This window comes from Temnothorax nylanderi, unplaced genomic scaffold, assembly GCF_030848795.1.
Source record: "Temnothorax nylanderi isolate EJ_2023f unplaced genomic scaffold, tnyl_v1.0 TNYL_tig0248_pilon, whole genome shotgun sequence".
NCBI classification, from domain to species: domain Eukaryota; kingdom Metazoa; phylum Arthropoda; class Insecta; order Hymenoptera; family Formicidae; genus Temnothorax; species Temnothorax nylanderi.
The window spans coordinates 83,183-227,361 of NW_027249310.1; the positions used below are offsets into that span (position 1 = coordinate 83,183).

The 144,179-nt window shown below is 37.6% G+C and overlaps 6 protein-coding genes and 1 long non-coding RNA gene across 19 annotated transcripts in view; 3 read left to right on the forward strand and 4 right to left on the reverse strand.

The window, feature by feature from the left end:
- Window positions 1-3,573: 3,573 nt before the first annotated feature.
- Window positions 3,574-54,902, reverse strand: LOC139779880 (uncharacterized). Its single transcript, XM_071718357.1, has 3 exons — window positions 53,167-54,902; window positions 29,322-29,494; window positions 3,574-6,621 (listed from the first exon to the last, which is right to left on the reverse strand). Exons 1-3 carry the CDS (start codon window positions 54,077-54,079, stop codon window positions 6,346-6,348), a joined length of 1,362 nt encoding a protein of 453 aa, XP_071574458.1. The 5' UTR covers window positions 54,080-54,902; the 3' UTR covers window positions 3,574-6,345.
- A 32,014-nt stretch (window positions 54,903-86,916) lies between these two features.
- Csl4 (exosome component 1 Csl4) lies at window positions 86,917-88,222 on the forward strand. The gene is made up of 5 exons (XM_071718377.1): window positions 86,917-87,242; window positions 87,322-87,437; window positions 87,504-87,752; window positions 87,835-87,916; window positions 87,976-88,222. The coding sequence occupies exons 1-5, from the start codon at window positions 87,206-87,208 to the stop codon at window positions 88,092-88,094; spliced, it is 603 nt and encodes a 200-aa protein (XP_071574478.1). The 5' UTR covers window positions 86,917-87,205; the 3' UTR covers window positions 88,095-88,222.
- On the forward strand, window positions 87,979-95,383 carry Spt3 (Transcription initiation protein Spt3). Of its 6 annotated transcripts, XR_011720044.1 has the most exons (7): window positions 88,377-88,730; window positions 89,060-89,290; window positions 89,362-89,676; window positions 89,758-89,948; window positions 90,020-90,176; window positions 92,260-92,361; window positions 93,669-95,383. XR_011720044.1 is itself a non-coding variant. In XM_071718375.1 (6 exons), exons 2-5 carry the CDS (start codon window positions 89,071-89,073, stop codon window positions 90,155-90,157), a joined length of 864 nt encoding a protein of 287 aa, XP_071574476.1. In that variant the 5' UTR covers window positions 87,979-88,105; window positions 89,060-89,070; the 3' UTR covers window positions 90,158-90,176; window positions 92,260-93,331. The 6 variants fall into 6 exon arrangements, 4 of the variants coding, with proteins under 4 accessions (XP_071574476.1, XP_071574475.1, XP_071574474.1 ...); XM_071718375.1 differs by lacking the exons at window positions 88,377-88,730; window positions 93,669-95,383 and adding an exon at window positions 87,979-88,105 and having other exon boundaries at window positions 92,260-93,331; XR_011720045.1 differs by lacking the exon at window positions 93,669-95,383 and having other exon boundaries at window positions 89,758-89,943; window positions 92,260-93,506.
- Window positions 90,324-93,769, reverse strand: LOC139779889 (WD repeat-containing protein 91). The gene is made up of 8 exons (XM_071718372.1): window positions 93,639-93,769; window positions 93,088-93,352; window positions 92,886-93,001; window positions 92,437-92,624; window positions 92,033-92,348; window positions 91,831-91,952; window positions 91,100-91,754; window positions 90,324-90,980 (listed from the first exon to the last, which is right to left on the reverse strand). The coding sequence occupies exons 1-8, from the start codon at window positions 93,756-93,758 to the stop codon at window positions 90,831-90,833; spliced, it is 1,932 nt and encodes a 643-aa protein (XP_071574473.1). The 5' UTR covers window positions 93,759-93,769; the 3' UTR covers window positions 90,324-90,830.
- Window positions 95,216-108,302, reverse strand: LOC139779888 (uncharacterized). Of its 3 annotated transcripts, none has more exons than XM_071718368.1 (5): window positions 106,140-108,298; window positions 100,353-100,555; window positions 99,762-100,112; window positions 99,051-99,131; window positions 95,216-97,690 (listed from the first exon to the last, which is right to left on the reverse strand). In XM_071718368.1, the coding sequence occupies exons 1-5, from the start codon at window positions 108,028-108,030 to the stop codon at window positions 97,490-97,492; spliced, it is 2,727 nt and encodes a 908-aa protein (XP_071574469.1). In that variant the 5' UTR covers window positions 108,031-108,298; the 3' UTR covers window positions 95,216-97,489. The 3 variants fall into 3 exon arrangements, with proteins under 3 accessions (XP_071574469.1, XP_071574472.1, XP_071574470.1); XM_071718371.1 differs by having other exon boundaries at window positions 97,552-97,690; window positions 99,051-99,103; window positions 106,140-108,301; XM_071718369.1 differs by lacking the exons at window positions 95,216-97,690; window positions 99,051-99,131 and adding an exon at window positions 99,138-99,340 and having other exon boundaries at window positions 106,140-108,302.
- Window positions 105,388-106,133, reverse strand: LOC139779892 (uncharacterized). Its single transcript, XR_011720046.1, has 2 exons — window positions 106,026-106,133; window positions 105,388-105,586 (listed from the first exon to the last, which is right to left on the reverse strand). It is a non-coding gene; the product is annotated as an uncharacterized lncRNA (long non-coding RNA).
- A 34,126-nt stretch (window positions 108,303-142,428) lies between the features above and the next one.
- The window catches only part of LOC139779893 (uncharacterized), a 12,157-nt gene continuing 10,406 nt past the window's right edge, over window positions 142,429-144,179 (forward strand). For 2 of the 6 annotated variants that reach the window (XM_071718382.1, XM_071718381.1), the window contains exons 1-3: window positions 142,429-143,516; window positions 143,781-143,868; window positions 144,099-144,179. The exon at window positions 144,099-144,179 is cut by the window's right edge and continues 30 nt beyond it. In XM_071718382.1, the coding sequence (XP_071574483.1) occupies window positions 143,800-143,868; window positions 144,099-144,179 (150 nt within the window). In that variant the 5' untranslated portion in view covers window positions 142,429-143,516; window positions 143,781-143,799. The remainder of the gene's footprint in view (window positions 143,517-143,780; window positions 143,869-144,098) is intronic. The other 4 variants (XM_071718380.1, XM_071718383.1, XM_071718385.1 and 1 more) reach the window with 4 other exon arrangements.

Below are 144,179 nucleotides of genomic sequence, written 5' to 3' on the forward strand. Positions count from 1 at the left end.
CCTCTCCTCTTTCTCCTCCTTCTCCTCCTCCGTTCCTCCCTTTCTCTCCTCCTCGCCGGAGGAAGTAACAGTATCCAAGTGGATGGATTCCATGCGAGGTGTGCGGAGACCGTGTGGATTGTGTGCAGAATGAACGCAAACTGTGAGGGTAATTTGCAACACCGGCAATTTACATAATTAGCAGTTCTGAACCCTCGGACGTTCCCCCACCCCTTCCGAGCTCTGTCTCTCCCTTCCCTCCTTCCCGTTCCCGCCACCTCCGCCTCCTCCGCTGCTGTCTGCCTTCTCCTCGGCCGCCAGGCCACTCTCCTCACCTGCGCCGCGGGCCTTACGTGGTGCGCTCTTCGCCCAACAAACCGAACACGTCTCTGTTCTACCCCTCGCACATTGGCGTAGGCGTTACCCCATCGGAGAGGCAAACGAGGTATCAATTGCGTGAATTGCGGCTTGATAGATACGCCTAAATCGCTCCGATTCACGACTGTGAGACTCGTGAGACTCTTGAAATTTATCCCATTCTTTAAAAGAAAATTGAGACGACATACTCTCTTATACTTCAAATTTAATATATCTTAATCAAACCCGATCTCTAATTGAAGGAGAAAGACGATGCGAGCAAGGAAGAACAAAACGACATAGTTCATTTCATGTAGAGAAGAGAGATTTCGTTCCCTTTTTTTTTTAATAGCTGATCGTAAAACATGGTAACCCGATATCGCGCGTGTGAATCGCGCCCGTGTTCGAGGGGACTCGGACCGTCGCGTCGCTGAAACTCGTCGGTGGCGTTGGCGCTAAGTTGACGCGTGACCCTACGGCAAACAACAATTTGTGCATGCGAACAACTCAACTTTCGCAAGAATGCGGCGTATCCTCCCTCGTGCACTTGCGTCCTATGCGCGCATGTAATCCGGCCGGCTTATCTGCCGGCACGCTCGTAACAGCGAAACTAATCCCGCGGGACTTAATGAAACGTATTATTTTAACTCATTTACCGGCACGCGAAATACGATAAGGCTCCGCCGTGCGCGGCTCGCGATAGAGCTCGCACGATAATTTTTAAACCGCGCCGTTATCGCAATAGCGCTCGGACGCGATTAAGATCGTCTCGGGCGCGAGATACAGCGCGTGGCATTCCGAGTACCTACCTATACTAACGGCGACAACTTTATCACGTCGATCTAACACAATCACGCATATTGCGTCCGATCAAGTTTCCGCTTGTGAATATCGTTTGTCGTAAAAACGCGCGTTCCCGCGGAAGTCCTCCCTATCGGACATTTTAAAACGTGTGTAATATCGCGAGAGCGACGCTTATGGCCGCGTCGTAAATTCGCGTTTAACGAGTACGTCGAAAAATCGGTATTCTAGGAACTTACGAAGCGCGAAGCACGCTTAACCGATACGTTGTCTCTCGTATTAATTTGTGGATAAACGATTACGAACCCCGCGCGTTCGTGATAATGAAAGCTGAATCATCCAGGAAAATCTTCGCGGACGCGAGGATCAGAAGAAAATGCGCACCGGCGAACAATGAGATCTATTAATTATCGATCACTGATCGATCCGATCGATCGCACGCCTTCACGACGGTTACCACGGCCCGTGAGCCATTTAATTAACGAGCCCCGGTCAACATTCCAATTAATGCGCTTCATTAGCACTCGTACGATTTGTATCCCGGCGATTGCCGCGCGCGCGCGCTCATTAATTTGGCCGCTTAATTGATCGATCGATAAGCGAGCGCGCGACGTAGAAATCGGTCAAGTAATCTTGGCGATCGTTGGCTCCTTTTCCGGTCCGTCGAAACGAGTCCCCGTCGAATACGCAATGAGACAATTAATGATTAATAGCCGCGGGAACACAGTGATTTTGAAGGAATTTGCAATGGAGATGTTGAGAATAAATTAGTACGACGTACTTCGTTAAAACTTCATTAAATATGTCATACTGAAATTGCATGAGGAGATATCTGTAGCTGCATTTATATTCATTTACGGTTTACGCAGTACCCAAAGATATTTATTAAATAATTGTATTAAGAAAGATATATGTAGCAACAGGGTATTTTTAAACAACATACCGTCAATTTTTTTAAAAAGAGTTATGGTTTGATTATCCGACTTCTCAATAACAGAGATTAAAAAGATGGATCTGTAAAAATTCACTTTATAGACTTTTTACTTTATGTTGTTATCGTATAATTTGTTACGTGTAACTTCCTCTCTCGTTTTTTCTTGTGAAATATTATTTCGTCCTACAGGTTTGCGAACCCGTATATATAACTGTATTTATATAACTGCGCGTACTTTCAATTTACAAATTCATTAGCATGAACCGATTAATATGTCGATAATGGCCTACAAGTCACGTTACCACCGTGCTATTAATTTTCATTGAGTAAATTATGAATTCTGCCTTACAACACCACGTGTCGATGTCATGAAATTTAAATGCATCACGATGGATAATGAGAAAGGTTCTGAAATTGACTCTCTTAAAATTCTCCAGATTCTCAACCCACACAGCCTCACAATTTCGCATAAATTTCCTAAAGATTTTGAAACATTAATAACGTGAAACCAACATTTCTGTCGATGAAAAATCGATATCAAATTTTTTTAAAAAATTCACAAATAAAGAGTATCGAATAAAAGCGGCGATTAATTTTTCGGGGGTAACTATCTCTTCGTACCGACGAAAATAATAAGGGTGAATGATAGCGAATCTCCGAGTAGGATCTACCGACATTGGCCGCGTCCGCACATCCGTTGTTCCGGGCACGAAAGGAGAGATCCGCCGTGTTTAATTACGGGGGAACGGGAGAGAGTTCCACGTCCGACGTAGTAAATTATTCCTTTTGGAAGCGGCGATTATAAAGCGATTATCGACAAGGATCGCTCCCGCAGACGCGGCAGGCCGCATATGGATAGGTACCGGCGATTTCTCGTCGTCGAGGCCTCACGTTGTCGGCGCGCGGGGACCCGACGCGACGGTGCCCTCGCGAAAAACAATTTGCGGCGCGCGAAGACACCCCTTTGCGCGCGCCCCGGTAATTACGGTCGGCCGTTGCGATAATGTCGCGTACTCAGGAATTACCGCGGCGCGAGTTTCCTTATCGACTTGTCCGACGGCGAAAATTATTCAATTTTTCGCAGGCGGGACTGCCTTCTAAAATAATACGCTGCGCGAGAAATTACCGCATGCGGAAAACAAACAATTTCGTCGGAACTCTCTGCGCGTATAAGTATGTGCACGCGAGGTATCGCCTCGAAAATACAAGCTCGAGTCGGTGTTCACAGCATCGAATTTGCCATCTGGATACCGTCAGAATTTTTTAACTTTCCTTTTTCTTTACCGTATACAACATACAGAAATGCGCGTGAAAGATTTCCAACACAGCTCTTTCCATATCTCCTTGCATTAAAAACGATATTGGAATATCTTTGGTTTTATTATATCTAATTTCACGCAGCACACACAATTCTTTGCTTTTTTATTTTTTTTTTTTATTTTTTTTTATAGCAAAGAATATTTTAAGGATTCGCAGGTTACTGGAGAGATAAAAGCGGAACGTTTTCATGGGTGGTTTAATTTATTTCGCTATATTGCTAGAGAACACGAACTGAGTCATTCGATGGTCGTACAATTCTATGGCTCTGCACGTCGAGTAAAATCACAATTTGCTATTTACAGGATTATTTACAAGCGAAAATCCTTGCGCCACAACCGGCCGGATTCTTGAGCGGAGTAGACATGTGTGTTTCCTGCATGAAACTCGACGTCTCTTTCTTGAGGAATAGGTTTCTGATGAAATTGATAAGAAAATTTATCGAATTAAAGTCTGAGACCGGTATTCATAGTTAGATATTATATTTAAGATCGTCTTAAGTCTGGTCAAAGACAGTCTTAAGACTCCATCCAGCCGATAAAATGACCGTATTAGCATCTTAAGACATTACTTAAGACGGTCTTAAAATAAGAATGGATTGTAAATACCGGCCTGAGACTCATGTAACGCGCTGTCCGATAATATTAAAATATCGAGGTAATATGTCGATATATCAATATAACGATTCCGAGATTGATATTCTACTACTGCGACGGCTCCGTTATGGCGCAACGGAATCTCGGTCTATAACATTAGTAATAATAATTTAAACTGTCAGTACATATCTCGAAACATCGATCGACGAAAGAAATACTGCTCGCTCGCGTAGAATAACGACTTAAATACAATTGCAAATACAACTCGTTTACACTGGATTCTTCTCTCGCTAGGGGTTTACGAAGTTTGGCACTCTCTGTCAAGTTTCGTTTTTTTTTTTTACTTACGCTTCTGCATACAAACATGTATTCAGTGTATCTCGTACGCCTTTTCTCAGTTTATCTATTTACATTCACATTCTCGAAAACGAGAAGCGTCAGGATGCTCCTGGGAAAGGCTCCAGGACTGCTCACTCTTGTGCTACACTTTATTTACACCGCCCGACGCAAGTTAATCTTTATGGCGAATTGTTTTGTATGGCAAGAAATATATAATTGCAATAAACGTAAATGGCGCACCCCGATGGCAATCGGCGTATCACCTCGATGTATCATAGCGAACGATCGAGCCTCATTTCAGACCATTTTCTAAGTTATAACAATCGCTTTTGAACCACATTGCGTGCAACTTTCTAAGTAACTATTGCGAACGGCTTTCCAGTTAAAAGTTTAGTTAAAGAAAAATTTATGAAGCAAGAAAACGGAAAGTAAGCTTTTATTAAATGAAAAGTACTTTTCCCCCTAAAGTCGCAAAAATGTCTACAATTCCGATTCGACCAGTCAACCAAAAAATGATCCGCCTTGTTAAAGTTGGCATCGATCGTTCTCGATAGCGAGCATCTCGCCGCTTTCCGCCGGAAGCGCGTCCATTTAGCTTCGTCGTCTCCGGCAAACAATGCCTCCATTAGTCAGTTTCCGATAGACGCTTTCGATTTCTCCATCGCTTCTTCCGAACTCGTTATAAGACAGTTTGGCCTGAGAACGTCTCGCTCTAATCGCGACGATATTTACGAATTTCCGCGATTGTTCCTTGGTCTTCGGCAACGCTGCGAAACTGAGATCCTGAGGAACTATATCGTGATTCCGGTCTAAAGAAGAAAAGAATAAAAGACACTTCTGCCTCGTAGCGTCGCCTATCGACGAATAAACATACGATATAGAGTCCTTTTCATCGAGCTCATTTTATGTACTTTTATGTATTTTCATGTACGTACGTGTGAAATCATTACATTAGTCGTGAAAGAATGGAATTGAACGGTGAGCGATATTTCACACCCACAGATTCAACTTTTGTACCTCAAAATATATAAAGTTTGATATATGTAAGTTTTAAAAATATTTAGAAGAGAACACAAATCAATTTAGAACAAAATGCCATTTACAGTCCGAGCTGTATCTTGGTTAGGTTAGATTAGCCTAATAATAATATTTCTGTGTAAATTTGGTATACTTTTTTCCAAACTCAGTAAACTGCGTGCCGATTATTGTTTGTTGGTTTTAAAACACAGCTTCCGTTGAAATAGTAAAAGCCTCCTCTACTTAAATCGATTTAATTTTGTAACTTTGTAACTACAGTAATTTAAATAGGATGCTAATAAACGTCTTATTTAAATTACTGTAAAGAATTGATTACGAGAAATATTACCTCAGCCAGGGTTCAAACCTAGAAATCTCCCTTAATCCGTGACAGGTGTCTTATCAATTCGATATTTTTAAAAATATCATAATGACTGGACCCTACAACAGTATATTTACTCTATTGACCCATCTGGCACAAGTTCGGAATAGAATTCGACAAATTCTCTTCGGCGGTTACGTTGACGAAAAGGTCTCTTCCGTCTTTCTTTTTAAGACCTTTAAAACTGTCCAGCCATTCTCATATTCGATGACTTTCAGTCGCAATACGAGTACCGTATTGCCGCTAATCGCTGTCAAACCGACGTCGCTGTCAACCGGCCGGCGACGCGACCAATTCCGAAATTTCCGATTTTTCTTTCACAACGGGATTCGTACCCGAAGCCTCGACTGCGTAATTCGATACGAAGATCACCGCGCGATGACTATTCCATAAGAATTCACTCACTGCTATTTACCTCCTGCGCATAACGCTAACACGATCGTAGACGCTGCGATTTCAAAATAAATCCAATCCTTCGACGCTCAACTGGAACTCGAACAAATCAAGTCGATCAGTGTGTCGCGATTCTCTTGGATGGTTTCCATCTCGATCTAACTCTCCTTGGAGTCTGTTCAGGACAATATGTTCAATCCTGGATCCTAATCCAGGCAGAGAACGTCTAGCTACGCTTCAGAGCCACTCGAGCACTCGTCGGCTTCTGGATCGATGTGCTCCTCTTCCTCTTCCTCTTCATGATGATAGTCACCAGTCTCCTGCTGCCATTTGCTGACGTGATGAGTGTTTTTGCTGTTACTGTTGTTGTTAGCGTTTCCATTGCCACCGTTACCTCCACCCCCACCCCCGCCACCTCCACCACCTGATTGCTGTTGGGCCTTTGCCTCTTCCTCCTGTTGCATCCGCTTGTGTTTCGTCCGCCGATTCTGGAACCATACTTTCACCTGAAACATCAATGATTTCGCTGCGGTTAGTTTTTCAAGAATCTAACATGATCGCACACACACACACATAACGCAATAATTCCAATATATCATTGTGGCTTAGAATGTGTACTTGAATTGATCCTTTCCAAAAAAGATGAGTCGGAAAAAATTATCTCAATTATCTCAAACTAAAAGTTATACAAAATTGTTAAGTGTTAAGTCTGAACTATGCTTTATTTATAAAAGTCGTCGTGAAAATGAACATTTAAAGAAAGAACAGCAGATTTGATTTCATATAAAATAACATACAAAATAATTGAGTCTAAAAATTCATGATTATTAAAGAATGAGCTCGGATATTTTGAGATGCTCGGTTCACGATAGGCAGGAGAACCTATTGAGAGAAAGTGCAGTTAAAGATTTCCGATCGTTTCGGTGGAGGGAACGCGCCGCGGAAGATAATTCTTCGCCGAACCCGATGAAGGCAGAAGATACGCGACGTTTCAACGAGAGGTAATTCGAGCGTGGCCGTCCCATGCGAATACCGACGTATCCGTCAATCGATCTCGGCGGGCCAATCCCTCCACCGAGAGACAGGGGGGGCGAATCGAACCCCTCGTTCTTGCCAGGTTTGGCAAATTAAGTGGCAACTAGTTATAAGCCCGGTCAACCCCCCGATGTATCAAGGAGCCACCCCTAAACGGGAGTATCCGGTTACAATGGTACGTGTCGCCGGCTCTGGAAGAAAAGGGGGACGAAACGCGGGAAGGAGGGGAACGACGACAAACTCGATCGGAGCATTGTCCTGGAATTGACTGTTAGATATACGCGCCGTTCGTGAGAAAAGGGTTGAATGGGCACCATTTTGAAGCTATCTACGCGGAAAATCAGCATTGTGACACGAGAGGACACACACGCGCGATAAAAGGGGTGGATCGAAAGTTGAAACGGGGGATATTTGTCTAACGTCTCGGGTGGCTGCGCGGTTTTGACAAGACCCGGATTAGCTCCCGACACGGTGAACTTCCGCAGCGAGATGAAACGAAGCGTATGATTTCACGGTTTCGAGGCCATTATGATGAAAATTATAATATGAATGGGATAAATAACATAAATTTATTGCATTTAGTTTATACCAACGTACGGGATTCTTATGCAGATATTTTTATAACATTAAAGATACAATGAAAATACATTGAAGATGCATCGTTGCTTTTACGTAAAAATTATCTAATTTAGATTAATTGTTAACTTTTTAAAGTAATATATTAAGTTTTAGTATGATTCTAATTAATACCAATCAACTTAAGTTGAAGTAAATTTTATTCTTTTAAATTTGAAAAGAGAGAGAAAGTTGGCCAAGTTACTATCGTAGTAAATTCTTGAGTTGTTCTCGCGCCATGTTAAATCTAAATGATTTAAACAACACCCCAAACCGAAATATTTCGCCTTTAACCCAGCATTAAACACCTCACCCCTCGAGACCATCTCAAGGTTATTATTCACCGCTGACCAATCGAGAGGCAGAAAAGCAGGGACAAACTCGTTGCTGCGTGCTCGGGGGACCACATCGGGGTCGCGGCACTTAACGAGTGATTAAGAGGGCAAATAGAGAGAGCAACCCCTTTCGGACAGATCGTACTTTTGGGCCTACCCTTTCTCCTACCCTACTCCCGAAAGCCACCTCGTTACGTCCCCGGACGTTGCCTCCAGAAGCGGCGTCGCGACGCTTAATCGGGTTACCCCCGTTTCGTAATCGCCTCAACCCCCGGGGTTGCCATGGCGATCACGGGCGGTCCTGAAGCCCGATTGGCGGATCCACACGCACGCGAAAACCCGGGCGTCCCCCTTCCGCACGCTGCATCCCCCAGGATGAGCCAGACGCTTCATCCCCGCCGAACAACCCTCTCTCGCCCCTTTTTATCTCTCTCTCTCTCTCTCTCTCTCTCTCTCTCTCTCTCTCTCTCTCTCTCTCTCTCTCTCTCTCTCTCTCTCTCTCTCTCTCTCTCTCTCTCTCTCTCTCTCTCTCTCTCTCTCTCTCCTCTCTCTCTCCTCTCTCTCTCTCTCTCTCTCTCTCTCTCTCTCTCTCTCTCTCTCTCTCTCTCTCTCTCTCTCTCTCTCTCTCTCTCTCTCCTCTCTCTCTCTCTCTCTCTCTCTCTCTCTCTCTCTCTCTATCTCTATCTCTATCTCTATCTCTCTCTCCCCTTTTCTCCGCTCACACCAACGATACCTGGATTTACACTCAGTTTAACCACTCCTCACCCTTCGCGACTGCAACCTCTGTCTCTCTCTTTCTCCGCGCCCTCCATCGATGCCAGTATTTCACGGACGCGCATGTTGTAAAAATCCTATAAAAGCTTCCAACACGTTCGACGATTTATTCCCTGATATATTACCCCGCGGAGTTTAATGCACGACGGTAACGCGCGATTGGGAATTTGTCCCCGTCAGTGTTGGGCGTCGGGAATGAGCCGAGATCGACGAGAAAGTGGTCTGACGCCGGTGTCGATTGGATCCCTCGCGCGTTATCTCGAATCCCCGTCGAAAATCTCGTGTCGTCCGTGAAACCTTAATTCACTGTTAATGGATGAAACTATTCGGAGTCGGGCGCACGTTCGCGGAATTTTACTCGCAATGGCCGACGATTGTCGGTCGAAGTACAGTATTTTTCTTTTCCTACAGGAATACTCTGGTACTTTAATTCCAATCGGATCGCAACGCACTAAAGTATTTTCATCGAGTAGTACTTCTCTACCTCTCCCGTATATTTGATTCCTCAATCATATTCGCCCGCTGATTGGCTACTTCTTCTGAGCATCGTCTCGTCTCGTACTGCCAAGATTACATTTTATTCCCTCTACCGTGTACCTGGGCTTTTATATTTCGTCTCTCTAAAGCGACGGCGAACCGTCGCCGTCGCGTCGGACGGACACACAGTGCGTATGTACGACTGTCACGGGGTACGCGCTTCGCGTATAAGGTGTTCACCTGTCACTTAGGCACGTTATTCCGGGAGCAGCTTCAATTACCGGTGCCTGGAAGGTAGGCACCGGCGAGAGCGTGCTCGGCCTTTATCCCGCGTATTCGCCGGCCAGGTAAGCGAGGAGCCAAGTTAACGCAGGTAAAGCGCAGGTAAAACGCGGCCGAGCGCGTACTCGTTATCTCGCGAGATCGACGGACACTTTTCCGCTCGTCTGCATCGCGGAGATATACGCGTTCGTCGAACGCTCTCCCTCACACGCGATGAGATTCCTCGTCGAAAACGGCTTTAATCCCGGCTCGGCACGCATGGACGTTGATCGTTACTTTCGATACGATTGCCGTCTTATTTGCGGGTTTTTATTCCGATACTCCTTGCCTTCGAAATCACCGAACTTTCCTTCTTTGTCCAATACGAATATCGATATTCGGAGAAAGATTATATTCGTGCCATCCTCCATCATAATTCAATTTACTCAATTGTTTATTCTTGAACGGGGGAGAAGGTTTCGCAAGAGATCTAACTTCGCCGTCTTGTATAAGTTACAATTTTATCTTCACTCAGAAGTCATGAATGAAACATCAGCCGAGGAGCGCATGGGGGTTAATTGGAAATAAATATTTCGCGCGTCAAAGATAGAATCCAACAATTCTACGAGGAGTATTATAGCCGGAATAGAATTCTGCAAATAGAATTGTCTAATTTTAGCACAGCAAATATCGGAATCGCAATGCATCGTGAGTGCATTATGCATACGAGTGCTGCCCATAGCTGATCATGAATCATCAGAGACGTTTGCATCGAATGATAAGTTGAGCGCTGTATATACTACATGCTATAATTGCATGAATGGATAACTATTAACAGCTTATATATATATAACTGTTACAAATAGTTGTCTATCTATGTAAATTATGCCTCGCGATATCCGCGATAAGCCCGAGACGTCCGTCTCAAAAGGAAATTAACTTTGGTATCAATTGCGGACCGGTTGCGCACAGAGCCGCATCGGAGCGAGGTAATTAATGTAACGACGACAACGGTGTAATAAACGCGCGCGACGAATGTCGTTGGACTCATCAAGGACAAAAAAAAAGTGACATGAGCCGTATACACATTCGCGCGAGTTAATCTGCCGTCTCCATCTTCGACACAGGCGTACGTGTGCGCGCACACGAACGCGCGGATGACGAAAGCTCACGTCGCGTCGCGACGTGCATCGATAATCGCGGAATTAATTAATCCCGATTATTAATTGATATTCTAATTACGTGAGCCAAGCCGCGCCATTCGACGATCGCGCTGCGCCGCGCCGCGCCGCGCCGCGCGAACATACCGCGGCTGGAAACGCGCCGAAAGAGAAGGGAGCGCAGGAAAGGAGAAACCTCTAATCTATCGAGGCCTTTATGCGCCCCGTTAAATATAATTACGTTTATTGCGACCGCGCTCACCGATTGGTCGCCTTTGCTCCCGCGATAAATTGGATATTCGCTAATGGAAATTAATGCCGCGCCGCTCGTGTCGCTACGTGTTTCCCAGCTGCGAACCCCTGCGAAGCTGGCGTCCTGTTTCTATATAATCGAAGAAACGCCTGATTCTTTCCTAAAGAATTTTAAAGAGCGTCTACACCTCGATATTCGTTATATGAGAACTCGTAATGACTTTAGTTTTTATTTCAATCAGATTGATCTAAACTGTATTTTTTAAATAACGCGCTGTCTACTTTCAAGAAATATCAATTTTTTTTAATAATATGACGATCTATGATAATTTGAACAGTTCGTGTCATTGCACTTAGCAAAGATGTATCTTACAAAAGTATACGTTGAATTCCTGTCGGATATTATGCGTAAAGATATCGGTAAGAAAAATAATATATTTTAGAATATTAAGATTAGATTAATCAAAATTAAATGAAATGTTCAAATAAAATCAGATTAAAGTTTGATTCGATTAATTAAAGTGTTGCAGCTAAAGGACATACGTCCCTTATTCGCTCAGTCGTCTTCGTCTATTTAATTACCTACCACCGTGTGCCGTACGCGCGTATTCGATTTCAATCAGCGCTTTTTTATCCGTCCGAGCGCGCTTTACAAATCCGGCCGAGCCGGCGATTTATAATTGGCGAAGCCGTGCCGTGCCAAACGGCAGCTCGACAACACAACGTGTGCTGAGCGATTTTTTTCGTCGTGTCCGCTTTTTTCGCCGGCAGAGTAAGGGGGGGAGGGACGGGAAAGAGAGAGAAGGAGAGAACGAAACAGAACCGCCTGTAATATGTACACGGGCGAGCCCTCAAATAAAATCTCCAGCTGGATAGCAACCAATCGCCAGCGCGAGAGCTAGTCGCCCCCTAATCCCCCGGGGGCTCGGCGGTCACGCTCGAAACATTATTTTTAATCCCCCGTACGGCCGCGACAATCCGCCGCCCCTCGCTATTGCGCGAGACGCGTCGGGCTAAATAAACCCGGCGATATTATTTTTCAATCGTCGCGAGCGTACACATCGTACGCGCGAGAGGGAGAGGACGAAAGAGTGAGAAGGGGGGGGGCGACAAACGACGGGCCCGATTCCACGGCTACGGCCTGGAAAATACAAAAGCGCGCACGCGCTTGCCCCGCGCGCACAAAAAAAGCTATCGCGAACGCGTACGTACGTACGTGGGTGTGGATTACAGGATGAAGAGCGACGCGTGTTTTGTTAGGACGAAATTGAGCGTGATCTCGCGCGAGGGGACGCCAATTTCCTCGGATATGCGTTTCTCCATCCGCCATATTCGCAGAGCGCGAGTTTTCTTTTTTTTCCTTCTCCTTTTTCCTTTTTTTCCCCTCTTCTTTTTGGGGGAACGGTCGTCGCGCACCATTGCTGTTGCGTTTAAGCTCTTCGGGGGTAATCACGTCGACCGTGACGAGCAAAAGTAGGAAATATAAAAGATTATCTTATTGCACAATCGTATTTTATAGGGAGAAGTGTCATGTGTCAAATTCAAACTCCAAAGAACTTCTGAGAGCTTTATTCGGCGACATTTTGCGTAAGTGGAGTTTCTAAAAGATATGTGTTCTCGTATTGTCTGTCGGATACTTTACTCGTACGTTGGACATTTCAGATGTCGTCTAAATCCGTAAAATTGAAATAAATTATTAAAATAAATTACCAAAAAATCCTATAAGTTTTCCTACAAATCTATTACATAGTTAAAGCTAAACATGTAACGTAAACATGTAGAATAATGTAGCATCGCGATTTTTAAACATGAAATATTTTAGCTTATGGTGTTATAGAGAAAAGAAGTGTTAGTCGGTGATATCGGAAATGTTAGCGAACGATTCCGATTTTAATAACGATTGGTCGATTTCGCGTTGAATCGTGGAGTCGACAGTACACGAAGTCGACAACACGCACGACAGTGACATGCCGGGATCGTGACGAGAAAACGAAGGAGGTCTTCATCCTGCCCCAATCCAGTACCAGAAGAGGCGACGAGAGAGCGAGAGAATCGATACCGAACATCGACGACTATCATTTACGCCGATCAGTCGACTCGGTACTATCCACGTTTCGGAATCCTTTGAGCATTCGATCCTTTGCATGTTCCGCCGTATACGACACGTGATTTAAGTTGCAAATTTTACGTTGCAAATGTTCTCTTCAGATGGCGCACGAGTGATGAGGCGAGATATAGAATGTGTATCTGACGATAAGAGTATCAATTTGTGCAATAGGTATTTTAATAATTTTAATAATATTGTATTGAACGTTGTTTTAACAATTTTATTAACAATTTAATACGGAAAAGATATAAAATAATCACGAGGAAGGATCGTAATTTGATGAAAAATACGAATATTGAGATCGTTGGATCTGCCATATCATTTACCGCTATTAATTGCTTCCCATGTGATTATTATTAATTTATAATACGCGGTCGAGACAAAGTTATAAAAGAATATTTATATCAAGGAAAACATTCTCCGCGCCTGTACTCGGATAATAAAATATTGTCGGCTAACAAATAAAACAGCTAACAAACTTTCCCCATCGCCCTTAGATTCCCATTAAATTAAACGTCAGGTTACGTCGATATATTACAGGTTTCACGATCTAAATATCGTTTAAGGCGTTGATATCAGATCGAAACGGCGCGGCGCGGCGCGGGCGGCGTGGCGGGCAGGCGGCAACGCGAGATCGCTCGAAAGATCGTCTCATAATTCGTAGAAATTAATTGATAAATATCCAGGCGACCGTGAAATATACGGCTGCGCGCAATTAGGCGAGCGATAAGTCGCACCGTGGGGTACCGTCGGGCAACATTGCGTCTTTTAAAGGCCATATTAATAGGACTCTAAATTTCCCCATTTTAATTAGCCATTGTTCGCCTCGATAGGCTGGCGATGTAACGCCGCGTAAAAATGGGATAAGCGCAATATCGTTGGCGTAATTTTATATTCTCGTGCCGGGGCGACGATAAGGGGCCTGGTAAGTGGTCGGGTTCGAGCGGCCCGATTCGATTTAAACGGCTGTCGATAGTATCGATTAAACGCGGCGCGCCGATTACGGCTGATAATGTTTGTTTGGTGGCTATCTCGACAGTGCCGACAGCGGAGATCGTGCCATTTAACGTGACAGGACTGCGCCGTACAGCGAGACGCGTCTCGCGCCTGAAATTATTGCCGCGTTCCGGCACGTCGTGAATACAGAGTCACTTCGCTATGCCTCGATCGATGCCAATTTATAAGGCGAGATATAACGTTCGTCACGAAATTCGACGTTTGCTGCGATCTTCGACGGGGAAAGCGTTCGGAGCTCTTTGGATCGCGGAGCTCTTTGAAAAAACGCATTTCGCTTTAATTATAATCCGATATCACTGACCTGCACGACATATATGTAATTTGATATTCCACAAACCTGTTACGGATTTCGCGCGCCGATCCGAGTACTCGCCGGGGACACGAACGGTACCGGTACTCGCGACGTTCTAGTCCCGTTTTCGTCGCTGTCGTCCTTATAATGCCGATAAATCGCTCACGTACCGTTACACTTCTCAAAATCCTCGTCGCGACGCGACGTGCGCGATGATAACGAAAAGGAAGGAGAATGAGGCGATATATAATAACACGGCTGTTATATTCTCCGGCCGAGCGCGAGCGGCGGGCTCGCCGTTCGGCGTATTACGCCCGTCGCGGACGGTAATGGAAGGAGTTTTGCATATTATGCAGGCCGCGTACGGATTCTCTATGCATAATGAGGCGTGTCGTCGTCGGACTAACAATAAAGCGCGCGCCGTCATTCGATATATCTGGCGCGCACGACCCTTCTTCCTGGCGTTTAATACCGCGAAGGAGTTCGCGCATACGCAAACGCATCAGCGCCAAATGACCTCGCGATTAAACGCGAATCTTAATTTGCGCTGAATGAGAGCCCTGCACTCTAAATCGCGCGTTAGACCGCGCACATGTGCGCGTGTATCGTACGTGCACCGTAAATTATTATTGTCGTCACGGTTGCTCCAGCGCGATTAATTCTCACGCGCGCCGCGCGATAAGAAACTTATTGCGAACACCTTGTATCTAAGAAAATAATCGATTTGCATCAGTTTCGCCGCCACTTATTAGGCGCTTTCTTGGAATCTTTCGCGGAAACTGTAATTCTTCGTCGACGTGCGTTTTCGTTCGTTCCGCAATAAAACCACTTACGATTCCGCGCACGCGAATTTTACAGCGCGCAGCGCGCGCGCCTCGGCAAGGACTTATTTGTGCCGTTAACGTAAGATTGATAATAACAATTCTTAGATCGCGTCAGGATAAGATCGGCCGAACCATAAATTCCTTCTAAGGACATATTTATGAATCTGCAAACGCGCGTGATTGAAAATTACGCTTTTAACGAAGCGAGGAGAGAGAGATGACTAACCTGTCAGCTGTTTCTTCCATCTTTATCGAACATTCGGGTAATCGAGCGGAAAGTCGATTTGGGGGTGAGAAAGAAAGGGAAAAAAAAGGGAAACGAACGAATTGCGCTTTTCGCGGGCTTCATTTGCGTTATCGCGCGTTATACGGTTTGCGCTAAAAGGATTGTTAACGGGACACGTAGCAATCGCGCCCACCAACACGGACGTGGATGCAAATTACTCCGGCAGTATACAGCGCGGCATGCTAATAACGTCGCGCTGAGTATCACTGGGCATTTGCGTCGCGGAAATATACGGCGCTATTTATTTTCCCCGGCGGATCTGCTCGAAGATTCAAGATAGCGATGATACTTATTCTACTCCACTTTGTCCTCCTCATCCTCCTACGTTGACAACAAAAATGCTATATGTTTAATGACAAATTCTTACTTGTAGCAAAGATTAAATAATGCTACCGTCCACCCCTCGATGCACTTTAATTTTGAGTTGCGGGCGTGCCTTAAGAGCAAATGCATTCAAAATACGAGCAAGTAATGCTCTCTTGTCTCTTTGCTTGCGTACATTTTGCTCTTCTGACTCGACAAACAAAAATTCAATGAAGTGAAATCGGAATACAATGACCTTGGTGAAATCATTCATGTTCATACGAATTTTCTTCTTCAACCATAACCGATTATGTGACTTCTCACATTATTGATCTTTTTTGTTGAATCATGCCATATTATGCAAAAATATAAGCTTGATAAATTTACTGAATAAATGCTTGAAACTCTATTAAAAAGAGTGCACATTTCTACTTTTACGAAACATGAACTATCTCTCGGAAACTTCACGATGTGGAGGAACAGGGAGACTCACTCGTGCTCTTACACGGCAGTTATCCCGTTATTGGCTTGTTTGGAAGTCACAAAACAATTCGCCGGGGACGCCGGGCCTGCGACTCGAAACCTGCGCGTTGACCATTGTCCATCGATGGCGTTTCGTCAAGACACGAAGGAGCGTCCCCGTTCACCGGACTCGCTGATAAGGAGCAATTAAAGGCATGATTTACTGACTTGACTCGCCGCAAGCCGGCCACGACGATTATTTTGTAAACGATGAACGACCGCGCCGCGACACAGTCTGATTTATCGTTGACCTTCTTTCCGCGCCACATGTCCAATGCGTCGTTAATTATCGCCGTTAATAATACCCTCCTCGCGCGCGCGCCCACGGAACAAGTAACGATGGTGTAACGATCCTTTCCAGGGGGACACTTACGTGCTCCCACGAAAAAATACGACGGTGTTTCGCGTGTATGTTTCGCGAACGTTAGCGACGTTTATTTATCGGCGACTCAAAGCGCGCACGTGGATTTCCCGTCCAAACAATGCCGTCGAAAATAACGAGGTGTACGCGATATATTCTCGATGGATGTTGCGGCGGGCAAGGTAAACTTTCGTATAAATTACTTAAGAAAATATCAGGATGTAACGTAACGTAACATAACGACGTGACGATGTAGTGCAGCGATAACGGGAAGTTGATGTTGCTATTAATCTATATCTCGCTATCGATTGTCGCAGATGAAGTCCTCGATTTGACGTCATTAATCATTGAACGTCTCGTCGATCATTTCTGAAGATAATTAATTTGGATTATGGATGTCGTTCAATTACGATTGACAATAAAGCGTCGTTGAATCGTGAATTTTCGGGCGGGGAGAGCACCGATGTAATTAATATAATACGCCAGTTAGAGCTGCGCAAGTATGAGTGATCGTTAGCTGAATCGACGGGAGGCCGATGAGTTAATTGGCGTCAATTTTCCGCGATAGCGCAATCGTCCATATACTAATAAGTATGGTTCTTGTACACAGCGGATACTCTAATGCAGTCGTTCATTAATCGCGAGAGAGCGTGCGTGAAAGAAAATGAGTCAAGCAAATACCTCGATCGCAATTCTTCCTGCAGTAAAGCAGTTATGTCTTGTATTATTTATGTAAGTCTGTGTGTGTATATACGTATCTTTCGAAATTCCCTTTTCAAAGAGCTTAAAAACGAATAACATGGCAGTGACTTTACAAGAAGAAGGAAAACCATTGAAAAATCACCAAAGTAATTATAAGGAACACCGTCAAACTTTGATGAACATTTCCGCTGAGAAAAATGCCTGACAAAGACAATCGTCGAGAAAAATCGTCGAGTTAATGGCGAGATTAATGATACGGATGAGTCTTAAATAGAGTCCAAGTTCCTTTTCGCCGTCCGCATACCAATGAGGCAATCGTGATAATTAATCACCGTTTCATCGGGAGGGATGATAAATCCGCGAAGAGTCGATTCCGACGATAGGCCGCGCGCGTGATTAACGCCAGCGTCGCCATAATAACGGCGTCGCCATAATCGACGATAAATTAATAACGAGTCATCGACGGGTTCCGCAAAAAATACGACGTGCTTTCCCTAATAAATTCTCGCGAACGATAATTAACGTCACGTACGGACATCATTGCAAATACGGAGAAAGCCGACGTCGCGGCGTCGGCGAGAATCGCGAATATTATGCCGCGATAATTGCGTTTGTTGAACAAAATCTGCCGTCTAATTCTTATGAGAGAGAGAGATACGATAGGAAGAAGAAATTTCGCGAAGATAAAGCGAAAGAAAAAGGGCCCTGCCCTTTTCGTTGCTATATTAAAACTTGAGAAGGATGCTGGAGATAAGAATGTTGAAGAAAAAAGTCTGAAAAATGCACGGCTATTGTTCACCTGTAATGTTCACAACAATGTTTACATTCGATATCGCCTATCTTCAATTTGCATCCTTTGTTCAGTTGAATATCTCCTTCCTCTCCTTCCTCTGCCTTTGATATCGCAACGTAATTACGCTTGCTACATGCCGTTTAACTGCTAATTGCAGCGTGCAAAATGCGCACACATGGTCCAGCTGTAAAAGCGCGCCCTCCTCGTCTCTCGCCGTTCGCGTCACGCACGTAATTCAGCAATACCGATCACCAGTGATTTATCTCGGTTGGTTGTAGCTTGAAAAGAAATACCTACGTTCGATTTGAACAATTGACGTCTGGACAAGCATATTTATCCGATAGTCAGATTGACATTAGAACTACCAAAGAAGTCAAAATGATTTGTTTGATATTTTTTTACAATAATTACTCATTTTTAAAGTATCTTAATTTCTGAAACTTTCCCTGACCTTTATTGAAATATACAGATGATTAATTGAAATATACAGATAATTAATTCTATAAATTTTTTCCTCTTTTTTTTCCTCAGATTTCTATGTAATATGATATACAGAGACGGATCATTTTAACCTCTCACAAAATGTTAATAAAATTTTTATTACATTCGCATTTCAGAAGTTTTTTAAGAACTTTTAGAATTCTTCCAACACTGAAAGTAAATCCGTCCTGGTATGTCTAGATATAATACGTAGAAATCTTACAAAATAGAAAGATATATAAAGAGAGCTAGAGAAAGAAAAAGAAAAGGATGTGCAAGCAAATAAGCGTAAAACAAGTGCATTCGTAGCTGGTGTCGAGTTCTGCATCAACATAAGCCAGTATCTGAATTGTCTTGTAAAATATATTCCCTTACTTTTGTAGAGGACTTATAATATCATGCAACGCAATGCTGAAGATTAACATCCCTTTGATAGAACGTCCCTTTGTCTCACTTCAGTTTCTACTCTGATGGTTGAGGAGATTTCACCTTGTACTATAACTCCGATTGTTGTATTTTCTAGTGTAATTTTGATCAGCCTTATTAATTTCTTCAGAAAGCTCGTTTTCCTTAATATATTTATTATGCCTGTTCTATTCAAGCTGTCAAATGCTCACCGATAATCTATAAACAGAAAGTATGGGCCTGCATTATCCAGATTATCCTCATACAACTTTTTTAAAATTTATGATAATGTGAAGATATGGTCGATAAATGGATCTGTTTGTTGATTTTCAGAATTGACACTGATATTCCTCTAGTACCTTTTCCACTATTTTAAATGCTTGTGTGTACAATATAATGGAAAATATTTTGTATCCAATATTTAGAAGAGTTATATCTCTGTAATTGCAATTTATCTTATCACTTCTCTTGTGGATGATAATTCCATGCTTCCAATTCCAACTGCTTGGGATTTCCTCTTAATCGCATATCTTACTAATTAATTGGTGGAGTTTTTTCCATAATGTTTCACCACCATTCTTAAATATCTCAGCCGGCAACATACTTCTCCTGGCGCTTTATTATTTAGCTTCAGGATTGCTTGCATCACCTCTTCATATTTTGGAATTTCCAAAAAATTTTGGACTCAATTTCTGTACTTGAGGACATGTTTTCATCTGTAGTACATGTGGTGTTAGACTTTTATAATTCCTGAAAATGTTCTGCCCACCTTTCTAAGCATTTATTTTTATCTGAAAGTAGCTTCCCATCTTTACACATCGCAACCTTGGTATATATCCAGTACTGCGATCCCTAACTGACTTATAGACTTGTCTTGTGTTGCCCTCTTACTGCTCCTCCTCAGTCAGTTCTTCTGACTCTTTCCTCCATCCATTGTTTCTTCTTCTTCTTCTTCTTTTTGTAGAATTTGGTGATTTCTTTTCTAGCTTTTTTAAAATAGCTTTTTTATAATAAAATTTACAGAGCTTCTTGTTTCTCTCTGTAGCATCTTTTTCCGCAGTTTATTTTTCTTCTCTACCGCAATTCTGTAGTCGCTATTATACCACTCTTTGCTATCTAGACCGTTTCTTTTCCCTAGTACCGCTTCTGAAGTATCGGATAAAATTTTCTTTAGGTCATTCCATATTTCTTCAATGTTGTTGCCCTTATTCCATATCTGTAGATGTTAGTATATGGTGATGTTGATATTCCTCCTCAAAAGTTCTTTTGAAGCTATCGCTTTTTAGCTTTTCGATGTTCCATCTAATCTGCCGGTATCCCGTTATTCTACCTATTCTACCTTGGACAGTCATTGTCAGGTGATCGCTTCAACCATATAGTGGTCACTATCATAATTGGCTTCTCTGCATGTTTTAACATTTATGACTGAGGTAACACGCCTATTTTTCATAAGAATGTGATCTATTTGATGTGATCTTTCCTGGTGCTCTCCATGTGCCTTTGTGAATGTCCTTCCTGGGGAATTGCGTACTTCTAATACACAGCTTAGTTTGCGCACAATGTGTAGTAATCTCCACCCATTCTCACTTGTAGTTTGATGCAGCGAGTTTAATCCCGCTATCTCTTAAACTTTCGCTTCTTTACCTATTTTTGCGTTGAAATCACCCATGATAAGTAGCATATCATGTTCTTCTTCTTTTTTCTCGGCGCTACAGCCCAGTATGGGTTTTGGTCTCCCTCACGACGCCTCTTTATTCTTCCCTACTCTGCACCCTTTCCCACTATCTTCCAACTCTCATGAGATATCATGTTCACTCTGATTCCTTCATTTAGTGAGTCCAGCTCATCATAGAATCTTTTCTTATCTACCTCTTCCGCCTTTTCTGTTGGTACACAAGTAGATATGATAGAAATATGATGGAGATGGAATTTGCTTTTGAGTCTGATTTTAATCTATCATTAACTGACAAAAATTCTATTAATGATTTTCTAATTTGCTTACTTATTATAAATCCTGCACCCCTTTGTCTTCATATCAATATATACCACTGTGATATCTCGCTTGTCTATCTGACCACTCCCAGGCCATCTTACTTCCTGCAGCGCCATAATATGCAATTTATATTTCTTGAATTTTTCTGCAATTTCTGATAATTTAAAACATGTCCGGTTTGAAGCATTGTTCGAATATTCCAAGTCGCTATCCCAAGATCATTTAATTGCCTTAACCTTTCGAGGCCACACTGGGTGGCGGCTACCCAGACAAAATTCAGAGCCCGATATTTTTAAGATAGGCTTATTTTTAAACAACATTCTTAAAATGTTTTTCGTACGTTAATTGGAATTATAAGGCTTTGAATCCGTCTGGGTGGCGACCACCCAGTGGCGCCGGGGCCCTTAACCTAGGAAGGAATCCTTAGTAAGAAAGATGTTACGTATTATTTATTTTATAAAAATAATAATTTTATTTCGAATTTCTACTAAATTAATGTAAAAAATATATACTGTTCCGGATTTATACCGATATTCTCGCAATGCGTTTTGAAAATGAGTGCTTCAAAGAGCCAATCGGAAGCATTATGGCGCTATAGCTAAAAATATAAGCCAAATTTCTAGTAATCGAACGAGATATTTACTTTCACATAAACGTTCCGTAGAAGCGTTAATGTTTATGTTTCGTCACGCGAAAAGACTATATAAAGGTCGATATGCTTAACGACGATTGGGCCACGTAAGAAGTTGAAATAGAATCGTTCTCCCGACCGGCCAACGAATCTAAAGAGTCATCCTTTTGCTCCCGTTCGAGATTAATCACCGTTCAACTTTAATTATCGTTAAACATAGTTGCTGCGATTTTGTCGGGTTGTTTTAGCAAGATTGTATAATAAAGCTAACGTCGTTTTTTAAATCAAAAACTAGAATAAATCACATTATAAGGAACATTAAATTTGTGCTAGTCCACGAAGCTGACCGTTGAGCCTTCATATAAGGCTATAGCAAACGTTCGTCGACATTCACGTATAATCAAATAATTTCAAGAAATATAAAAATATAAATTTTTTTCTCGAATATCGTGTTTTTTCCGAAAACAAGTTTTGATTTTGACCCTTTCGGTAGAAATAGGAATAGGTGAATCTTCGGTAATTCTAGTGTTAACCCTCCATTGTCCTATATATGAAGCGAACGCTTAATCCACATTTTACTTTTTTAATTACATAGATGTGGCATCAAAGTTGACTCTGAAACTTTCTGACTTTTCACTTACAACCTTCTAAATTATATTTGTATAATTGTTTTCTAAAATTTTCTCATATGAGAGCACTATAATATATAATGTTCGTTTGTTGAACAAGGGCAATGAAGGGTTATATTTATATATATTATGCATATATATATGTATATAATATATTATATATATACACTATATATAATATATTAATATTATACTATATATAGGACATAATTCATATAACAATATTTTTTATACGTAAATGAATTTCATTATTTTCCTCGGACGTTTAATTCGAGCCCCCATTGATCGCCTCACTCCGAATGGTCCCCTGGGCGACTGCAGTTATGCAAATCGAGATGATACACCATTAGCGGTATCCCTCCAGCGCGTCCTTCTCCGCGGAAGCCAATCAGCGTCGCGAGAGGCGCGTAATTAGCAGTTACATTATATCCTTCGGCTTTCGTGCGTACGCACGCAGGCAGCGAGAAGCGCACGTGTATATACATATAGGTGCGCAAGACGCACACGCACAAGCTGGTTGTTCTCGCGCTTGTTAAGATTCATAAGGCGAACGCGCGTTACACGCGACCCGCTGGCCCTCATTAGAGCTCTAATTGCGTGCGATTATCCCGGCAATTACCCGGCGAATACATTACGAGTCGCCGAATCGCGATCACGCAGGCGTCGCGCAGCGTCGCGTTTCGCAGTCTCACTCTCGTGCTCGACGGCATCGCGGCATATCCACCGGGTTCGAATTAATCTAAAGCCGCGTGCATACTCAGCGTGCACAGAAGCATGCATTCGGACATACAATCGGGCTTTTGATTCAATTAATAAAAAACAGTCAAAGTTTCGTCCACCCCTACGAGCTCAAACGGCAAAAATGATAGTACTCGATGCTCTTCGAAGTTTTTTAAGTTTCGTTATTTCGTTATTTCGAATTTTCACATTTTATTACGATAGATAAGAGCCCGCAAATGGATTCACGCCTAAGGTCTTTTTAAACGCCTTAATCCACCGCTGCTGTTCATGCCGGTCGATGTGTAGGTAGAGCTTAACACGCGTCGACACGGCGCGTGTAATATAACGTGCCGCGCGCGAGAACTTTGTTGGCCGATAATCCGCGGGGTCCCGGGTCCCGGAGTCACGCGAAGAGGCCTCGTCGGAATTCCACGTGGATATATTCGCGCCTTATTAACGACGTGCCGTCGTCGCGCTGGACGACGCGATCCACGAGGGCAGTACGTAATAAAGTACAGTTAACACAGTCCGCGGGATCGGCGTGTTCCGCGATGTCTTCGAGCGAATCTCGCCGGGTTGACGTGGGAGAGAGAAATATGTAGCGGCGGAGAGAGAGATTGTCGAACCGGAGGAGGCGTGCGTTTGCCTAGAAGCGTGGAATTCCATCGACCGGCACTCGTGCGCCTTGTTAACGTGACGCCCACAGCGGAGTAAACGGTCCGTCGCTGTGGCAGAAAAAAGCTGCAACTACTTATTCCCGCGATCATACCTTCGCATGCGAAACGATATTTAACGACAAAGTCGACGGCATCGATGCCGCGATGGCGTTATTATTTATTCTTACCGCATTATTACTTATTAACCGCGCGCGTTTCCTCGCGCACCAGCGTTTAGCCATTTAACGACAAACTCGAAGAATTCTATGTAATTATTCATTCACGATCGTATAATTATCGAGATAAATAAACATATAAAAATATTCAGTATACATATATGTTTATGGAAAGATGAACGTTTACTGCGAAATTGACAGAGAGGCAGACGTGATCACATGAGTTGGCCTCATTTCCTTCTTTTTTACAGGGAAACAAAAGCACGACGACAGTCGAATAAATTTTCCATGTAGTTCGGCTTATCTTATTCACGATGCAAAAGACTATTTGCATTACCAAGTGGCTACGAGTTTTCTTTACGATACGATAGCAACTGCGTCATTTATCTATACACCTTCTCTACATTGTGCTTGCTTTACTTCGAATAGTTGAACAACATTGATCCTAACTATGGAAAAAGATGTAAAATATTTTATTTAAATTTATTATTTAAAATTATATTTTTAACCTGAGAATGGCTACCTGGGGTGATTTTTCAACCCCTCAGTGTCGAAAAAATAAGGCTTACGTCACAATAATTTTTTTTATTTATTGATTAAAAATCCATATCTATCTTTTATTCGAAGGTTCCGAGATCCAACTCTCTCTCGCATAATAGGAAAAATTTAGGATTTGTACATTCATAGTACAGACTTATTAAAACTTGCTGGATGTAGAAATCACCCCAGGTGATCGTTTATTACATTTAAAAAATTAATAAAGTATGGTAAGAGTTTAATTATAAATTTCAAATAATAATAATTGGAATGAGGTTATGAGTATATATATATATATATATTATAATTATTATAATTATTATTTATTATAAACATATTATATATATATATATATATGTTTATAATAAATAATAATTATAATAGTTAACATAAAATAGAAAAAAATAAAAATTCAATGAAAACATGCGTAAATGCTTACAAAAAAATAACAAGAAATAAAATAAATGTTATAAATTTATTTAATGTAAAACATGTTTTGTTAATAACAAAAGTAATATTTTTGTATATATTTGTATATACTTATTATATTATATTTCTATCCGATTAATGCATAAAAGATTTTAAGAAGAATCGAGTTTTAATATAAATATTAATTTTTATTTAAAATCTCTGTAACTTCTATTTATATATAAAATAATAAACAAATATTATAGAAACAAGTTATTTTTAATAATTCTCTCTGAACAGAGCAAACACAATATAATTGACTTTATATAGTAGAAAGCAGCCTTATTTCAAATTGCTATAAAATGAATTAAGGGTCCCTTCCTCTCAGTTGGGTTCAAAAAATCGAAAATTTTTTTTTGCATAATTTGATAACTCTAGGTGTGTAGAATAGTGTGTTAAAAGCGCAAATTAGCGCTGATTAGCTGTAAGTATCCAAATATATACATTTATATCAACGAAAACATAACTTGAAACTTTAAACGCGTTTTCGCGGCGGAAGTGATAACTCACGTAATTTTCAATGAAACACTTTCATTTTTTTTTTACATATATAAAACTAGTTTGTCTATAGAGTAGACTACAATCATATCGATATATGCAATATTTAATTTTTCACAAGCAAAAAAGTATCGAAAATTTATAGTGAAAATTAATTTTTCTCTTTGGATTGCCGCCATTTTATGAATTTTTATTCAAAATAATTTTTTTTAGTCTACTCTATAGGGACACTTGTACTGAACAGGAAAATCGATTGATTCGATGTTTCAGACACATTTTACGACCTGGAGGACTTCCGCCATGGAGCAACCTATTCCGCGCGTTGCCCAGTATCCCGCTTCGCCAAATTATTTAAATGGGCTGAAAAAATTTGTATAACTACTTAAAAGTATCATAAATATAATCCAAAAATATTGAATGATTTATTTTGTTTACTTTCTCCACAAAAAATTCACAAAAATCACCTATTTTTTGGACCTACTGAGGAGAAGGGACCCTTAATATCCAGATATTAATTAATTTTCTTTTTACGGGCCTTTAAATATGCAATCCAATAAAAAATCCGTAATACAAAAACGTTTTATTAACAGATACCTTTATTTTTTAGAAATACTGTCATAATAAGTCGATTAATGTATGCTAGCTTCTTTCGATTTTTAAATTTTAAATATTGCTTTCTCCTTACTTTTTTTTCAGAAAATGTTGAGTATATAATATTTATTTATTTGATCGTGCCCTTACGACTTTGGATGGATTTCCGTACAATACATCGTTTTACATTGTTTTCTTTTCATATTTATATTACATTATATTATCTCTTATGTCTTATAATACATATTGTCCTCAAATACTAATAAATTACAGAACAATAAAAAATATGCAATATGTAATTACTAACAATGACTTTTAATTGGGGTGTAAAAATCACGCAAGATGACCATTTATACAAAAGAAATCAGGCACTCGTTCCCGGGTTAATATACAACGTTCTATAATTAAAAACAAAGATCGAAGTAAATATATAAATATTTTTGTAATAAATTTATATTTATATATTAAATATATAAAATTACTTTTTTGTGTATAAAGTTAAATTCGTGAAATTGCGCATTTCTTAATACGATAAATAAAAAGGGAATAAATTTTAGAAAATATTTCCTCCAGTAAGTCTGTCTGCTCGTCACTCGAATTTCTCGAGACATCTCTTTGACACTAACAAAGCGCGCGAGAGCACGCGCAAGAAAAGAAATGTCGTCTGACTGTACGGCTGTATATTTTCTACGCGAGATAGTCGCGATGCGTACAAGGAGAAGAAGGAGGTGGACGATGTGCAGGAAAGGACGAAGAGGAGAACGCGAGGCAGAAGCCTGTTTGGAACAACCCGGCGCGGCGGCGGCGGCGGCGGCAGTGGCGGCGGTCCAAGATGGCGTCCACGCTCGGTGGTTTCCCGTTTTCTCTTTCTCTCTGTCTCCTTCTCTCAGCTTAATTCCCGATATCGTCAGTCGACCCTTACCATCTTGCCCTTTTTTGGTGCGCGTTACGCCCATGGAATACGTAACAACGCGGCGCGTGATATACGTACGTAGTACGTAGAACGCATCTGGAGCGCGCCATGCCCGATTCTACGTTGCCTTATACCCGTGCACGCGTATGCGAGTGAATGCATGAACGCGTGCGTGCGTGAGTACATACATGAGTATGTGCGTGAGTGCGTTCATGAGTGCGTGCGTGAGTGGCGCGCACGTAACGGTATCGGGCACCACCGAAAGACGCACGGCCACCCCTCGGTCACGGATTAGCATATCAATCCCCTCGTTATACGACCCCATCGGTCTCTCTCTCTCTCTCATTCGCGCTCTCCATCCCTCCTTTACCCGCTCGATTTGCGCCATTAACGTTTCACGCGAGTACATAGCCATTGTTACCTTCAATCGTAGGCTCTACTTGATATCCCGGACTATAGGTAGTTATAGATTTTAAAGCAGTCCTATTTGACACGCGAATTTTAGCTAACCGGAAATTTTAGATTAGCTCTGTCTGTCTGTCCAAACTCTCCTCGACGCGACATTCGGACTTTAATTGCAAATCATAGACAAATCATGGACAAAGTGAAGACTAAGTTTAATATTTAAGAGAGTATTAGAAAACTACTCTATAGTGATATTAACGAGAGATTAATGTAATCCTTACGTCCGACGATAATAAATATCAATACTGCTAATAAATATCGTCGACGAATTGCATTAATCTATTGCGTCTGGTAATATGGTATTAACCATATATAAACGACTGCCGCATTATACTACTACCACCTTGCATTAATGTTGAAATATGATATTAGCTGAGTTATACGTTAATGGATAATGGAGTTTTTGCGCGTAAACCTTGCGGACAAGATCATCAATATAATTAGCGATCTTTCCGCTTTTCTCTAACTGAAATAATCATATGTATGTATCATACATATACAGAGTGTTTCAGATAACTGTTACAAAATGAGACGACAGATGCAAGGCATTAAACAAATATTTTTTTAGCAAAGCATGTCCGGTCATACCGTTATGAAATTACAAGCTATTAAAAATTTTGTTATTGGACACTTTTTTATCTTGGACACTTTTATCTTTTTTTATCGAGTTATAACACAATATGTTCAAAGTTATCACTATGTTGTTCAAACATAAAACTATCATTGCCGTAACAAAGATTGTTGTATTTTTTAAATACTGTTTTTGCCATGGATCACCGTTGCATATGATGACCATATCCTGGTCATGGCAAGAAAATCTCTTTCTGTTCGACAGATGTTTCATACATGGTAATCCTTAAATGATCATAAACGACTCCAACAAACTTAAATTAGCTGAACGTACAAACTATAGGATGAGCCTATGGTATCTAATTCATTAATGGATAACAACGGAACTTTTAGTTCCAACAATGTCTGATTGGATACGCTTTGCTTAATAAAAAATGTTTGTATTGATATCCCGCATTTACCCTCTTATTTTGTAATATTTCTGAGATTATTTTGAGATAAAGATCCTGATATCAAAACGTCGAGGCTATAATATTTTTTTTTATTATCGCCTTTCTTATATCAATATCGATATAAGGATTACGGTAAAAAGAGATTAATTAATATAAGTAAAGAAGATTAATCGACATATATGTATTTTAATTATACATATAAAAAAATATCTTTTTTTTTCTCTTTGCGTCTCGTCTGCACAAAGTGTCAGAAGTATTACATTATCAGGAATATTACATTACGATGGTAATATCTTTTTTATGAATCAGGAGTATATCACGCGCGAGCAAAGTGCAAATGAGACGATTATTACTGACTGCGAAACGAGCGGAGAAAACAATGAGGATTGCCGCGTCACGCGAATGCATCTCCGAGCGAGACCGCGATTCTTCTCACGGCGCGATCCTTGTAAGAAATATCAATCTTGCTTAACGCGTCACGAGAATGCTAATGTCAAGTCGCCACTGACATTGCTTTATTAATTCTGTATACCATTTGCATCGCACATCACTCTCGGCAACTAGGAAACGTGCATGCATCTTAATCTAATTATTATTCTCAATCAAACGGTTGACTATATTAATCGCAATTCTAAATCTTATTAAATATTTAATGATGTTAACAAGATATTATTCGATATTACTTGGGATATATCGCGATCCCCGCATCACGCAAATGGCAAATAATAATAGTGATTATCATAATAATCGACTCGTTAGAAATACGATAGAATAGTAATCCCGTTTGGATTACAAATTTCCGAATTAGCCTGAAAAACTATATAAGATCGTCCGATTTAACTTATCTTCGTGAAATGAGATCAACGCAAGGCTTTACGTTCGGGACTTTAGCTTTCCTGTGCTTACCTGAGTTTCGGTCAACGATAACGCCTGCGCCAATTGCTTTCTCTCCGCCCCAACGACGTAGTGATTTTTCTCGAAGGCGTGTTCCAACTTAAGCAGTTGGCTCGGGCTGAAGGCTGTCCTTATCCTCTTCGGTTTCCTGAAGGGCTGAAGTAAGAAGCCGGGTATGTCGGGACCTGAGACGAACAATTTTAACAAAATTTAAAATTTCAGGAAATTTTAAACTTTGTTTCGAGTCATTTAGATCTAATCTCTAAAATTATTTTAACAAGGCTCGGTTATCATCGCCGTATCGTTTTTCGCTGAAATTTAAAAGACGAGACGACAATGCAAAAGAAGAAAAAGGAGAGGAGAAGAAGGCGAGATTACCACGAAGTTGATGAGATATCATTAAGAAGGAAGGTAAATGTTGAATCTAAATAATGAATCAGCGATATGAATCGACGTTGGTAAGAACGCGTAATTCACCGCTAACAAATTAAAATGGTAATTTAATTACACGAGGAGCCGCTGCCCGCATAAGGTTTCAGACGGTTCAAACGGTTGGCATGAGCGAATGGGGGAACGGAGACCGCGCCGCGCGATTTATTAACGATTAATTAATTGTTAAACGCCACAACGTCATCCGGCTAGTGTCCGTGCGCGCCTCATAGAGCCTCGCCTTGAAAATAAATAATCGGCACGCAAGCCACGAATTCGTTCACGAACTGTAGGACCGTGCGTGCCGCAGCGCGACGCGGGAGAAAGAGAAAAACACCTACTCGTGGCGGTGGTGGAGAGAAGGTGCACAGAGCCAGGAACTCGGGGCCAGGTAATTGAGTATTCTACCACGAAAGAGCCATGTCGATCGACCGATAGCCACGTCTGCCGGAAGTCACCCGAGATGCTTTAGCGGAAAGCTCGGGACGATAAATCGCCACGTCGCCCGCACGGTTTCCCTCCGGCGCGGCGCGTGACTATACTTCGCGACTTGTATGTTATACAGAGTGTTAATCCGATTCCCAGCAATCGGTCTGTGAAATCGTCCAACAAGTATCGCAGGGATACGGAGTCGAAATCGAACTGTTAGAAAGTCCGCTGAAAATCGATGACAGTCTAACGAAAGGCGTTGTGCAGATTTAAAGAGTATATACGTTTACGCGTAATAATAATTTTACGCGACGATGTACCTACAGAATGTACCTTCAGCTCGAGGCTGAGAAAATCTGGAAAAAAGTTCTCGTAGAATCCGAAATAAACGTAACAGAATTTCGAACTTCTCTCCATCCTTCCCCGTGACGATCTCCGACATCAATTAGCATTTGCATGCGCCTTCCGTGTTATTATTCATTGCGGTTTCTAAATTACAGCGTCAGCGTGCAAAGTGATCTAAATAAGTCACGCGCAGTAGGTTACAGCTAGTAACCGGTATAACGTACACGCGACCAGCCGCAACGGTGAATCGTATCATTTGCATTGCGAAAAATTTATCCGTTAGGATCTTCGCGGCTGAAACTGACAAGTTAATAGCTGGATAGCGCAGGGACTGCTATATCCTCTAGACATCTGTACGTTTCCCATATTTTTTGCCGGCCGGCTGGATTCTCAATTGCGGTATATTAGAGCTGACAAAGTAATCGAGAAGTAGGTTAAACGCATCGACCGGGTAGTATCGCAATCGACCAATGAATCATTACATTTAATGCTGTCGATACTCAAGTACCTGCGACTTTGGATTAATAAATGAGTATCTTGATATCCGGAGGGACCGACCGATTCATACCAACAGTATTAATTCCATTTGCATCGTGAGAGAATCCATCATATAATCTTCGTAGATGATTTTATAGACCTATTCCATTCCGTGTGGCCTTCCGTCACGATGGCATATAAGTCGCATTTTTCTCATTTTAAGAAATCAAAAGATTCATGCAAGAAGATGATTAAATTCACGGCTTAATCATTCATTTTATTTGTCACGTTTTGTCTGAGATTGAAGAAAGAGATATACAATTTTTTAACAAAATTAATTGAGTGGCATATCTCTTCGAGTGTATATATATTTATATATATAGATGACTTCACGTCATTGTTTTGCTCAACAACTCATTTCTCGTTGTCACTCCTCGAAATCGCGTTCTCGCAGAAGAATCGCGAAACGAATACCTTAATAAACACGTCGCATACACGGGCATGTGGTGCTTAAACAGAATGCGCTTCCACGTGCGAGCGCATTCTTGCGAATCGCGCGGCGAAGGTTGATTCTTGATGGGATCAAAGCCTCGCGCGTGTAAATAGACGCGTTAATCGGCGCTATTCCAAGGTGGCGATAACGTAGTCCTCGTTCCATCTAATCCGACGTAATTCGCATAATCCATGTAAATCCTGGTGAATGAACTTGAAGAAACGCAGCATCACAAGTGCTTTACTTTTTTTACACACGTTTACAGAATAATAATAATCATATATATAGATATTCTGCATAATGTTTCTGATATTTCTATGATGTTTCTGTAATGATCGTATTTAAAAATAAATTAATATCTATTATGTAACTTTTATTATACATATATGTATATTGATAGGCATTGTATATAGCAGCATTAGTCTTGCTGGCGCCTCACCATTTGCATGTACAATTCTTTCTTTCATTCTTCTTTACGTCTCTCCTTGCTACAAAACTTATTGATTTTGAACATTAACAATAAAGATTATTATCATTTTATTAAAGTATATTTCGATTGCAATATATTAATCTATCTGTTAAATCTTACATCTGCGATATACAATGTATTTTTTACTGTTGTTTTACACAACACAGAGGGTGAACCCAGATAAATGTAAATTTACGTTGAATTACACGAGCGGGTGGTTCTCTGCAGGTACACGGCCGGTGCTAATTACAGCGACGGAATAAAGGATCATTAGCGGTGTGCTCGTGCGTGAAGTGATCGCTATTTATATGGGTAATGAATAGTAATGCGATGACTCTTACTGCGACCGTGCTCGGCCGCGATTTTGAATGCGCGACATATGTTGCATACCGTGACTATGGCCCGCAACTGTGAGGTAACAATCGCGTTTCGCTAATAATTAATCAGCTAGCAGAACGGCTAGAATTCTCGCTTAACGACGCGAGAAAAGTGCGCAAACAGTGCGCAAACGTGATAAATAATTATACCCGCGCTTTGGTAATTCATGATCGATGGCAAACAGAAATTGTCGAAAATGTATCGTAATAAGGAATATTATCATTCATCCAGGGAACAATTGCTACCGTATTTTAATCATTATATTTCAATTACACAGTAAAAAGATTTGTGTTAAATATAACATAAATTACAAGTCCCAAACGGTCCACTCAAATTTTTGTGTTAATTTAACATAATGTGAATATGTCAAATTATGACACAAATATTATGTCCATAATTTAACATAAAATAAAGAAAAGTTTGATGATATATGAACAAAAATTTTATGTACAACAGACATCTGTATGTTAAATATTATTGAAAAACATATGTTAATTTAACATTTTTGTATGTACAATAGACATCTGTATAATGTTAAATATAAATGAAAAGGATATTTTTTTAACAAAATTACATTATTTTTATGTTAATCTTACAATTAAATATAAAATGTGTTATTTTAACATTTGATTTACTTAAATATGAATTTAACATAAAAAAATCAGATAACATAATCAAAATTAGTTAAATTAACAATTAACACATAAGTATGTTGCATTTTTGACACAAAAACTTTAACAAGGTCCATTTTTAACAAAAATACACAAAATTTTTTACTGTGTACGTATTATGTATTCAATTCAATTTATAATATTTTTTTTATTATTTTAAGATCCTTAAACGAGCGTAAATATAGAAGATTACAATCATTTGAAGGACCTTGTATTCGAAATGCTTCACGAAGGTGGGCGATGCGCGATCGATCCGTGATCTCTATCGATCCCGTGGCCGGATCGCGGATGGACGCTTCGTCGTTAGCGGTTCCCTAGGAACTTCCTAGACATCGCCTGGAGCGACATGCTTAACTCGTCCATTGCCGTGCGGTGGGGAAGCGGAGAAGGGGGAAGGAGAAGAAGAGAAGGAGGAAACCACGACAACAACGAGGAGTACGAGGACGACACAGCGCGGAGGAACGAAGAGGCGAGTCGGACGGCCTGTAATTACGGGAAGCTTGTGCTGCGGCTTTCGCAGCTGAGACGCCCAGAGCGACTCGAAATTACTCAAAAATAAGACCAAATGGTAAACGTATCAAATTATATCTCCTCCTTCCTCCGCGCGGCCTACCAAGCTTCCCCCGGGTCTTGTCTCTTTCTCTCCACTCTCTCTCTCTCTCTCTCTTCCTCTTTGTCTCTCTCTCTCTTTCTCTCTCTGGTACCGCATTTTGCCAGCAAAAACCGCTCTCGCGCGCTTAACGCATCGCACTAATGTGTTTTTAATTGTCGCTAAGCGTGCAACGAGATGTCGACGATCGCGCACGAAACCAACGACCGACGCGACGCGACGGCGCGTCGCGAAACAGGTGAAAATGTAAATAGGGAAAGGTAGAGATGCGCCGGCGTTTGATGAGCTGTGTTAATATATCCGAGAAGAAAACGAACCTCGAAAAGGATGCTCTTTCTTAGGCTGTTCTTCTCGCTGTTCTTAAGAAGCACAGCGTTATTAAATTTAAAAGAAATTGCGAATACATAAATAAAATAGCGTCAAAGACTGTCAAACATCACCCTCTCGTTCCGAAACCCTAGATCTCTCTTCCTTATCGGAAGTCAAAGGTCCATAAATCTCAATGGAATTACGACGTGATAGCACGGCATTTTACTGATTGCTCGACTTTATTATTTCTCGTGGCTACCGTAATTACAGTGGCGATCGTCGAACTTTTTCACGAAGGTAATTTCATCACGTATCTGAAATAATTAACCGTGACGCTATTAATTATTCGAAACCGATCTATTTAATTCCGTTTGCTCTCGGACAATTTCAAACTGGCAACTGGCCGTAAATATATAGCGAGTCGAGGATTGCGTGGGATGAAGAGTTAATCTCATAACGGGAGATTAATTGAAAGTTGGGCCAATAGTTAACTCAAGGTGGCAGGCAGCCTTGAATACTAGGGCCACGATAAAATTCTTCGTCACCTAACACATCTTTGCGAGGAGATCTTCAAGTAAACTTATGTAAATATATAATAAAAACTTATATAAATATCATTGCGCAATTAACTATGTATACGTAATTACAATAGGAAGCGTGTGTGAGGCATCTTTCATATCTAATATCTTATACAAAACACGGAAAAAAAGAATTTGCTACTATACGGACAACTAACATTTTTTGCTGCGAGAGCTAATTAATTTTGCAATAATAGCAAAACCTTTTGCTGCAATAGCAAAGTTCAGCAAAACTGTTTGCTATTGCAACCAAATGTTTTGCTATTATTGCAAAATTAATTAGCTCTCGCAGCAAAAAATGTTAGTTGTCCCATATTTAACAAATATAGATTTGCTGTTGCAGCAAAACCTTTTTTTCCGTGAAGTGATTAATCGCTCAATACCGCGACATGATAAAAGTCTACATCTTCGTCACGTCTACTTCCGTCCATTAGGTAATATTCCATTAATTAAGCTTTATATAATAGTCACGACAACGTGTTGCCTTAAGTATCTTTATCATAATATCCCGTAAGGTCACAAGCGCGCCTAAGAATCCACGCATAAATTAATAAAACATTCGACTCGCGCGGCAATTACGAAACGACACCTTCCGGTTGCCGAAGCGGGGCCGTTTAACGATTTTTAACGGCCTGCGATCGATCGAACGCGGGCGGCGACGCGGTCCTTTGATTTCGCTACCGGCAATTTGCGAGCGGAATAGAAATGACGCGAGGAAATCCCATTTCCCCCGCGACAAAAGGGGTGATTGGCACGTTGTAGTCGTAAAGTCCGCCTCGGTGCAAGCAGCCGCGACAGGTTTTACGAGAGCGGCTATTTAAAGCATAATCGAATTCGCTAATGGCGATTATTAGCGCCAACGCGCTTGCACGTGCGGACTTTCGCGGCGCGGGCGAGTCGACAATCCCGAGATTCGGTATCACGCGATACTACGCAATGAAAAATCTAAAATCAAACGGTCAGAGGTTATTTACCTTTTCAGCTTTATTTGTTTATTTCGTATCATTTGTATATGTAGGGGAGACCGGGGGGCTAAACAGTCCGTTTTTTTTCGGTGCCGATTTTTAACAACAAAATAAATAATTGTAGTTAAATGTGGTATACCACTGTAAAGAGTGAACCTTTAGCTACAAAATTTATATAGGAAATTTTTGTCTACGTCGCTTTGTTTAACCGGTATAGAGCAAAAACGACAACGGTGGAAAAATTGAAATCTCAAAAATGCCGGGGTATAACAGTCTGCACTGCATTTTCAATACATATACGTACATCTAATCCTAAAAAAATAATAGGATACATGCAATAATTGTTTTTTAAGAAAAAAATATAAAAATTTATTTAAAATTTTTATGCGAAACACTCGCCCGACTTGTTTCACTCCTCGACGTCCGATGACTCTATTCGGTGTCTGAACGGTTGTAATTCCCGTCTCATCCATATTCCATATGCAGTGAGCCCGAAAATGCCTTGGAAATGCACCCGGACTGCTTACTGACCGATTAGCCCCAAACACAAGTTTCAGGTTTGATCGCCCACGAAATATTAGACATCAACGATAATGAAAAAACCACACTGGATTCGTGTTCAGCATGCATTACTCTTTATAATCACGTACCTCGAGATTTGGAGAGCAAATATTATTGCAGATATTACAAAATTTCCACGCGCAGAAAATGTAACTTTCACCTTTCGAAAACACGTTTGCCCTCGTAAAAATCATAACACGGCAGGTAACCTGCCGAAACTCCGTTGGTACCATGGGTACTATAAGCAGCGTTTACAATGTTAATAGCGAGTTCGCACAATATACAGGTTCCGAGATATTTGATTAGACGTATTTACCCCGTAGACGTTTTAGCCCCGGTCTCCCCTATATTTATAATAGAGGAAGTTGGGGTAATGTGAATCATCCTGTGAAGATAGCTGAACTTTGTTTTCGTAGAGTTGCAATGCCAAATGTTTGTTACAACGTGTTTCTAACAAATTTTGTTTATTTATAGTGAGTTTAATGTTATAGCAAAATTTTTGAAGGTAGATTTTTGTAGGGTAACTTTGAACCATGTTAGGCAAGTTTAACCACTTTATTTATATCTTGCAAAAGAATCATTTTTCTCGTATTTTAAGGCATATTAACAATGAAATAATCTATAATAATTATTGTATTATATATTTATTATATTCTAATTTATTACAAACTCTAATTTTTGTGCTCTTTGTAACAATGTCATACAAATATATGTAACATGTTTAAAACTTTTACTTACATAATATAATATACTTATAACGTATACTCATCATAATATTATTACTCTTGAAAGAAAAAAAACAATAGAATATAAAATGCAATACTTATAAAAAATATTATACAAACTATCTCAAAATTATTCGATATCGCTAGTTTCTCAGAGCAACTAGTTATTGGAAAATTATATTTTGTCTTTACATAATTATAAAAATATATTATTGCAATTAAATTGTAATATTTTTGTGTTCGTTTAAAAGGTTAAATTACGTTCTTTCAGTTTACGTTTTGTGTTTTATTTTAATTCTTGTATGTTCAAAGAAATTTAATGAAAAGTAAGTATTACTTTTTATTGTGTAATTAGTATACATTACTGAGTAGAAAAAGCTTCATCCGGCTTCATCCAAAAAAATCAAACCATAATTAGATTCTTTGTAGTACATATTTTAAGCACTGTATAAAATGATGTGCTACTTTTTGCAACTTTTACAAATATTCTATCTTCTAACAGTAGATTTTTTTAAGTGCATAAATAATATTGAAAAATTATCTAAATTATGGAATTAATTTTTCATAAAAGCTAAAAATTATTTATTTAAGTTGGCAGAACGGAAAAATCTCTAATTTTATTCACAATATAGGATGCCTATAAAGTCTGTCTCTACCCCTTTGAATAATTTTTCAATATTATTTACGCACTTAAAAAAATCTACTGTTAGAAGATAGAATATTTGCAAAAGTTGCAAAAAGTAGCACATCATTTTATACAGTGCTTAAAATATGTATACTACAAAGAATCTAATTATGGTTTGATTTTTTTGGATGAAGCCGGATGAAGCTTTTTCTACTCAATAATGTATACTAATTACACAATAAAAATACTTACTTTTCATTAAATTTCTTTAAACATACAAGAATTAAAATAAAACACATAACGTAAACTGAAAGAACGTAATTTAACCTTTTAAACGAACACAAAAATATTACAATTTAATTGCAATAATATATTTTTATAATTATGTAAAGACACAATATAATTTTCCAATAACTACTCTGAGAAATACTTGCTCTGAGAAACTGTTATTATGTTATAACATCAGAATATTTTACCGGCCTTATTATGATAGAATCTGCATTATACAAGTATAAATAATACTTTACTATGTTATTTGATTTATTTAAAAATATTGATTTTTTCTAGTTTTGTCCAGCTAGATTTGCATTTCATCCCATTGTGCGCCGTAAGCGATACACACCAAATCTTCAGGTTTAATTTTTAACTTTATGACAAGTTGTGCCATGCTGCCACTTTCTACGTTAGATTAGGGAGCCAATAGCTATAGTAATTCCACTTGCTGTCCGTCAGGTTGCAATACTTAATATTCTAGATATCGTGATGGTTCACGTTGTCCACATGGTTCGCGTTAACCCAACTACTTCCTCTATAATGATTATGTGCGAGTACGAGTCACTCTTACAATAAGAAAAAAATTGATTATACGAACTAAATTTGTATAATTATTAAGTTGCACTAAAAAAGGTATGTAGTTTATTCATGTCAACTATCAACATTTTTTAATTAAGAATTAATTAATTCAACTAATGTTTAGTTGAACGTATCGGATTAAATATTTTAGTTGACTGAAACATATTTTGCGTTTTTCAACAATTTTTTTCTCAGTAAAGACGTGCTTTATTTTGCACAACGGTAGAAATATTTTACGTACCATTTGCACGGTCACCTTCGATAAAGATGCTCATAACAAGGCTATTACACGCTGAAAACGTAAATAACTTCCGTTTTACACCTTCACACGCCATTTTTGCAATCGCCGTATAGGAGCGTAAACAAAAGAACGATAATCACCGAAATATTTATATACGCGCTTCGTCGTAACAACTCGTGTCGCGCAGCTCTATATTCACGAAGGTTTTTCGCGAACACTGTCATGTACTTGCATAAAACGCCTTGGTTTAGCGATATATTATGGACCGCGCGATTACACAGATATCGACGCGATAATGTGAACAGCAACCTGCTCTCTAACCCGTGCCGTAAAGCGCGTAGGCTACCATTTGAAATGTAAATAGAGTCCATAACTTCCTGGATATTGACGCAGCAACAAGCGTGAATTATATGTATCTAAAAATAATGTTATAATTTAAACGCAATATCTTCTGTTGCAAATCAACTAAGTCGCGATTATGATTAATCGTGCAAATTACCAATTAAATTGGCTGAGTCTTTTTCTGTCTTTTTTGCACAATCAACTCGACATCACGAACGTCAAAGCGGTCTAAGCAAAAGCGGACTGTATTCACTTTTCGAATCTAAACTCTTATTAATTGTACGAGCAGGATTGCACAAATGGTATTAAATTACTGAAAGCGCAATTCAGGATAGTTTCGATACATCTGCGAAAATTTTTGAAAAAAAAACTATATTATAAGGTGACAACTGGGAAATTAAATAACTGTTATTTTATAACTTTTACTGAATATAGCTATTGTATTTTGTAATAAGTGGACGTAATGAAGTAAATTAAATACTATATTGTAGAAGAAATCTGTTGTTATTAAAATACTCAATGCAAAAGAAAGGTAAGACTTTAGTGTATCACCCAAGTCCGATTTTGATGAAATTTTGTAGGTACGTAGTATTCACTAAATGTAGTCACAACACTGAGAGAAAAATCCAGGTCGTTCAAAAATTAACAAATGGATAATCCGATATTTTTAATCGGAATTATGAAAAGCCGATCAAGATTAGAATAATGTCTAATCAAGATAGCCGGATATCATTGATAATTGATCGGCTTTTTAAGAAAGTGTCGGATTGTCCGTTTGTTAATTTTCGAACAACCTGGATTTTTCTCTCAGTGAAGCAGAGTTGCGGAAATGCTTAGTTTCCGAGAAAATAAAATTTTAATTATACGGCTTAATTAACGTTTTTCAAGATTTTGATATGGAAAAATAATAAGAATTTAATAATATTTTATATTAAATTATATACTATATAATAGATATGTGTAATAAAAAAAAATATATAATTATTAGGCTACTAAGATCCAAACTTGGACCGTAAATGGCATTTTATTCTAATTTAATTGCATATCATAATATCATAACAGTCGTATATTTCTCTTATTGTTGTTAATAATATTTTGCTGAAATGTTTTATTTTATTAGTGTATTAGAGAACTATACTTATGTATTAAGTTGATAAAATATTATTATCAAGAACAAAAACAAATCAAAAAGAAGCTCATTTTCTTACATTTTTCACACTTTAAGCACCAAGCGGTGTGGAATGGACCTCGCTTCGCGTGGAAAGTTGGAAAGTATAAGTGGAAACTCATGTGGTTACGTTCTAATTATGAAACTTCTTTTGTTAATTACTTTTTGATAAACAACGAGTGACAAGATCAAAAAATGTAACGAGAAAATAAACTGTGGTGAGATGATTATAGTAAAAAATGTAAAAATACCATGCGCGACTCTGCGCGAGTCGCAATGATGACTCCATGAGTACTTATGTGATTAGGGGAGACCGGGGCTTGTTGGCACCGTTTTCACAACTTCGGCATTTAAGTTTTCAACAACTAATTTTCATGATTAAACAGTACTAATATGATAGAGAGAACCTTTCTCTACATTTTCATGCCAGGAACGCTCCTATATACTGTATAGTTTCTTTGTAATAAGTGAAATACGAACATGTTGCATTGCAGCCAACTTGCCCCGATAGTAGGGCAAGTTGGCTATGCGACAAAAGTCCATGTTAAATTAATAAAAACGTAATAGAAACACAAAACGGGTAACAGATATGTATGTACTTCTTGATGAAGATTGTATCTTTTAAAGTTATTTTGTAATTATCAAATAGCAAAATGCTGTTGCAGAAAAACAATTGTAAACTATTTTAGATGTAGCTTTATTCAATATAAAAATATTAATATAAATATATATATCTAGCTTCTATCAGCATTGTAGGTAGCAAATCACATACTCACACAGGTCTCACGCGCGCGGCAACAACAAGTCAAGTTAAGCGTGCCTTGATATGAGCCAACATACCCCATCCCTAAATACGTTTGATTTCAGTCATTTTATTACAATAAATTACTGTTGTTCCTCAAAATAACATGTTGTATAGTAGAAATGGGCATAAGGGGGACATTTAGAAAGAGACGAAGAATGAGTTAATCTAAGGTTAACAGTTAACCGACACTTGTGAAACTGAGCCTTAGAGAGGGACACGTGGCCAAAATTTCTTTGATTTCTTGTTTTTTTAAATTAAATTTTGACAATATTATACATACAATTTCCTAATACACTAATAAAATACAACATTTCAGCAAAAGTTTTTTGAATTTTTATTTTTTGTTTTATATTTTCTTATTTTAAATTCTTATTATTTTTAATCTTGAAACATGTTAATTAAGCCGAATAATTAATTAAAATTTGATTTTCTTGGAAGCAAGGCATTTCCGCAACTCAGCATACATTAAAGGTCGATTCAGACACAGCCGTGCCGTACCCGTACCGTATCACGGACAGAAACATTAGACAAGGATTCCTATTGTCTCCATCCTTGTCTAATGTGTCTCCAGCCTTGTCTAATGTTAACGATACGGATACGGTACGGGTACGGCACGGCTGTGTCTGAATCGACCCTTAGTGAGTAGTACGTATATCTGCAAAATTTCATCAAAAAATCGGACTTGGAGTATATTGGATAATATACTAAAGTAAAGTCAAAAAAAATACATATATGAATTTGTAAAAATCAATATTATAAAAAATGGTTAACAATTCGACTGGATGCTTGGTAATATGTGTTTTTTAAATGAAAGTGTTTGAACACGTACGATAATATCGATATACCTAATCGAGATACTTTTGGAAACTATTAAATATACTTTCTAACATTAATAATTATAACTATGCCTCCGAAGAATTTCAGCTAAATTCCTTTTATGGAAATAGCCGCTCAGATCTTCTGAGCATATATTACTGAACATGATGCAACCAGCCAAATTTCCAGCTTTTTATAATATTTATTTTTACAAGTTCATAATTATATATTCTTCTCGCAATACGTGTTAATAAAAAATGATGAGTCTCTGGAGAAGAGATTTATCATTTTTATTAGCACGTAATGCGAAATGAATGTACAGTATTTAATTCATTTGGTTTAGTTCATTTATTTAAAAATAATTATTTATAAGAACTGTTTAAAATAACTTTAGTTTCAGCAACTTTCCTTGTTATACTGTTTATATTATATTAATAGAAAAGAAGAAAAAGGACAATATAATAAAAATCTCAGAAAAAATTAATAGGTTTTAAATTTGTACAAGTTTTACTCGCAGAATCATGGGCAAAACAAGAAAAAGAGGTGAAAATCCATTAACTTTCTGAGAATTTATTATATTTTTTCTTTTCTTTCCACTTATTAATATAATATGTAATTAATATAATATAATATGTATCATTTCAAAATATATCTCAATATCAAGTATCTCCATCAATATTGTATACCTATTACATCCATATCAAGTATATTAAAGTATCTCTATATCTCAATTATTCTGAGTTAATATGATTTAAATAATTTAATACCACCTATAATTCTGCTCGTAGGTACACAGTAAAAAATAATACGTAATTTTAACATTTTTTACATGTCCCAGAAAGTCCACTCTAAATTTTAAGTTAAAATGACTCATTCATCGTGTGTTACTTGTTGACAAATTAGAAATGTTAATTAATTAATTGACACTATACTTTACATTTATATTTGTTCTTTTGACTTTATTTTTCAAGTTATATTAACACAGGATATTAATTATTTTACAAATTTTACTTGAATTATGTGTAATAGAAACATTTAATTTTAGTAAATTTAATTATTTTGTGTGTCAAAGTTTACGATTATTTGAAAATTTACTTTAACTTTTGTTTTTACGTGTTAAAATAACTTTAAGACATGTTGATTTTTTAAAATAATTGTGTTAAAAGAACTCAAAATAATATTCAATTTCTAAATGACATATATAAAGTGTTAAGTTATCACGTTGACATAAATGTAACACATAAAAATGTTAAGAAAAAAATAACATAGCTGTTGTATGTTAATTTTACATTGAAATAATAATCAAATCTTGGTAACACAAGAAAATTTTAACTTATGGACCGCTATGTACACACGATTTTTTACTGTGTACCTACAATCAGCAATAATCCAAGTTTGAAAATTGCGAAAATAATCCGTGTTGGAAAAAAATCCAAAGAAAAATCTTTAAGTTATCGATAATTAACCCTTGAATGTCACATCATTTTCCTCGAATGGTCCTAAAATACCGAATTTCAGGTCAAATAAAAAAAATTGTCATAAATCTTTATTAACTTTTGTCATAAAATTTTTTAACCTTTTTTTCAAATATGATTTCAAAATCATGTTTAGCACACCCAAAAACTCCTAAACGTACTTTGTTTCAGCTATCAATTCATTGTAAAACTTAATACAACAAAATCAAGAGACACGGTGGTGTCTCGCGCCAAGTACACGCGGAGCGAGACCGACCGTGACTCTTTTACGCGACGCGACGAGTTGCGAGTACTCGAGATGTTGAGATTTCATGTAACGAGTGAACGGATCAAGTTCTAAGTAGGCTTGATCGATAGCTTGGGTCAATTTACAAATAAGAGTGTTTTTATTTTTCCGCTACGTGCCCTATATATCTTACACTGAGAAACCCATTTTAGTTGAATCAACTAAATGGGTTTCTCAGTGTATGAGAATATTCGAAATTTTCATACTTCTGATAGCCATATCTTTTTTCTGACGCAACATTTTGTAAAACAAACTTGAAAATCGTGTTTAGCATGCACCCAAAAACCCCTAGTTACACTTTGCTTAAGTGATAAAATTACTTAGCGGCTCTAATATAATAAAATATTTCATGACGAGAAAATGCATTTTCGCGGAACTGAACGCAAAGTCCCAAAATGACAAAAATTCTCGTCATCGGCACTCAAGGGGTTAATGTAAAGCGAGATTTGGATATAATCTCTGGAATAAATGCTCCGGTTTGGAAGGGTTGAAGCGGCGAATGGGGATTAGAGAATTTCGCTTGGCCGGTCACACCGAAAACCAGTGGGGCCCGGTGTTCCGGGCCGCGGACGTACGCACAATAACGATAAATGGCGTAAGTAAGTGAATGATTATTCTTTAATTGCACGTCAGCAAAATACACGTATGGGCGTTAGCCCCGAGCTTGATATCCGATACCGGATATCAACGATTTCTCGCGCGGCCAGCCGGCGTAGAAAATCGCGAGAGGCGCGTGCAATTAGCGGCGCGGTATGCGCCCGCTGAGCAGATTGTTGACAATGGTATCGCATTTCCGCGGGGAGAACCAACCGTTGGTTAAGGATCGTTAGCAGAAATGACGTTTACATCCGCGAGAAATCGCGGGATCGAGAGAGTCGCAGAAATCTCTGTTATTATTTAACACTCAGGCACACTCAGGCTATCTTGTCGCTTGCATTAGTCCCCGCGTTCGTGATAACGTTCAATTAAGCTCGTGGAATTGCAAATGAAAATGATCCGGCGTCGTTTCATAAACGAGTAAGAGACTTACTTCTTTGCGCTGCAAAATATCCTCGTTACCTCCGTCGCATAACTCTGCCTACTTTCTATGATAAAAGTGCGCGATGTATATGTCATTACACTACTCCCGGATGCAAATGTGAATTTTAGTTATTAATTGTAGGAGAGAGAGAGAGAGAGAGAGAGAGAGAGAGAGAGAGAGAGAGAGAGAGAGAGAGAGAGAGAGAGAGAGAGAGAGAGAGAGAGAGAGAGAGAGAGAGAGAGAGAGAGAGAGAGAGAGAGAGAGAGAGAGAGAGAGAAAGGAAAAGAATCATATTAATCACAATTACAAAGGTTTTAAAAAATGTGTTACTGCCGAACGAAATTCCCACGTACATATCTTAGAAGAGATATTAATTTTAACTGCGCAAAAATTTTCCCCAGATATTAATTTTGACTGCGCAAAAAGTTCATCAAGCGATATTTATTCTTCTATGAAATAACTCGCGTTATATCGATACTATGAGGCCACGAACATTGGTAGCCGCGGGGAATATGCAATCACCGTCGTCGGCCTCCGTCAATTTATTTGCGTACCCGTGTACTCTCATTGAGAGATACGCAATGCATAGGTAGCCCGATCACCTGCGCATTCATAATCGCATTCCCGCATGAAAAATCGACGACGAAGCGTCGCGCGTCGGTGTGTATTACCATTGCGAGAATATTCAAATGCACAACACGTGCGGTGGTAGCTAAACTAAAAATAGTGCCGATTAGAATACTCTCATTCCAGGCAACCAAAAACTAGTTATATTTACAGTTCAGAACAAAAATTATAGTTGATCGAGGCATTGCTCCGATTTACGAAAGAATTGGACGAGAAGTGTCGGAAGATCAACGACAAAGTGTCGATATATGGTGTCTCGATAATCGAAAAATGGTATTCTCTTTGTGAAAGGAAGTAGGTCTGTAACAAAATTCACAAAAGAGAAATACGACTAGAATCGGGAAAGAGAACATTTACGTGACGTGTAACGAAAAAAGGGAACAGAGGGCACACCACCAGCTATTGTTAATGGACGTCCCGTAGCGAAGAGCGTCCCAAAGCCATAGGGGTAAACGGCCCTTAAGTAATACTGATTAAGTCGTTATTGAACTTTTCGATAGCTTTCTGGCGATGAGGCGGAAGCTTTGTACATGATACGCTTGTCAGGTAAGAAAAGTCATTTGTGTCAGAATGTATCTGAAGCATATTTCTTAAAAGGAACTACATTTTAGAACCAAACAATATAGACTCGATATTAATGGCTCATAAGCCAGTAGACTCAATAGATAATAAACTCAAAAATGATGTGATTCCAAAAAAGTTATACAATAGATATCTATACACAGAATTATCGCGCAACGTAAGAAAAAATACTGATTATCAATTCCAGAGATATGATTATGCGCGATGCTTCACATTATCTTTACATTATTTTACATTAGAGGAAGTGCGGGTAATGTGGAATAGTCGGGTATTATGAAATATCACGATGATATCTAGCCTATTAAGTTACAACCTAGCGGACAGCACTGAAATTACTAGCTGCTGAACTACTAGACTGCTAATTCCTACGAAATACATGACTCTAAAAAGTATGTACAGAACTCGCATGCGTATGCGTTGTGTAAATAATATGGCAATTACATCTGATTAGTTGAATTTCAAACAATTATATAATATAATAATATTATATTATAATTTATAATATAACAATATTATATTATAATTTATAATATAATAATATTATATTATAAATATTAGGGTTGTGTGGGGTGATGTGCAACATGGGGTGATGTGCAACGTTTCCGATTCCTGGTCTGCATGTCGACATTTGACAAAACCGCATACTGCCATCTATTTGTGTCAATAGTACCTTGTTTTAGATAAATAACTCGCGAGATGGCACGCACCCTGTTTTGCTGTACGAAAAGCGAGTTAAATTTCTGGAGCTCAATGTAATTTTCGCTTCTCACATTTATAGTGATTTCGTGAATTGGTTTTAGTCATCTTATAGGTAAATATTTTTATATTGTTAGTTTTTCAAGTACTTTCGATAATCCAAAGCGATTTTGTGATTTTCTTACGTTGTATTGGTGTCACGCCAGTCCGCGCAAAATAACGTGTTTGGGGTTATGTGCAACACTTTTTGTGGGGTGATGTGCAACACTCATTTTTCGCTAGTTTATCGCTATTTTACGAATAAAAAAATTTAAATTTAAATTTTTATTTTTTTTTATTTTTTTTTATTTTTTTTTTTTAACAATTCAATTTACTGTAACACTTGCGACATTCCTTATCATTTGAAATGTGTCGACATGCAAGGTCGCAACTATTTTACTTGTGACAACTGCGATTTTTCAGATGATAAAAAATAAAGTTTTTTGAATTTTTCCTTTCATTATTCGATTAATTTGTATTTAAGAAGCCCAAATTTAACATTTAAGTCGATTGATGTCGATATTCATGCATTTTTTACCTTAATTTTACCTGTGTTGCACATCACCCCAAGAAAATTGGAAAATGCTAAAACAGACGTTTTTGAAAACTCGAAAAATTTTTAGGAAAAATTTAACATTTTGAAAATCTAATCGCGCAGAATTGTAGTATGTTCCTTCCTCTACATTATACAGCCATGATATATTCAAGAATTTGATTTTTGGATATGTTTTTCGAGCAACGCGTGAACGTGTTGCACATCACCCCACACAACCCTATAGACTATTTAATTATTAATATGCATCGAAAAATACAAGAAAAATTATTTTTTTTGCAATTAATGAGGTATTCGGCATTATCCGACCTATTCCACATTACCCTTTCAAACTCTACCTTCAAAAGAATTGATATAACACTAAACTTATTATAGATAAACGAAATTTGTTTGGAACATGTTATAACAAATACATGGCATTGCAACTCATTGTCAGTAAAAACTGAATTCATAGTTATCTTTAATAGTTTTTAAGTTATCTTGAAAAAAGCTTAGAGTATTCCACAATACTGGCACTTCCTTTAGTACATTTCAACATTTTTAATTTCCATATTATTGATATGTTATGAATACACTCTCGCATTTTAACGTTTACAAAATATATCGTTCGCGAATGGAATGAGAAGAATGTTCACCTGAAGTTTTCCATCATACTCACTCAATTACCATTTCTCGACGTATTACTACCATATAGATATCATTTCAATTATCCGCATTTGCATGGGAGCAAAATTGCACAACACTGTTAGCCGTAATGACAGATCCAGATACACACGCATCGATCCTTTCCGCGAACGTTTCTCCACTACGGGAACACTTTTTTCTCTCTCGCGGCGTATTATAAGCATAACCACAGTCCCGTCTTTCGTGTCTCTCTCGCAAAAACAAAAGAAAAGAAAAACGCAGGCTACTTAATAAGCCTCGGAGATCAATCTCTGGAATAGCCGCGCGGAGAGTGGCTTCTTTCCCGCTAATAAGTATGAACTTTCCACAAGCATTATTGGCACGAGTGTGGCATCCAGCGGGATACTACACGCAAATCCGTGTATATTCACAATCGTGTCTTTTTCGAGTCCGTGGATCTTCATTACAGGCAATTAGAGTCGCGCCGCGATCGCGGTGGTCATTCACGCGGGATGGTCATTAAGGCGTCCCGCGAGTCGAATTTTCAAAAGCAAACACGGGAAAAACACGCCGAACGCAATTTGCCGTCAGTGATGATTAGTATCGGCGAAAGGATGGAGATGCAATCAAAATAACGTGAAAAAGCAAATTATTTCCTCGTGAAATGACGAGCGACAACCATCATGTGGCGGAAAAAACCGAGGGAGCTCTCGTGGATTTTTCTCGTACGAGGAACGAGGAATCGTTTCCTTCGGCCACGTGCGAATTGCCATTAGGATACCGCATGCGCGATGCGAATCCTGCTTGCAAATGCTTCTGCCAACCGATGTTTAGCGTTGAGCACTATCAAGTAGGATTTGCAATCGCGTTGTCGACTAAATGCGCCGTTAAACATAGCATTGTTTTCGCATCGGCGATTAGATTCTTTTCAAGGATGAGAGACTGCCTGTTATCTGGAAAATCTCGGATGTAATTGCAACGGTAATACCTGCCGGCGTCGACAGTGGAATGTTCTCTACCGTATTTAGCGATTGATTGGGTAAACGGAGATTGAAAATGAACTGTGAATTAACTGCGAGTTAACTGAGATTACATGTTACAACAGATAAAAAATTGTTGCTCTTTAAAGTGTTTAAGTGAGAAACGTTGTTTAATCTTTTCTCGGTATGAGAGACTTCGATCACTCTAAGCAGAGATTTAAAAAGTAATGTTAATTCAAAATTTCTTATTTGCCACTGCTTCCTCAAATATCACGTCCGAATCATACAGCTTTCACTTCTCAATGAGAGAAAGTCCAATTTTTAAATCATTGCTTGTGACAAATGTGATAGAACAGATAGATTATAAGACACTTTAAATGTTACGCCGGCGGACGGAAAATCTTTTAAGCACGTGTCAGACGACAAATTATCAATAAAATTACATAATTTGTGTAATCTTATTTCAAATCTCACTTGTAAAAAAAATTTTGTTATTTTCGAGAATTTCAAAATCAGACAATAAACCAACACGAATTCTTGATATTAATTCACGGTAAGACCCACCTCCCTGCTGGCGCATGTTGACTGTCAATTCATCGTAATCAAATAATGTATAGCTCATAGATTAGTGACACTTAAGGAACCGAGGTATTTATAAATTCTTTCATCCGATAAATGTACAGAGGCAGGATCTTTATGTACAGGTGATAATTGAAGTAAATCTCCAAATAAAAGAATATGTTTTCGACCAAACCATCCATCATAATCTTATTTTCATATTTAACGCAGGATAAAAGTTATTTTGCAACAGCCGAGATTTAATTCGCGATATCGGTGTCGGTTTTAAAAATCTGTGCAGAAGCGGAGCGGCGAAAAAAACCGCCAGGAGCAATTAATCGTTGCGGTAATGTCCGTCAACGTCTAGGATGGTCGAGCACAGGAGATTCAACGAGGAGGAAGTTCTCTTTGCGCCATTAAGAGCCTTTAAAGACGTTGGCAGGCAGAACTGAGGCGAAATAGGCTAGAGAAAATAATCCAAAACTCGCTTATCGAGACGGTTGCGCGTTCGCTCGCGCGCGATCGAGCGTGTATTCGTACAAGATCGCCCGTGCGTGTATTCGGATGTACGCGTGTGCTACGAAATAGTGAGAGAAGGGAGGAATCTCTCGCTCTTCTCAACAGTAATTACCGATATCGACTAATTGCTAGATAAGCGGCTGCCTCTTCTACGTGACTGAACCTCCGATCGGCTACATCGAGGTGCGTCCCGGTGCTCTTGTTGCATTGAAACCCGATCGCCGCGCGAGATTTCGCGCAATTTCTAATATATAGGAGATATTTATTACAGCAATGCGCGTAACACTCTGCCTTGAGTACGCGTTATCGTGTCAACGCTTCAACACGAATAATCGCTGAAAACCGAAAAAGCCGATAAGAAATATCTTAATTGATATCTGAAGGAAAGTCGCTTAGATAGCTTAGAGCTTCCAAAAGCATAAAACTCTCTGTGGAATTTAGATGAGAGTTTATAAGAAAAGAGAACTACCGAGAGTACCGAGCTGCGCTGCATTTATTCCCTTAATTCAATTTAAAAACAAACAAAATTATTATGTTGATTATATTAAACCAAAATAGCATGAATAATATGTTCATTATTATTCGCAAAATGTGTAATATTATCTTATCTCTTTTTCTCTCCTGTCTCTTTTCTTCGCGTTTCTAATTCTGTTTTACGCTCTTCTCATAGTGGACCCTTAATTGTTTAAGAGCACTTGATTTTTTTAAGTATTTGAAACTATGAATTAAGGTTTATTTCTAGCAGAGCTATGATGTTACGGATTACTTGCTTTCACCATTTCTTTTACATTCCTTTCCGTTAAATCGCTCTCAACAAGTTTACAACCCTTTTGCTACCCTTTCTTCTTGTAATATTGTCCCATCCGGCGTTCCTCAAGGATCAATCCTTGACGCTGCTTTCTAATACTTTCATTAAGCTATCATCTAACTGTCATTTTTATGAGAGCTAAAAGTGGACATTATTTTTTCTTCCTAAATCTTTCACTCCTAAAGACTTATGCAAGACACGTTCACTTAACTTGAACCGTGATTTTTTTAATGTGTATCAAATTCTGATGTGTATCCTTCCAAATTCTTCTCGGTAATATCCGATTCGTTTCATAGATTTTTTCTTTTTCCTTTATCTCTTTCAATCCTTATGTCTCTATACACAATACTGTGTCTGCTTGAAAAAAATCCATTATTCCTATTTTACTGTTTTTCACTCGTTCTGTGAAATTCCTTGTACATATCATTTCTTATGATCATCGGATATTACTTTGAGCTACGGCTCTTTCACACGAAATGGAATAGCTGCATATGCGCACCATAAGACCGCCTGGACCAATGAACATCCAGCATAAAATATAGTCAAGACGTTTAACTAGATGCTAATTGATACAGATGATCTTATGCTATGCATGTGCATATGCATATGCCATTTTGTGTGAGAGGACCCTTACACTTAAGTTAGGCTAATGTTTATACTTGTGTATAATTATCATTTTTCCAATTAATTCGCGGAAATTTTAGATTTTTTAATATTACATTTTGTCGCCTTTACCCATTATCTACCATTATCATAAAGAAAAAAGAGTTAGTCTTTAGAGACTAAGAAATGTGCGAAACGTCAAGGACTAATATGGCATTCGTTTGAGAGCTTTTCTCAGGGGAAACTAGTTTCGTCTCCGCAGATATATTTCTTTACCGAGTGGCACGCCCCGTATATATGCCGATTGCGGTAAATTTATGATAATCGTCTTCTCTACCTGCCGGGGACGTTCTGTCTTCTCCGAGCTTGCCTGCCTCTTGTGGCCTACCACGTAAGTAATACTAAACGGAGGCCTATGTTGTCTGATTGCCGGCCAGTGTATCTTAAGTAGTTTGTAAAAAGTTTGCGAAACAGACTCTATCTCTCTGTTCGAACTTCGAAAAAGGTTCGACAAACTGCCTTAGCGCAAAATATACACAATTGGTCAACAATCGTGCGCTTTAGAGCAAGAATAAAGTAGATTCGTAATTTGCAAACGATTTTAAAACCGATGTCTCTAAAATATTAATAACCTGTAATTCAAAATCGATGCTTTCTTCAAAATAAGAATCCAGCAATTAGTCAATTTTTAAATTTGTATTAAAAGTCATCGATTAAATTATTATCTGCCGCGCGGTAATAGATGTCTAATTGATCAATGAAATGTATTTATCAAATGGCCGAAGATAAGACGCCGATTACTATTGATTGTCTAGCGAACCTCCAATGAGACTAAAATTGATCTCCCGGCAGCGTCGCGTCCCCTTCGCGTCATAAACATTAAATGTCTCTTCGAGGTACCTCAGATTGTTCAATAATACATATTGGACGACAGAAATCGTTATCTCGGCGTAACCGATAAGCGGCATCATCCATCATAAAGTTGTGCATGCGTGCTTCAGCATCGCGCGAACGAAACGGTCGAACCGCGGGGAGCCGGAACGAGACGCCGCGAGAGAGCGAGAACTCTCTCGGGTGCGACGATATTTCTTCTGTTTCCCATTAATAGTACGAACGGCGATAGGCGCGTAATTGGATTGGCGCTTATATCAACGCGGGGAAATAAATTAATTACGACGCCGAGAAACGCGGGAAGCTATATGACACTTGTTTTGCCCGGCATGGCGCGGCGTGGCGCGCGATAAGAAACGCCATACCAACAACATTACAAAATCCTACATTACGAAATACTTACGTAACGCAGCGATGCGCGCGCGTCAGTGTACAGGGATAATTATCAATATTGCAAATGGGACGCGCGACCGCGATCTCTCGATCGTGCGCCGATCGAGTTTCACTCGGCTTTGTCAGTTGACGGTATTTACATACGTCTCGATCCGATAACGTTTGAAAAAAAAATATGTGTCGATGTCCTTTGACATATCGGAATGGCATGAATACATATGAAACATTCAAAGCGGTCTCCGAGACAAATCGCTTCTCATTATGAATATTGTTATATTTTCTCTATGCTTACACATCGATCTCGCATGATTTGTGATAAGGAATGTGAATGGTGGTTTATCTACTTGAATGACTTTCACGCAGATAAATTACTACGCGATAAACCCGATGTAAATTTAATTGCGTCTGCAAACCGAATTGCCGAAATCTTCGGACGCAGATTTAGAATTGTGTGCTCAGCGTATAACAGACATAATCGTTGAATCGAGGTCAAGTAAGTTTTCTAAATTGTTTGGCTCTTGAAGATGATCTTAGCTTCCAAATATAAACATTTCTCGGACAAACACACAGCGATCTCTTTCATATTAAACAAAATAAATATTTTCACTCAAGTGACACTTGACACTCTCGCTAACGTCAACACGTGTAAATTCCAGTGAATTACAAGTCAATCATTCGCGAAGGAAATTCGACTAAATATATAACGTATCTCATCTTTATTATTATACACGTAGTTTTTCTTTCAAATCGCGTAAATCGCATAACGTCCGTTAAATTTCACGCGTTAAAGGACACATTAAACGTCTTTTGTAAAAGAAAAACATAAATTGTTTCCAAACAGTTACCTGACTTCGCATGTCTAACACTAATAAGAATTATTATACTCAAAAGAGCGGAAAAGATGAAGGACATACCTCCAGGAAATCTATGCGGAAAGATTCTACCATGCCTTGACAGTAACCAAGGGTACAGGGGGTAGCTATCTCTAGGCTGCTGATGCGGATGAGGTGGCGGATGTGGCCCTCCGGGTGCCCCACCATGCGGATAAGGTCCATGCGGCGGTCCATGGGGCGACGCGCCGTGATGCGCTTGAAGTGCTACCGCGATATTCGCCGCCTGGAAATGCTGGGCCGCGGCCAAATTAGCGGCTAGAGCCAATTGCTGAGAGTGGTATTCGTTTTGACCGGCCTGCGGTCCAGCGGGACTGTGACCACCGGGTAGTCCATACAGAGATTTGAGCTGCTCCGCGGCCATGACCGCGGCCGTCGCGGCATTAGATGGCGGGGCGAGGTAATTCGGGCTGGGCCTGACCACCCCTGGGGGCGGTTGGGGATGCGAGCCGATCGGTGAATCCCCGTGTGGTATCCTGTGCGGCGGGCTGGGGCTGTTGTTGGGCGTAGAGCCGCCGCTGTGGCTGTGAACGGTTGTCCGTCCGAAGTCCAGATGCGTCGTCGCCGACAGGTGGTGATGCGGGTGGCCGTGATGGTTAGCGCCGTGAAGATGATGGTGACCGCCGCCGCCGCTACCGATGGTAGCGTGCGACGGTGTTCGTCGCGAGTTGGGATATGACTCGACGGAGGAACTCCTAGAGACGGGCCGATCGGAACCCTCGGAATGAGCACCGGGCGATCTCGTGGCGACCCGGCGCGCTCGCGGGGAGGAGGAACCCTCGACTATCTCCATCGGACTGCCATCGATTTCGACTCGCTGCTCCAGCCGGTCTGCCTCGCGACCACCTTGCCCGCCGCCGACGATCGAGTCGATGCTGAAGCCGATCTTCGGCTTAGATGGCACCGGAACGATTGGCGTCGGCGCGAGCGGCATCATCGTACGATTATCGTACGCTTCCCAGGTGGACAACCCACTTTGAAAGGACCTGCGGACCAACGGATCTGCGAGCGCTGAATCGTCGGGATTAAGTTCGCCGCGTCATCGCGACCGCCTCGAAGTCGTCTTCTTCGAATCGATCGGACGACCTACGTCAACGGTAAACTTCTAGACGTATTCGCTCCCGATATATTAAATTGTGGTATTAAATTGTCACTGGGGCATATCAACCCCCACCTGAAGATCTACAATTTTCAAAGTCTGTATCTCTTCATACAATTCCCAGGGTGTCTGGGAATATTAATTGCTTCTTCTCAACCACAATGATCATCGATGAAATTTCTTACTCCGAACACGTTGAATCGGCACCGATTGCCTTGACAGTCACTCGCGACGGACAATTAAGTCCCCGGCCTCTTGTTGGCGCATCACTAGAATACGACGGATAGAATATATATCATATACTCGCAAACTCGTCGTCCCGCAGGTGTCTCCAAATCACCCACCAACGTAACTCAACTGATGTAATCCCGTCGTATAATCACGAATGCCGTCGCACTGGCTGGAGTCTCACGACACTCACTCGTACGTCACGTCTGACACTCTCCATCGACCTGCTCGCGCGACACGACTGGAACCTCGACGAGAAACGCGACACGGAAGGTTGTTGTGGATAAAACGTCGAAAGGGGACCACACGTCGCGCGTGTCCTGTGAATTTTAGCTCTCGGTTACGAGAGCGAACACCGAGCGCCAGCTCTGACGGATGTTTCTGGCACGAGAGCTTGCTAGTGTTTGAGCAAATTACAGGCTAAACGAGGCGCTTGCCACGCCGTAGTGGGGAACCGCGCGTTCTGTTGGAGCAGGGCATCGAGTTGTACGCCCCACCAGCTTATTTCTCGTCAAAGCAAGATTGAGCTCGCCAAGTGGGGATGGGCGTTGCTCAAGTTACACACGCGAAGGCGTGCACTCGCATCCGATTGGCCAATTTGACGCGACGCGAAACCAGAGTTGGACACGAACGCGGTCCTGGCTACCACAGTTCCTGCGAGATACGTAGAAGCTGCAGTGGGGCGACGTATTAGTCGGCGATGGGCGTTAAACTCACGTTTTTGTCGTGCGATGAAAATGAGTCGTTTAATTAATACGTCTGGCTCTCGCTCTCGCTCCCACCCGCGTTTCCCCGTTTCTCTCCTACCGCCCCCCCCCCGTTCCGCCCCCCTACCCCTTTCTCCTCCCTTTCCACTCCGCCCCGCGGGAGAAACGTGAGAGGAGCTATTCGTTCGTTTGTGGATTGTACGGCTTCGCTTGCTCCTTCGACTATCCTCTCTACTGGAGAGCAATAAAATTCCCCCAGGGATACAGGATTCGAATAAAAAGCTGTGAAAAGGTCAAAAGAGTAACAAATATCTAGAAAATCACCTCAAAACAAAAAGCATCTTTTTCTTTGTATATAGTAATTACCGTCTTTACATTCTTTGTACAATAGCCTTTTCAGTGAAAGATATTTTACGTGAAAATGGATAATTAATGGATATTTAAATTAAGAAAAATGATTTTCCGCTACCGTTTTGGCTGTTGTTTACGAAATAATCTTATCTTAAACGGAAACTATAACGGGAAAAAGATTGTACGATCGGTTACAAATTTAATCGTGGATTCTACCATTATGGCAGATTATACTTGGGAATTTCCACTTGTAGGACGAGTGAAGATGAGTTTTACTTAAAAATTGGTTTTCTCTTTTCGTTGTCAACACGAAAGAACATGTGAAAAGAAACGATAATAAAAGGTAAAAGAAAAGAATAAAAATGGAAAAAGTAAATCCAGAAAAAAGAATAAAAATTTTCAAGCCTAATCTCAGATATTGATATGTATACAAAGTATTCGTACTTTCCTGTAACAGGTAGGCTATTCTGTATATATTAGGACTGTAATAGATTAGGACTACTATAACAATATCTAGAGGTCGAAGTCAGTGGGTGTCTTTTAAACCTAAGGTGTCTTTAACACGTTGCCTGTCCAATAAATTTTATGTCTTACCGTCCCAGGTAGAACAGCAAATCATAATAAAATCAAAATAATGTCAAAGCGATGTCAAAATAGTGGCAAAATAACGATTTTTAGGTCACTTTGACATCATTTTGACATTATTTTGACTTTTTATTCTACCTGGAGTATAGACTACGGTAGAATTTTCGGCAAATCTACAAAAACTTACACAGCATGAATAACCTCGAATTTGACCTTGATATATGTTATAGAGAGTTAATTCTTAAATAAAATGCGATTTGAATCAGGTGGTGCTCTTTTATAGTTCCTAAGATATTGCAGGTGAAAAGATATAAAAGTATGAGCGATAATTGTGTAGAACATTTTAGAATAATTTTTTTTTGTATATTTAAGTAAATGCTTGGACGGGCTTCATCCCTCCCTCTGCACCCCCATCCCGAAAAAAATTAACCTAACTAGTTAGTTAGTTTTTTTCGGGGCGAGGATGAGTTTCTTTCCTAATGTTACCCTTTAATTGTCAGTCGTAATTCCAAAATATACATGCATACATATATATGTTTGTAAATTAAATATTAGTCAAATGACATATTTGGAAAAACTACCGCACGCGTACATAAAATAAGGAAGTGGAAACACAACTCACCTTTTACAGTTTTTGAGCATATAATAAGTAATAAGATATATATATATATATATATATATTACGGGAAAATATTCTAAGATGTTCTATACAATATCCTTGCCCTTATTTTTAGTCACATATATTCTCAATTTCAAATATCTTAGGAACTATAAGAGAGCGCCACCTGATTCAAAGCATGTTTTACTAAGAAATTAATCCTCTACAATATATGTCAAGGTCGCGTTCATTCATGCTGTGTAAGTTTTTCTGTAGATTTACCGAATTTTTATTGTCGTAAGCATATAATATTAAAAATACTAAGAAATATGTATTAAATAAGAATATATTCTCACGGGTAGTAATTGAATTGTGCATTTTATATTTTACAATGTTATCTAGCTGTTTATGTCATTCAAAATTTTATATTAAATGGCATTTATTTTTTTACAAATGTTTAAAAATATTTCGTTAACGCCAGTCATCAGTGACCATCAAGGTACTACTAAAATGTTAAGCGCTGGATATGGATGACCAATCACCGTGAAACTACCATAGTAAAGTGTTAATGCGTATTTTGTCACATTAGAGACATCTCTTTCACAATTTATGAAGCTTAAATTTAAATCTGTTAATTTTTATATGCACAAACTGCTCCCCGAAATTAGTCGACAAAAATTAGCCATTCGATGAAACGCAACACAAATACTAAACTTACGGATGAAAAGTTGATTATGACTGTTAAAAGTGGGACACATGCAAATTCGTGCATTTCGAAAACCTTTGGAATCTCGATATCATGTGTCGTCGACTGGCTGATATCTACGTCCGATCTACGATTACGGGGAATCTAACAGTAACATCCGACACCGTCATATAATTTGATCGACGCTAATTACGCAATTAAGACGTCAGCCGACGGCGCGAAATGACACTCCTGTCACGACGATGAAAACGCTCGTGATCACGGATCCGTGAAAATCTACTGTCAACCGAGCGAATATTTCATAATTGACGTTTATCTTCGGGCGACGTTTAACCATCGGTTGTAATCAAGCTAACATTGGTCTCAAAACCGCGTTGAAAATTAGAACGGATGACGACGCGTTCGTTACAATTACATTGATTGGCACTCATACAGGATGCGATTCTACAATACGACCATTTCCTTTTATTATAAACGTTTAATGAATCGTATTTATATGATTACATCATTGTGCTAAATGCTTGATAAGCTATATAAAATACAAGTTTTACTTTTTAAATATTTCTGGAATATTCAAGCTTCACCGAATCTTTTCTGAAGAATAATTTAAATTCCATATTTAAGCAAGATATCTGTCATTAAATGGACGTGGCAAAAATACGTTTTATAGTCGGTTCATTTTAAACGTAACGATTTGTCAGAGCTAGAGATATAACTTTAAAACATTCGATATTGTTATTAAAGGCATACGGCATAGTACGTGCAAATTGCATTCGCTAGCAAATCGATATCGACTATTCGATATGTTATAAGGAGAAATATTCCGTCATGACGGGGGGAGGAGGGGGGGAAGCGAGTCTATCAGCGACAATAAATTCCGTGCTAAATCGCTACGTCTAATCAATTGAGTTAGAACGAATCAATCGACGTATCAAAGGACGACGGATCGGAGACGCTCGGTAAACGCCATATCGCGTGAGATTGGAAGCACTCAATCACCACGATCCTCATCTCGCCAGGAATAATCGATTAACTTTTAATGTTACATATGTTCGGATGATATCGTGCGGCATTTACAGCACGCAGAAATGTAAGTGCTTGGAGATTGACGATTCGCATCATTATACTTTCAATCAATAATTTAATTTAATTTCAATCGATCAATATTAGTTTTAGTGGCGCATTGTTGTATGCTTTAAGGGAAATTACATTCGTGTTAGTGTCTACTCATAATGGCACTTGAGAAAAAGAGAGAGAGAAGAATAATAAATTCATATTAATAAATTAAGTTCTTATGGCTTCTAGTAATCGATCAATTTTATATTGGTTCAATTCAATAAAAATTGTCTCTTTTACTCGGCCAGAATTTCAAACTACAATTATCACGGGAAAGTACAATGGGATCAATGTTGTTCATTGACGTTCCGAAGAATATCCCTTTCTCTCACGGAGAATTTTACGAACGTTACGATCATAATTCAAGTCCGAAAGAAAAGATACTCTGCGCCCTAATAAATATCCTATGTACAACGCGAACCACCGTCAGGGTCTTCAATTAGAGGAGGCTGCGCAGTGAGTCGGCTATCCGAAATTGCATCCAACCCCTTAAATCCTCGTATTTTTCTGTTTCCCCTCTCTTTCTGCCGGCTCGCCGCGTAGCAGCAACCAGCCCCTATGGCGGAGCCGATGAGGCTCGATCTCTCACCCTACCGAGGACGGCGCGTGTGGCCAGGACAGTGGCAGCAGCACGTGTGTAGGTATCTCGACACGTGAAACAGAAGTGGGGATATTCAACATGGCGACTGTGCACACATCGTGCACAATGGTGCACCAATGCGCGAGCAGCGAGCACGCCCGTTTCAACGACTCGTCGCTTTCTTATTTCCTCCCGAGCTCCCTCGGCTCTATCTTCTCTTTCTTCTCTTCTCCTCCTTCATCTTCTTCTTCCTTCTCCTCCTTCTCTTAGCTGTTTTTCTCCTCGTCTTCTCTCCGATCGCGAGATTTTCTCACCTCCTCTGATAACTTCTTTATATCAGAAATGAAGCTATTCGTATCTCTTGAAGAATATATCGGTTATCGGTAACGGAATTTTAGCGAAAAATTTATAAGGAGGAAATGAAGGATTTTTCAGAAGATTTTTAAATTGCATGATTAAATTGGCATGACAAATATTCATGCTATCGTTGTATTTGATAAGTTAATTTAGATAAATACGCCTCGTAATTTATAGGAACATTAACATATCAAAATCTATAGTTGAATCGGAATTTTGTTTTTATTATTTCTTATATCTGTATAATAAAAAAAAGATTAAAACAAAACTATCTACTCAAATGGGCATTTTCCCCAAATGCCCTAGAAAACATATCCAATTGTAATTTGTTTCTTAGAGGAAGATGTCTTTCTGTAGAAAATAAGAAAAACAAAAGCAATTATTTCAATTAATTTAAAGCTCAGATATGAACACAGCTTAGATGTTTTATTTTTTGCATGTTATCGCAATGTAATGAAAGTATGAATTACACAACTCGGATAACTTTGATCTTGATTATATGTTATAGAGAGTTTTATTCCTGAATAATTTTGCTTTAACAATTAGGTGGCGGTCTCTTGTAGTTTTTGAGATATATTTCAGTTCAAAATATATAATTAAAATTGATAATTATAAAACGTTTTAGAATGTTATTTTCTCGTAATATACATGTATTATACACAAAAACAATAAGAAATAAGAAGTTTACGTTTTTTTTTGCTGTTATGTTACTTCCCAGACAGTACGTATATTTAAAAGGCGCCATAAAGATGTCTTAAAGATGTCTTTACGATGTCTTTTAAACATGCGTGCTGTTTGGGTTGTTAGTACGCTTCACTTAACGCGTTACCGATACAGTCTTTGACTTCCGAATTGAAAGCGTACCATCTGAATTACTTTTTATATTTATTACAAAGTAAATGCATGGGCGGGAAAAAGAGGGGCGGAGCTAATTTCTAGTTTAAAACTAAAATTAGATTTGTGTTCGGCGAGAATTTTTTCAGGATAGGGGTGCATGAAAGTGGCAGAGCTCCTCCCCCGCCCACACATTTACTTAAATATGCAAATATGCAACTAACGTAATACTCGGTAAAGCTGAAGTTATCACATTTAACATTCATTTAAATCAACTTTATTTGTTCAAATTTTTTTTAATAAATAATGAATAACGACTACAATCTTTTTAAAATTACTCAGAATTATTATCTTAATTATATGGTCAAGATTATATTTCTTAATTGCTTTTTTTACATGCTTTGAACATTGTTTAAAAATTACTGAACTTGGACTTAAAATATCTCCGAAATATAAGAGACCGTTATCTATATAGTTGTCAAGGCAAAGTTACTCAGGAATGAGTCCCTGTACAACATATATCAAGATAGAAGTGATCTAAGCTGTGTAACTTTTTCTAAAGATTGACCGTTTCTTGCAAGGTTCTTTCTATTTTATTCGATCCAACAATTCTGATCCAATCATATATAGGACACTTTCCCCATTTTTTATAATTAACACAATAAAAATGAGAAAGAGGCATATATATTACCATGTTACTGAAACATATTTGCAAATTCGAAAAGAATACGCCTCAATCAAATAATCAACTATGCATTTTTTGCTGGATATCAAGTACGTACAAAAAATACCTTATTTTATCTACTTTGTGGAAATGTAAAGCAATTTTTATTATTTAACCTAAAACTTGCCGACAATATAGTTGCAACTTTGTTTCTTTTACTTTTACTATAATGAATAATTTTTTTCACGCATATATAATCGCTCCTTAATCTTTAATTAAACATATTGAGACGTACGCGTGCAGATAGGCACTTTTATTTGTTTTTTTTTTTATAATAGTTATTAAATATAGAGAGAGAGACATATTTTCCACTAGACTCTAGAGCACAATTATCAAGATAATTTATTACCTATTTATTATCAATTTACTAATAATATCAAGAATGCATGATTATTGACAACCTATTGTTATATTTGTAATATATCTCAATATATTTTCTCTCTATTCGCAATAATATAAAACATACAGAATAGGGAAACTTCTGTCCTGTGCACAGTTGAACTTGCAGTCTATTGTATTTTCTTACAACCCTCGCTTTCAACCCTCCCTTATAGATAGAATTGTGGCACGTGTAAGTCATATCGTGTTTGTCAATAGCTTTAAGGTCCTATAAGACATTTTTATAAAAGTGTATCGAAATTTTTTAAGTAACTTTCGGTTAAATTCAGTTTTCTTTCTTCCGACATGAAGGACCGTTGAGAATATCCGTTTACATGTGTAAAAAAACATGAGTCTATTAAAAAAAAAAGAGTCAATTTCTAGAACTGCATGAAAAAATCGCGGAAGCTACTCGACAAATCCGTTGACATTTTCCGTTAACTAGTAAGAATCGTTAGACCGCCATTGTCGTGATGAAAAAGGCAAAGGAGTGTGATCTAGAAAAAAAAAAAAAAGATAAAAAGAGTAACGGCTACTGCACAATTGCCGATTGTATTGGCATTGTGCGTGCCATTGTTTGATAGCCCCAGAGCAACAATGGATTTTCTTTGTCCGCTCGTTTCCTATCCGATCCGAAGTATTACACGATCGATTGAAATTGACCCCTTTATTGGAGCCATGTTTTCTCGCGTCGCGAACAAACGAAGAGATTTGATTTTTCGTTGGCGTACGTTACGCCGAGCAGACGTGCGAAAAGAAAGTTCCGCGGGTATTGCGCGAGAGAGCGAAAATTTTCAGATTATACGTTCGAGAAACGTGTGTTCCGTGGGATAGTAAGGGTGTCAATAGCAATCGTTATTGAAGCAGACATAGAGGTGGTAAATTAGTAGAGTTTTAAATTAGTAGAAAATCTTATAAAGCAACGGCGTACAAGCGGAGCTTTTAATTCCACAAAATATAAATAATCATAAATTAAAATCACTAAAAATTGAGAATGGACCCTTTCTCATTTACAAGCTCGTAAACGCTGCGACTTGTGAACGCGTTATCGCGACTGTCGACAATTATGCAAATCCGCTGGAGACCTACTCGGCTTAAGAATCGGTCGCGGGATAAAGGCTCGTTTCGCATAGGGAGCATTAATTTCCCAGACCGCGGCTTCTACGTGCGCGTTTCTTCTGTTACGCGCGAGAATCGAATGTAATCGAGCATATAAAAGGGGAGCGAGACTAATCCGACCGCACGATCGGAGGCGCATGTACACGAGGGCACAATGGCGCGGGACGAATGAAGCCTCTCTCTCTTTCTCTCTTCTTCTCGACATGCTTAAGGATTGCATTACAGGCAAAATGGCGTGCTTAATCAGACCATTTATTCGCCGAGCAACGGCCGGCCCGGCCGTGAAAAGCGAGGGCGCTTTTGTGAACCCCGAAACGTCTACCGGGGCCCCGCTGTCTCGGCCTGGACGCGCGTACTTTACACATTGTATGTATTGCTCGCGTCCGATGGAATTATAATAAGCTTGTAATGTCGGCATAATGAAACACCGTCGAGAACCGTTGACTCGTCCCAAAGAAGTCTCAAAAGCGTCGCTCTTGGTTTTCATCGCTCTCGGACTGTGAGAAAGGCGAACGAGTCTGCACCTAAACGTAGAAACTTTCATTTAAAGTCGCGTTGAACTTTAAATCACAACTCACGCCTCCGTTCAATCTCGCGTTTGGAGAAAATGCGCGCGCGAATCTCATAAATTAGTTAAACATTGATTAAGTAGAGTATAAATAATAAATTATTATTATTATTATTAGGCTACTAAGATCCAACCTGGACCGTAAATAATCTTTTCTCTAATTGATTGTATATCATATTTATTGTATATCAGTTCTGTTTCACTTATTATCGTTTATATACATCGTCTGAAGATATGTTCTTCCTAATTATTTAATTAATCGGTTATTGCGATAAATCATCACATGGCTTAGTGATCGAATTGGTAAAAGACGTCCGTCATCGAATGTAGGAAGGTCCAGGTTCGAACCCTGGCTGAAATGATATATTTCGTAATAAATGTTTTACAGTGATTTAATAAGGATGCTTATTAGCATCAAAAAGTTAAATCAATTATCGATTTAAATATGTGAATTTACTGTTCCAACAAGAAGCTATGTTTTTAAGATCGACAAAATATCAGTGTGCAGCTTACTGAGTTTGGAAAAAAGTACACAAAATTCACACAGAAATATTATTATTAGACTACTAAAATTCAACCTGGACCGTAAATGGACCTTTTCTAATTGATTGTAAATTATAATTGTGTATTTTATAAATTAGTATAAATCTCGATTGAAATAACTTCCAAAAATAGTAAGATTAAACTTATTTACCCTCTAATACTGATAAGTAAAAATTAAGGTCGGCCTCGAAGTGCTTCTCTCTTACATTTGTTGCAAGATATAGAGGGCTAGAAACTTCGACCTAGCTTGACCGTTGTCACCGTGCCGCTGTTCGCGGAACGTTAAAAATAACTCCTTGCCCTTTTCGTGAACCTGAAGGAGCGCTTATAGATAACGGACGGCATTTTTGCGAGAGGTCGCGATCTCTGCGCGGATTTGCGCGAGGATAGCGGATATACCGGACGATCCAGCTAACGCACGGCTGTACTTTCGTTCCGGGGGATAAGAGCTGTGCACAAAAGGAGTACCGAGGTTACGCTGACATTCAATTACCGTCCACTTATATAGGCGAGGCCCCGCTATACGTGCATCCACTTAATCTGCCTACTTTCAGGCTAATCGCCCTTAATAAGAAATCTCGGACGCGGCACTGAAGGGGTTTTCTACCCGCAGGTACTACGCGCGAGATCGGTTATACCTTTCGAGATCCGCTCACGTTGTCTTTTACGATCGTAGCACGACAGATCGATCGCGTTCGGCTGTTTTTCAAACTGGTCTTGATCGCTAGCTTCTTCCTTACAACCTCCAGGCGCACTAAGATTACTTCAAATCATACTAGAATTAGTTTGAAGATAAATCGAAATAAACATTTTTAGATGAATAACAAAGTTGATATAAAATATAATTTGTATATAAAGTAAATCTATTTTTGTTAGTAAGAATCTCACCGAGATCACCGAGTCTCTCGACATTTTATCGAAAAAAGAAATTATTTCATAGAAGGAGGATATTTGCGCATCCAGTGGTGAAGAAAACGTTTGACTTAAATGAAGATATTGGATTGGATATTCGACAGACGAATCAATATTATCGTATTGAAGAATTCAAACTGACAGCAGTGAATACGCTATAATATCGAATGCGCAGATGGAATTTCAACAAGGCTGAGAACCACTGACGAACGCGGTCCCCCGTATCTTAAATAACCGGCCGGCACCTATGATTTTCTTGGAACGACCGACGGCTCGATTAAATTGATTCGCAAGCTCGGGGGAAAAGGTGGGTATAAAACGAGGCTGCGCATCGTTTTGCCTCGGTAAGTAAATAAGTTTAAGTGACCGCGCGACAAACTGCGCGGAAGATCCACCGAACTGCGCTACACGAGCGCAATTATTGACAGGATGAGCGACGATAGGCGCCGTGCGAGAACTCTATTTTGTTTGTGAGAAAGCTCCGCGTACTGAACCACAGGTGGTTTATGAAAGAAAAAGTTAAAACCCGACCATTTATGGTGAAACGCAATTTTACGGCGATCCGTAAGAAGCCACCGGGAGGCCGTATTATGAGGCGCATTATGATAATCAGTCATTTTGCGTTTACGACACATTTATACGTGTTCAACTTAAAAAATATGTACATATATATTTTTTTACGTTACAAAAATATGTATACATGTACGTAACACACGCGCGCCTAAAGGTCCAGGAAGACTTAACCGTTAGTGGCCACGGTGAAACAATCTATTATGCATGCGGCATGTATGTCGCCATGACGCTTATTATTTTATACACTGTACCTCGCGCACCGTGCACGCGGATGTGGCGGGACGCGCAAGGGCATGCAGGACGAGCCGAGGGGAAGGTTGGAAAAACGCGATGGAATCGTGTTCGAGGCCATCATCGACGATTACGCATACTTGCCGGGGCCATTATGCCTCATTAAAGAGGCCCGATCGGCCTTATTATGTGCGTCGTGGACCTCCTCTCGTGGGGCCCCTTGGCAGAACGGGGCCCCACCGCCTCATCTCGTATATCGCCGGCTTGAATATAATTTTCGACGGGCACGAAGATAGTGGGAGTGCATCGACCGAAAATTAACGGCTCTTTAGGGCAAATTGATCGGCCGTGTTCGCACTTGATATTTCTGCACGCCCGTTTAAAAACATGGGAGGCGCAGATTTACGCGCGCGCGAGAGAAGGCGGAAGCCCGAGGTGCAGCTGATCGACCGACCGATCGTGAGAAAAACGATCCTCTTCGCTCACAGATTCGAGGGAAGCGCGAGATGAAAACTCGTCATTACATGCATCTCAATATGCGAGATAAAGATTATTTAGTTAATAACGTTATAATACGTTTTACTAAAATAATAATTTTTCTTAATGTTGGAAAAAATATATTATGTATAAAATACATATTATATATATTTATATTGTATATATTATTATACATATATACATAATTTATTATATATATAAATAATTCATGTATTTTTTATATTTAAGTCTGTCCTAATAAAAATTTCTAATTACATTAAAAGTAATTAAATTTCTGTAATTTAATGAGCTATCGGGACTGTAATTGTACAATTATTCTCAACATTTTTGTAAGTCAACTTCAATGTATTAATGACAAGTGCAAAGATTTATACAAAGTTTATAAAATATTTCCAAAGCATCGCATGTAATTGCGATGAATATAATTGTCGACTCTTAAGTTATGTTACGTCGTTCATTTTTTCACGCGTCATAATGCTCTGACATCGATTTTTCCCTCTAAACTCATTACGCGTTATACGAATGAGTTTTTCGCGTTTATGCAAATATCCAGATAATTATCGCCCACTAGACTTCAATTACGTTCGCGGCGTTACGTTAAAGAGCGCGCGGTGTAGGACTTGGAAGAACAACATCCTTCACGTCACTTATTGCTCATGAATATCCATAAGTCGAGAGCGGCGCGGGATGTTACGTCACTCGGCGGTGTTAATTACATTCGCAATTAGCTCCGTTTTCGAGATAAAACGACTCGTCGGCATGCGGCACCGAGACGTCCGGCACGACTCGGCTTCCAAGATTGTATAATTTTTAATTTTAATCATAATTCAAATAGATCTCCTCATTCTTTTATACCCGTCCACCTATGATACCGTGCAATCATTTTTAATTAGATGGAGAGCTATTATATCTAATAGCCTATATTTATGTTATAACCATAACGTGTCCGGCAGAGCAATCATATGGCAATTTGGGCAAATACCTTCTCGATGCTCACGGCGTTACATCTTGATGAGCTTTAATTATTCTGGCCGCGAGGTCGAAATAACGAACGTACCTCTCAAATATTGCATATATAAGAGAAATAATTAGGCTAATGAGAGCACCCCTCGTAAGCAATTACATAATGCGCAGAGCTCTGTAGTCATATATTAGCTTGAATATAAATCTGCTTACTCAACATTCCGTTAAAATCGCTTAAAACACACAGTTAATATTTTTTGTGTCTCAACTTCTATCGAAACATTATTTTATTTCACCAATATATCGCAATTTGCGTGAACCTCGCGAACCATTGATACCTTCGCCCACTGCGATCGATTATCGTTAGCCGATATTCGTGTCGCCGATATTCCTCGCTCGTATCCGCACGATACGACCACGAAACGCGTTACTTACGACCCATGAATATCCATGGGGTCCGGAGAGCAAATCGTGTGGCTGGCGTGCTCTGATGATAGGTAACCATGTGTAATGGAGTGCTAACTACTGGCTACCTCGCGAACCAGCACACCTTCCCTTCCATCGACGAGGAAGGTGGTCGAGGGGGTTGCGTGTGCTCGAGAGAGACGATGCTGCGCGAGAGAAAGGGGGACGACGAAGAGGGAACGGAGAAACGGATGAACTCCGTTCTCTAAGGCGATGAGAGAAGAGAGAACGAAGAGGAGAGAGAGGAAGAGAGGGAGAACCAAACGCGACGGAAAGAGAAGAAGAATGAATAATGAGAGAAGAAGAACGAGAAGAAAGAAGGCACTCGTGCAGGCATGTCTCGTCTCTTAGTTTCTCAAACAAGGGGGCGGTACCTCCAGGCATACCAGTGGCAGTCAACCGGGAGACCAAAAATTTTCGTGGGGTCCAGCGTGGTTGTAGCCGATTAAAAAGACACCGTTTGCATCGAAACAGGCATTTAGTAAACACTGGGACACGGGCCAGAGCTTAGTGAATAAGTGACGGAACCCACTTATTTCTCGTTAAATCAAGCATAAACAACAACCACAATTTAGTGAAATCGCTACAATTGTCAAATAACGTAAACACAGATTGTTTAAATTTTCATATTTAAGCTCGAAAATTTTTAACATTTATGCGCAAAAAATATATACGTGTGTTTCCTGACGATTTAAAAATTCCGATAGATACACTTTTTTGTATAAAGAATAAATGTTTCAAAACTGTTGCATTTTATCATAAATATTTTGCAAGCAAATAATAATTCTGTTATTTGACTTTGTAACAATTGGAGGTAAAAAATTACGCAAATACAGAAAATATTACGTAAATACATTTATAGATCGAAGCTAATAACTAATTAGCAACATTTATTTCTTTCTCTAATAATAATTTATTTATGCAAAAGAATAAAAAGATATTGGATCAACAACTGATATAACATATACTCTATACGTATTATTAAATTTTATTCAAAAAATAGAAAGAATAATACATTAATTAAACTAAATATTCGTAATTATATTACTCTATTATTACTCGCCATTAATAAAAAAGCTATTTTGCAGTATTTCCATAATCGTTGCTATATACGCTACAAATATTTCATCAAGATTTGATCATTTGATTCGATCAAGATATATTCAAGTGACAGAGGACGTTATCTCCTTGGCGATATCGCTGAAATTTTTGTTTACCATTGAAAAATAAATGTTTACCTACGCATGCATATACGCATACTTATAGCGCGCTGGTGAGCTAGTTGCGCAAAACCGCTCATTATCGTTACGATCATCATCATCATTATGATGGTTATCATCATCATCATCATCATTTTCCACGTTGGAGTGTTTGTTCTGGTTCTCTCCGCGCGCGCGGCGATAAGCGAGTAAAAAGTAAAGTAATCCGTTCGAACGGAGCCCGTCATTATCACATTATTACCTAAGTATCGAAGTGGAAACAGGACCACGCCGATATCAAACTAAATGCCGGAAAAAAAGAAAGATTTGACTCAGGCTTCCTAAGCCCCAATGTACGCTTTTGCCTTCGACGTAAGACTTAATTGATATGAAAACGGCGAGTATACGGAACTGCGAGGAAGTCTTATTATTATAGCGATAAATATGTGTGATAAATGCTTATTTCAAAAGGCTAACATAACCAATCGTCGGAAGAAGCTTTTTTAAGAAAACAACACAAACATTCAAATTTACAAAAATGACAGTTAAAATATTTTTAAATGTAATGCTAAGGATGCGTATAATATCTAAAAATAAAAATAGTAATACGATTTTATTCTTGTTCTAACCATTTTTTGATACCTAATACATTTCCTGTGATACATTTCTCATGCAACTGCATTTATTATTAGAAATATGCAACCTAAAAAAATTTATAAATGTTTTATTTTTATTAACCCTAGCTTCCCACACTTCCAAATTTTTACGGGCTTCCCACACTGGGGTACAGGCTACCCTACGTCGTATATTTAGCTAAAACTATATGAAAAAATCAACTGATTTTAAGTCACTTTTTTCCATTGATACGCCAGACATCAAGGAATATGCCTATAAATAAGAAGATATGAAAAAGACAGTAGTTGGAAAATATTCGCTTGTAAAGAAACAGACTTACAGGCACCCCAGTGTGGGAAGCTAGGGTTAATCGCTTAATTATTAATTCGGATCATTATAGCTTGTATAATGAATTGTATCATTCTGATTAAATGCAATAATTTTAATCAAAGACTTGCATAAATATAATTGCTCTGATAGAGGATTTATAAGTCACTAAATAAAAAAGAAATCAAATCGTAAGTCATGATCCGAGGGAGTCATAAAAAAAAGAAGTTATGCTCGTTTCCTGTACAAATTGTAGTCGTCAAAGTACTTTGATCGAATATTTAAGATTCATATATACACAACGAACATCAGTTTTCGTGAGAGACTGATGATCTCTTATCGTCAATAATTCCATCCTTAGCATCAACGGGATCGCGGCTTCGTTTCGATTCGCTGGCGCATCGTCCTGGTGCGCAACCTGGTGATTTGTAATAATAAAATACCCTTTATCTGGGGTCTTACGCAGCACGATATTCAATCGGACACTCTCCACCGCTCTCGGGACTGGCCCTGAAAATTCGATAAATCATAACCCAATTTCAGAACGATATCAATCGCGCAATTCCCCTCCTGCCCCCCTTTTCTTCTTTCTTTCTCTTTCCGTTCCTTTTAGCTTACTCGCTTGCCTTCGAACAAGGATACTTCGTTTCAAGCGCAGCATCCATATTCTCCTCTCATTCTCTCGTGGTTCAAGGCACGATTTATAAAGCAAACACCGTGCGGCACCCTGCAATCAAGCTACACAACGCGCCTCTTCGGTTTACCGGCGATCTTTCTTTCGCTTTCGTCTTCTCTCTTCTTTCTCATCGTGCGCCTCTTCGTTGTGTATCGAATCGGCCGATCGGCACTTATACACCGCGCATCTCATACCTCCGAGCGCGTTTACACCGTATTTAGGACTTACTCGGCAGAGAATAAATTAATAGTTTCTTCGGATAACAGCTGGGGCATGGAGTTTCGACGATTGCCAGGGATGCAGAGATCGATTCGTGAGCGCACGAACCCTTTCAGGCCACGATGGGTCCATCTGCCAATCGCAATTTCCGAACTTCTACGATTTCCTAGTAAACAAATAATTTTTGTTCATGTTAATTGCAGTCAAAACGCACGTATATCAAGATCGGAGAAAATTCGAGCAGAAGAGATATTAAGCTATGTATAGAAAAAGGACTCTAGAACATTTTTTATATACCTCACAGTTTCAGAGATATTTACTCGTAATCAAATATATGGAATTTCTTTCGAGTGGTTATTTCAACCCCTAAACATGCTTCGAAGCCGATAAAAAAATACGTATAGCTGTTATTTTTCGCTACTCTATAACATATCGAAAGCCCATCAAAATTGATGAGGGCAAGTTCCAAACGTGCCCTTGTAAGTTTAGAAAAATCGGATGCATGATTTTCATTGAATTGATACTATATTGCATTTCTTCTATGGAGATTCGATTTTCGGTTTCTACTCGTGCTTTCACTAAAGTTGATGAAATTTAAAACTTTTCATCAGAGACACAAGTACTACAACATATTAAAAACAATTTTTTAAGATTGACCGAAAACGTTTTTTTTCATATAAATCGTGCGGTCCTTTTAAAAAAATTTAAAATTTAGAAATTTTCCTTTCAAGGATCCAATGAGTCAATACTAAAAGACTAAAGAATAAGCCAACACTGTTAAATTCGTAGTGTCCAATTATACTTAATTTGAGTCATTTTTAATCTATAGGTCGCGTCACTGCTCCTACTAAAAAAAAAAGTTAATTTAACTAAAATAATTGAGTTAAAATAATACTGTTTTGTGTTAAAATAATAAATTTTGACACACATAATAGTTAAAAATAACAAAATGTTATTTAAGTATTGGTTCAAATTTCATCCTTTAATATTTAACAGTAAATAATTGATAAATTTAATGTTTCCAATATTCGCAAAATGCGGCCATCCCATCGCGTCTGAATACATTTTTGTATAATTGCGATTTATAGAGAGCTCGTCGATCCTCCGAGGAGGATCCTCGTGATCGATGAGCTTGGAATAATCGGCCTCAGTCGGGTATAACGCGAATGCCACGCATCTGAAAACGCAGATATCCAAGGATTCACTTCGTGGGGTACGAATTAGCGGTTCTCTCCTGAGATAAATTAATAGTTCCGTAGACAGCTGGCATGGACTTTCGACGATTAGTACGTACGCGGCGGGCACGAACGTCTCTCAAGCGCTGTTCGTGTTCGATTGTTATCAAGGAACGGATCGCGCGGCGATTTCATGCCCGCACCGATGGAACCGATCTTTATTCGCTCGTTGCTGGCTGTTACTGCTCGCGAGTTTCGAATCTCTCAATTTAATTGCACATTAAGTGAAATTCTCTCATCGGTTTTAACTATCACCTAAAACTCATCCTTATCTCACAATCGCGCATGTCTCTATAACGATAAGCGAGCCGAGACTCACTTTTCTTATTAATTTTCTTGTTGATGATTTATCCTTTGGCTAATTATATCAGTTTTAAACAAAATTGCGTTATTGCAACGATTTTATCAAAGAATCTTTTGAAAATTAATTTTACTCGAGATATACTTTCGTACTAAATATGAAAATTTGTAATATCTAATTTATATATACCTCGCGATTTTTCTTTTTATATTAAATATATTTCATTTTTTTTCACAACGATCTCTTAATTTAAGAGACAGGAACTATCTTCGCGCTCAAGTAAATGTAATCCTTTTGCGTCGAGATATTCGCAAAAAGCGATCGTTATCTTGCGCAACGGCAATTCCGCGAACGGCGGTCGTCATAAAGTTCCGAGATGCGAGCAGAAGATGCAAGACGGAGAGGGACCACGCGATGATCGGATGATTCTGGCTCGAAGAAACGCTCGACTTAGTCACGAAGGTATCCTAAACGTTTGACGAGTCATGTCGTAAACCGTTTTGCGGAAGAGGCAGCTCGATTGCCAAGGCGAAGGGATTCGAAAGAGAGGACTTCGCAGGAGGACTTCGGGAGCCGCGACTGATTATGAGTCTAAATGTCAAGGCCCCTCTGCAGACAGGAAGAGGATCGACGAACCGGTGGCCCCCGATTGCGGGACGATTTCAGCGCGGGACTTCCGAGCAACCACGGGTAATCGCCCATGAAGTTCCTAATGACAGGTCATTAATGAATAGCCGATCGTTTCGTAAACCGCAGGCAGGTAGAACCACAAAGTAGCCGAAAGTATAATTCGCTCGGCGAGAGAGAGAGAGAGAGAGAGAGAGAGAGAATGCCGAATTCTACCCTCGTTCCAGCACGAACTAGCCGGCTCCGAAACGCGGGCACTTTCGCGGAAATCTGCGCAGACGTGAAAAAAAATATATTCAGAGCGATCCCGCGAACGTAAATCGACGTAATCGCTATAATAGCGGGAGCACTCTTGGGCGCGCAATTTTCGACGTTACAGAGATGCAGAATACAAGCCTATTCAAATTACACTGGTTCCAATTTTTATTTCTAATATGCACATTGCATACATATTTGATATACGCTTGAGAAATCTGATTTTGGAATTAAGAAGAGATAAATTTTATTTAATTCCTTCAAGTTAATTTATAAAAAAAAATTATTATCCTACAATTCTACATATCCTTACTTAAAAAGATTGTTTAGTTGCAAAAATAAAATTAAGACGTAATATAATGAGACTTATATTCGTTTCTCCTTCGAGAGAGGAGAGGGATCATTAGAGCGCAAGAAACGAAAAGTATTTCCTCTCGAATGTCGGAACGTTGTTATATACGGTGGATGGTCCGAATCCGTTTCGTTTGCCGTGATATATGCCCAATCTCATCCGTTCTCCCCCAACGATGATTACAGGTTGCTTGTGCATTAGACCCGTGTCTAAAACAAACCGCTCCCACATCTACCAACAGTTTAAAGCCGCGGGGCGTGACTGCCGATGCCCCGTCGGATTTCCTGCGTGTACCGCCGGACTCCTATTGCGGCCGTTGTCCGCTATTTGGACTCCGTCAATTGAGGGATCGAAGGACCGATCGCGGAAGTTATACGTAATATCGCGGATACCACGCGAACACGAACATGTCGTCATCGCGGGCATATCAAAACCGGCCTATGTCAGTAAATAGTGTCCGGAAAGAAGAGCCGATTTAAAATTAGAATTTGTTTAATGACAGCGAGAAGTACAACTTTATGAAGAATAAGCATTGGTTATATATAAAAACGTATAAAATTTATTTATGAATGAGAATGGGAGGTACAAGTCTGTAAAAAATAAACATTTCTTGTCGTGTAATGACTTAGGTGTATATATAATAGGAAGCGGAAATCGTATTTCAAAGAGAGAAGAGAATTTGTTGAGTCACCCAACCGCTATATAGATTATTAGATAAAAATTACTTCATGTAATTATCATGTAGCACAATATTTACACTGTTTTAATTGCCAAGCACAGATACGATCCTTTGCTATAAATTTCAAGTCATCATTATGCACATAATAGTGCTCGTAACAATAGTCCTCCGAGTTTATCCAATCACTGCACTCTTGTTTAATCGAAATTTCCCACATATAACGAAGATTTTTTCAAATATAAACTTTGAAAATAAAAATAATATTAAATATTATAATTTAAATCATTTCTCTAACAACTAGATTAAAGTCCAGATAAACTATGATTCGTGTGAGATTTCAGGATAAAATCTAATTTATTATGTATCTTGATGTACATATATATGTATTTTTTATATTTTAATACATATTTTTTACTTGTGTATCCATTCTGATTCATCAAATGTCTTTTATAAGCAGCAAGATTATAAATAAGATTCTACTCTAACTAAATTCTGATACTAATTATAGGTTGTCCAAAGTAAATTTAATTATAACAAGTTATTACCTTAATTTGCGTAACATAACTATTTTCATATATATAATAGTAATTGATTTATGACTTGCAATTTTCTTGATTTAACGAGTCTGAAGCGTAAAATTTGCGATTTGCGATCTTGTCTCTTGTCTTTCTTATTTCGGATCGAGGATATCTCGAAGTACGTTTTATCATCCGCAGAGTCTCCGCCTACATTAACTGTCGCAAACAGAATGACGCGAAGAGAATGACTTGGCGATCGGGCTGATCGCAGGGTAGCTGCTGAAGATGCCATTGATAGCGTCCTAGTGGAGGTGCGCTGGCATTCATCACCGTAGGACCTATCTGCATGGGTATCGCAATTCTCTTCGTTATATCGCCGGAGTCTATGTCTTCATACGCGCGGCGTGACCGAGGAGATACGCTGCGCGTTGTCCGATTCACATTAGCATTATTTATTGCGAGCCACGAGGTTGAAGGTGTATGTATGTATCGAGATCGCGCACGATCGTGTTTCTCATCGAAAAAAAAAAAATACGACGTAATGCGAATTACGACACACCATAATTCGCGATTCGACTAAACAATAAGGAGAAACCGAATCAAACCGTGCACGACTGAGACGTTTAACTTGCCACATTTTTAAATCGCGATAATGAAACGTATTACATATTTCAAGAATATCTAGAATACTTATATAGAGGCGCTTGTGTTACAAAACTAAAAACATCACACCTAGAGATATAAATCTTTCGAAATTCCGGGATAATTATTTGAATTGCGGTTTAAAACTCGTATTACTGCTTTCCACATAGATTTGTCAGAGTCTAAAGATTGAATGGACAGCGGTACGTATTCTCTAAAAGCTAAGCTATTCAGAAAAATTAGGACCTCTGAGCACCTTGCGTTTAACACGAGACTTCCACCTGCGATTATTCCCTCCTCCGCGACTGTATAGTTAGAAGAACGTATTACGGAGATCATTATAACGCGCGGTCGAAATATTTAGTGGAGTCCCCATTGGAATTAGAGGGGCCCGTCATTGTATAAGAATTCTGTTTTTCTGCTGCCTTCTGGGGAAAGAGGGTGTGTATAATCAACATGTCAAAATAGTTTCTCGAGTAGAGCCGGTCCTAATATATCGTTCGAATGAGGCGAACGAACACCAGGAATGTAAAACTGTGCCGCGGGCCCTCGACACGTCATTTCGAAAATTAATCTTTGCGTGAGCTCGCTCTCCCACCCCCGTAATAATGTATTATTATAGAAAAATTTCGTGTAATATAAATGTGAAGAAGCAAAAGAAAATTTATGTATTTATTACAGATCATAAAGTTATTGCACTATTTGAAAAAGGCATTTTAAATTGTATGAAAAATAAATGTAAAAGTGTATACATTTCCGTTATAAATTGTGTGGTTCTTGCACTTGTTGTTCATATAATTTTACGTTCTTTTACAGACTCTAATCAAATTACATCGTCGGGATAGTTAACACGTCACTTTAGCGATAAGATAGTTACTAAGATACTTCGCTGACTGTTTAGCGCAATTACAAATTATTACAACTTCGACATGGCTAAAACTTGTTTTATACCACAGCCAAAACAAATACAAAATAAATGTACAAAATAGTCGAACGATAAATACGTCACTGTTGTGAAAGGAATAAGGGAACCGAGAAGGGGGAATCCTAAGAGATGTACGGGTCAGGCGGCCTCCCGGGGTTAAATGAGAGGGCGTTGATTATGAATTTTGAAGGATTCTTTAACCGCAGCGTCTTTAATTAAAGTTAATTACCGTCAGAATCGCCGTTCGCTACCCTAAACGTCGCTAACTCTTGTCTCTCGGCGTTACAGAGCCGTATGATTACAGGGCAAAATGGTCACGTGATTGATCTCTCGACTCGAACATGTACAACATGCCTTGTTCGAGCTCGTCTCTCCTTCTTTCCTTCTGTCTGCTTGTCAAATCAAGGGGAAAAGAAAAGGAGTCGAGAAAGGGAAAGGGTTCATGCTGGAAACGCGTTAGGTTTCCAAAGCAAGCAAACCAAACATGCAAACTAACTAAATAAATAACTAAATATAAAGCTTGTTTATTTCTCTAAAGCTGTCCAAAATAAAAAAACATGTTTAATTAATTATCTATATTAATGTATTTATATATTATACACATTTTAATGTATAAAATATATTTTAAAACTGCTATATATAACGGTCTGGCCGGTTTTTCTATGGTGGGATGCCCCCAGCGATATCGGGCTGATTTTCACACATAAAGTACCTCATGATCCAACATTAAATTACTTCATACTAGCTTCTAGAACAACGTGGTTCCGGATGACATTAAATTAAAAAATCAATAAATTTTTTTTTCTCCGGAACGGGAAGAGCTAGGACCTTGAAAAAAATATGAGTAGTAGGATACCTTAGAAGGGTTCAAACAAGTATGGTTTAATTTTATTGCGACATCTGTAGGGTGTCCAAAAAAATATTTTAGTATTTAAGACAATATTTTTTTAACACCCGGTAGAGATACCACTATCATATTTTATATACAACATCACTACTTAAGCATGTATAATATATATTTTACTCGAAATGATCGTAGCGATACAACATGGTTAAAAACACAAAAAATCAAAAATATCCCTTTTTTCATACTTGAGTTACAATGAGTTAGGTCTTTTGATTTTTTTTCTTTTTGATTTAATTTTACAATTTTTTAATTTAATTTAGATTTTACGATACTTTTAAAATTGTAAGTGGCACTCACTTTCTTAAAAAAAAAAAAGGATATTTTTTATTTTCTTTTATGTTTTTAACCATGTACCGCCACGATCATCTTGAGTAAAATATAAATCCAAAAATCCAACCTAAGTGGTATTACCTTTATTTCTTTTTAACAAAATTATTATATCAGAAAATTGCATCACTTAACTCAACCCAAGTAATATGTATTTTTTTAAAAATATATGAAATCTTTAAATTGCGCCAATTACATCTATGTATGGCCTCAAAAATAACTTTTGCACTTTTAAAAAATTAAACCCAAATGGTATGTATCTTTGTATTCCAATTTAAGGATCTTCCTATTCCAAAACCCAAGTGGTAGTAGCTTATTTAATTCTCCTTTGAAGAATAATATCATAAAATTGTGTTACCTTACTCAACCCAAGTGATTGAAAAGTATCGTAAAATCTAAATTAAATAAAAAAATAGTAAAATTAAATCAAAAAGAAAAATCAAAGGACCTAACTCATTGTAACTCAAGTGTAAAAAAAAGGATATTTTTGATTTTTTGTGTTTTTAACCATGTTGTACCACTACGATCATTTCAAGTAAAATATAATATATTATACATGGGTAAGTAGTGATGTTGTGTATAAAATATGGTAGTGATATCTCTACCGAGTGTTAAAAAAATATCGTTTTAAAAATTAAAATATTTTTTTTTGGACACCCTATAGATGTCGGAATTAAATTAAACCATACTTGTCTGAACCTTTCTAAAGTATCCTACTACCCATATTTTTTTCAAGGTCCTAGCTTTTCTCGTTCCGAAGAAAAAAAAACTTTTTGTTTTTTTAATTTGACGTCATAACTCCGGAACCACGGTGTTCTAGAAGCTAGTATGAATGGTAATTTAATGTTGGGTCATGAGGTACTTTATGTGTGAAAATCAGCCCGATATCGCTGGGGGCATCACGCCATAGGAAAACCGGCCAGACCCTTTATAATATTTATATATGTATATATATATATATATATATATATATATATATATAATTGCATAACATGACATTATTTCAGTCTTTATCAATTTTTAGTAATCTTTATCTCATGCTCATACTGAGGCCCAAATAACGCTCGAATGGAGACAGCGAAAAATATCGAATCGTCGAAAAGCGAGGTATCGCGATGCGAGACAACGGGGGTGGAGGATCGAGGCGTGTCCTCAACGAGATCGAGATCGACGAGCCTCTTACCTGGAACGGGACGCTCCGCATCGGGTCTCCCGCGAACGACGCGCCAAAAGAAAAAGAACAGAAGAGAAAAATAAATCGGACGACGGATAAGGGGGGTGGGAGCGAGGGAGAAGTTGGAGGAGAGCGCTAATAATAATAATAAACAACAATATCGACGGGGATTAATGCTCATCTTGATAGATCGCGCGATATACGATCCGGACTTCAATTTCGGCCGCGATGCGCGAACTCTCCTCTCGCATAACCGGGCGGCATGAATAATTCAGGCCGAAATAATAATGTGTGCACGTGCTATAATCATACAAGTCAAATATAATTACACCGAGGCAGGATGAGAGCGGAGAGGGTTGACGGGGGTGGGTCGCGAGCAGTGAAATATCAACGTGTCGGAGGGGGACGCTTCGTTAGGGACAACATAACTTGCGACGATTACATTCTACCAAATTACAACTGCTGCTACGGTTAATTCATATCTTTTCTGTCGTTGAAACAGGTGAAGTTCTCGAGCGATATATTTTCACGTTACTCTTTTGCACTTGTGCCCTCAATTGAAAATCTGGAGAGATAAACCGGTAAGGACCGAGTCCATAAAAATGTCTACGAAATAATTGCGTGCGTCGCGAGACTCTTACTCTTTCCCTTTCCTTGTCGTTATAAAAATTCTTGTAATCGGTGAAAGGATCGGACTTAATGTTACAATAAGTGTAGCAATCTCCCTTGGAGATAGAGAGGACACCCACGCTCACAGCCTCACAGGTGTGAATCTATCCAGGTCGTCCGAACAAGCAGTCATCTCTCGTATGGACGTCGTCGAATTGATTCTCGAATTGACTCCACAACAACGGCGTGTTTTCGACTACGCCTATCTGATTTCATCTTTTTTTCGGTGTCCCTACCGATGAATAATGCATCTCAATTATTAGCGTTACTGTCCCGCCAATGATGGATCAGAAGAGCACAGAGAGAGATTTCTCGGTGAATACATACTATAGATCCTTATAATGAAAATCAGTCCGCAGATAAATAAAGTTTTATATCACGCGTTATCTGTTCTCTTTAACTAAGAATTAATTTGAATAAAACATATTGTTAGTTAGATACTCTTTAATCATAATTATAAAACAATTATTATTATCTAAATAAATATTATTAATTAATTATTATTAAATGATAAAAAATTAAGAAGTAATAAAATATTACTATTAACTAAAAATTATTAAATATTGAACAGTAAATATTTGCGGACGCTGCTCAAACTTTATTTTAAATGTACGAAAAAAAGATATTTATTTATCATTATTTTATACAATAACATTATTTTATAATTAACAGCTGAATCAGAAAATGTCAAATTCCTAACGTCGCATCATCCTCACATCACTCTATAAATAGAATTCTCCGCAACTGCTCATTACCGTTATCGGCGTTATCATTCACAAAAAATCACTCTCGAAATTAATTCACAACTCCTCGTTCCACATCATTACGTAATTACGCATCGTTTCAGCGCATTAGTTTTGCGCGGAATCATACGTGTTCTCTCGGTGAACGCAAGTAGCCGCGCCGGCTTTGATTAAACATCATCCTGAGGTATTCGTGATGATCTGCCGGATGTTACAAGAAAAAAATTCGAGCTTGATGCGAGTCCTTACATATGTGTGTATCGTGTATCCACATCATCATCACAAAGTTGGAGATTGCCCATATCCGGCTTGCAACGATAAGGACAGCACGTCCGATTCCTATCGCTGTTTTCACAAGCGTTTTCACAAACGGTGCTTAATTGGCACTAATATCAATTCACATGTATTTATAGTTATCGCAAATGCACGATCACTTTATGAAGCACCCAAAGCAAATTCGAACAACAGAAAGAAACATTAAATTTACGTCGCCTTTCCATTCTCATGCGTATATCATCAAGTGCACAATACAGTCTTGCGACTTATCAATGATGCCAAACAATAAATAGACCAGAAACTATAAATCGTCTTCTTAAAACAATTAATCTTTAAAGAAATCTTCTGTTTATCTATTTTTCTTGACACACTAGAACTACCAAGGGAGTCATTTTGACCCGTTTGATATTTTTAAATAATTTATTACTCATTTTTAAACATCTTAATTTCTGAAATTTTCCCTGATTTTTATTGAAATTATATTAATTAATTTTATTAATTTGTTTTCTCTTTTTCTCTTTTCTTTTTTAAGATTTCTTCGGTAGAAATAAATATAGATTAATCTCCGGTAGTTCTAGTTCTAGTGTTAAACTTTCTCATTTTAAAAAATACATTACATTAATAAAAGATAACGGAGGCATCTTAGTAAACTAAACTCAAGTATATAATTATTAATTAAACAACTCGATCGGTTGCAAAAGAGAGCATGGATTAAGCCAGGCATGGATACGCATACGTCATATTTCTCAAAAGCTTAGCCACCTCCTCGATACGATCGCGCCCGCAAAAAGAATAAAATGGCAAATTAATTTGCTCCCGGGTATGTTTTATCTGCCGCTTAAATGCAAATCGGCAGCAATTCGTCTTGCTCATTCCGTTGCCATGGGCAATAAGATGTATTTGCGAATTAAGACATTTGCTGGTCGGATACAGCAATTCGCCAGAAAGAAGCAAAATAACTCATTCTAGAAATCAAAGAAGAGGCAACAGGATCAGTGGAGTCTGACACTACCTATTACAGATTTTATTGTAAAATTCTGAAATATTTTTTCACATATTTTTCCAATACTCTCTCGGAAATCGAATTAATACAGTTCTCTAATATTGCACAATGTAAATGTGCAGTAATAATCATGATAAAATTATGATTATTATATTGTACATACACTCATACATATATATGATTTTATAAATAATATAGATATAATGGATTTGCGGATACTATTTTTAAGATATTAGGATTGTTTAAAATATTATTTTCTAAGAATTTGATTCATATTAATATTTTATTTTGTTTACGCAAATTGTTTTTACGAAAAGATTAGAAAGTACGAAAGCATCATCTTTTAACTCGTCTCTTCACGGACATGTTTCTTTTCGAAGTGGAGCTTCGTATATTACCATGTATCCGTAATATATCGTGAAACGTTTGTAACTCGAGTTAAAATCGTATTCCCCGGTCGTTCCTTTTATCCGGCTTTACATCTGCCGGTTCGAGAAGAATAAGCGCATCACGTGCAGCCTATTAATAACGTCAGACGAATAAAACTTTCCGCGGTATCTGCGATTGTCATCCTGTGACGCGACAAATTCCGCAGCGCCACACCAAAATCCTCCGAATCATCCTGATCATCCTGCCCCTTGCTACTATAGTAGCACTGTTTTGACTTTCACTGAATATCGGCGCTTCGCTCCCGTACGTTTCGATACACCTTACGATTCGATTCAATTGATATAGCAATTGACATTCATAGTTGTAAGGCCATTACAGCTGTCTGATCAATTCATTTGTTTCTACTTATGAAATGACTTTTTTATAAACTCGTCACTATATTTCATAATTTCGCAATATATGTATCTTGAGATTAACGAATTTAAACGTCAAACTTAATCGCTATGTATTCGTGATTTTTTAAATTTACTACACTCTGTTATTTGTACATTAATAAAGTTAATGCGTTGCACTTGATACTTATTAATATTTATAAAGCAAATATGTGGAAAGAAGGAGGGAGCTGTCAGATAGATGTCAGATTTTCTCGAGAATCCTATGTCACAACTGGTCTTAAGCAGTCCATTCTCGTAGCGTTTATTCTCTAAAAATCACAAACAACCCAATTCCTGTTCCTACGATCCCTTTTGTCCTCCCAAATTCGTCGGAAACGTGATCAACATCGCAGAGCGAGCTCTCATAATCTAAATTCCATCTCCCCGCGGTTCTTCCTGCTCCTTCACGTATTCGTCCGCGGGAAAACGGGCCTGACCAGTCGCCACGGCCCACGAACTTGCTTCCCCGGCTGGGCCCTGCGACGGTCCCGGCGAGCTTAACTCGAAAGACCTCGAAAGGGTCCCGTAGGGGCCGCAGTGTCCTCTTCGGCACATGTCACCGCGTCATGGCGACCGCGATTTCAGGCCCCGCCGTCCCCGGGCCCGCGCGCGAGCGTACGTGTCGCGCATCTGATACAGCCGTAACAAATGACATCGTCGAACCGGCGTATAGTCGCCGGCTGGCTATCTCTTCATCTCGCGGCCGACGGCGACCGGACAAGTATTGTCCGGCCCGACGCCGCCGCGGGCCTCGTCGGGCCCGGGACAACGCTTGGCCGGTCGACTATCGGCCGGTCGGCGTAAAAATTGTCACACGATCGTTGACGTCGGCGAACGGTCCGACCGGTCAGCAGTTTCGCCGCGGTTTAAGGGTGGCTTAAGCGGCCCCTAGTTAGAAGACATGACACCGGGTTATGAGCCCGATGCCGGAGCCTCACGGGGAGGACTTTCATTGTAACACGTGTTGCTAACCGGTTCCACCTTAATTGTCTTAAACGGGCACCATCATAATTCTGAGTTTATCTCTCGGGGCGGCAGCGCGCCGTTCTGGCCTGTGATGTCGCGACGTCCGCTCGCCCGGCGACTCCTCGTGATCTAATGGCGATTTCGAAATTGATGAAGCGACCGCGCACCCGAAGAAATAATAGAAGAATGATAATGGAGATCGCTGTTCAGTGGCAGTATAATAATCGCGAAAGCGGAACGAACTCGCGACGTCCTTATTATCATCTTGCCAAAAGCCACACGAATTTCCACGCGAAATGAAATGTATTCGTCTGTGATTTATAATACATATGTCGACTTTTGTGTGGGCCAGCCACTTTCTCGAAACCTTCGCCTCATAAATTACGCAATGATCTTTATTTCTCTTTCGTTATTATAGTTCTGCATATCTCCTCCATCTGTTTGTTTTTAACTTCTACGCCGTTATAGTTTGTCATTTTTGCAAGCTGTTTCTATTTGGACATTCTTAATATGAAGAAACTTTGTTTTGGCTGTATTTTAGAAGGTCCAAGCGCGGTAGAACACGATACCTTGATAAGATACGAAGGGCCGCGCCGGCCTGAAAAATTCGGGGCCCAGGGATCGTGTCCTGACGATCGTGAAGGAAGGGCCACGGCCGAAATTAGTTTGCGAGGCACGTTTCTCCCCTCGTGCGGCGCGGCGCGAAGAGAACGCGACTTTCGGTTCACCGTGCGACGGTGTCAAGACGTTAACCGTGAAGTATCCATCACTGCCTTACCGAGAAACCCACGACACGACGGTGTTCCGACTTCGGTGGATCAGGTTAGATAAATGTAATAGTCCATAGTTCAGCTTGCTAACAAGGCTAGCCTCCCCTAGATCCGAGATAAGGTCCAGCGGTCCAGCTGACTCCGGGGCCGCTCATAATGAGACCTAGTAGAAGCCGATCGCCGATTAGGGCATTCTTCGGCGATACTTCATCAATCATCAAAATCGCCGCCGAATTCGTTATGCGAAATCCGCGCGTTCAATATTTACGACAATTTCATAAAGCGAGACATCACGGCGAGACCATCGCTTCGTTGTTGAACGTCGAAAGGCAGAAAGAGAAAGAGAGAGAGAGAGAGAGTGGGGGGGGGAATTACAGAGAATCTTCATAAATTTTTGCGATGTAGAGAATCAACCTTTCGTTTTTCGACGCGAAAAGAAGTTATCTTGATATTTATTATAAATTTTAATGGCGCCAAGATTTGACCTAGACAGCAGCGAGTTATCGATATAAACGACACGTTTTGAACGATTTGTCGCGCTAACTTGATAAATATCACAAACAAAATGAATGTATTAATCATCGCGGGTAATTTCAGTGGGACGTCGCGGCCGAGCGGCATTAATTTATGTCCGAAAATAATCTGTTAACCGCGAACCGCTCTCTTTCGATTAATAATACCGATAACATTATTGCCAAACAGCCATCGTGCATACAAAGTGTTCCAAACCATCGAATGTTCCTTAAATGGCAGGTTATTGGCCAATTTAGAGTTGATTTCTCTTTAATGAAAGAGATCGAGGACGTTTTTTTTTTCAATTTCAGGTATTTTTGTAACGAAGCGTGAAATTGCGCTTACACAAAGACTAAAACTAGAAATTAATTAGCAAATATTAATCTCTTATATATCTGGCGTTTCGAAACTTAATCTGTAAGAAGCATTTTATTTTTCATTGCTAATTGTTTAAAAGCTATGTCTTGATATTTTTTATTTAAAAAATATATGTCTCAAATTACATAAGAATAATATGCGACGAAAAGAACATCCGGACACTCGGTATGTAACTCGTTCGCCTAAAGACCGGATTTCTCAGATATTAACGGCCCGTTCTTTCGCAACGTAACGAAACGAGGCTCGCAAGATGCATCAACTTTCAGTTCTCTCTCCTCTCCCCCCCCCTCTCCCCCTCTTCCCTCCCTCTCTCTCTCTCTCTCTCTCTCTCTCTCTCTCTCTCTCTCTCTCTCTCTCTCTCTCTCTCTCTCTCTCTCTTCTCGCGTGTTGATTAAGTTGAAATTTATTATTAAACCATACCGATATATGTTCCCGCGCATAATTTTACGACGAGGGGCTTTAATTTCCTGAGGAACGCACATTAATCATTTATCGATGATTAACTCGTAGAGCCGTCGATAAAACTGAGAACGGTTCCCGATATTGTACGCAACGGCGAAAAGTCGATACGGAAATCTTTGAATGTTTCTCGTTACGAGAGCCGAGTTTAAAGTATTCGTTTAAGCTCGTTTTAAACGATCTACAATTTGCGTCAAATTTCACGATAAAATTCTACAATATCTATTTAGGATTTTATGTGCCATTTAATACACACAAAAAATATTGGAAGTAGCCGAATATACATATATACATATATACATATATAAAATTGCATTAAAAATAAACATTAAAATGTCTATACATAAAATAACAGCATATAAAATTATAAATAAAGTTAACGGAATAAATATAAAATATATGTAATAGCATGACACAATCTCTTTGAAATTATGATTCGTTATTGATTCCACGATTTACAAATATCCCGATACACTGCAATTTCATCGATCTGCTTGTTCTCCAGCTTCCTTCTGGCAACAACACTTATCGAGATGGCGTTAGCACACGGAGAATTTTTTTCTCAAGCCAAAGTAACATATTTATAAATATCTTTTTTGTTTTTAATCTGAGCAATCCCCATTAATCTGAACTTTGAAGTGAAGAGTTTTATCAAGTAATAGCAATTGCGCATGACTCGATTAAAATTTATATTATATATAATTAGGTACAGCCTTTTTGTAACGACACCTTATTGATGTATTAGAAGCTGCAAAATCAGAAAATAGCAACTTCCGCTTATCTATTCGCTTATCTCTCTTTTTCTTTTTCTTACTTTTTCTCTTTCTTTGTTATTATAGCATGACTTCGACCAAATTCTCTGATTAACTTAATAAGTAATTAACTTGCCAATTAAGAAACTTTTAGTATTTTGTTAACAAGAATAGGATTACTAATTTGTTGTTGTTCGACAAATGGGAAGGAAAACTAGTTTAGAAAAAGCGAATTAAATAATTAAAAATTCGCTATAATTATACCGATTGAATTAATCAGCGATTAAATTAATTTGGATTTCATCGAAGTCGCCCTTAATACAATACAGCTACTACAGCTATATAATTAACACTATAATAGAACAAGGGAGTCAAAATAATTCGACTTACCTATTTGACATTTTTTAAAATAATTATTATTCATTTTTAAAACATCACAATTTTTGAAATTTTCTCTAACCTTTATTGAAATATATAGGTAATTAATTTTATAAATTCGTTTTCCTCTCTTTTTTTTTTCATTTTGACCCTTTTACTTCGGTGGAAATGGGTATAGATTAATTTTCGATAGTATTATAGTGTTAAAAAACAAGGTATACATACCGCCCGTTGTCTGCGTCCACTGTCCTTTGCATCTCCATCTGCTCAGATGCACTTCGCCGAGAAAGTACGTGGCGTGGAGACGATCGCTCGATAAGTTCTGATTCGCACGCACAAAAGATAAATTGCCGGTTACCAAACTCACACAATATCAACGTATAATCGCGTCTTGTGCGTTGATATTTACGTTAAAATGAATCTCCAATTCGCGTGTGAGAATCACTTTTAGAAAATAATAATCGCGAAAGAAATATGGGATGATTTATATATATATCCAACTTGCCATGGTGTATATATATAAATATATATATACATATATATATATATATATATATATATATATATATACACCGCAGCAAATATATTACACTTTCGCAGCTGAATGATATCAGAGAGAAGGTGATATCATAAGCGAAACCGCGTGATCCAACAAACGTTTTAATTAGTTTATTCGGGACCAACAAACGATTCCGCTTCGATTGAACCCGCCGTTTTGAAACGAAAAACTGTAAAGAATTCTATAATATTTATCGACTATATATACACTAAAAATTATTTTCGTATTTACATAAAACCTATTAACTAACAAATGTTTAAATTATTCTGACAATCACCTATTATATAAGCGACTAACAAACGATTTGTAAAAAAAATATTTTTTAAGTCAAAGTTGTCCGGCTAACTTCATTGCGGTTCTCTCTGCAACTATCTTCATTCACTTTGTAGCAGTAAATGCAGTAATGCCACCTGAAGTGATCTGAACGTCCTGAACGAACGTGGGATTAACATAACCTCATGTAAATTATCAAACGGAGCCTTCTTATCCAAAATAAATTCAATATTACGTAAACGAATACCAGATTTCTATTCGTATCTATGTCTCTCGGATTTCTAGATTTTTGCACGTTACTGATACGGCAATTGTCTACAATAGATTGATGTTTTTCATAGATAAATATAAATATAAAACCAGCATATATCACGTAACATAAAAATAATGACCGAACAGAAGGAACTTATCGTCTGTGTGCCCGGTAATTATTTATTTATTATTAACGACGTCGATTCAATAACTTTGCAAGTATTAGACTAATTTCTCAATATTTCTTCAAGGCCAAAGGTTATGTGTAGCTGATAAAAGCAACGTAGTCGGACCTGGGACATACGAGCAGCAGGGTTACATCTATTCGAAGCTCGCTGGCATCGTAAAATTAGTAACAAACGACAAAGTAAGTCTTATTCGTTTCTGTATTTAACGTACTGGAACAAATATCTCTAAACATACATCGTTACAGACTCGTACGATTGAGGTACGTGGTATAACGGAGCAAAGCATCGTTCCTGCGCCAGGAGACATCGTGACGGCCATGGTCACTGTAGTTAATCAAAGATTTTGTAAATGTAGCATCAAGTGCGTGGGTGACATAGTACTGACGAGACCTTACAGAGGAATACTGAGGAAGGAGGATGTTCGAGCAATTGACAAAGACAAAATAGAGATGTACAAGTGCTATCGACCTGGAGACATCATTCTCGCAAGAGTTGTATCCTTTAGCCTCATTCTGCGAAACGGTATATCTAAACATCGACGATTATGCCTGTAATCTTTCCTATACGTTTCGATAGATGCCAATGACAGAAATACACACTTATCAATTGAGCACCGCGGAAAATGAACTAGGAGTAGTTATAGCTCACAGCGATGAAGGTAATGGCTCTGTGTATTCTATCCTCTTTACTATCTAATTTTAATGGCTTATCTTACAGGTGTTGCCATGGTGCCGATCAGCTGGACACAGATGCAATGCCCGAAATCTTTGAGCAAAGAATTCCGTAAAGTTGCTAAAGTTGTGCCAGAACATATCGTGGCGGAACAGACTGAGTAATAAGCCTACAAGTAATCAGTCTTTCAACTGCATAGTATATTTTAGATCGTTATACAATTTGTGTGTAAAAAGTTTATACAAGTGAACATAATTCTCATATATTGACATTAAAGGTAAAGATTAAACAATTTGGAACAGCAAGTAAAGAAGTTCCCAAACATTTCTATTTTAATTAAATTTTTTTTATATTTTTTATTTAATATTTGATTCACATACATATTTTTCAATACATATCCTCTTTTCCGCTTCCTATTTCTATTGCTAGAAAGAAACCATTGCGCTCAAGCGGCTCAAGGCAGTGAATGGCTGGATTGTGCTTTCGAAAACTTCCCTTGGGTAGACCCTTGGGTGCACACCAGCGTCGTTTTGTCCTTGTTCAATTTTTAGTAAGTAACAAAGATAGAACGACGCGATGTGCACCCAAGTAAAGTTTTCGAACGCAGCCCTGAGTGGCAGCACTGTCAGCGTTTTAATGTAAATATTTATCGTGCCCATGGATATATATTCCCGTTCAAATATTTTACAATTTACAAATTATCTGTTGTCATTTGATAAAATAGTGACACAAATAAGCAAAAATGGCCGAAGCGTCATTTTTTAAGCCATCAGACACTGAATCACTGAATTACACTCAGGGTAAGCGCTCGTTATAATTTACGAGGTTAGATATTCGATCTATGTGTGTACACACAATAGAAAATAGAAATATATGGATAAAAAAGCGCATTTTCGGTATCCCATAATTATTAATCCTAAAATTCAATTACGATAAACAATAGTAAAATAATTTCCAATAAACGACATATTTGTTGATTGATTTTACCTAATTATTACATTATTATTGACATAATTGCAAATTGCATTAATATTAACACAATAATTGTGTATTGAATACAGCTATTAAGCAAAATTAATCATGTTTTATACAAAATAAATGATAAACACAGTTTGAATGGTTTGTGCAGAAATTCGGCAGATGATGCATGGATTTGGTGACAGTAGTGAACCATTGTTGGAATCTGTAAAGATCATAGAGGATGTCGTGCTGCAACAAATGAAAGCAATTGTCAGAAGAGCCTGTGAAATCGCGGATAGACGAGCCAGTTCGAAGAAGAGCAATGTCATCAATGGAGAGGACCTTCTCTTTCTTTTACGTAAAGACAAAGTCAAGTTTCAGCGCATCGTGAAATATTTTGGTAAATATGCAGCAAAATTTTTTAATTATGTTGTGCTATTGTTTTTTACAGGGTATGACTTTTTCTTTCAGAAATCAAAGAATTGGGATGCTCGGTTCAAAAACTTGTGGCGAATGACAACCCACAAACTGCCGTGGATTCAGAACAAATGGATGGTACCAAGAAAAAAGTGCCATTTCAGAGTTTTCTAGAACAGATTGACAACACGGGTGAACTTCTAGAAAATTCATCCTTCGTGGACGATATTAAACGACGTAGATGCATTCGTGCGGACATCGCGTCGAGGTCCATGGATGAAATGCATTACATAAAATTCAGCAAGGCACGTCGTGTCTCCTTTGCGAACAAAAGTCGCAATAAATTTTGTGACTGGATTTGCTTGGATGGTACTATCTCAATTAGTATTAAAATTATATGCGTAGCCTACATTTTAATTATCATATTTTAATTATCATATTTAATTATAGGTGATGTTACCTTGTCAAAACAAGCACAAACAATCTTATCTTACCTTGCATATGAAACGGTTGCTCAAATTGTTGATCTCGCCTTTTTAGTACGGCAAGATCAAGGTAAAATAATGCATGGTGATGCTATAGATCGGCAACGACTCAATTATGTTAATCCACTTACATTTAAACCACGCTATCATAGTAAGGTACATATTATAGTTGTTAAAACATCAAAATAATAAAGCAACATATATATTGTCTGTCCTCTTCTTTATAGAATTTCGTAATGAAACCATTAACTCCTTCGGAGATAACTGAAGCCCTTAGGCGGTACTGGTCTCCACAGCTAGATATGACAGGTCCATTTAATAGATGGTCCATGAGAAGACCGCACTTGAAACTTCTTTCATGTTAGATGTAAAGATCTGAAGAAGGTAAAAAGCTTAATGTAACATAAATCACTTTAAAAGAAAAAAGCAAAATAGGGTAAATCCACCCTATGATTTATTAGTCGAAATTATTTATTTGCAAAGAGAAATTATTTATTTGCCAGGAAGTGATACATAAAACATGTGCAACACTAAAATTGACTCGTATTTATTGACATTTTCTTGATTTCTTGTACATGTGTTTCATTTTCCTAAATCATAACTTTACACACGAAACCACGTTCTTTTTTTATCGATTTTTATTATAAAACCGAGTAAAATTACCATGTAATAATAATTATAGAGATATTTATGATCCTCCTTAAAATAATTACAATATTCTCTGTACATTTTACATTTGGTAGTCCCTGATTGTTTTCCAAAAGATAAAATACAGTTATATTACTGCTTGTAATTACTGCTAGAGTGATATATTATACTTTTCATAAAATATTTGAATCTTTTTTCTTTTACACGAATTATCAACGCTTTGGCGATAGAGTGTAGTGTCTTAAAACCTAACATGATGTACTTATTCTACAGTCACTTACATAGTTTAATACAGTGAATAAAATAATATCCACAAGATCTTTAACTAATATCATCAGTAACTGTCTATTTGTCTTACGAATTTATACAGATGCTAATTTTGTTTCTATATCATGGTGAGAGTAGTGTTGATACTCGTGCTTTTCCTTCTGCACCCCCGGTTATACAAGTTCCGGATTGATTGGCAGTCGACCAGTCGCAACATAGAGTACCTTTGTGTCCGCCTAGCTCTAAAATCTTTCCTTGTGCACCTGGTGGCATCTGAAACAGAAAAGTCTCGCGTGTGTCAGAATAAGTTTTTAAACATTATGTCATTATACATATACCCAATCGATATTGAGTATATATTTGTATAAAAAATATCTTGCACATAAGTGTACCTTGTATATATTTCCTCCAGTTTGTGTGCAGAGTAACATATAATTGCCGCTCTGATCGAAAGTAAATAATTTTCCATGAACGGGGTTTTTCTCGATTTTAATTTTGGTCTCCCACAAGATCTTTCCAAAGTGATTCAAGCTCCTTTGGCATAGCTTACCGTCCTCGCTTTGCGCGCATATGTTCGTATAATCGTTAATTAATTCTATGTCGATTATTGGGCTAGAGTGGCAGTTGAGATTGTCTATTATCTCGTTTCGCCTCAGATCATGTATCAGTATATTGCCATTGGACAATCCCGTGATAAGTAATTGGCCATTATGATTGAAAGTGGAACATAAAGCAGTGACGTTCTGCTCCAGCGGCAACGTTCTCTCAAGCTTTCTCGTTTTTATATCGTACAGCAACAATTTACCCTCGTTGCCATCCGATACAGAACAGACGAATGTCGATTCCGTCGGATTGCAGATCAAAGTGACGATTCGCGAATTTTCATGCTGGATATCCCAGAGCGTTTTGCAATCTCGCGTATCGTGCAATTGAATTAAACCATTGTTGTCACCGTGTAGGAAATAACGTTCGTTTTTCGATATCCAGTCCAACGAGGTGATAGCTTTGTTAGAATTTGCTGTGACGGAAGTGAACGTAGTAACAGTCCTGAAACAAATATAGATAATAAAAATTACATATTATCAATGCTACATTGATAGGGAAAGTTATACACTTTTCTTACTTTGGTGAAGGAATCGGCGTCCATACTTTGATGACACCATCGGCGTCGCCCGTCGCGACGTACGATCCGCTTGCGTTACTTTTGCATTGAATTATAGAGGTTTTGTGCTCTGTATACTCCTCCTGTAAACGTTACGTATTGTACAAAAGCGATTGATGTAATTAATAATAGAAATTTTCTGAGATTAGTAAGGTTCTTTAACCTGACTTAAAAGAATATAACTGGAATCTATTTTTTCCTTAGTTTTTCTCTCGATAGCAGTGTCCATAGAAGAGTCTCTTTTCCTAGAACTATTTAATCTTGAATCACAGCTGATGCTCCTCTTGGCGACTGCCTCGGACTTACTGATCGAATTCACCCGTCCTTTCGTGTTTGTCCGTTTGGTCGAAACCATTTCAGATTCCGCATTTTTTTTTATATTTGTTGCAGACTTCCTGCTTAGGATTGGACTGGACCCACCGCCAATATTTCTTATGAGATTCCTCAATGTCTTTGGATTTTCCAGTAACGGCGACTCTCTATTATTTATAAGTATAAATAATTATAAATAATTATATTAATTATAGAACCTTCTTTTTTTATGAAACATAGCGGACGTGAACTTACTGAGCAATAATGTAAAAATCATCCATGATGGGGGGATGCTGGGGTGCCGGGCCCGGATTCACATCCGATATGCTTTCTATTTTAACAGATTCACTCAACCGTTGCCTCAGCGTTTCATTTTCCTCTTGCAATCGTTTTAATTTATTCGTGTCTTCGTCAATTGTGAGTAACGTCGGCTGTGGCATACACTAAGATAACAACATATTAAATTTCTCATCACTCAATATCACATTTCGTACCATATAATCGCACGTCTTTTATCTTATTTTGTTACAAAATGGTGCGTTAGAAAGTAGTGCGTTGAAAAATACTAATTTTTTATAGGCATATTTAACTGATTGTAAGATAATGCTCTTCTCTTATCTTGTAGCTCTATTATTTAACCTTATCATTTATCTGGGAAAATTAATTTGAGCTTTGCAATGCGATGAAAATGCTTTTTTACTTACTTGAAAGATGGTTGCTAGGAAATTATGTAAAGATACCAACATGGTATCGTGCCATTGCCTGCTAAAATGGACCGAGTAAGCCGGATTGTCTTCGGGATTTTTGATAAAGGCAAGAGCTGCAATGTCACAAAGCGTACAAATTATAATCCCCTAAATCCGCAGTGTAAATAAATTATAAATTTATAATGAACAAAGGACATACCGAACCATTCCTTCCATTCCGAGTGACCCTGTAGCTCTGGTGCCATTTTCGTGAAAAATTCTTGTATCCTATCTTGCTTGCCGTTTACGGCTGCGTTCACCAAGTACATTTTTAGCACGGCGTTCTCCAACTTTCTGATCGCGGGCGTAAAATGGCTTTCCAGTCGGCAAAACATTCTAGTGTCCAAGTGTCCCCATAATTCTCTCAACGACGTCAAATCATAATTATATATGTATTGCATTAATTGATCAATTATTTTATCTACCTGTTCAATCAAACATAGTCAAGTACTATTAAGCTAGCAATATACAATTTTTTACCAATAATATCTATAGCTCATGTACAAATATTTCTGTTCATATGTAACACTTTACATATATAATGAACGTAAATAAATATACATATAACAGCAGAATAAAGCAGGCACGACTGATAGGAACAATCGGAAAATAGGATTTATCGCGCGATTATCCTGAATCTTGACCTTTTGATAAGGCCATACTCTTATTTGGTTGGATATTTTGTTGTTATTTTGCTATAATCATGCTTACCCTAAATCCTTTTTCCTTTTCCGCTTTCAGATCATTATCGAAAGCCTTCAGGGTCTGACTAAAACCTCTGAAGAGCAAGTACTCCTTTACCAACTCGTCTACATACTGTACGTGAGACATTTTCCCTCCAATTTCTTTGAAATGTTACTCGTTTGCACCAGTTGACAGCTGCATATTGTCATCCTTCGGCCATCTTGATTCCCCACTGGAAGTGGAACTTGGAAGAGTATGTACATACATACAACAGCAACACTTCGCCTGGATGTAGGATTGCCAACAGAAAGCCTTACAATAGAAAGGTATGTGAGAATACTGAGAGTTTATATCGACCAATTTCTCGAGTCGTTGAACAATCGAAAGAATCATTTGTTTAAAGAGAAATTATTATGTTTAGAGAATAATTAATTATTGTAAAAAGATACAAAATATGTTAAGAAAAAATGTTTCATTATAAAACCAAGAAGAAAAGAAACACAAAAATCAATAAATTTAATATCTTTGAAGAGAAATTGACAATTTTAAAAAAAGAACGAAGCATTGCCGGTAGAGAAAAAAGTTTGTGATTTAAAAATAAAAAAAATACTATATCCGCTTTTAAAGAAGGCATGTAAGATATTGAATTGTTGCCGCTTTTCCACGATGCTGATTGATTCTTTCACTGCGCTTATTTCGTAAGCATTTGTCATCGCATATTTTGACAGTTTTATGTATCAAGGGGTTAATAATGTAATAATAATAGTATAATGTTAAAGCTAAATAACGCGTGCGAAGCGCGCGTCTGTGATGTCTATAGTTCTATAGTAGATCATAAAATTATTATATTTAGAAAAAAAATGAATTAATTTTATAAAAACACGAAACATTACTTTTGGAAGAGAAAGCTTGATTAAAAAATGAGAAGAAAGAAATATCACAAAATATTATAAAATTATTATGTTTAAAATAATATTATTTATTTTAAAAAAATATGAAGCATTATTTTGAGAGGAAGAAATTGATTAAAAATAAGAAGAAAAAACTGCATAAACATTGTAAATCTACTAGTTTATTAAGAAATTAACTATTTTAAAAAGACATTATCTTCAAAAAAAAAAATTTTGATTAAAAATAAAAAGAAAAGAAACATTATAAAAGTGATAAAACTATTATATTTAGAGAGAAATGATTTTTTAAAAATATTATTATTGACTCCCCTCACGGTTGCAAGGCGTTTTGTACGTTCCCAACCCTTTATTCAATTCTCATCCAATACTACCCTTCTCCTCTCACTTAACCCTTTGAACCAACGGCTTGACGTCTCTTTCCGAAAGACGGAGCCCAGTTTGCTCCGCACAAGAGCCTATCTTGCACGGAGGGCGCAGCTTTCGGAAAAACATTCCATGTTTACATGGCTCTAGTGGACTTGAACCTGGTTCCTCAGATTACGAGTCTGGCGCTCTAGACCACACTGCGCCTAAAATATTATTATTATTATTATTAAAAAATAAACTTGACTAAAAGAAGAAAAAAGTATTATAAAAAATCATAAAATTAAAATTATATTGATGCTTATAATAAGGAATAAATGCGAATGTCAATCTGAGTGTACTGTCTTACGTTTATTTGTAGGTAAATTCGATAAATAATAATTACAATAGTATTAATTGTATATCTTGTTACAGTGACTTAAATTTATACATTTACAATTTCATAATTTACATGAATTTAATTTTCAACGAGTGATAAAATGACGAAAACACTGTACATTCATCAGACCGTTCGCTTTTTTTTTCAACGTAGAAAAAAAATAATATTCCTGCCGAATAGCGATGTGTGTATGTGGCGCGTGAGTGTGTATGTATATGTGCGCGCGTGCGCATATATATGTGTGTTGATTGTAGATTAAACTGTATTACGCACAGGAATCTTTGCCATATAATTACTGTAAAAATTCAACAAATAATCTCATCTTCGAAAAGGCACGAGTGTTTTGTTTCCATCACGAAAATCGAAATTCTCCCGTCAGATCTTAATCCCTTCACTATTACAATTACATTCTACAACGACGCATTCGCATTTACGGAAAAAGAAATTTTTAAAAATTTTTAGTCATTCTGGACAATTTTGAATCTTTAATCTTCAAAATTCGGGATTTAAAGAATTTTAAATTTCTTTGAATATATTAATTTTAATGTAAATATTAATTATTATGATTTTATGCACATGCAATTTTCCATTCATTTTTTTAACATGAGTTTTTCAAATTTATTTATCACTTATTTATTTTTCCAAACGTAGATGAAATGTCATACTGAAGGGATTAGTAATTATCACGTAAATTGCATAAATTAAACATGCTTTTTATACGATGATGATACATTATCGTAACTTCCTCTCATAATCCCAACGGGAGGATTATCGAAATCATAGAATAATTTATCGCAGATAAACGATTAATTAAAACTCGCAGACCGAGAATAGGTCATTGAAGTGAATCGTTCTTGCGAACTTCGCATCGCGCGATAAAAGTCAACTCAGATGGAGTAATTACAAAATCACGCGATGATAGAATATACAAAATACCAATTTCTTCTTATACTTATTGTCAATAGACACTAGACTACGAAAAATAAATCGCGAGATGTATTGTTACCCGCGAGCATTTGGCAAGAGCAACTGCAGAGTAGCAATATTTCTTTTTTTTGTTCGATGTAGTATTTTGACAAAAATAGGTTTTCACAATCCATCGCATTCATATAATTACAGACTATCACTGGAGATATCGCTGTAACAGGCATTTAATTTACCGCAGATTGGGAGAATTGCGCTAATTCGCTTCATGGAATAACGTGTGCGATCATAAAAATTGGGGAAATATATATCTTCTGTAGGCATGTATCTTTTATTTTATTCGTACAATTGTACGATATGTCGTAATCATAAAATTCCATAAATATATCACCAAATTCTATAAATATTAATATAACAGTTTTTTCTCGTATTTCTAAATTTACGCCCAAAATTGCAAAATAAAATTATGAAACAGAATACTATTTCACCTGTACTATTGACTTTTCATCTCAAAACCTTCCTCTTAAAATTATTCACAAACCCAATCTGCGGGATCTCTCACCTGACAAGACGCGATTTGAATATAATTGTGCGTATTGTTTCGCATAAATTCGTTTCAACCTCTTCGTTGAATTATGCACAATCATTTTACACGCAAAACTCGATCGCCTCATCTAAAATTCCATCTCTTCGGGCATTCATCGAACACGATGGCAGACGCGATTAGATCTCCAGTTTCCATAAAATCACTAATCCGCATCTTCGCGCGTCTCAGAAATATATGTACATTCGAGAGAATCGCGTTTATTAGATGCGATTTCAACGATAGACGAACGTGTAGCGTATAATGCTCTGAAGATTTCATTGTTGGCGCCGCCGAGACGATCAGGACCGTCTTTACATTGACGGAGAAGGAACTTAGATATCCAGAATTTAACTTAATAAAAGTATTGAGTCCCGCGAGACAGATTAATTGGACCTGATCAAAACTCACAACGCACAAACTCAATCCTGAAAAGCATCGAAGAAGATAAGTAACAGTCAAATGTCTTCGTCGCACTTCTCCACAGGTCTCAGATATAAAGACGATCCTGACAGCGATTGTCCCTCGAAGCTTGATTGCGTGCGTGCCGTGTGATTACCGCATATTACCATTGCGTTACGTAAGCCAATTTGGACGATTATTCTCTTAAGGCCGGATAAAGAGAGAGAGAGAGACACACATTTCGCGTATTCCAAGAAACGAACTCGAACGAGCGCTCGATCGAGACGTGTAAGAATTTTTCCTGAAAGAAATGCATCTACAGGTCGACGTCTTCCTGTTTGGCTCTGGGCGCGATCTTTTCGCCGCTCTCAGACTCCTTCGCGCTCACGTGGACGTCCGCGACCTCGACCGGCGGCGGCGGCGCCGGTTTTATCGAGTTGTCGTCCTCGGCGACCTCGAAGCCGATCGTGGCTCCGATCTTCTGGCTCGCCTGCTTGAATGAATCCGATAGCATCACCTGGCGACACACGATTAAGCTGATTGATTCGATCAGATTTAATGAGTATTGTTCTCCCACGTATTTTCACATCACTACTTTAATCCTCGGCCATTGAATCAGTACATTCATTATTTCTTGTAAATAGACGAATATGTAAATACGCTGTGTATAAGAAATATTGTGTTAGATACGACCGAGGTACTCTGTCGAGATTCTTGTTGCTAATTAGAAATATTCTGTTTGGCATCTCTTGGATATTATTACTGAAATGTATGTGCTAACATGAAAATTCTCTTATCCAGAAATGAGGATGAGAAGAAATATTAAAATGATGAAATCTTAATGAATAATGGTAAATAAGCATTTTAATTATAACTGTATCATAATTAAGAATTGTGAAGTTATGCGAAAGATATAATTATATTGTTTTAGGTGACTACCACAATAATGATAAAATTAATAATATTTTAAGAAAGATTGTAGTGCATTCCATACTCCATACATTTTCTGTAAGTAATTAGCTAAAATAAAAAAACATTCTTTTAAAAAAAAATAGAAAAAATGAATAAAATATATAATTAGAGATTTATAGAAAGCTCAAGAAAATGAAATAAAAAATGAAATTAATCGTATCAGATCGATACGAGTCTAACGAGTCTGCAAGTGCAGATGTCTAACTAGTCTAATTAATTAGTTTCTAACTGGACTAATCTGATTAAACTAGTTTCAATTGAAAGCTATTATAAGGAATATAATTATGTTATCACATGGATATCTGTAGCTCGTCTTGATTTGATTTGATATAATGATTAGTCTTGATTAATCTTGATTTGATTTGTTATAATTTCTTTAACACTTTGAGTGCCAAGCTGATTTCGTCATTAAGCTCTGGGAGACGCAAAGAGATGTGTGCGATTGTTTTTAAAATATACAAAGTCAGATTACACAAAATAAACTATGCAAAAAAATTAATTAAAGAAATATATTATATGTATATTATTATATATTTAATAATAAAATTTTAGATAGAATAAGTAAAACTGTCATTCACAAATAATAGATCTTTTTGTGATTAAAACATATGTAAAATTAAAAGATTAAAAAAATTTTTTTAAATAACAGAAAAATTAAAAAATGGATAATTCTCTTTTTAATGTAACAAATTTAATACATTATTTTAATACTTTATTGTTTTTAAATGTTTTTATATAATTTATATTGTTCTTTTTCTGTCTTAAATACTTAATAATCATTCTTAATGGAATAAATAAAATTGTCACCCGCTAATGGATGACGGAGATCTTGCTGAAACTTACGCGTCACTTAAATATGAATGACATGGCAATAAATATATTAAAATAGAATTGTTGTCGCTCACCTGCACGACATTGATGCACATGGATGTGAGCGCCAGGCCGAACACCAGGTATACTATCGAACACATCATGTATATGGGATGCTAAATCAATCAATCAATGAATCCGTTAAGTTCTGCGAATCGTGGATCTCGCAGTATTTATATAATTTCATTAACTAAGACTTTACTTCACTAATTTTAACGAAACGAAAGGAAATAAGCTTGTGCGAAACAACGAAACGAATACATGTATACGGTGATATACAGCTTCTCGTTGAGAGAGAGGCCTTACACGTCAAAAGGCTTACCATCTGAACGCCACCGTGAAAAAAAGAAACACGAGAGTAAATTAATCATTTGCAAAGATGGAAACTGTCGTGAGATTGCAAATAAAATTCGAGAGGCGAATTCAAAGAGGCGCTAAGGGAAAATCAAACGGAATTCGCGAATTCCTAACATATAGCAGTCATGGCGAATGATAAATAATTGAGAATGCCACTTAGATGAATACGCTAATTAGTCTTCTGCTAATTCCACTCAAGTAACTCTCATTAACCAATATCTCAACGTCGTACGATTTACCTCTCGACTTACATCGACCATTATTCATGTCTATCGAAGTCGATGAAGAAATAACAATATAAATTTTTATCTACGAATTTATGAAGAGCGTTATTATTAATTATTAATTATTTGGTTCGACTGAATGACATTCGACCTGAGGATAATCACCTTTGGCACGTAATCGCCGAAGCCGATAGTACTCATAGAGATGAAGACGAAGTAGAAGCTCTCGAAGAAATTCCAAGGTTCCCACATGGAGTATAGGGTGGCTCCTATGAAGATATAAGCCAGGAGAATAACGATCGCCACCGAAATCGGTAGATTGAATTCGTCATCGACGGCGAAGGCCGATAATGCCGGTGTACCCGGCGTGTCCGGCGCGTTGGCGTCCACGTTCAGGACCGTCTGTGGCTGCTGGGCCTGCTGCCTCTGTATCTCCTCGATCTCCTCCGGATTCATCTGCGAGGGCCGCCGAAACTTCGCGAGATCGTATACGAGTTGCATGCCCTTCATAACTTCCTGCGATTTCCACAATGGGCGAGATAAAATTATTAATTAACTGGATGGATGGATCCAGATGGATCAATCGAGCGATCAAAAATAAGAAGTAATGCAATAAAATTGGAATGCAAAAGATATACTGAAAATATGCAATATCATAAATTGAAGATATTGTGAAAGATTCTAGAAATTTGGAAGTTGGCTTAATTTCTTCTTTAAGCGATAATTTTTTTAAAGCGCATGGAGTATATATCTTACCTGAACGGGCGCAGTGCGACGGACATTACGGCAACTACCAGTGTAATACAACCTTCTCACGAATGCCCACAGGAACTTTATACCGCGCGTAAATAATTTACCGAAGTCGGCTAAAATTATAAGAAACATCGGGATGCCGAAAATGGCGTACACAATCGTGATGGCTTTTCCTGTGTCCGTAGTTGGCGAGATATGTCCATACCCTGCAATGAAAAATCACCCAATTAATTAATTAGAATATGGTATTACACCCATGTATTACTCCCAACTTCCTTTTTACGCGATATATATATATGTATCACGTATAATAAGAAATCGTGTTATTTGGGAAAAACTGCATAAAAGAATGGTGCTATTTGAAAAAGTTTTCTTTTTACATGGTTCTTTCACTCGGTATGCATCTACTTATGTAAAAAGTGCTTGTATTTAGGCCAACCATGTGACGAAAAACCTTTTGTACGTAGTATGTATTGCGAAAATGGGTTATGTTTTACTTCTTCAGGGTCTGCTGACAACATATGGAAACTTTAAATGAAAAGATAAAATACATATATGTAATTAACCAAACAAAACTTTATTTTATTATCACATTATGACTTATTCGCCTATATAATCTGTCTACGGTATTACTCGTTTTTTCAACATGATAGTATGGAAAGACGTGTCCGATTGAAACATTTTTATTAATTAGGCTAGTCTCATTAATTAGTTAGATAGGATGTTAGGATAATGCGCTGAAGATGACCCCCAAAAAGGGTCGAAACGTACGTAATTTGACCACATTTGACTGTATTTGCGAATCACCTACATAATAAATTTGAGCGGTAAAACACCACGCTTGGCTCTTATTGCCAGAGAGAGAGAGAGAGAGAGAGAGAGAGAGAGAGAGAGAATTTAGTTCGAATTTTTTATATACAGAGTCTTTACATATCTGTTTCATTAATTAATTTGTTATATAGAAATTAAAATTAAGATCTGATGTATATGTACATGAGAGATAAAACGAGCAAGTAATAACATTTACTTTGCCAGCAATTGTAATTAATTTAATTAACATAACAGTTAAGACTTTTTATATATATAATCGACCCAATTTATTATATAATAATCGTCATGACAATACGGCCATTGGTTTCGGTCAGATTAATCGCCAAGACCATGGGTCTAAATTGATGTAACATAAAAATAATGAGAGATAAAAATTTTGCCAGAAACCGCGTTACTTAGAAAAACCGCGTAAAAAGAAAGTTAAGTGTATATTGAAATGTTTAATGCTGGGTTTATCTCTGACATATTTATCTTGAAATAAAAAATTAGCTCAATAGTTGCCATATTAAAGTTTATAGCATAGTATATTTTTATTTATATATTATATTTAATATATTTTGTATATAATGTCTAATAAATTATATATAATAAAATAATATAATTTTATTGCATATAGTATAATATATAATTAATATCATACTTTATATATATAATATAATATTATTAAATATATTACTTTATTATAAAAAATATAATGGTCATATTGCGTCGTACAAGTTTAATTGTAGGACGCATACATAGAACGAAATCGTAATGATCATAGTTTATTTTGTTTGCGTCGGTCTCTGAATCGTCGCTGCAAAAGCGGCGCGTTTACGCACGTCGCGAGTAAAGTCTAAGTTTAGATTATTCAACGGAGCTATATAAGACGGTTATTTTCTCGTAAACTGGTTGCATTCGCCTTGGCTGGGTATGATTCAGGGAATGCAATTGAACGATTCCACTTATACGAATACGATCAATATGTATAAATTTAAATTTAAATGTATTTTTTCTGCAAATTTATCCGATCGGAAAAGTGCTCATTGTCATCATTGCATAATGCGAGTTAACGACGTCGAGCTTCCGAAGCTTTCTCGTTTACGATCCAAATTTATCGCGTCTTGACGATCTCTCTAAACGATATAATATAAACAATAAGTATTAACTATTTAAACAGAATTTAAAACAATATAAAAAATAAATAAATTGTGAATTTCTTAATTAATTATTTATCTTCTATTTTATTTTATTCATTATTTCCTATTATTAGATTTGCAACGATTTTCATTTCTTAATGTTTTACTTAGTTTTTTAACCAAATTCAATTTAAATAAATATATTTTAAAGTTTAAATTTGTGTCGACGAGGTAAAAATTGATTTAAAAAGCTGAAACATTTGTTTAAAATTTAAACAAATGTTTCAGTTTTTTAAATCAATTTTTACCTCGTCGACATGTGCGCGTTTTTCTTGATCAGAGAGAGTGTAAACACCATCAAAATTTCAATGCATTTGTGTGTCAGAAAATCAATACGGAACGCCGTAAAGCGTTCTACATCAAACGAAACTTGTTCGTGAGCTTTCCTTCACAATGCGTATTATTTGATATATATATGTATAACGGATATAATTATTTTAGTTTGCGTGTCACTGTTGCGCTGAACAAAATACGTCACCGACATGCATTTCTCTTGACGCTTTTGCATCAAGAGATGGTGTAGGCACCATCAGAATTTCAATGTATTTATGTGTTAGAAAATCAATAAGGAACCCATAAAACGTTCTACAGCAAACGAAACTTATTCGTGAACTTTCACAACGCGTATGGTTATATGTATATCTGATATATATATATATATATATATATATATATATATATATATATATATATATATATATATACACACACACACACATATATATATATATGGGGCGTTCCACGCCAAATCGGACACCATTGGGCTTTTGCATCTCCGATTTTTTTGAAAATGTTTTATGTTATAGTATTAGTTGAAAGAGGCCTCCATGATTTTTTTCAAATTTTTTTGTCAAAACGTTTTCAAAATATCGATTTTTGAAAAATTACGTTACTTTTTTTTTAAACGCCCATAACTTTACGAAAAATGGGCCAAATGGGACGTTTTTTTTTTCAAAATGTTCGTATTTAAACATACTTTTGATAAAAAATATCAAAAAAATTTTTCAAACTGTATTTCTATAAGATTTTCAAATTTTTAACACAAATTGTTGATTTACAAAAAACACGTACTGATCGATTTTCTTCAAAATTTTTTGTAAAAAACTATTATTGATTCCACAAATTTTAAGCCTAAATTCATAATGGGATAATGACGGGATCTATTTTTTTTCGATCTTTTAATTTCTATTTTTTATTTATCCGTGCTGAAAAATATCTGAAAAGAATAAATAATTTACACAGGAACTACTATTAATAATTATCTGAGACATAGTGATTACTAAATAGTTTACAAATTGATTTCAGGAAAAATACAGTTGAATTAAAGCGTTTATTATGCTTGAGGCCGACGAGGAACGTACCCAAACCTTTAACCGCCCTCTATTCATTCACTTCCTCTTTAATTCCCTTCCTCCTTTTTGGACCAACTGTTTAACGTCTCTTTCCGAAAGACGGACATATATTGTAGTATATTCAAATAAAAATTATCGATCATTTGTTTATTAAATGATAAAGATATATGTTTTTTTTAAATAAATAACAATGACTGTTGCCGATAAGCCTGAAAAAAAAGATTTATATATATTTTTCAGCACGGATAAATAAAAAATAGAAATTAAAAGATCGAAAAAAAATAGATCCCGTCATTATCCCATTATGAATTTAGGCTTAAAATTTGTGGAATCGATGATAGTTTTTTACAAAAAATTTTGAAGAAAATCGATCAGTACGTGTTTTTTGTAAATCAACAATTTGTGTTAAAAATTTGAAAATCTTATAGAAATACAGTTTGAAAATTTTTTTTGATATTTTTTATCAAAAGTGTGTTTAAATACGAACATTTTGAAAAAAAAACGTCCCATTTGGCCCATTTTTCGTAAAGTTATGGGCGTTTAAAAAAAAAGTAACGTAATTTTTCAAAAATCGATATTTTGAAAACGTTTTGACAAAAAAATTTGAAAAAAAATCATGGAGGCCTCTTTCAACTAATACTATAACATAAAACATTTTCAAAAAAATCGGAGATGCAAAAGCCCAATGGTGTCCGATTTGGCGTGAAACGCCCCATATATATATATATATATATATATATATATATATAACGAATGTAATTATCTTAATTTTGCGTGCCATTGTTAGCTGAACAAAGTACGTCGTCGATATAACGTTAATTCATCTTTTCGGAGTAACATTAAACTGTGAACAGTTGTAACACTATCTACGAACGATAGTAATTTAATAGATATTTATTTGAAGGAAAACATTTCAAAATATTTTAAATTTAAAAGAAGAAAATACGAGAAATTGTTTTAAGCTCATTTGGTTTAAAATACGAAAAGAAACTCTGATGAATATAATAGTAAGAAGTATATTAGAAATACAGTTTTAATATTTTTCTCTTTTCTTCTTTATTTGATATAATTCTTTATTTAATATTAAAATCTTTCAGATTTATATTAATAATTTGAAGAGTACAGAGCAAAAACGATCAATGTCAATGTCCGGAGTAATTTCGAGAAAGACGTAATTTTAAGTTTCAAGACATCCAATATCTTAGGGAAGTATTGAAAAAAGTACTAGCAGTGAATATCGGAATGCATCATAGTGTTTACTTACATTGTATGTTGAACTCTGATGGTTCTGCCCCACAAGCGCATAAACTATATGATCATTTTTCCCCAACATGGTACATCTTTTAGCCTTATTTCCAATGAATTATAACTGTTCTTGACCAAAAAGACAACAGATAAGAATTATGAAATTTTTTTGAAAATGCAATAAGATAGTATATGATCAGATGAAATTCGATAAAAAGTGGATTTTAATCGTTTTTCTCCTGTATCCTTTAATTTTAATGTGTCTATTTCGTTTCTTATTTCGTAAATTATTTCAAAGAAATAAAGACATATAAAATATACACGCATATAGTGCTAAAAACTGCTTCAGTTCAAAGACGCTACTTCTTCGTGAAGAAGTTTTTCTGAGAAGTTTCATACATGATACAAGGATGAGTTAATAATTATCCGCTCTCTATTTCTATAATTTATTAGAACAACAGTAGAAAATATACAATTGCATCATTTTTCAACATTCCCCTTGCTTTTCAATGCACTTGTTCCAGCGTTCCACAAGCTTGTATATACCCTCGAAAAAAATGTTTTGGTTTGTCCCTCAGCCATGTATGCACCGTTTCTTGGTCTGTGGCAAATCGACGACCTCTTAAGGAATCTTTAAGTGAATCAAACAAATAGTAATCTGAGGAAGCGAGATCTGGACTATACAGGTTTATTTTTTATTTCTACACTAGATACTGGACTGCACTAAAACTTCCCTTTTCGCTTTCGCCAAATTTCAGACATATACCTATCTCACTTGAAGTACAGAGAGTGTACACTAGTTCAGCTATAAAAAAACAAATCTTATGTAGCGTTTGAACACTGTGGGCAGCAGTATTTGGACATGCATTGTCATGCAACAACAACATGTGCAAGAAGCGGTGCATACATGAGTGAGAGACAAACTGAAAACATTTATTTTTTTCGAGGGTATATGCAAGCTTGTGGAACAAATGCATTGAAAGGGGACTATGTTGAAAAAAGATGTAATTGTATGTTCTCTACCCTTATTCTAATAAATTATAGAAATAGAGTGCGGATTATTGACTCACCCTTGTATTTTCAAGATCAACATTATAAAAAAAAAGGAGGCTACTAGAAGATGATCTCTCCAGGGAAATTGTTCCCACCTTAAGCCTCGTCCAAGACAATTAATGTATTCTCACCGATGGTGGTGATAACAGTGAGACAGTACACGACCGCATTCAGGAAACTCCAACTTTTTTGACCGCTGTACGTATGTAAGCCGGCTTCGTGAGCTGTGTGAAGCTGTTCCTCGAACTCCATCAGTTTTTTGCGCGCCATGCTCTTCCAGTCGTCCTCCCTCAAATTGTGGCTGTAAGTCCACAGAGTATCTAGGAAGTCGCGCTTCACGCGCTTTACGCCGCATTTGTAGAATGTTTCGAAGGCACCCTCGACGAAACGAAAGATGAAGCCGCCGAGGCCGCAGTAGATCATTACGAGCAGCAATCCGGCTGTGCAGCGATTACGCAGCCGTCTAATGATCGTAGTTTCACGTGGATTCTGTGCCACGAAGGTTTTAAACTCGGCGACAATATCTCTGAGAGCTCTGAAGAAGTCCAATAAAGTAATCTTCTCCGTAGCTTCTTGCTTCTCCACTTTGATCTCCTCGACTTTTGGAACGGGCTCTAGTTCGTCCTCAATTTTCTTCTCTACGATATCTGATTCGTCCTCAATCTTCTTCTCTACGATATCTGGTTCGTCCTCAATCTTCTTTTTTACGGTATCTTCATCCTTCTTCTTAGTGCGCCAAAAGGACAACCAAGAGAACCACGATTTCTTCTTATCAGCTGTATTGGAAGACTGTATTACATTCTGAACGATGTCCTCGCACTCACTCTCGCTGTACACCAGACTGAATTTCCGTCTCCTCAAGGAACTAACTTCAACCGCGTCCTGAAACACGTCTGTGGTTTCCGGGTCCAGAATGCTACGTTCCCTTAGCAGGTACTCTCTCTGGGCCTTCGCGAAATCCTCGATCAGGCTTTCGTTACTCAGCGGGATGATCTGTTTCTTCTTCTCGATCGAGGACCTCTTCAATATCCGCTCCTCGACATATTTCTGCGGGAAACTCTCGCTTTTCTTTGCCGTTTTCAGATCCTCGTCAGTGTCTTCGACCTGACTGTAAGATCTCGAGCGTGGTTTCTCAGTGTCATCCTTCGTCTGAGGCTCGTCTTCCAGTTTCTGTCGACTCGATGATCTCTTCTCTCGATTCGACCTCTCGGCGTCTTTCTTTTGTGCTTCCGGATCACTGAGTCGACTCCTTCCGCTCGCCTTTTTCGTCCTAGACCTAGTCGCCTCCGGTGACTTCGTCCGCTTTTGACTCGACTCGCTCTTTTCATCCACATCGCTGGAGTCCGTTGATCGACTATATCTCTCCACACGTTCCTTCGATTTCCTTTTAAATCGCCTTTCGACTTTGCGGGCTTCGACAGGTCTGCCGGTCTCGCCGCTCGTCTCTTTCGGCGTCTCTGACGTCTCTTGAACAATACTAGCCTTGAACACTACCCCCTGAACAATCTCAGGTCTGATGACGTCTCTCTTTGTGGTACCATCATCAACCCTTTTCGCTACTTCGATGACTTGCTTTACTTGCTCCGTAGGTTGCTTGCTGTTGTCGCCAGTCACTGCGGCATCAGTCTCACGTGTCTTCGAACTATTTCCAGCCCCCGACTTGGCGGCAACCTCGGCGCGTACAGCGATCATGTCATCCACATTCGCGGAATTCCTCGCGTCAGTCCTGTCTTTTCTCCTGGTGGGACGCTGCTCCCGACTGTCTCCTTTCTTATCCTTGTTTTCCGGTTCTTTCAAGGGTACCTCCTGCTTCTGCTGCTGTGACAGTCTATTTTCTTTCTGTTGCTGCTCCATTTTCTCCGCTTCCTCAGCCATCCTCTCCATTCTGGCGCGCCTCTCCTCATCCTCATCGTCCGAAGTGTCCATGCGCGACGCGGCACCCCTCGACGAAGGATCAGGCGTCTTCTCACGCTTCCTGGCGGCTGCCTTTCGACGTCGGTGAACCGTGTAACTGTCTTCCATCGTGCGACTCTTCGTTGTTGTCGTCGTTGTCGTCGTCGTTTGACGGTCTTCGTGTAGAGAGACTCGTCGAAAAGAACGCACTCGCGAAGCCGGCCCCAACGAGGCCGTGACAGAAATAAAACGGAGGCTGCTCCCACCACCACCGCTACCAAGTACCACCACCGTCGGCACGGGCGACGTTTGCCGCTACGAGCCACGACGCCGCGGCGGCGGAACCGGATGACCGGCTTTACTGCAGCGAATATCGAGCGGGAATGCCACGCGCAATCGAAACCGCGGTTTTGGCGTCGCGACGCCGCGCCTGCACCACCGCAACCCGTCCGATGGTACCGCTCGGAGGTTACACTGCACCACCAGAATTGGAAGACCGGGGTGGCCCTTTGACCCTGTAACCTCGTCAGAATCGAAAATTCTAATGGGATCGCTCGAAGATACACCGATTACTCAGATCATCCCACGTCAAAAATATGTCATTTTGTGTTGAGAAATTAATGAAAAATTGATTGAAAAATTAATAAAAAAATAAATATAGAAATAAAAAAATAAATAAAAATTAAAAGAAAAAATTAAGAAATTAAATTATTAACATTAGATTTAAAAAACGATGATTACATGACGTATTTAAATAATATTAATTAAACAAGGAAAACTCTTACAAAAGAACTTATAAGGATTATAAATTATGGAAATTGTGATTGAATAGCAAGTAGTTAGGGAGCTGGGTGCCAAAATTTCTATATGATTTGTTCATGTGGCAGACATTATTAATAGCGATAATTGTACCATAAGAAACATTAAGGACTGCGTCTGCCACCATGGTAGCGCTGCGTTGTCAATTGACAGCGCTTCGAATTTGTTTTTAAAAAAGGGGGTACTATATGATTTGTTCATGTCTGCCTCTGAGGCTGATGTTCAGAATCCTTCTGAAAACGAAGAAAATCGAAGAGGCAGACATCCAGGGCTCTGACTTTAGTAGTAATCAATTTTCCAAGTTTTTTTATGATTTAAAAAAGTGTATATGAAGGTACACTTGGCAGACCTGAATTGTTCGATTAAAGACAATGTGAAGGACCACAGAAAAATGGTCTGCCAGCATGTTGCCTCTGCGTTGTCAATTGACAGCGCTTCAAAAATGTTAAAAAAAAAATGTGTGCTATATCATGTGTTCATGTCTGCCTCTTGGACTGATGTTTAGATTTCTTATAAAAAAGAAGAAAATCGATGAGGCAGACATCCAGGCCTCTGATATTCCAAAGGCAGACCATTTGAATATATTTTTGAAAAACTCGACACTCGCGCCAAGCTACAAGTGCTTTTTTTTACTTTTTTATTACCTGTTGGGTTGAGTTAATAAAAATTACTAAACAAAATAATAATATTAAAACTATTAATAATAACAATAATCAGCCGTAATACCCGCTTTCCTTTGATTCTCCTTGAATTTCAAAAAATTGTACAGTTCAAAATCAGTGAGCAAAATGTCTGCCAAATTTTTTTCGTATTCAGGGAGTCATAATAAATCGAATGGACGCAACTAGAACCATGAGCAAATGACTTAATAGAGCTTTTTTTTTTTACATTTTTACAACTACGTCCCGTGATAATGCAGAGCCCTGGATGTCTGCCTCATGGATTTTCTTCGTTTTCAGGATGATTTTGACCATCAGCCTCAGAGGCAGACATGAGCAAATGATTTAGTACTCATTTTTTTTTTTTTACAATTTTGAAGCGCTGTAACGCAAAAACGCAGCGACGTAGGATCTTAATTGACTGGACCAAATCGATTCGTATTGATCTGAACTTTAATCCCTATCGATATGAAACATGAACAAATCATATACCGATTTGGCACCCAGCTCCCTAACTAAAGTATGTGCATATCTGCGTAATATCTGATATTATGCAAACACTGATATACAGGGATGAAAAACTAAGTGCCATTTTGTGTGATGAAAGAAGGAACCAATACAAGCATTTTAAGTTTAGGAACCATGGGTCGACGACGCTTCGTTACGGCGCTACACGCGTTTAAAGTTTCACTGCGGTGTGGAAAAACTTTGGTACGTAACTTCAGAGGTCAATAGAGGACACAAATACAAGCATTTTGAATATGGGAACCATGGGTCCCCGGTCCTTAGTTTTGGCGCTACACGCGCGTTTAAAGTTTCACTGCGGCGCTTCACCTGCATAGCGCCGAAATTAAGGGCCGGGGACCCATGGTTCCTATGTTCAAAATGTTTGTATTTGTATCCTCTATCGACCCCTGAAGATACGTACCAAAGTTTTTCCGCACCGCAGTGAAACTTTAAATGCGTGTAGCGCCGTAACGAAGTGTCGTCGACCCATGGTTTCTATACTTAAAATGCTTGTATTGGTCCCTTCTTTCATCACACAAATTTATGATACTTAGTTTTTTATCACCCTGTATAACAGTTACATAGTTGCAATATAATAAAATGTAACATGTAATATAATGAAAATATAATGAAAATTACATGCAATGTAGATTTTAGTTTTAACCTCCTAATCATATAAAATTGCAACTATATTTAACAGAAATGTAATGTAACATATTATGCGTTGAATCATTAATGTATGTACTGCAATTCTGGAGAAGGATTTTTAATTCTGTCAAATATTAACGACGCTACGTTTCGACAAAAAAATGCCGGTAAAACAGACGGCTCCAGCATCACCTTAAGGACGTTCTCCGGCTCCAGTCATGCTTAACTTGTATTCATGCTTAAAAAGAAAAATTTATTTTACTGAAGTTAATTGTTTATATACAAAATATTACATATAATAACATCTAAAAAATAAGAAGTTAACTTCACGCGTGAGAACTCATGCAGTGTTGCCAAGTAACTGACGCCTCTCCTCTTCTGTCACTCTGAACCGAGCGAAAAATTCATCAAATCGCGTACTTTACACAAGTATTTCTCGAAAACGAGTATCGCAAGGGTATTGACACTTATCGCATATTATTTCTATTTTTATGGAGCATCATATACTAGTTTTTCAAAAACATTTAGAGAAAACTTTTTTCACAATTCATTACAATATTTGTTTTACAATAGCTCGGAATAGGAATTCCATGTTAAAAGTTGAAACTTTGAAGCTCAGTATCTCGATTTTTAATACAGCAAGAGGCACTGAAATTTATACCACGCACAAAACACAATACCTAAATTAACGTATATTCATAGTTTCAAGAAAATTTAGAGTAAATCGATTTTCCGGAGAACGTCCTTAAATGGAAAATTAACAAGATAAATGCAGAATTATAATGATCTAGAATGATTAATTTATTATCTCATGTAATAGTGACTTAATTTAAATAAGATAATTAAATAAAGTCGATGAAGAAAGAATATTTTAAAACAGTCATTTTCATACACTTAAATCGATAGGCTAAAAAAGAATACTTTATTTTTCAGATAGTTTTATATTAGTATATAAAAAATGTCAAGATAATGTTATTTTGCTTAAAATCGTTGATCTAACTCAATTCTTATGCAAATGTTCTTCGTAGAAAAAAAATGTAGAAATTAAATAGGAATGACGACGTATTCAAATAATGTCGAACTCGTAACAAGCGAGACTCTTTCGTAAAAAATAAATCGGACAATTTATGTTCAAACAGAATTCTTCGACTAAATATCGGTAGACATTTATGCGATCCTCTTGTCATCTCGTTAGCGTTTCGAGATCGACTGTAATTTATGGACCACAAATACAATTCATAGAAGCGTGCTTTTATATGCTACGTTCCACCAGAACAAGATTGTTTTCAATATTCCTTCAACTTGGCATTGTAGTAATGCTGCGCGACATCCATTAATAACTACCATCATAATCAAGATGGAACTATAAATGGAACGAGATAAAAGCTTGCTGTTTCGATGAAAACGCATTCTCACATTGTCTGTGTGTAGTTTGAAATACATGCACTCAGAAATTGACAAAGTTATTTCGTAGAAATGGATAGAACTTAATAGATTAATAGATAATAGATTCGTTCACATTAATTTCCATATTATTAATTTAAAATTAAATTATTTCTCTTTCTTATTTATTAAAGAAGAAAATATGTCATTTTTATTTATTAAAAAAATGTCATAAATAATATGATAAATAAATCCATGTACATATATACACATGCATCAGTATATATACAACGCAGTTCAAAAAAGCCAATTCGAATATTTGACACTGCTTTCTCACACGGATTTAATTAAAATTTGCCGGATATGAGGACGACGATTAACGTACAAAACATTTGCGGACGCGATCACATTTAATTGCCGTATCAGCTTGTGTCTCGATAGTGATTCTGCGCGATATTTCCATCCGACATCACAATGCGCCACGGCTGAGTAAGCGCCTAATTCGGTCGGGCGAGAAAACGTCGCGAGAGGATTTCTCGCGCTTCGCGTCCGTCAAGAACTCGAAAACACGATGACACGTCTGTCTACGTCTTCCTACGATCATCTTACCCGTGTTCTTTTCCGTTATATAATGACAGGACTCGAAATAGTACGCGTGGGCATACACAACGTCGTTGTTCACAAAGCTACATGAATGTGCGCAGTGTTCGAATCGCCAAATTTTTTTCAACAATCGGGACAATAAAAGAAACGCATGCACGTGTATCTTATCCGTGAATGCATTTTATTATGTTTCCACGAACGTCGCAATATTTCGTATAATTGCAAGTGTCGCAACGAATTTCGAATCGGTCTTCTCGATAGAATTTATTAGATTTTTTATTTTCAACTTTAATCTCATTCGTGTATTTACGTAGCGTGTTCAATCCAAATAATCCTTTTACGCAGGTACACGCGTGTAATCGACGCCTGTATATATAAACTTTGTTTTTTATTCCATATTTTAATTTTAATTTATTTTAAATTTATTTTTTAATCACTCCTCTCTCGCTATCTCTCTTTGTGATCGCAAATCGAAATATTGACAGAATTCCGATACACGGAAATATATCGAAGATTTTGATAGATACCGACACACGCAAAACGGCGATATGTCAGCGAATAAAACATTTCTTCGAAGTTCTATATCGGTTATTGACCGTGCGTAGATATCAATTTTCGTGCAGGAGAGCAGAAATTGCACGGAGCACTTGGGAAACTGGGTCATGTACGTCATATATCACAGCAAAGCACGAATTTTTCCTACAAAATTCAGCGCGAATATGTTATTTTGTCACGTTTTATTTTGCTGCGGAACGACATGTTAAACTTTCAATATGCAATAGGTAATAATCGGTAACATAGCAAATATTTACAAAATATATATTTTATCGACTGTTAAATATATTGTAACTATATTTTCAAAAATAACTCAGTTCGTAATATGCTCGTTAATTGAACGTCCGAAAAAAATAAATATTTTCCCAATATGGAAATCCCAATAGGATTTTGATCGAGTCATAAATAAGAGCAATAATTTCTATCTCGGTTTTTATAAAATATTGCTGCGCAAGGAGAAAAGCTTTCTATTAATACAATTTCTATCGATAACATAAAGATATTATTCTCCTATACAAGGAATAAATCCGCATCATTTGCATCCAACAGATGTGCATTCAGATCGCATGCATCTGTATATCAGAAATCTGGACAATTCATATAAACCTATATGCAAGACTTGAGCTTGAAATCAGTCGCATCGCATACGCGGTATATTGATATACATATATTACACATTATAGCGCAATATATGTATCTCCCGCTGCGTTTATTTCTCTGTGGGCTTTCGATCTTTCACTCGAGAAGAAAGCTGCTCAAGGCAAATAAACCGAATCTCATCAAGCAGCACAAATAAAAATAACTTGCGCGAGCTTTACGAAAGCGGGGACGACGCGAGTTGAGATACGGTCGTAAAATGTTTTGTCAGAATCAAAGCGTTTTATCATAATAATGAAACCGCTTAAGACACTTAACTTTCTGCTCTTGATGTGTACGGGAATATGTCCTACATGAAAATTGCTCTGTTTCCAGGTACGCGTACATTATATGTATAAATAGCATCACTCCATTTTCATGCCTGCCTCTTTTCCCAAAGAAAATAAACATTCTCACGTGTTGAGTATATTTTTTAAAAAAGCGTGAAAACGAATTCTCCGCTCGATAGAAAAATAATATTGACGATACTGCATACACGTGCAATACCAGATTAATTTTCAAATTAATCAATTTAAAATTAAAAAATTGCTTATAAATTTTAAACTTTATTAGACTTTATATCACGTTAATTGCGCTAAGGGGACAACTTACCCCTGACCCCTTGAATCTTACTAAATTTTTAATATACTACAGTACACTTTATTCACTAATTACCAAGGTACAGTAACTCTGTCCAATGTGCAATAGTTTATAAAATATTAATGTTTAAAATGTTTCTTTCGATATCATTCATAAATAAACCATGCTTATGCAAAAAAGTTTCATTCATAAAATGCGCTTGGTGTAAATCAGTAATATGTTTTAAATGTTTCTATGATGGATCCAAAAACGTGTACACATAATAGTGACTATAATATTAATAGTGCACAAATTGAAAGTTCCGACACCAAAGATTATTGTCATGTAATGTATTTTTGTTAATTGTGATGTAGGGGAGACCGGGGCTAGAAGTCATCACACGGGTAAGTTGTCACAAAGCTTATATCTTACTTAATAGATTGAGTGGAATATTCTTCTCTATAGTGTAGGTTGCTCCTATCGTGTTAGGATGTACGAAATAGCTCGTTTCAAAAACATCGCGTGTGATATTTACGAGCACTTTTTAAAAATTGGAGGTCGTGAGTAAATTTTTCTTACCTCTATTTTTATTGTTCCGTTGGTTTTTGGAATTACTAGTCGTAATTTCTTTTTAGTCATAAGAAATATTATAGTTTTAGATAATTTTTCATGTATTTAGTTAACCGTCATTGCAACATAGTTTATAAATATAATCTTCTTTGTTCAAAATGGCCGTTCAGGGTAAGTTGTCTCAAATGAAATGGGATTCAAAATTTATGAGAGTTATTATTCTTTTATTTACTCAAAGCTTTATGAAAGTATTACAAAGTTTATGAGAATTATTATTCTTTTATTTACTCTAAGTTTTTATGAGAATTATATTACAAAGTTTATGAAAATTATTAATTTTTCGTTTAATTCATGCTGCAATATATTATTAAGTTAAATTTACCAAAAACTGTTACTAACTTTAATAAAATATTAAAACAGGAACTATTTATCGTATGTGTCCTCTACATGAAAGATACATGACAATCAATCCAGAGTCATGTGACAACCAACCCTGGGTATGGGGTAAGTTGTCACATTTGCACGATTTTGCTTAAAATTAAATAACTTTTTTGTGTATAAATATATACAAGTCTAATTTTTTTTCTTACACCTGAAGGATGTAGCTACATTATAAAGTAGTATACGATATTATAAAATATTGCTAACATTTTTTTTTAAATTAGTATTTGAAAAATGTGACAACCAGCCCCGGTCTCCCCTACTTCTTTGTAATGTATAACTAACTTCGTTATAATTATATTTTTCTTATTTATAATACATAATTAAAATACATAATTATAGTACCTACATAAATAAACTTTATTTTGCAGAATTTTCTTTGTTGTTAATTTTAAAATAATTACGCACACGAAAAGTTGTAAACATTAATATTTCATAAACTATTGCGCATTGGACAGAATTACTATACCTTATATTAGATAATGCGGTGTAACATATTAAAAATTTAGTAAAATTCAAGGAATCAAAGATTGATTGTCCCCTTATAAGATCAGGGATGCTAAAAGGGATCACACACAGAAGAATATTCTACAGCCAAGGAAAGCAATTAGTTTTATTTTATTTGTTTTAAGTAATAGTTTTCTTCAACAAAGAATATTTTCTTAATAATAGTTTTAAGATATATTTGGCACAAGTCTTAAAAAAGCTAATTATTTTTTGCTCAAAAGAAGAATTTATTCTTTTTTCAAGAATATTATATACTTAAGGATGTTCTAGCTATACATCACTGCCAAAAGTTAGCTTTCAATAAAAAATTACTAAAATGAAAACTTTGCATGTATGTCAAATAACTCAAAATTTTTTATATGTTAGAAAGGATTACCGTTAACAGTTTGAGTATGGTTTTTTTGTCATTTAAATAATTAGTATTGTTTAAACAATTAAATAAAAAAATTTCAGCAAAAAGTTTTGAAACTTAAAATACAATATCAATGATGTATGTTTTACATATAAAAAAAGTTTTAGAAATATCTCACTATTTTTATTTATATTCACAGCAAAAATGTCAATTCTCCATAAGAGATAATGTTAATTTCATCAACTTTAAACTTAAATACTCTTAAATCGTTTAGTAAATTACTTGCAGAGTATTTTTAATTTAATTCTTGAAACATCTCAAAATTTCAGCCATTTCTGAATATATTTGAAATACCTCAATACATCCTTAAAATCGTTATAACTCAGCAACCATTTAGTGGATTTGTTTCAACTTTTTTTGCAGCACATTAGAAAGACTAAAAGAACAATCTCACAAATTTTTATCGACTTCTTACTATTTTGAAGATATAGCCAGAACATCCTTAAGTATATATGCTTCTCTTTCCTATGGAAGAGTCTATCTCTATATAGTAAATAAGAATTCTAGTATTAATTAAATATTCTTCCTTTGACTCGGAATGACTGCTCTCACACGTTCTCCGGTCCGGTTGCCTCTTTTGCTACATCGCATTAAAATTCAGGATGGATAGCGGCTCCTTCATTTTAACAATTAGACAACTTCGAAATTCTGACAAAGTGTTAAACTGCAAGAAATTCACGTGCGACTAATATGAGATAGTTTTAGTACTCTGGATAAGGACACAAAACGAGTGTCGAAACGTCGAGGATTGAAGTAATGTAATTACGACATTATACGCTACGTCAGTTTGGTCAAATAATACTACTTATTAAATTTCACTGACGAAGAAAAGAGGTTTTTTAATTTAAATATTCTTGTTTAAAGTACTAAACTTGCTAAGATCTAGAATATGTTTTGAATATGTTTAATGTGATGCTTGTGATGATTTTATAGTAGATTTGCGGATGTATAAACTTATCAAGTACTTAGAACAAATAATATTTACTTGCAGGTAGTATGTACAATACTTTTCTGTGTGTAGAGACGAGGAGCTAACGAGCGATTAGCGAACGCTGCTAGAGATATTGTACTCACCTATGGTCGTATAAATGGTGCCACAGTAGAACACGGCATTCCAAAATGTCCATACTTGCTCGCCTTTGTCCATCAATCCCCGGCCGAAATACTCGTACAGATCTTTCTCGTACTGCGTTAGCTCGTACATCGCTGCTCCTCTCCAACGGGACATATCTGACGCCAGTACCGAGTCGTCGCATAATTCACGAATTGTATTGAGCGTTTCATTTCTACAATCGATAGAAAACAATTTATGATGACTCGGGCTAAAAGCTTGACTCGAATATTGGAAATTATTATAAGCGTCCAACTGCGAAAACATAAGTACAAATTGTTCTTTTTTTTTTAAGTTCCGCATTTCGTAAAAAAAGTTGTGTTTAATATTGAATCAATTTAATACTTGCATTATTTTATTTTTCTACTTTATCCCTTGACTATACTTATTATTATATATTATGCGAACAATTATTGTACAGAAATTTATATATTATCATTTTTTTGTACTCACGCAATTTAAGTAAATGATGAAAAAGTGTCAAGTTATTCTTTTTTATATACATAAGTGACTAGCTGAGCCAATTTACTTGAGACCTTTCGCAGAATACAGGAATCTTCATAAGATCGTGGGCGAGCCTCTTCGTGAGACATGTCACCTCGACATTCTCAATAAAAGCCGAGGCAATAAATGTATCCGTGATCTAAACTTTGCCAATATTCAGTACTTTCTCGATTAAAATCAAGACAAACTTCGATGGCAAGGTAAAGACATCGAAAACCGCGAGGATGATATTAATTAAAACACCCTCGTTACTGAATTAGGTTGATATTCCACAAATATGAGGCGCGTCTGCCCAATAAAAGAGAGTTCTATTCCAATCTGACATAATGACGTTCTATTATCGTGGAAAGACGAAATCCTCAACCACTCCTTGATTTCGAGGATTAATTTTAGGCGAAACTTTCTAGACTCGATCCCCTACTCAAATGGAGATAGCGAAGATACGCACGCTATAATCATTAATATCAAAGGATTACTATTTCCGAATTAATATAATAGCCGCGCAAGCGCCTTGGGCTACATTGTAATTAAATTTAAACTAAGGGGAATACAGTTAATGGTGCAATATTTCGCCAGCACACGATCATAGCAAGGTGTCTTTACTGTTTATCTGCTGACTGTAATATCTTCCGACTAAGACCCGAGACAAACGTTAACCTTGGCCTTCATAAAAAAGAAACGACTTCCTAATAGCTCTTCTTACCTTTAATGTTCTCATTCTAAATACCGTGTGCGTAAAATGTACGATAAATGAGAATTTAACCAGTTTTGTTTTATTGCAATAAAGCTGTCACGCGAGACCAGTTTCTTATAGATAAGAACGGCCGTCGAAATTTAATCTAGTCTTCGTCCTGAAGCTAATCGATTGAGCTAGAAAATTGCAGGAAAAATCACAACCAAAGAAAAGCGCGAGATCGTGCTCGCCATCGTGATGACGGTACATGAAAAGTGTCATATCTTGATCTATTATTAACAATATTTTACAACTTCGCTGCAGTTTTATAATTGCTATCAGGTTATTTAATAATATCTTTTATAGAGAAAAGTTTATAGAGAAAATTTTTTGCCACGTTAGTCACGTTTCTCGCAAAAACGAAACAATTATCACAATTATTTTTACCGAGCTATTAAGTTCTTAAGAAGAAAACTCACTATTAATATATTATTTCATGATTCAAATCGAATGGCCAATATGAAATGAATGTAAAGTGCATTCTTCAGAGAAACGACATTGCTTTGTAAGGTATAGAATTTGTACAATGGAGTTGAAAGCAAGTGGCATTAAAGCAGCTCGGCAAACAATGTTGTACGATCGACCGTGAAATCCAATATTGGTTAGCATGATTAACAATTGTTGCACTGAACTAGACGCGCAGCATTGGCAGGACTAGGCGAGGACCAGGATTGACGTTATCGACAACGAGATAGTATATATTGAAACCGCAACATCGCATCGAGTTCGTATGGCACACGAACGGTGAAAATTAGATTAGATTCCACATTAATTATCGGATATTAAGACGTGATTATGTACAGAAGCTATATAGATAACGGATCGTTAATACATGTTAAAATGGCGTTAATACGTGATATTTTTTTTTTTGTTCGTGGCCAAGGATTCGCTCTATTCCTTAGTTCACTCCTGCATCTTTCTAGAATAATCTACGATATCTCGCGATGCGATATTTATTGCATCCTTTGGTACGCGTTCAACAAATACTCCGTTTTAATGAAGACGTAAATAATAGATCTTGTTTGTAATGGCCAATAAAAGTCCGTGAAAATGCTTTGCTAGTTCGTGGTCAACATAAATCTTAATTTTACGAGACATTGTCTTACGTTAGACAACATTTCATACTAAGTGGATGGGAGTAATTAACAAGTATTTTATTTCTGACTTTTATGACATCGAATAAATGTGTTGACTCTTGATACTTATACTTTTTGGATAATCAGTTTGAATGTTACATTTTGTTTCTGAACATACCTCTTCTTCCGGATGTTCGAGAGAGCAGTTTCCTCGACCGAACCCTCTACTGCTATGAAAATCATCGCCCCGGCGATGCTGTACAGAAGTATGACAACGAATAAAAAAATATGCGTGAACCATCTTTTGCTCCAGGAACTGACCTGCACACAGCATTTATATTATCAATTTAACAATTTAAAAAATTAACAATTAAAAAATTAATAATACTGTATTACGGATTATGAACACGCGATAAGATTAAAGTCAGTGCTATCTTTTCTACCATATATGCATCTTTATGAATATTAATAATTCTTAAACAAATCCACGTTACGCTGATTAATTAATATCTATCAGGGTAATTATTTACAAAAAGACCCCACTCGCCAATGACCTTGACCTTGACATATGTTGTCAAGGTCACCCTCCTGAGTGACCTTCAGAAGGTTTTAGCCGGCGGTCGTTTTTTATTAAAAAGTTATTAACAAAAAAAGTTTGAAAAATATAGAAGTTATTTTGAGTATTAAAATGCATAAACGACTAATATATATGTGGAAATAGTACATGTATGAGCAAAGAAAAGTTATTTAAAGCAGTGAATCGTAAATATATTGAAATCTCTTTGGTTTAATAATACAATATACATTGCCATTATTCAATTAAATGTTTAAAGCAGATAATAGTTTATATTTTTGGATAGTTCCCCTGCGGAAGGCTCCACTATCGTTAAACTAGACACATGTGCCTTCAAAGTACATGCGTAGGCTTTCCACGCGTGGAAAGTTATAAACCCATGTGGCACCTCGTTTTGTGTGGAAAGTGTATGCGTGGAGGTAGTAGGTTCCGCCCCCCTGCGGGGGGCTCCACAACTTTTAAACTAGACACATAGTGTGCCTTCAAAGTACATGCGTGGGCTTTCTTATTGTTGTGCTCTGCTGCACATGGTGGTGTGGGCCTCGCTTTAAAAAGTCGACACCACCATGTGCAGCAGAGCACAACAATAAGAAAGCCCACGCATGTACTTTGAAGGCACACTATGTGTCTAGTTTAAAAGTTGTGGAGCCCCCCGCAGGGGGGCGGAACCTACTGCCTCCACGCATACACTTTCCACGCGAAACGAGGTTCCACATGGGTTTACAACTTTTCACGCGTGGAAAGTCCACGCCGAAGGCACTCCGCACTCCCCCTTCGGTGTGTGTGTGTGTCTGTGTGTGTGTGTGCGCGCGCGCGCGCGCTATTGTTGAATAATTTTTACAAAGCGAAAACTTTAATGCTTTGTAACTTTTGAACGGATCGTGACCGCCACTTTTTTCAAGGTCAAGGTTACTCAGGGCCTTGACAACATATGTCAAGGTCAATGTCATTGGCGAGTGGGGTCTTTTTGTAAATAATTACCTCTATCAGTATATTCCTCTTTCTTCTTGATTTTGAATTTTCAATCATCCGGATTGCATTTATAAAAATTGATCGTTAGTTTTGCAAAGAAACAATTGAGAAGTTGTGGAAACTAAATAACTGTTCAGTGTGACTTTGACTGTTATACACTGTCCGGATGTGTTCTCTGATATGGCTTGCGACGTTTCTCTTTTCACGCTACACTGCTTTTATATTTTGTCTCGACGCACAAGATATCTTTGCGTATGCATGATATAGTTAGGGCACGATGTCAGCGACGTAATGGATGTTTTGTATGCGGATTATGCGGATTGATTGCGTAATTACTCTTCTCACTTGAAAAGAACCGAAATCACGGTCGAAACGTTGTGAGATTAAATATATCAATTTGGCCAGTTGGGTCGAACAAAAACGACTGTTGTTTTAAATAACTGTTATTTTGCAATAAATGTTTTTGCAATAAAATGAAATAAATTAAACTCTGCAGACTAAACTCTTTCATCAGCATGGTGCAAAATACACGTTTATAATTTTATAAAAATGAACGTTTTAAAAAAGCAAATGTTTGGCTGGTTGCACGGTTCAGTGATGTATGTTTAGAAAATTTCAACAAAGATAGTCATTTCCATAAAATAAATTTATCTGAATTTTTCGAAGGCATAGTTATTAATGTGTTAGAAAGCTTATTTAATAATTTTCAGAAGAGTCTCGATTGTACAAGTCCAGATGAATCATTGTTTTGAAGACATGTAAAACATGCAACCAACCAAAATTGTTGGTTTTTTTCATAATATTTATTTTTATAAATTCATATACAAGGTAGGACACCTAACTTGCACACCATGCTAATAAAAGTTAATACATTTTTGCTCAAAGTTCAATATTCTTTCGAATTTTAATACAAACATGATATATTCTATTTAAGAAAACAAAGTTGATCTTTGTAAATCGTAACATACTCAAAAAAGTATATACGCTATGTAATGTATCTCTTGAAACTTTTGTACGTAAAAAAAACACACGTAATTTAAAAGTTATTCAAGATGTACAAATTAGGTGTCCCATCCTATGTGCATATACTTTTTGCATGCACTATATGCTAAAGAAAAATAACGGGTTTCTTCTATAGTACAGTATTTAATTCATTTCATTACGTCTATTCATTACAAAATAACAATAATGTAATTTCAGCAACATTCCGATTGCTACCCTGTTGAGCGAAAGAGTGTCTTTCTTCCGGCATCCACTTACCTTCTCGTAAAGCCAATAAGCGCTCTTCTCACCCACACTGAGGCCGGACTTGGTAAAATCCTTGATCCCTTTGAATTGCGTGAAGACGAACTCGCTGGCCCGGTTGGAGTAGAACACCTGTGGCTGGCCGGAAACCGGCGTCATCGGTAGCGGCGTTTGCCCGTACGGCGTCGAAACGTAGCCCATACCGGTTGCCGGCTGCGGATAGTACTGTCCGGGAACCGGAAGCAAAATCTTTGGCCTGGGCGGCATCGTTCGCAATCGCGGTGAGCTCGACATGTTTACGACCGATTTTCCGACGCGACTGTCTCGAAGTACAAGCGAAACACTTAAGCGAGACACGTGTGTTTTGGTATAATACCTTACGCGTTATCGGGTATACGATTTTCCGCGATCGATCCTCCCTTACTCGTCCAGGATCCACAGGGAGTTACGGGGAGAAATTGTCGTCCGATACTCTCGTAGAACAAATACCCGAGGAACACATTGTTCCGACTGCATTTAAATTGCCCCGGGGAGCACTTTGCGATTCAGTGTTCTACACGTTTACAGTCGCTGGTTAAACAATTCAACGTAATAATCGGCGATAATCGACTCTGCGATTTGCGTGCGATTTACGGGAATTAGAGATCCCCAGTGTTCACGAGACAGATCACACAACATTCATGGCAACGCACATGTGTACGATTTGCACTACATAAACGTATCGGCGTCTGGTGTGTCACTTTGTCCTCTTTTTGTCCCGTCCGCTATTTTCCGCAGATCCATGAATTTTATTTGAGTGCAGATATAAATAGACGGACAGACGGAAGAATGTTGGCAAGCTCCTAGAGCAGGATTCCGTGGAAGAGATTTATCTTGAAAAGCAACCGCGTGTCTCTTTGCGAAATATACGAAAGAGGTCATTCGTGGCTTCTTAAACGACCTAAACGATCACGAAGAACCATTAATATATCGCTACATAATATATCACGCTGTAAAGAACTATAATTTGATTAAGATAAGTAATAAAAAAAAGTTACTGGAGAGCGAATTGAAAGTAATAAACCGAGCGCTTCAATAAACTTTTATTGAGAAGGTTTTATTTCTCATTTGAAATATTAACAGTGAGGCTCACAGAATATTCTACTTTATAAAGCACTTTCAATAATTTAATATTATCCATTTCAATATTATATAATTTGATGTTACAATGTCTACAAAATATCACAATAAAATAATATTTCAACTTAATTCAATTTAAATTTAAATAATATTAAATCAAATATTTAAAAAAAATATTAATCTAAATGTTGGTTGTTCCAAGAGCATTCTTTGAAAAATATGAACAGTTCGGTATTCTTGAGGATAATTAATATCAATCGTAGAAAGAAACGTGCTAATCACAGGTGCTCAATGATCTTGACCATGCCAGGTACCTATGTTCTTTGTGATCTCGTGAACTTGCGCTCCTGTAATCCAAATCCTGTTTCTATCTAAAATTATTCGCGGACGACACGTAGGTCAACGGCCCCGGATGGATTCTAGCAATAGATAGTACAAGAGCGTAATATAGCGCGAACCACTTAACGCAACGGATGATAGGAGATAATTATATTTCACAATTGCACAATCGCGTTTAGCAGCGATCACGGCGCAATTTCGTTTGAAACAGTACAACATGTAATGTAAAAGAAAGTACTTAAAGCGAGGATGGCACATGAATATGAAACAACGTTCAACCGTAATGAAATATATCGAGGTTTAAAACATTACACATGACGTATAAATGATAAAGTATGCGAAATGCATTTAACTAACATTTCAACTAACTACCGTCCACCACGTACGACATCACGTGGGCGAAATATCATGTGGAGCAATATTTTCAATAGAAAAAATATAATATGCACAAATATTTTAAACATATTTATATGAAAGTTTATATAATTTTTACGTAAAATAACACTAGAAATTTAAATCAACATCCAGAAATTTAAATGATTTTCAGAGAGTTTCAAAGAAATATATCATCGAAATCAAATATTAATTAACTCTGTCACTAATTTTAACTTGTTTAATTTCAAAAAGTGTATAATTTTTTAATTTGCGTATAACATAATTTTTTTTATGTTAAATAAAATTTTATAAAAAGTTTCTGTCTGTATAAGCAAGATAATCGTGCACAGACAATTGTGCGTGACAATGCAAAGGAACATACGTAATAATCCGATTCGTCGCCGCGATTCGTGATTTTAATTCGATGTAAAAGGATGTGATCGTGCTGTAATGTGTTGGATCAAACATACGAAGTCTCACAACAGATTCAACATATATCGATAGAAGGGTAATAAGAAGTATTGCACACCCACAAAAGCGATCCTTTATCCCTTTGAGAGCTATAATACTACCATCGATTCATCTGTCATCAGTGGCGAGCAAATAAACTCAGTCTCTTTCCCTAACGATGCAAGTTGATGCTGCCTTTTTTCTCTCTTTTCACTTTAGCCTGATTTTACCCTATGTTGCTATGGTGCTTTCTATCCAGTCACCGTCTGCTGTAGAAAATTTCATTAGTCGCGAGATTGCACATCAATCATACCATTTTTTTTTTTAACAGATTAACATGAGGGTTTCCTTCGCGAGAACTTTTCGAACACACCTTGCACAATTTTCGGAAATGTTCACGCACTGTAACTTTATTGCATTCCCGCAAGTTATTTTATATTTATTTCGTTTCTTCTATTTTAAATTATTTTATTTTACTTTTTATTTAGCTGATATTTATTTCTCGCTTTTATGCTTACAATTAATTTCGCTATAGATATGATTAGGATCACGTCACTCTTCCCCCACGTGTAATTGAGTCACTCACGCGAGACGGTTGAAAATTACTGAAGAAAGCTCATATTTCCTGTCGACGAGGGAGACGTCCCTTCCCACTTCCTCAACGCATGTCCTTTTCGATTTTCTCCGGCGCCCCGCGCCTTTATTCGTCATTTGACGCCGATCGAGTGAAAGAGGCAGGGAGAATCACTCGTGTGCCGTGCTATCCTTTCCCACAGCATTTGAAAGAGGGTAGCCCCTTTCTCCTCCTTCGCGAGAAACGGGTCAAACGTCGTCTCCGATTTACCCTGTCATCCCGGCGAATCCTCTGATTCGCAAGGACACCAACGGACACCACGGCAATTTAATAACCCGTGAAAGATTTATCATCCCGAACCCGAGACACTGCAGGCGGCGTGCAAAACTCTGTGAAGCCTTCGAGGCCGTTCCTTTAACACACTTTCTTGTACGTGGATCTTTATGATGCTATTAGGCTTCAATATATCAGGATACAGTTTAGGATAATACCCAATGCGCTTTTACAATCCTTCTCAATAGTTCGTCCAAACTTCGATTAAATCGAGAATTGTCGCAAGCGGTAATTCGTTTTATCACGCGCCCTTATCTGACTTTCCTTCGAACAAAGTGAAAGCGAGATTACTGCCCACCAGGTGCTATTATAAATATCTCCCGCGTACCTTCGACGGCGGCATCGCGACGCCAACTGAGGAACACGTTCGACGTCGGAACTCGGGTTGCTTTGAAACCGGCGCTATTGGCCGCAGGGCCGTACTAACTACATAAAAAACTCGTAAAAAACTTCAAATAAAATTTTCTTACCCCCCCTCCCCCTTCCCTCCCTCTCTCTCTCTCCCCCTCTCTCCCCACCCCCCCTCGCGCTCAATATTTAAGAAAGATTGATATATTTGAAGACGATTTTTTCTTAAACACAATATAAAAAATTTCTTTTTTTCAAACCAATATCTTTGAAATTCACATGATTTAATTATATGAATAATTAAATATATAAACAATAAAGAGAAGATATTGACGCTCGTCTAAAGCAACAGTTAAGCATATATTATAATTACGGCCAGTTTTTTCGAGCAAATTTTAGGTGTTCTAAAAGAAATGTCAGATGACTTTATTAATTTATTTAATAGGCTTATCGTTTTAACTTCATTTGGTCTTCCTCAGAGCATAAAAATTATACATCGATTAATAATAAGACATCAAAAAGAATATATAGTGTTGGAGATCATATATATGAAGGAATAACAATCATTGTACTGTATCAATAAATATATAAAGAAAATATAATTTAAAATTTGTTACAATAATTATTAACAACTAGGAAAGTTTGGTACTTCTGTATCCCGTGAACAATATCTTGCCACTTCACTCATACCACCGTATCGATTTCGACTGGCTTTCTACTCCAACTGGCTCTTTACTCTGACTTTACAAGCGTTTCTGTGCTTCACCAAGATACTGAGAAAAATATTCTTCCTTATTCTTCGCCGTTAGCATTTTAATCGAATATAAGCGACATTATTTTCGCATTTGCATATTTGCATTCGCATTTACTTAATATAATTAAAAAGCATTTTCAAAGTGCAAAGAGTGCTTGCATAGAAAAGAATTATCTTATATCCGAAGGAAAATAATTAACAAAAATTATAGAAGTAAAAATAATGGAGAAAAATAGCTGGATTATAAATTACTTCATTATTTATTAAAATAATTATAAACAATGCTGTGGAGATGGACGAGGCAGCAAAAAGTACGAGCAAAGTAAGATTCACCGTAGGGAAAAACTCTGGATTGCGGAGGCGAACATACATGGAAAGTAATTAAGCGAAGAAAGACCAAGGATTAAATACTGAAAAACAACGAAATAAATATGTACAAGGGGGAAAACGCATAAGGAGAATGTGCAGGGAGGATAAGAATAATTATACAATGGAAATATGTAGTAAAACTGAAGAACATCAACATAAAGCAGAAGTTAGAGACCTATTTGCTAAAATAAAACAGGTATCACGAAACTTCAAGACACACACGCTAATAATAGAGGATGAACAAGGACACATAATAACTGAGAAACCGAAGGTTTTTAAACGCTGGAAAAATGACTGTCAATCCCTATTCGAGGTCAAGCAGAACTATGTTAGTGAATAGAACTATGTCAAAGAAGAGGCTCAGCAACTATACTAATAATAAAATCAGAAGTAAAACTGGCACTCCAAAAGCTGAAACTATGAAAGGCAGCGAGTGTTGACGGAATAGTCTCGGAAATGTTTAAAGAACTGATAAAACAAGTATAGACCTATATTTCCTATATAACAAAATATGGAAATCATATATGGCTCAACGAGTGGCTTATCAAATCTACGTATATTTATACTAATTCATAAGAAAAGGACAAAAACACAATGCTCCAGAAAGTGGGCCTAAAAATCAATCCCTCCAAGATGAAGATGATGATAAAAAATCATACTCAAGAAAATGAACCTGGATCTAAAGTCATAAATGGAATCGAAGTAGTTAAAGATTTCATATACCAGGCAGTCAAAATATCGAGCATAAGTAGTTATCAAGGGGAAACAAAGCGAAGGATGGCAATAAGCCGAGATGCTGTTGTAAGGCTGATGAAAATATGGAGAAATTGCGGAATAACAAAAGCCACCAATAAGGATAATAAGGATAGTGAGAGCACTCATATTTCCCCCATCGTGATGCATGAAATATAATCGTGGACAGTGAAAATGACTGACAGAAGACAAATTCAGACCTCTGAAATGTTTATTTACCTAAGTCGTCTACAGACGATTCCGAGTCTCGACATCGAACTCGCGAAACTCATGTTCGACCGTTAGACGCCGTGCCGTCGTAAGCGGTGAGATCCCGACGACGGGCAGAGGCGCCGTACGGCAAACCGGGCTCGTGCGACGACCGGCCCGCGAGGACCGGCCGCCTAGTAGTGTGTCACATTGTTTTGAGCCTTTCGACTCACAAGACTCCTAGAGATATCATTGCCACCTTTGACTAGAGAGGATACGGCCTTAGAGGCGTTCAGGCATAATTCCACGGATGGTAGCTTCGCACCACCGGCCGCTCGACCGAGTGCGTGAACCAAATGTCCGAACCTGCGGTTCCTCTCGTACTGAGCAGGATTACTATCGCAATGACTGGTCATCAGTAGGGTAAAACTAACCTGACCGAAGAAATTGGCCGATGGGTCCCGCTTGGGCCTATCGCCGAATTGCCGCGGTGGAGCGTTTCGCAGGGCGAGTGCTAAACCGAGCTACGCCACAGCGTGCAAGGAAACGGAGGACCCAAGTCAGGGGGACGCCCCGACGAAGTCCACGCCGAGGGTGCGACGCCCGCAGTAATGAAAGTAGGAAGTGACGACAAAATCTATGACGTCACATGAACACGAAAACGCTTTGACAGCTTACTGCCGCGTATATTGGAACGGATTTACAGTGCTGCCAGTACTGCGAGTGAATAGCGAAACGCAGCCTTTGTTAGCACTACCAAGTACCTCCCCGAACAGTCTTTGCGCTAAATAGCGTTAATAACGCGCTCCGCAAACGCACCTCCAGTACTTAATATGAAAAACATTTGAGAAATCAGAGTGCACACATGGCATTTATAAAATATACACACGCTTACATTTATCGGCTCGTTGTGTTTATAATTCGCATGAGAATTCAAAATAGAATTCTATTTAAAATTCTATATTTTTATGCATTTATACATATAATATATAACATTATGACAGGAACAAAAGCATTTTTCCACGCTATTATATTAACCCTATTCAATCCAACCATGCCCTTTCGTGTCCCACGAGTTTCTAACAGTTGTTTGTTCCGGAAAACAAATGATCGTGGGATAATCCCCCCACTCCTAAAAAAAGTTGTAGTAGGGAACATCAGGCAGAAATTTCAGAGCCGCAGCTCATTTGTTCTCGAAACGACGAACGATCAAAATCTCGTTGGGACACGAAAGTGCATGGTTGGAGGATTACGTCAGTGTTGTGTGAAAGGTAAGTGAGAATTTTTTTTCGATAAAAATGTATTTTTGTGTATAATTTAAGCGTATTTAAAATATTCTTGTCGTTAAAAAAAAATTTGACATTCCACAGAGGACTATTATGGCTCAGAGGCAGGTGGAAGAGGTGGGGAGGAGCTACGGTTATAAAAAAAAAATTTATTTTTTTACATAAAAAATATCTGTCACACTTCAAATTCGTCTTTTCTTATTCAGAAATTCTTTTTCTAGCATTCTTTATGTCTTTAAAGTCCTTCCGTACCATTTAAAAATTACCAAATTTGCGGCGACGAAATTAAGTATTCCTATTTAATTAATAATTATCTCATATTTTCTTTCTTATTCGTACTACTTTTAGCTTTAATTTGCGCGTTGAACCATTAAATTTCGTCAATTTGTTCGTGAGTTATGATTTTTTAAATAAAACGAGTCGTAACGTGCGTTTGTCAACATATAAATGTTGTAAAAAAATATTTAAATAAATAGTTTTCAAATGTTCTTTACATTGATTTTTAGTCGAAGGTATAAAGATATTATAATAATTTTTGGGGAATTTTCCAAAGCTATTAACATATTGAAAAACGCGTGGGACACGAAAGTGCATGGTTGGAGGAATAATATGCCAGAAAAAACGTTGGATTGAATAGGGTTAAATTATATTAAATTTTTTCGTAAATTTATTTACAGATCGCTATTTTTATATTGAAAAGATGTATCAAAAATGAGGATACGTTGAATTTTTTAATTATTCGATATCAAACAAGACGATTAATCTTACGCGAGAAATTTTTTATTTTACAATATTTTTATATTTTATGCATTCTATTATCCTCTTAATTAATTAAATTAAAACGGAAGATATAATAATATCAAGAAAATATTTAAAAACATAGTGAGCCAAAAATAAACTTTTTGTAAGTTTTTAATTACGATAATTAAGCATTAGAATAAGTACGAAATTACAAAAAAAAATTTCTACATAAACTTATAAGCAATAATTATGAAGCATTTTTTTCCGAAAAATTGATTAGATAAATTAAATTTGTATCTAGATTTACAGCCGATCGGCCATATATTCCTTCGTAACATAATACAAGAATAGCATGTCTTGCTTGTAATATCATCTGATTCTCGAAACGACCGCTTGAAATGAGTCGTAATCCCCATCCCACAGCCTATGCTATCATTTATATTTGCGGAAATAGTCACCGGAAGACATACGCAAACTTGCCAGCGGATATACCTACGTGAAAATGTTCCTTAGAGAATCGAGACGAAAATCGGACCACAGAAAATGATTCATCGTGATTTACGACGATCGATGTCATTTCAGAAGGGAGGGAGGCTAATAATGAAAATTTATTCTTAGAAATAATAAATGACTCATGTGACTGAAAGTATAAATATACTTTCGCATTCTCTTGAATATGAATGACGTTAATAATTGAATTTTTTTTTAATGGAAGAACAAATGTCGAAACAATGCGGACAATTCATCGTTTGTTACACATGTACATACATCTATCACGAAACAACAGATATATTAAAGGCTTGCAGACATGAATTTCTTCGTTAAGGTATTCCTTTCACGGAGGAGCGTATTTTGTAGGCGCTTAAGCAGGGCCTCAACAAACTCTTGTATATTGCATTAAACTTATATAAAATCAAGTTATAATTGATTATGTTTCATTATAAGAAAAAAGTGAAAATATTATGTGTATTTAGAAATTTTTCATTTTTCGGTAAATTTTACTGTCAGAACAATATGGCAACGCTGTAAGTGTCAATTTCATTAATCAAAGAATATTGTGACATTTTCTTTTTATCAAAAAGAGATTTTATAATAATAATGAGTGATATTTTATTTATATTTTTTATGTGATATATATTTTTGGATTATTTTTCTTTTTTAAAACATAATAAATAGTTGATAATAAACCGTACGTGATGAACTGAAGTGTGACATGAGCGCACAGCTTGCAGCGTTGCCAAATAATTCCTTGAAAGTCGCCATTAAAAATATTCATCTATAAACCACATTTCAAGTCAACTTTTAACATAAATATTTTGTTTAAATATTCGGTGACTCTGTATTTTTATCGGCACTATCGAAAGTACAGAGTTTAGCGAATATGTAGCGCAGTTAATATTTAATATCTTAAGATATTTGATAAACAAATTATTACATTAAAATGTGGAAAATAGACTTTTTCGATAACGTCACAGATAAATATCGAATTTTCAAAGTCATAATTCTTCTTTATATGTTCGGTAATGTGGTTTAATTTTTTTCTGGCGTAAAGATATGCATTTTAACTTTCTCGTACCAAAAAATCAGTCAATTCTTAAGACTTTGGTGTCATGAAAGGAATACCTTAAATGCGTTTATGATAAAACTGCCATAAAAATACACATTATCGTATTCAATCGTAATAACAAATGCAAACCAGTTGAAGGAAAGATTACTGAATTCAATAAATGTATTTTGCATCGGACTTTTTGTACGTCTCGACATACTTTTATTAAAAATTCTTGATAGCTATACACAAAGATGGATGTTCGCCAAATACCATGCTTTAATCTTTGATCGAGACTGCAATTAATTTTTCACAGTACACTGTGATTCTCTCCATTAACATTTTTAATTAAAATAAAAGATATTTATCTGGTTCTTGTGTGCGCGTGCGCGCGTGCGTGCATGCGTGCGTGCGTGCGTGTGCATGCGTGCACACAGAAAAATATCGTTCTACAGCCAAGAAAAGCAATTACTCATTTTATTTTATTTGGTTTGAGTAATAGTTTTCTTCAACAAAGAATATTTTCTTAATATTAGTTTTAAGATATACTTATCATAAGTATTAGAAAAGCTTACCATCATGTGCTTAAAAGAAGAATTTATTCTTCTTTCAAGTATATTCTGAAACTTTATCTAAGAAAAGCAACATAAGCTTGATTTGAATATTTACTGATTCTTTAGGTAAGAATATGAAATACTTGGCTGTATAGAACAACATTCTTCTAGGTTAGGAGGTTTTCGTGCGCGGTCCGGAGGGGTACAGTTTAGAATATTAAAATTCCTGTCATCAGGTGGACTCGAACTCGGTTCCTCGTGGTTATGAGTCTGATACTTTATTACTAGGCCACATCTCTGATTATATTCTTAGTGCTGCAGTATCTAGTTTTGACAGAAGTGATTCATTGATTTCAAGTATATTCTGTAAACTTTATCTAAGAAAAGCCACATAAGCTTGATTTGAATATTTACTGATTCTTTAGGTAAGAATATGAAATACTTGAAATCAATGAATCACTTCTGTGAAAACTAGATACTGCAGCACTAAGAATATAATCAGAGATGTGGCCTAGTGATAAAGTGTCAGACTCATAACCACGAGGAACCGGGTTCGAGTCCACCTGAGGACAGAAATTTTTATATTCTAAACTGTACCCCTCCGCACCGCGCACGAAAACCTCCTAACCTACATTCCACTTAGGAACTAAAGAATTAAAGAAAATTAAATAAATAAAAATAATATTAATTGTAATCATCAAGAATACAAATTCTTTTTTGAAGTAAACGATTATTCTAGATGAATAAAATTTTTACTTGATTCAAATAACGGATAAACTTCTCTCAAGAAAATGTGATATCTTTATTGAAGTATATGCTTCTCTTCCGTGGACTCTATATTGTAAGTAAACAGAATGTTCGTATTAATTTAATATTCTTGTTTCAAGTACTAAACTTGCTAAGATCTAGAATATGTTTTGAGTAAATGTGATACTTATGACGACTTTATGGTAGATTTGCTCATATATGAAATTATCAAATACTTGAAGCAAGTAATATTAACTTGTAGGTAGTATATATTTTTCTGTGTGTGTGAGCGCGCGTGCGTGGGCGCGCGTGCGTGTGTGTGTGTTTCAAAGTAGAATTGTTATAAATTTTTATTTCTTTATATTCTGAAACCTTACACAATAAAAATATATTTGTTATTATTCTGATTATTAGAATAATGTTCCTCACAGGTCACGAAAGAAATGGCATTTCTTTCTTACCGGTTTATGAAGTTTTCTCGAACGCGCATTAGGTTTTCACTGCCCTTTCAACTTTCCTTTCTGACAGCTACGAAAGAAAACAAATTCGCCAGAAGGAAAGTTTCGTTCCGCTGAGAAAATCGTTCGAACGTAACAGGGATTCAATTGCTTCAGGGGTAAACGTTGACTTTATCGTTACATTCATGCAAATGTATAGAGCGCTCCAAAAATGCGTACACACTTTAGATACAAATGTAAGTGGCTCTGTTAAGCATTTATACAAATGTAAAATTTATTTAGACTAAAACACTACAAGCGCATGCTATGCGCGCGCTTCTGACTAAATAGATTATAGAACATTACATTAATAGAACATTACATTAATTTTTTATTGGAAAGGAAAAAATAGATTTACTTGCCCAATAAGTAATATAATAAAAATATAATATATTTATACATTATTATTTATACATTAATATAATATATTAATATAATAATTTTTATATTATATTAATATATTATTATTATATAGTTATAGGTATATTATTTTGATATAAACTAAACATCTTATATAACATTTTCCCTCAAAAACTCATCCTACTGCGGAATGAGCTCTTTATCGGTAATTTTTTAAATTAATATTTTAATAATTATCGTGATTGTTTGCAGTATAGTATTAGAATTACTGTACAATGTCTAATAACAATTTTTATTAAAGAAAAATTCTAATACACAGTAGCAGTAACTATTAATTAATCTACATAGTAGTTATATTTTTAACAGATATAACATAAGATTTATAATATATAAACCTGGAACATATAAACCAAGCAGAATATTAATTTTTGATGTATAATAATATTTATAACAATATTTTTCTCCTTCATCTCTTATTCGCGTATTGTTATTCAGTTATTACATACAAACCCTCAATAAGACATCGGTGAACCTGAAATTTGACGTAAAAGTTATTTATTACAAGAAGGTAATTTAGGGTAAGTAATTTTTAAAATTGCAAATTATTTTAAAGTACGCAATAAAACTTCCTTGTTTTTATAAACTTTTTTCTTCAAGCTTTCTTCTCTGAGGCATTTTTTCCCCCTTAATAGTAAAGATAAGGGCATTATTTTATCTTCCAATTTTGTTATATATATGTTAAATCATTGACAACGAAATAAGGTGGCTTGACTGCAAAATAATGAAATATTGTTTATTAACAAACAGGAGAACAAGTTATAATATGCGACACACCGCGAGACTACTCTAATTTGCTGCATGAGATAGAAAATGGGATTAGACTATTATATATTATATAATACTGAATAATATAAGACTGAATAAGAATGAATAAATAAAACTTGAATCCTTTTCACCTGTACAATGTTTTTTGAAAGTATGAACTTTTCGACTGTGCCTTCGCAAATGCAAAGTATCGAAGACTTGAACGAAAAGCGAAGACAAACACGCATAAAAGAATATTCAGAATACATGAGAATTTTGTATAACTACGACTGTCGGCAGACGTGAAAAATATTGGACTACGTGCACTCAATGTATATCTCCGCTTCATTGCCAGTAGAAATGCGAAATTATAGTCGGACAGTTATTAACTCGCCATCGTTTGCTATTTTTACTTAAATATTTCTGCTCAATATCGTTTTATGCGAAATTTTCGCACGCATGTAATACTGCACGATTATTATTATTAATCGTATGATAACATACATATATTCAGAATTAATATTCGAAAATAGAAGAAGAATTTTAACATCCCTTACAGAAAAGTGTTAGTAGTTAAATACTTATTTTGTGTACGTAATTTCAATTACTAAAATTGAGTATTTATTAGTGCTTGAATCACTGTAATCCAAGTATTGCACAGTATTTCACTACAAGTCAGTAATTTGTGTAAGTATGGGACGAGTAGGGGAGACTGGGGCGAAGTCGTCACCGGGGCGGAGTCGTCATTGCAATTATCTCGAAATCTGTATGTTGTGTGAACTCGCCATTAATACTGTAAACGCGGCTTATGGTGCCCACGTGACCAACGGAGTTTAGTGAGATTATGTGCCATGTTGTGATTCTTATCGAGGCAAACGTGTTTTCGGAAGTCGAAAGTAAAATTTTTTGCGTGTTCAAAATTTGTAATATCTTAAATATTATTGTGTCTCCGAATCTCAAAGTAAGTGATTCTAAAGAGTAATGCATGCTGAACACGAATCCAGTGAAGTTTTTTTATTTTCATTGATTTCTAATATTTTACAAGCGACCAAACTTGAAACTTGTGTCTGGGGCGAAGTAGTCACCAAGCCATATCATGGAGGCTTCCGGCGAAAATCAAAGTCAAAGAAGCAGCAGTGATCGGATTCCGGCAAGGACTTGGATAATATGTACTGCGTGCACTCAGAGATGACAGAATAGAGCTGACGAGAAACAGTGCATTTCGTGCGAGCGTAGGGCACATAAGTGTATGCGCTTTTCTTGTAATTATTTTCCGCCATCGTGTTTTTAATTAATGTTTCCATTTTATTATTAAAAAATAATTAATAAAATGTATCCTATCATTTTTCACGATCGGAATTATGAATTTTCATTTAAAATTTAGTCCGAGAATGGAGTGACGACTCCGCCCCGGCAATTTTGACATTTCAATTTTTTTGTCGTTTTCACTCTATACCAGTTGAACAAAGCGACGTAAACCAAAAATGTCCGTATAAATTTTGTAGCCAAGGTAGCCAAGGTTCACTCTTTACAACACGGTACACCAAATTTTACTAAAATTATTTGTTTTGTGGTTAAAAATCGGCACCGAAAAAATAGTGACGACTTCGCCCCGGTCTCCCCTATTGAATACTTGTCTTAAATCTACAGGACAAGTATATATTGAAACTCGTCGAACCTGTATTAGATTTAAGACATTTATTCAATATTCGTCCCTACTTTCATAAATTACATTTACTTTCATAAATCACATCTAATACAGAACGAGTATTGAATACTTGTATTAAATTACTGATAAGGGTTTCAATGTCAGTGCTGAAGTACTGGACCGAGTGTTTCATGTGAAATAAATCACTGGCCAGTATTTTAATAATAAAATTAGAAAAGGCTGTGAGAGAGAATCAGACGCGGTTCTTTGTGCATAATATCAGAATCACTGATTTATTACTTATGTTTTACATTAATCAATCCGTACGTTTCGGATCAAGTTTGAGCCATCTTCAGCGGTAGAATATTAAAAAATTAAAAACTTCTCCGTTCCACCGTGGTGAGTTTCATGATTGGAGATTTCAGAAACAAAATTGAAAACATACTTAAACTAAAAGATCCATATCTGTAAAAATAATTTCATTGTTACTATAGGTATTGTTAAAAGATCTAAGGTAACTCACCAAGTAGTCTAGAGAACGAAAACATCGAAACAAGTCGAACAAAGCAGATATAAAATTATGGTATGACATCTGGTAAAAGTATATTCTGTACTAATTGTAAGAGATCCAGAGATCTTGTCGATACGACGCACAACAATTATGATATGATTCGGTATTACAAGAAGGGGCATGTCTTAGGTCAAAGCAGCAGTAAAATCTTTACTATTATAATAAAGAGACAGAGTTTGTAGCCTTTTTTTTGTTCGCTATGATCTCGAAAACCATTTGACCGATTTAAGTGAAATTTTAATAGTTGTTTCTCTAGCGTCTCGGGAGTGTTATAGGCTATGTGTAATCATCCTTGCGCATATGGGGACTGCGCATGCGCGGATGATATCAAACAACAATAAACCGATTTAATTAATTTTTTAAAGAATGTTTTTAGAGCATCTCGAGAGTGTCATAAGCTACGTATGATCATCCTTATGCATATGGGGATTGCGCATGCGCAATACACAAAGGCGGTAACTTAAGAGCGAACCTGTGATGTTATTTTTTGACCCGGTGTTTATTCTTTTTGAGTAGAGACTAAATAAGTTGTTAAATTCACATCAATTAATCACACAAGCACGCATACAAGCGCGTGCGCACATACACATATATAGACAAACGCGCGCGCACATACACAATAGGTGTAAATCCGACCAGGCAACCTCTACGTGGTACATCTTGGGTAATGCTAATGCCGGCGGTATTGACACAAAACTGAGGTACGGCATATTATATGCAAAAATGCTTTATTTTCGAAATATAAGTTTGTAATATTGAAAATTAAAAAATAGCAAAAGCTACGCGTATGAGAGCCATGCATATGAGGTCGCGAGCGAAGCCGCGGGGCATGCTAGTATATAAATTATAAAAGTGTAGGTCAAACAAGTAAAAATAAACTAATAAATATTCAATGTATAAACAATAACACGTGATCTGACGAAAGACAAAATGTTTATGGACATGAGTTACAATTTATTTAAAATAGACACGTATGCATGGTGCATAAACTCTGTATCAGTTTGAGAGTTGAGACTATTCTTTTGTAGCTTAATACGTGACATCTCAGAAACTAGTCGCTTTGCTAAAAAAATTTCCCTATCTAAGATTTCAACGTTCTCCCAATCAAATTCGTGATCGAAATTAATTCTATGTTCGGTAATGACAGACTGAGTTGTTGTATTTCTGTGAATATGGTTGCGATGTTCAGAAATTCTCGTTTTTAATTGTTTCATCGTCTGACCAACATATGAAACGTCGCAATTTTTACATGATATTTTATACACAACATTTTTATTTGATTGGATAGGGAGAATATCCTTCTGCACTTTAATAAAATTCTTAAGTTTATTCAAACTATAAAACGACAAGTTAACTTTTAGATCTGTAACAACACTTTTAAATTTTTCCGATATATTAGAGACATGATACTGTAAACCACTGCGTGTGTGTACATGCATAAAATCTGCGTACATACGTGACGTTGCAATCTGACAAGGACAGATATCTCGTAGGATCTCGTTGGATAAGGACAGAATCATCAAAATAATCGATATTTTTAATTCCGCTTAGATGAGGGCGCTTTCCCGTCGAAGTTTGGCCGTCACTCCAGGATCCCCTTAAGGGGATGCTGGAGCCGCAGGCGAACTCGATCAGCGTCGATAAAGAAGTGCTCACCGACTATATCTGTCCTTGTATAGACAAGGATATAGACAAGGATAGCACCTAACCTTGCATCTTCCACTGGTCTAAGTAATATCTTTTTTTTAGGCTTCAAATCTTACTTCTAATTGCACGATATTATTCCTGACAGTTTTTTGTAGAGGGCTGCATCACTATTTTCTATAGAAAAACTGCAGAATTTTTGTATAAAGCAAATATTGTCGTCAGGTGAAGACAATATTTATAAAAATAAAATTTTTTTTTAGTTTATCAGAAAAAATCATGTACAGCCCTCTACATTTTTGTGCGTACTTTAATCGTGTAAAAGGATTTTCCATTCTGTTCAGCCAATTCAAAGATATTGCTTAGACCGATTATGCCTTGTCGCTGTAAATGTACTCGAAAACAGAATGAACCTCCACCCACGAATGAAGAAGGACAACGCACATGGTTTACAGTATCATATGTCTCTAATATATCGGAAAAATTTAAAAGCGTTGTTACAGATCTAAATGTTAACTTGTCGTTTTATAGTTTGAATAAACTTAAGAATTTTATTAAAGTGCAGAAGGATATTCTCCTTATCCAATCAAATAAAAATGTTGTGTATAAAATATCATGTAAAAATTTCGACGCTTCATATGTTGGTCAGACGATGAGGCAATTAAAAACGAGAATTTCTTAACATCGCAACCATATTCACAGAAATACAACTCAGTCTGTCATTACCGAACATAGAATTAATTTTGATCACGAATTTGATTGGGAGAACGTTGAAATCTTAGATAGGGAAATTTTTTTAGCAAAGCGACTAGTTTCTGAGATGTCACATATTAAGCTACAAAAGAATAGTCTCAACTCTCAAACTGATACAGAGTTTATGCACCATGCATACGTGTCTATTTTAAATAAATTGTAAACCATGTCCATAAACATTTTGTCTTTTGTCAGATCACGTATTATTGTTTATACATTGAATATTTATTAGTTTATTTTTACTTGTTTGACCTACACTTTTATAATTTATTTTACTGCTGCTTTGACCTAAGACATGACCCTTCTTGTAATACCGAATCATATCATTGTGCGTCGTGTCGACAAGATCTCCGGATCTCTTAGTACAGAATATACTTTTACCAGATGTCATATCATAATTTTATGATAGACTAGACTACTTGGTGAATTACCTTAGATCTTTTAACAATATCTATAGTAATAATGAAATTATTTTTACAGATATAGATCTTTTAGTCTAAATATGTTTTCAATTTCGTTTCTGAAATCTCCAATCATGAAACTCACCACGGTGAAACGAAGACCTTTTTAATTTTTTAATATTATACCGCTGAAGATGGTTCAAACTTGAGCCGAAACGTACGGATTGATTGATGTAAAATTGTAAAACATAAGTAATAAATCAGTGATTTTGATATTACGCACAAAGAACCGCGTCTGACCCTCACAGCCTTTTCCAATTTTATTTTTAATTTCGAGGGTCCTTTGACTTAATTTTTATTCAGTATTTTAATGTTAATGCTCAAGTACTGATCTGAATATTTCATGTGTTTAATTAATGAGAATAAGTTAAGAAAGGATAGTTTTACTTTTACTGTTATATAAAACTATAAGATTATGTTAAATATAAGTAAAAGCAAGAAGGAAGCGTTGAGGTCAGGAGGGATCACCGCTAATCCGTTCGATCAGCGAAGTCAAGCAACGTTGGGCGCGATTACTACTTGGATGGGTGACACCGCTCTTACAAAATTTAATACTGATTAAATACTTTAAAAAATCAGTGATTTAATACTGTCAGTATTTAATTGAAAAATACTAGTGGTAGTGATAAATACTTTTATATTACTACATGCATTAAATCACTCACCTAGTATTCTATCACTACCACCAGTATTTCCCAAATATTGACAGTATTAAATCACTGATTCTGAATCTGAGTAATTGAATAAATTATCATATGTTGATTGTACGAGCAATTTTCGTTCTCTTTTTGAAAATAATAATTTTATTACAATTCTAGATACATTTTGCTCATATGTATAAAATATTACAATACTTATTGTAGATACAGGTTTTAAGATAAAAACAAAATCCGGATTTTTATTTTCTCCGATTTGACGACACACGAGCACAAAGGGTTAAAATTCTCGAAACAACGGGTGACTCAAAAAGTACGCCTCCGATCGCATATCGCGCCGAGCATCAGGACGTCTATTTATAAATGCATGTTTTTCGCGCCAATTTAGTATATTTATCCCAGAATTCAACGATCGAGTAACCGCTAGACAATATTTATATGAACGTTTTTCGACTTCGAAAGATTTGTGTCACATATTGTGCCCACGAGGTTTGAGAAAAAGAAATGAATCGCGAAAGATGCGTCCGAAATAGCCGCATTTCTCAAAAGCAACATTGACAAGAGAAAAAAGTGACGTGTCGCTGCCTCCGCGATAAAAATAACGCAAGTTTAGCGGCGTGACACAATTATGTCTCAAAAACCAAATAGCAATTAACACTCAAATTTTTGAAGAAAATTTCGCCTTGAACTACGATTTATTTCTATTACAATTAATATATAGTAATAAAGTATGAAAATCCACGTTAGGATTTTATATAATCTATCATCATTCCTGTTATATGAAAAATTCAACTTTTATTCTTCGATAAACGTTATCGAGTCCTAGCTTTGTTAATTAATTATTCAAAACGGACCTGAAAATCTTTTCTCGATCGACGATCATATAATTTATTTGCAATATTGAAAATGGTAGGAAAATATTCGATCTCAATATATTTATAAACCCTATACATATAAAAAAATAAAATAAAATGTAAAACAAAAAGGAGCAAAGAAATAGAAGACTAGCGTCATCTGTTGACGAAACTTACAGTTACTTAGAACTATATTTCTAATTGTAATGCTGGGTCTACAATGCGAGTCGCAAAGTCGTAAGTCGCAAGAATTGACCAATCACAGTCGAATTTGAGGAGAATAATCGACTGTGATTGGTCAATTCTTGCGACTCACGACTTTGCGACTCGCATTGTAGACCCAGCATAAGATTTGATCACGTAAATCCCAGCGCCGGCAATTATTAATACAAAGAAATGTAATTAAACGGCTCATTTAAGAGAACGTGTGCAAAGTTCTATTAATTACCTGATTCGGCAAATTACCAAAAACAAAATAGTCGCGTACTTGGCGTCTCGCAAGAAAAAAAAAAGACGGGAGACTGACTATAAGTGCAGAAAGTATAGCTGAAAGGAGATCAACGTCACATGCGATATCAATGATCTCTGTGAAGATAAAGAAAAGTCTGTTCTTTCCATCTGCGGATTCGGCAGCCTCTGTACCTTCTTTCCCGTTCCACGGAGCCACGAACGCGTGCTCGGTTCGTTCTCGGTGCAGGTGCAACGCGACGAGACGCGACGCGGTGAAGCCCGGCCGAAAGAAAGAGACTTCTTCTTAGATTTATATTGGCTCCTGCCTCTAATACGAGGTCAATATGGCCAGCATTTGCCACTGTTTGTTTAACAAAGTCTGGTACACGTTAGCATGACAAAGTCTAAACGGAATCAATCAAAAGTCTGAGTGGGGATCAATGCAGACAGTAACAGTCGCAATACTTAAAAAAAATTTTCCTTCCGGACAAAACACGTCCGAACTGGTCCGCGCACGTTGAGCGAATAGAAAGAAAGAGACGAGTGTGCCGCGTGATCGCCATGAAGGGAAAAGTGGAACAGTGGAACAGAGGAAGACGCTCCGTGAACGCAGCGTCCCGCGCCGGGTGCCGCTCGCGGCGGTCGGCCAGCGCGCCAATTAGCGCGCGCGTCGCGACGCGCATGCGTCACCGCACAGTTGACCTTGACGAGTGCGAATGGCTGCGTCGACGGCAGCAGGCGCCCGCAAACGCTTCGGAAAGAGGCACCGGCGCGGCGAGCGTTTGGAAGGGGGGGAGCGAGACGACGCGGGGGAGGGGAGGCGCGCAGCGCGCGTTCCGTGTCGCCCATTGTTGTCCTCGTCGCGCGTAATGGCCACCGCGGGCATTCGTTAGCGCGTCGCACGGTACGCCATATCGCATCCCGGCCTAGCCCGAGCCACGGATAACGCCGCGAGTCGCGTCCGGTTGCGAGAGCCCGCGTCCAACGGTTTTTATGCCGTCGCCGCCGCCGCCGTTCGAAGCGCGGACAGAGTCCGAGCGAGCGAGCTAGCGAACGAGGAAGCGGGATAGAGCGGGTGAAAGGGAGCGACAGAGAGGAAACGACGTACGCGACGAGGAAGGAGCGGCAGCGGCCGCGCGCTTCGTACTCGCAGTCGCCGCAACCGCCACCGCGCCGCTCTACGCAGCCGACCATGATTTGCGCGGGCCGACGTTGACAAGCGTGTGACTCCGAAAGTGATCGTTCGCGCGCGCTCCAAACCGCGTGCCGAAGCGCACGGCACGGAGCGCGTGGTTGGGCGAGCCAAGTCGAGCGCCGATCCAAGCCAAGCCAAGCCAAGCCAAGCCAAGCCAAGCGCCAAACCAAGCCAAGCCAAGCCAAGGGTCCGGCGCCGAGCCGAGCCGAACCGAGGCGAGCCGGACGAGGAGGTGAACGGAACGGAACTGTGCAAGTGAGCGAGCACCGAGCGCGCACCGCACCGATCGTCGCGATTTTGGATGACGCGGCCCCACGTCGGAAGCCGCCGCCGTCGCCGCCGCCGCCGCCGTGAGTGTGAGGAAGCGTCCATCGAAGCGCTTGGCGAAATCGAACGCCATTGATTTCTCGCGCGGCTCCTACGGCGCGATAAGAGCGTCGCGCGCGCGGTGGAAGAGCACGCAGCACGGTGGGAAGAGCGCATTCCTCCCGACCCGCTCTCTCTCTCGTAGATGCTGTACGTGAGCCGCGTCGTGGGCTACGGCGACGTGCACGCCCGCGCGTACTCGACGTACTCGAGCGCGCGAGGTCTTCGTGGTGCCCGCCGTGCGGAAGTTCGCGCCGCCACCGCCGCCGTCATGGCAACTAGAGGATCATCGGTTACCGTTCGGCAGCCGGAGTATTAACCCCGCGGCTCGTCGGACTATTACACGTGAGTATGTTTATTACGCGTCCGTCCGCCTATTGTCTCGTCTCTTGGCGCGCGCGCGAAATCGTGCTTTTTTTTCTCCTCGCTGCGTCCGTCGCGCCTCTGAACGCGTTCCTCTTCACCCTTACCGTGCTCTCGGCCAGGGTGTTCCCGTCGTCGCCCGTCGTCGTCGTCGTCGTCGGGAATCTCTTGCCGGTTGCTTCTCGCATACCTCGCACGCTCTTGCTTAAGCCGACAGTTTATAACGACCGCCTATTGATTGTGCAGGGTCAAAGGCAATACATCAATGGCCCTAGAATCAAATGGCAACAACGTGGTGTGGTTGAACACAACCCGTCCTGATCAAATACAGCAGGTATGCGTCGCGCGTGAGGCAACTTAAGACGAGCGAGGGAGCGTGTATGTTTGCGAACATTGACCGAATGCCGATCAATCTCATTTTCAAGTATTCATTCAGTATGTGATTTGTGACTCGTGTTTAATTGTAAGATATTAAAATATCTGTCGTAATATAATTTTTTAATTGATACATCTCTCTCTCTCTTTCCTGTATCAAAGTGCCTGACAAGCCTTTCTGATTAACAGAGTCAACCGATCGAGCAGCCATTGAAGTGTTCCATGTTTACTCAAACAGAACAAACTAACAGTTTTACCCAGACGGAACAG

Excerpts from the sequence above, each read along its gene's own strand:
- LOC139779880 (XM_071718357.1), bottom strand. The coding sequence starts at position 54,079 with ATGATGCCGCTCGCGCCGACGCCAATCGTTCCGGTGCCATCTAAGCCG. Across the intron at positions 29,495-53,166 it reads TCCGCATAGATTTCCTGGAG|GTCCCGACATACCCGGCTTC; the intron begins GTATGTCCTTCA and ends TGTTCGTCTCAG. Across the intron at positions 6,622-29,321 it reads TATCGTTGACCGAAACTCAG|GTGAAAGTATGGTTCCAGAA; the intron begins GTAAGCACAGGA and ends TTGATGTTTCAG.
- Spt3 (XM_071718374.1), top strand. The coding sequence starts at position 88,673 with ATGGCCGAAGCGTCATTTTTTAAGCCATCAGACACTGAATCACTGAAT. Across the intron at positions 88,731-89,059 it reads ATCACTGAATTACACTCAGG|AAATTCGGCAGATGATGCAT; the intron begins GTAAGCGCTCGT and ends TGGTTTGTGCAG. Across the intron at positions 89,291-89,361 it reads GCGCATCGTGAAATATTTTG|AAATCAAAGAATTGGGATGC; the intron begins GTAAATATGCAG and ends TTTTTCTTTCAG.
- Csl4 (XM_071718377.1), top strand. The coding sequence starts at position 87,206 with ATGACCGAACAGAAGGAACTTATCGTCTGTGTGCCCG. Across the intron at positions 87,438-87,503 it reads AATTAGTAACAAACGACAAA|ACTCGTACGATTGAGGTACG; the intron begins GTAAGTCTTATT and ends ACATCGTTACAG. Across the intron at positions 87,753-87,834 it reads ACATCATTCTCGCAAGAGTT|ATGCCAATGACAGAAATACA; the intron begins GTATCCTTTAGC and ends ACGTTTCGATAG.
- LOC139779889 (XM_071718372.1), bottom strand. The coding sequence starts at position 93,758 with ATGTCTCACGTACAGTATGTAGACGAGTTGGTAAAGGAGTACTTGCTC. Across the intron at positions 92,349-92,436 it reads GATTTTTACATTATTGCTCA|AGAGTCGCCGTTACTGGAAA; the intron begins GTAAGTTCACGT and ends TATAAATAATAG. Across the intron at positions 90,981-91,099 it reads CTGGAGGAAATATATACAAG|ATGCCACCAGGTGCACAAGG; the intron begins GTACACTTATGT and ends TTTCTGTTTCAG.
- LOC139779888 (XM_071718368.1), bottom strand. The coding sequence starts at position 108,030 with ATGGAAGACAGTTACACGGTTCACCGACGTCGAAAGGCAGCCGCCAGG. Across the intron at positions 100,556-106,139 it reads CACTGTTATCACCACCATCG|GGTATGGACATATCTCGCCA; the intron begins GTGAGAATACAT and ends TTTTCATTGCAG. Across the intron at positions 99,132-99,761 it reads TCGGCGATTACGTGCCAAAG|CATCCCATATACATGATGTG; the intron begins GTGATTATCCTC and ends TGATTGATTTAG.